The sequence below is a fragment of the Manis javanica genome, chromosome 4 (assembly GCF_040802235.1).
Source record: "Manis javanica isolate MJ-LG chromosome 4, MJ_LKY, whole genome shotgun sequence".
Classification (NCBI taxonomy): domain Eukaryota; kingdom Metazoa; phylum Chordata; class Mammalia; order Pholidota; family Manidae; genus Manis; species Manis javanica.
Window position 1 is genome coordinate 2,092,901 of NC_133159.1, and position 120,778 is coordinate 2,213,678.

Genomic DNA, 120,778 nt, shown 5'->3' on the forward strand with positions numbered 1-120,778 from the left:
ATAGTGTGTTCACATCACACATGAGGGGGTTGTTTGGTTGAACCCCTCTAATGCACACACAGAATGGCCCGGCTCACAAAGTGAATTACATGCAGGACACATACGTGGAACAGAGTGACCCAGAGGACATGCAGACGATTATTATATGTGAAGGTGTCATGAGCAACATCTCCTGGGACAGTGTTTTTCAACCAAGTGTTGGAAGGTGGACACGATATGGGTGGGGCAAGGTTTCAGGGTGGAAAGAGTGAGGGGTGGCATGAGCAGTGGCAGCAGAAGATGGAAGTGCCCCACTGGGTGAGGATCAGTCACAGGTGCTCACATTTGTGAGGGCTATAAACTGTCATGGATGTATAGCCTTTGGGATGGGGTCACAGCCCTGGGTTCCTGGGAGGACGGTGCAAAGAGGGTGGTGAGGAGATCAGCCTGGGGCCTGTGGGGCCAGGACGGAGAGCTGCGGCCCCGGGCAGGAATGGCAGACACCTGGGGCAGTGAGCGCTGGGTGCAGTAGGGTCACTCAGGGAAGAACAGGTGCAGTTCCAGTGCCCGGGACAGAGCAGGGGCAGGGAACCTGCCTACAGTGAGTCCTGGTTTGACCTTGATGGAATGACTTTGGCAAGTCACCGGGCCCTGTGCCTCAATGTCCCTTTCTGTGAAACGGGTCAAAGGAGTGCAGCTTCCTGGATGCAGTGAAGACTATGCACATCTGCGTTTAGCAAGTGCTGGGTCCCTGTCGGCGCCCCACTCCATGAGCTTGCGGTGGGGAAAGGTGCCGGGCGCAGAAAAGCACCGAGACCCGGGGCGCCCCTGCTTCCCTGGCCATGCGATGCGACACCCGTTGGGACCCTTCGGTCCTCAGGGCACCGGCCACGTCTGGGAGACCGTGAACTCGGACACGAGGCTAGGGGGCAGGGGCCGGGTCACGGAGGCGGGTGTCACGTCCAGGGGGCGGCCGCCACGGGCGGGGAGCGGTCATTCCGGGCGGACCGCGGCCGGGGACGGTCACTTTAGGCGGGGGCGAGTCCAGGGGGCGACTACCAAGGCGGGGGCGGGCCCAGGAGGGGTCACTCGGGAGGGGGACAGCCACCTCCGGACGTGGGCCGGGCAGGGCACGAGCATCCCGACCACCGGGAAGGGGTCTCTGCTCCTGTGGTCCCCCTTCCCGCGGGCCCCGCGTCCCCCTGATAACCGGCCCCAGCCCCGCCCCTCCCTGCTAGTAAACAGGAAGTGGCCTGCGGGCAGCGAGCGCTTCCGGCGCGGCGAGGGGCGGGAGCGACAGTGAACGGCGGTGGGCGGGGACAGTCGCGGAAGCGCCAATCGCGAGGGCCGGCGGGGACCGGGAACGGGGCGGGGCCGGCTGTCGGAGCCAATCGCTGCGGCCGGTGGGCGGGGGGCTCTGACGGCCGCGTCGGTAGTGGCGCCGCGTCGGTAGTGGGGCGGTCGGTGTCGCGGCGGCGGTGGCTGCGGTGTCTGCGATGCTGCAGCTGCGGGACTCCGTGGACTCGGCGGGCACGAGCCCCACGGCGCTGCTGGCGGCCAGCGAGGAGGGCGGCGGCAGCGGCGGCAGCGGCGGCGGCGGCGGCGGCGGCGGGCGGCCGGGGGCGGGCACGCCGCTGCGCCAGACGCTGTGGCCGCTCAGCGTCCACGACCCCACGCGTCGCGCCCGTGTCAAGGAGTACTTCGTGTTTCGGGTGAGGGGCCCGGGGGGCGGGGGTAGGGGAGCAGGGGCGAGCCCCGGGGACGGGGCGGGCCGTGACCTTTGCCCCGTCCCGCAGCCCGGCACCATCGAGCAGGCTGTGGAGGAGATCAGCGCCGTGGTGCGGCCGGTGGAGGAAGGCGACATCCAGGGCGTGTGGCTGCTGACCGAGTGAGCCGGACGGCCGGGGGCCGGGTGGGGCTGCGGGCGGGGGATGGCCGGTTCCTGCGCAGCGGTGACCCTGTCGCCTGCCCGCAGGGTGGATCACTGGAACAACGAGAAGGAGCGGCTGGTGCTCATCACCGACCAGGCGCTGCTCATCTGCAAGTACGACTTTATCGGCTTGCGGTGCCAGCAGGTGGTCAGGGCCGCCCTCAGCGCGGTGGACACCATCTCCTTCGGGGAGTTCCAGTTTCCCCCGAAGTCGCTCAACAAGTAAGGCTGTTGGCCAGAGAGGCCAGTGCTGGCCTTGTTTCCACCGTTCTAAAGCCACCCTAGGGGTTGTCCTTCGCCCCAAATGGAAACCTGAAAACTAAAGCTTGAAGTTAGTAGAGCTTCTTACACTAGAAGCAGGTGACTTCTGGGTGGCCTGGAGCAGTAAAAGGGATTCTGGCACAAGACAGCCGCAGCAGGCTTGTAGCGAAGCGGGCTGGAGGAGCGTGGAAGTAGCCCTGACGTGGACCCCCCTCTGCTGAGGGCCGAGCCCGGCAGCTTGCCTCCTGCCGGGAAAGGACTGCACGGGTCTTGTCAAGCCTGTTCTTGTTGTTTTTTTTTTTTAAGTGTATTTAATTTACAGAAATCACTAAAGGTTAGATTTGAAAACATTTAAGGGTCAACTTTCAGAAGCTGATATCCATGCTTTAAGGGAATTTTCTGAATGTGAAAATCTAGACATTGGTCAAACACATTTTAAGTTTGGATGTAGAGGTTGGATAGAACTTAGGAAGCTAAGATGAACTAAACATGAGCTTAACCAACAATGACACCTCAGGGAAAAATTACAAAAATGTCATTCAGTTCGCCCCCCCCTGTGACGTCGTCCCATGACTTACCAAGTTTCACTAAGTGTGTAAAGGGTAGACCTAGCAGCACCGTGGCAGTGTGTTGTTTGTTGTTGTATTTAGAAGTACTAAAGCTGTTTAGACTTGTCCTGGAGTATTTAGGCTGCTGTACTGGAAACCCCGGTTGCCATTGGAGTCCTCGAGGCCTCTTCTGCCGTGAGGCAGCTAAGTCTTGTCTTTAGCTGTAGAACAGCTTGGTAATGTCACACCCCGTAACTGACCAGGCTGCTGTGGGCACACCGGCCTGCCGTGTGACATCAGGTTCATTTCTCTTGACTCGGCAGGCGAGAAGGTTTTGGGATCCGCATCCAGTGGGACAAGCAGAGTCGCCCCTCCTTCATAAACAGATGGAACCCCTGGTCCACCAATGTGCCCTATGCCACATTCATAGAGCACCCGATGGCCGGTGCAGATGAGAAGACAGCCTCTTTGTGCCAGGTAAGGAGATGGATGTGATGGCAGTGCCACCCAGTGGTGACGGAAATGTTCTAGGCCTGCCCTGCCCAGGGCAGTGGTCATGTGTAGCTGCTGAGCACCTGATCTGTGGCTTGTAAAATTAAGGAAGTAAGCTTTCACACTTTGAAATGTTAGTGAATGTACATCTAAATAGCCCCGTGTGGGTGGTGGCTCCTGGCCAGCTGGCCCCGTGCTGTGGCCCTTTGCAAAAGCGACTGGCTTAGAGAAGGGCCCAGAGGGCCTGAGTGTGCCAGCTGACCCGAGCCTGCACTGGAGCCAAGCAGTCCACACACTCGCCAGGAGAGCAGTCCGAGAGGCCAGTGGTTAGCAGAGCTGTGGCCTGGCGGTGGGCCCCCACTTGCCAGCAGTGCTCTGTGGCCTGCTCTCTCACGTGGTGGCTGGCATGAGGATTAGGTAGGTCCCTAAGGCAAAACACTGAGGCCCACAGAGAGCCAGCCTTCATGGCACTGGGGTGTTGGTCACAGGGGAGCACAGGAGTAAGAGCTGATGTTCCTGGAGGGCCACACCGAGGAGGCAAGCTAGGGGCCCCAGGCCGTGGCTGGAGAGGCATCTCACCAGGACTGGTGGGTGGCACAGGACAGGTGGGGTTTCCTGGATGGGTCACTGATCAGCTCCATGATTTCTCTTTAAAGTTGGAAAGCTTCAAAACTCTGCTAATCCAAGCTGTGAAGAAAGCCCAAAAAGAAAGTCCCTTGCCGGGACAAGCCAACAGTGTGCTGGTCTTGGAGCGCCCCCTCCTCATTGAGACCTACGTGGGACTGATGTCCTTCATTAACAATGAGGCTAAACTAGGCTATTCCATGACCAGAGGCAAAATAGGCTTTTAGAGATGCACTCCAGGCTCTTCCCAGAAAAGCAGGCAGATGTGGGGACTCCTGGGGCGTCATACCTCGGCCAGCTCCGCTGCCACTGGATCTGAGTGCAACTAGAACAGTCACAAGAGGTACCGCTGTGGCTGGATGCTGGACATCGGTACTCCGAGCGACAGGCAAAGCAGAGTGAGCCTGGCTATCACTGTACTGCCTGGTATTCCGTACCCTACGGCTGCAGTTTCCGTGATCTTCCTGGAGTGTGTCCCTTTGCTTCTCGTGGTCCCTGCCTCCAGCCTTCTAGCATGTTTATATTGTGTGGTTCCAATATAAGTGTCCCTGTTATCACCTCAGCTGTGTAGATGTAACATCCAGGGAGGTGCCTAATGCCCCACTGCCTGTAGTTGCACATACATTTATACTTGGTGTCAAATTTTGTATTTTGAAATTTAATCCATTTTTTAAAGCTAAGTGCAAGGGAAGCCAGCAGACTGGTAAACTAAGCGGAGACAGTCTGCCTTGTCAGCGCCTAAACGAACAGTTGCTTTTGTGTAAATATATTTGCCTTAAAGTTACACTTTTTCTAAAATCAATCTGTATTGTGTTAATACTTAACAGCATCTTTCTCAGGCCCAAAAGGGCTTGCAGGAAATCATTTTAGGACATTGATTTGAGAAAGTCCCCTTGACAGTTCTTTGCACAGAATTTTGACAACTCTCTGTTTTCTGAGTTTGTATTTATGTGTCATATTTGTATTTAAAAGGGAATTGCTTAGTTTGCTTTTAAAGAACTTCCTTTAAAAGAAGGAACCATATTAGATTCTCATGAAGTTGCTAGTGCCCGCCTCGGATGCTGCAGCTTCCACAGATACAAGGCTGTGAGACTTGCCCTGAACAAGCCTGAGTCCTCCACCCTGAAGCATTTCCAGGCGGGGACCATAGCCTGCTGCTCTGTACCCGTCCTTGCCTTGTGGGTTTGACCTGAAGCGTTTATTGACCAACTTTTAACTGCTGCCTCATGGGTTTCTCGCTCGTCTATACAACCTTGGTGTAGCTTTCACTGGCATGGTTGTGATCCAAATGCAGCAGCCTGTCCAAATTGAAAGGCTGCCTCAAAATTTGCTTGGGTCTTAAGCCTCTGCTTTTGGTCATAGTAAAGACATTCAGAATTGAGTGGGCGTGGTTCCTTTCTGAAGTTGTACCGTGCAGGAGAGCTGCCTCTCAAGTACAGTTTAAGGCTTGAACTAGCTTTGCGAACCTGTCAGCTTGCTGTGCATGTAATGAGGGTTCTAAGCGACTGCTTACCTGGGACAGCTCTCTACCAAAAGGCAGGTGATGAGTGGTCCTCAAAACAGTGTGCTTGAACCAGGGTAACAGATCCTAATTCACCTGCCCTGGCTTCTCAACCCTGGCTCCTGTGAGAAGCACCTGAATTTAGAGCCAGATCCTGGTGCACTTCTGTGGAATCAACCTCAGCCCGGCTACCAGTTGGTGGCACTGCTCTCGTGGTGCTCAGGGCTCCCTTCCCAGCACTCCAGACAGACCCCACATGAAACCCACACCCACTGTCCCAGAGCACTCGGTGTCCAAGGAGGGCAGCTCCACAGTGGGACAGGACGCCTGCTGGGGGCCAGCTGCTGGGGGCCCAGTTCATCTCCCCAAGGAACCCAAAACTTGGCTCACCTGAAAAACCTGCCTGTAACCTAAGCCTTCCAAGGAAAGCAGCATCAGCCATTTTATGAATTAGCAAATATTTTAAATAACAAGAATGTTTTATACTGTACATATTTACAAAAAGGCCTTGCTGTAGGAATATAAAAACAGGCCTCTCCAGCTGCACCCATGGCTAGAAAGCGTCCCCAGAGTTCATCCTCCCACAGCTGGGCCCTGGCGCTCTGCTCTGCCCTCACATGGCCCCGCCTGCATGGCACTATGTGTGGTCGCCCCGCTGTCCCCCAGCCGTGCCGACTTCCACGCTGTCCAGGAAGCAGAGGCAGAAGTGGTCCTTGCTGAGCAGAGCCAGTGAGCCCCCGTGCAGGTGCCAGCACAGAGAAAGCACCTGGAAGTCACCTGCAGAAAGGTGGGAGGCCAGAGGGTCAGGGGCCTAGAGCAGGCTGAGCTGGGGCTACGGCGGGCTGGCTGGAACCCCAAGGCTCTGCTTGTGGGCCTCCTAGTCCTGTGAGCTCAGAGCAGTGGGCTGTGTTAGGGCCGCGTTAGCCACGCTAGAGACTGGCTGTGAGGTTTACAAGGACACAGGCGGGGACCTGCTTTCCACCCAAGGCGGTGCCCCAGGGCCCCGTTTCTGCACCTGCTGAGCAGGAGCATGGTGCTCACCTTCCCCAGGCACCTGCACTGAGACGCAGCCTGCTGGCGACCACAGGTACACCTTGCTGCCTCCAGTGCAGATGGCCAGCCTGGGCTGCTGTGGGTCCCAGTGGAAGGAGCGCACGGGGCGCAGCTGCTCCAGCACCGCAAAGAGCCTCAGCTTCCGCACATCCCAGATCCACACGGCATTCGGGACATTGTCTGGGCAAGGAAGACCCACAGGTACCAGGTCACTGCTCGCTGCCTGTTGGGCCCTGCCCTATGGCCATTTCCATGGCAGATGGCCACGCTCTGCCTGGGCTCTGTGTCCTCACCAGGGCCACGGCCACCCAGTCACTGTAGGCTACACGCCCACACTACCAAAGGGGAGCAGTGAGTGGACACCGCCCAACACGGGCCCTCGCCCACCAGGGGAATGGGTGGGTGGATGTACCGCACGGGCCCATGGCTGCTGACCGTTCCGCGTTGCCAGGAAGTAGCTGTCAGGGCTAAAGGCCAGCGCCCCAATGCCAATTTTGGGGTTCGCTCTGTCAGCGGCAGGCTTCAACATCTGCAAGGACACAGGCACCGAAGCGATCTCGTCTAGAACAGGGAGAGTTCTCATCTAGCCTGAGATGCTGCTGCAGCCTGGGACACTGCCCGGTCTGCTCAGTTCAGGTAGAAGGAAAAGGGGCCTTGACTTGGAGGCATGGGCAACAGGCTGTCCAGGTGAGGGCTTGATGGGAGCCTGGCATGGTGGTGGAGGCCTGTGTGATGGCCAGCACGGGCTCACTGACTGTACAAGCCCATGGCTCTGTGGGGACCGTCACACAGGAGAGGCAGAGGGCACAGGGAACTCCCTGCACCTTCCCCTCAATTTTGTTGTAAGCCTAAAAGTGCTCTAAAAACTAAGTTAAAAAAAAAAACCAAACGTGACACAGCCAGAAGCAGAAGGCTACAAAACAAAAGGCCTGGTAGGTGGTGTGCCCGCTGCGTGTGGACCCCTCCCTGGTGTGTTTGCCGAGCCCTGATGGTCAGGTGACATTCCAGGGTCTGGCACCTGCTTCAGTGCTCCTGCTACCTTCAAGCTTATATGCTGCTGTGATTACGCCCATTTTACAGAAGAGAAGACAAGCATGCACAGCCTCCCAGGCCGTGTGGCGGGACCCAGAGCTCGCTGCAGCCCCAGGCTTGGGCCCCATACCGCTGGCTGCCTCCTGACCCCTCTGGCTCATCCACGGAGATTTTATTCATGAAAAAACACTGCCCTCAAAGCACCAGCGTCAAATCTGGATTTCCAGAGCTTGTATGCAGTTGAAAAAACTGACCGGGGGGCAGGAGGGTTCTTCTGACTCACTGGCCGAGATATACTGGCTGTGACGTATCACAGGGAAGGAAAAATGGAGTAAAAAATAACTTCTGAAATCTACCTGGACAGAGGAGGTCTTTTTCATAAAAGAAGGAAAGCTAACAGAATGCGCGCGGCCTGCGGCTGCTCACATTTGCTCTCAGGGCTGGAGAGCCCGGCGGCAGCTCTGCAGGGAGGGAAGGCGGGGTGGTCCAGCGCCTGCTGCGGACTCTTCTCGGCTTCCTTATACACCACCTGGAGACGTGACAGGCCCGCCCCACCTCTCAGGATGGGCTGGGCAGGGGGATGACAGTAGGTGGCAGTGGGGATGCCCAAGCTAAGTGCAAGGTGCTGCCGCCCCTGGTAAGAGGACAGAGACGCTGGCTCCCCTCGCCCTCTCCCTTGTGGGGACCCTCCCTGTGGTTCCCCCTGTGAGCCTGCTCCCCACTCAGCAGCGAGCAAACACAAGCCTGCACTGGTGACAAGTGGCAGACGCGGGCCCAGGGAATGAGGGACCACTGTGACCTGAAGCCTGATGGCCAAGCGGGAGTGGCCTGCACTGGGTCAAAGGCAGGCAGGCCTGTGCCCGAGGATTAATGGGGCCACCAACCGCCCTGCAGCTTTGCAGCAGAAAATCTGCTCCCACTAGAGCTCCTACAACCCTGGCTCGGCTCACCTGTGCTTCCAGTGGGTCCTCCGGCCATGGCCCCACTTCAGGACCTTGGCCCCAGAGGCTGGCCCTGCCCCTTTACTTGGCCCCCAGGCCAGGCCAGCTGACCCCACACTGCACCCACTTACTCATGCCTGCTATCTCAGGCCAACTCCCCAAGGCCAGGGCCCTCCTGTCCCCTGCTGCCCCCCAAGGCTGGGGGTTCTGTGTCCCTGCTGCCCCCAGCACCCGCTGAAAGGATGCGCACACATCCTGCCTCGGGGCCCTCGCACTGCCTGTGCCTGCCGCCTGAACCGCTCCTCCAGATTCCACAGCACCCTTCCCTGGCGCCGCGGCTGCGACCGTCAGCCCGCAGCCATCCCCGCCTGCCCTGGGGACACCCAGCCCTGGTGCCCACTCCGCAGGGACAGGGGTCTGCCTGCTCTTTTCTCTCCGAGGCCCAGAGCCCATTCCATTGCCGGCAGGAGACCCTAGACACCGCAGAGCAGGAGCAGCCAGAGAAGGCCATCTAGGGACAGGGTGGGGAGAGGGCTTTGCGTCCTCTTGGGAACGTGACAGGAAGAATGAAGGCCACTGGCAGAGCCTGGCACCGAAATGTTAACAGTAACAAGAGTTTATGGTGGCCTGGGTGCCTGTGTCACAAAAAATAAAGGGAGAAAACAGGTTTTGTCCACCTCCCTTCCCCAAGTATGGCTCAAACAGAAACACACACGCCGGACTTACTATTTTGGGATTATTGATGTTTGTAGGGTGCTCGAACTCTGTGATCGCCTTCCAAGTCACGTGATTAAGAACGCGTACCTGAGGAAGACCGCGCGCATGAGGCCACGTGGTTTGCCAGCTGCTATGTCCCCACGTGTGCTGCTCTGCGCCCACCTTTCCGTCATAGCTCCCGACTGCCAGGAACTGACTGCTGGGGCTCCAGGCCACGGACTTGATTCCCAGGGACCACTCGTACGCGCAGAACACGGACAGCAGCCGGCCATCCAAGGAGTACAGCAGCATCTTGTACTGCAGGTGAGACACGTCACCGTTACTCACAGGCCCACTTCCCCAGGCAGGGAAAAAGACTCAGCCGCTTCAGAGCAAGACTGAGAGACGTGGACAGAGCGCACGAGTGAACAGGATGAGAGGTGCGGAATGCTGGAAAAGGGGCCCCGGGGTTGCAACTGGAAAGGTGATGCTGTGCAAAGGGGAGATCGGCTGCAGCTCAAAGCTTAATCAGCATCTATTCATTTATCTGCTGCCCCCAAAGTGCCAGATAAACACAGGCAGCAGCACGTCAGGGAGTGGGCTCCTCGGTCATTGATCATACCTCCAGACAGGTGTCCCACACAGCCAGCACACAGCCGTTCGGGGCCCACTCGATCCCTGCAAGATCCTGGGTGTCTGCGTCAAAGTGCTGCCGAGGGGGAGGAGAGGCAGGCAGGTGAGACGCTTTCTCAACAAAAAGGCACTGGCCTCACAATGGGCACTGTTACTACACAGTGTTAAGTTCCCACGTACAGGAACAGACGGGCACCTACAACTCCGTCCTCTGTCACCAAATGCCTGCTTGCTGCTGGAGGGCCGGGATGGCAGCACACAGTGGGGGTCCCCAGGCAGGCCTGCCCGATGCCCCCTCTCCCCTCCCTACTTCCTGCTTGGCCCAGTCTCTCCGTCAAGGCCCTGCTCAGACGTCTTCCTAGGACATGCCCTGCCTGGGCTTGATGAGGCCTCCTCTGCGCCCCAGCAGCATCCCAGAGGTCTCTCTGTCCCTGCCCCACCTTCAGATGTAAGTACGGCCAGGGCAGGGTTCGGTGCCCAGGCCCTGTGAGCACCTTGAAGTCCTACACGATGCAAGACTCCCTTGGCCTAAAACTCAGGTTCCCTCCTCCTCCTGATCTGGCAACACTTGCAAATATCCCAGGACTGATGAGAAGGGCTCTAGCTCCCACACCAAGCGCACAGCGTGCCCGCGAGGCTTCAGAGCACTCAGCCAACAAGCAGCCTCAAGACACACCCGGTGCCCTGCCCTCTGGAAGGTGAAGTCACATTGCCCATGCCAGGCGAGGGTCCCTGGGGTCTGGCACACCAGCACCTCGCCCGCTTCCCCCCAGCCAAGGCCAGAGAAGGCCCCCACCCGCAGGAGCTGCCAGTCGCTGCAGACAAAGACGCTCACGTGGTCCCTGCAGTCCCTCCTCTCCGCCAGCGCCATGTAGCGGCCATCGCGGGTGAAGCTTATTCCTACGGAAGAGGGAGAGGCCTGCCATCAGAAAGTGGCCAGGAGGCAGGGGTGCACGGCGACCTTCAGGAAAGACTGCGGACAAGGAAACCAAGGTCAGAAGAGGGCGTGCACACACAGAAGGCCACACACTTCCTCAGACAAAGGAGTGTGTGTTCCCCCACGAGGGATGGCGGGGGTCTGCAGCCCGCTTCCTGTTCACACAGACCCTGAAGGACCAAAATTCCACTGACAAAGGCGGTGCTCAAGGGCTGTCATGCTCTTAGAAAATAAGCTGCAGGTAAACTCAGCTAGTTAAAGGTCAGCTTTTTACTACATTCCTTATTTTTATTTTTGAATTTACTTGTTAAAGTAAATTTAAAGTAAGAATTTGAAAATAAATTTGGTTAAGAATGTTAAAGTATCTTCCAGTTCTATACTGGCTTAAAGAACCCTTGGCTGCATCTCATACCTTGTGAATCAAAGAGCACCTGAGTAACTGTTCCTGCACAAGAAATGCGTGTGTCCTGGACAGACACTGATACTCAAATTATAAAAATGAAAAAAAAATGTACAATTGTACTTATTCAAACTCAAGTTCCAAACTGCTGATGGCAACAGAAATAAATGGAAGAAACAGTCAAATTATCTAAAGCTTCTTTCTGTTTCTCAATTAAAGATACATCAGTGTGATTTCAAGATTCCAGAACAGAATGTCCGTCCAGTTCTCACCGGTCCAGTTAAGTAAACAGCTCACCACTTCCCCTCAACAGAGATTTGCAGTACAGAATGTGGTGTGGGAGGTGGGGTCCCGGGGCAGACACAGACCACAGGGCGTGACATCCAGTCACATAACAGGCAAAAGAATGACACGAGAATCCCCTCCCTGGGGTGCCTTTAACTGTACGCTCTTTGGTCGCCGTGACTGTATTTTAAGAGGGCATTCCTTGTCTTCTAGAGACACACATAGGAACATTTACAGATGAAGTGCTGGGAGGCCTGGGACATACATTACACAATCCAGGGGGGGAGGTACTGAAAAACAGGATTGGCTACATGTCAAGATACTGTTGAAGCTACCTGTGCCTAAATTTGAGATTTTCCTATAAAAAGGCACTTCCCACCCCAGCTTTGCCTGACTTACCTTGTTGACAAGCTTTAGGATATTTGATGTAAGATACAGATTTTGTGCACAAGGACCAGACAGTTATGCGCAGCTGTGGGGGAGGACAAAGGGAAGAGCATCTGTTAGCACTTGTAGGAAGACCTTGCAGCCACCCACCTCGGCCTCACTCTCTATCAGCCGCATCAGCAGACATCGGATTGAAACTATGGTTTAAAACTGAAGCAGGTACTACGTGGAAGCCACGCAGGTGCCGGAGCATGGAATTCAGCCACCCCCTCACAGTTGGATGGAAAATATATCCCAGATGATGCCAACTGGAAAAGAGCTGAATGAAACCCTGGTGGGTCACGCCGCACTTTCATGGCTGGGAATAAGCACTGGCCCGGCCTCACGCACATGCTGACCTTGGCAGAGCCTGGGGAATCAGGGCACTACAGGGCGCCCAGTAGCCCAGACACTGACAGCCTTCAGTGGGTGCGGGCCCACCACTGGGCTACCCGTCCCTCCTAAAGCATGTTAATAAAGGGACTCGTGCATTTTTCTGTGTTTATACACTGCCGACACCAAAGACCTTCTACCTGAACACCTTACATACACTGAATTCCCTAACTTGGTATCTTTATGAGAGGACGAGATCTATGGCCCAGCTCTCCTTGGTGACTGTCAGTTCTGGAACCCCTCACCAGGCGTGTCTGAGACACGCTCTCCTCCCCGAGCTGTCTCAGCCTCACTGTCGGGTCTCAAGTGCTCATCTGAGCCCGGAGCTCACGCACAGTGCTGGCGGTCCGGAGTAAGTGGCGCTTGAGGAACAAGCAGATGAGCGATCACCAGCACCGACCAGACATCTTAGAGCTGTAATCAGTCCACACTGAACTTCCCTTTCTGCTGCTGAACCCATGGAACTGTTTATATCTTAAAAATATGACTCAAGATTTTTTCATCTGTTTTTTCTTTAAAACTGCACACAAAGATTATGCAACAACACTGTGGGCTTATAATGCTCTGATGACTTAAGACAGACATCTCCACAAATCACCACTTAGCACTCCCCAGCAGTCTCAGGAGCAGGGCTTGGGAGTCACCCCCACCGACAGATGAGGTGCCCTCGGGGCACCGCACTTACATGGAATTCCGTCGTGTTGAGAATGTGGCGCCCATCTGGGCTCCAGCAAGAAGCCGCCAGGCCAGCGGACCCCTCGTCGATTCTGCAGTGCCATTCCGGCTGTTCCAAAGACCACACCTGTGTCCACCACAGAAAGGCAGGGCTGCAAGCCAGTCGGCACACCACTCTGCTGAAAGCAGCCCACACCGACTTTGCAGAGTCAAATCACAGGACCTCTCGAAATCCCCCACTGAGAAGGGCTGGTGCCGGGCCGCACCACAGAAGCATGCCACACCTGCAGGCAACTTCCTGTCGCTGTAGTTTCAAACCCTTCATTCATTCTGCTGCCCCTAAGACCTCAGTTAGGCTTCGGGTCTGTAACAGAATACTGCATCGGAGGGGCTCCCAAAGCACAGGATGTCTGTCCAAGGTGCTAGACTGCTGTCTAGTAACCCATCTTGAATTATATTTCAAATAACTATAATTATTGCTGAATTGTATTTAAAATAATATATATTAGCTGAATTATATTTAAGTTACATACAATTGGATTATATATTTCTATATTAATTAAATACATAAACTATATAACTGAATTATATATAAAATAACATGCAAAATAAGTATATACTATATACAGTATATTTGTGTGTTTTCTCCTCTTTAAGTACTAACTATTACAGAACTATTGTAATTTTAAAGAAATTCCTTTCCAAACTGGAACAAGATCACCCCGTGGAGTCCTGCTCCGGGGAGGTGTTGGGGCCGAGCCCCGCGGGCAGCCCACGCACCTGCACCAGCCCTCGCTTGTACATGGCGCACAAAATGAAGAGGGAGTCTGCTGACCACTCGATGTGCTGGATCTGGTCGAGGCACGTGTACAGCTGGAGGACCTGCAGGGTGCTCACATCCCGGACCACTACCCGGTACTGGACACAGGCAGCCTGGGAGAGGAAAAGAAAGCATGTTCCATGCTCCAGCAGCAGCTTTCAAAGCACCCCCGCCCCCCATCGTCGGGGTTTCAGGCATGCTTTCTGTCTCATGGTCCCACATAGCCCATTCTAAACACAAGATGAGTCCATAAAAAGATAAAGTGGAAATACACAAATCAGGTGTTCAAACTGGTATACTGCAGCACTATTTTGAAACCCCCTGCTTGAGTCACTTTCTACTCCTTTCTCGATCATGTGTGGACTGAAGAGGAAACAGCACGGGCAAAGCTCTTGTGAGCTCACCAGTGCTCCCCGCGCTCCGTCACCCAGCCGGCTCACAGGGGGTCAGGACCGAGGCAGTGCAGGTGCCGCGTGGCAACCGTACAACGAAGGGCACCAATGCACGGATGCTTCCTAAGTGCGTGCGGACCACCACTATGCAAGTCGACACACAGGTCTCTGCTCCTGGGGCTGACACAGGGCTCCTGAAACCTTGTAACTTCTTGGGTGGTAGGCACATCTGCTGCTCTAATGAGGTGACCCTTGGGGCCCCTGGATGGGGCTGGTCCCCAAATGAACCAAGCCATGATGAGAAGCTGCAAATTTTCAGCCACCCCACCACCCCATCCTCTCAAGAAGGGAGGCTGGAAATGGAGCTAATCAATCATGTCTACCCGATGAAGTCTCCATAAAATCCCACAAGTACAGGGTTTGGAAAGCTTCCAGGTGGGTGAGCAAATCCACACAGGGACAGTGACAATCCCTCTCCACAGGGACAAAAGCTCCTGGCGCTCAGGACCCTCCCAGGCCTTGCCCTAGGCACCTCTTCACCCAGCTTTCATCTGCATCCTTTATCATATCCTTTAATGAACAGGGATACGTGTTTCCCTGAGTGCTGAGAGCTGCTCCAATAAATAAACCAAACCGAGGAGGAGTTGTGGGAGCCCTCCAACGTGTGGCCAAGTTGGACTGAGACTGTGGGTGACCTGCTACTCAGGACTGGTGTCTGCTGTGGGCCAGTCCTGCAGACTGAGCCCTTCACCTGTGGGGTCTGATGCCACGGAGAGCTGCTCGGCATGACAAATGTCAGAGGTACTGGGTGTGAGCATGAGAGGGCAGAGACTGGGGGTGGGTGGGGGGAAGCACTGTACCCCTTGCCAGGAGGCAGCGCCACAACCCACCTGACAGGCTTACCTTAACAGATGCTGCTACTATAAAGAGTTTGAGTATTAACAGTTTCCTTAAAGGTAGTTTATATCCACATTTGTTAATAACATCCATATCTAAGCAAATAATTTTTATGTTTGAGTATACTTACCTGCTGATTACAGATTATATTACAGTTTAAATCAAGAACTGATTTTTAAATGTTAATTGCTTCATTTTTTTACTTATCAAGATCGAGCTAGATTATCGGTTTGTGTTTTGTTAACATCCATTACAAAAAGGCCATGAGTTTTCCATGGAAAAAGGAGAGTGAGACAAACGTTTCATGTGCTTATTTTTTTCATATTGTAGCTCTGAAAACTGGTCAGTTACAATGAATTACTTATGAAATGGAATATTTGTACTAGCAACTGGAAAAATTATACAAATCCATTGCAAGATATTAAAAATGGCAACACAGACCTAGGACCTATTTTCTTTAGTATTTGGGATAGAACTTTGAAGAACGTTAATACTAGTAAAATTAATATCAAGTGTCCCACAATATTTTCACCAGACTGTAAAAACCAAAAAAGGACCACAATTAAGCAAATAAAGTATAGTCTTTCTATTTACAATTCCCTGGAATTTTCATAGGTGATTTTTTAAAACAAATAAATATATGTGCAACAGTTTGAAAAATATACCAAAGTTTTTGAGGTGCCATTTAAGCTACTGGCATTTGTATATTCTAGTCAAATGCTGTTTATGTGACTTGGAATAATACCTCCATAGGGAGGGATTAAAGATGGCAACATGAGAGGTGAGACAGAGAACTCATCCCAAAACCACAAATAATACAAAAATACAGTTAATACAACTAATCCTAAAAGAACAACAGTAAAGAAGGCTGCACCAGAATCCATACACCTAGAGAAAAGAGCAAACCTCATGAAACAGGGTAATGTACCACAGCCTTGACCTGGCAGGACCCGAACCCTTCCCCCACCCCAGCTCACCGGAGGGCAGCAGGAAACAGCTCTTTCCTCCCCCCAGGTACCAGCACCGCTCCCCTGCAGCCCCTGACATCACTCCAGGGGCTGAGCACCTCCAAAGACTAGAGCTTCTGGGAACTAGAGGGTGCCACATACAAATATGAAACATCAAAGGAAACTGGTTCAAACAAAAATCCCACAAACACCAGAAACAGGGCCAAGTGAAACTGAACTCATCAATCTTCTTGAAAGAGAGTTCAAAATAAAAATTATAAACATGCTCATGGAGATACACAAAAATATTCAAGAACTCAGGGACGAATTTAGGACAGAGATTCAATCATTAAGAAATTCCATATTAGAAATGAAACATACAATACAAGGATTTAAAAACATTAGATGTAGTAGACGAGACAGTAACTGGAATAGAAATTAGAGAAGAGAAATACAAAGAAGCTGAGGCACAGGGAGAAAAAAGGATCTCTAGGAATTAAAGAATATTAAGAGAACTGTGTGACCAATCCAGATGGAACAGTATTTGCATTACAGGGGTACCAGAACAAGAAGAGAAAAAGGGATAGAAAGTGTCTTTGAGGAGGTGATTGCTGAAAACTTCCCCAATCTGGGGAAGGAGATAGTCTCTCAAGCCATGGAGGTGCACAGATCTCCCAACACAAGGGACCCAAAGAGGATAACACCAAGACATAAAATAATTAAAATGGCAAAGATCAAGGATAAGGACAGACTTTTAAGACCAGCTAGAGAGAGAAAAAAGAGCACTTACAAAGGAAAACCCATCAGGCTATCATCAGACTTCTCAACAGAAACCCTACAGGCCAGAAGAGAGTGGCATGATGTATTTAATGCAATGAAACAGAAGGGCCTTGAACCAAGGATACTGTATCCAGCACAATTATCATTTAAATTTGAAGGAGGGATTAAACAATTCCCAGATAAGCAAAAGTTGAGGGAATTTACCTCCCACAAACCACCTCTACAGTGTATTTTGAAGGGACTGCAATAGATGGAAGTGTTCCTAAAGCTAAATAGCTGTCAACAGGGGAAATAAAACCACAGTAAAGAAAGTAGACCAATTAATTACTAAGCAGATGGAAAATCAAATATCCCCAAAGTCAGTCAAGGGATAGACAAAGAGTACAGAATATGATACCTAATATATAAAGAATGGAGGAGGAAGAAAAAGGAGGAAAAAAAAAAAGAACCTTTAGGTTGTGTTTGTAATAGCATACTGAGTTAAATTAGACTGTTATACAGTAAGGGAATTACCCTTGTACCTTTGTTAACCACGAATGTAAAGCCTGCAATGGCAGTAAGTACATACCTATTCATAATAACCCTAAATGTAAATGAAGTGAATGCACCAATCAAAAGACACAGAGTCACTGAATGGATAAAAAAACAAGACCTGTCTAAATGCTGCCTACAAGAGACTCACTTCAAACTCAAAGACATACACAGACTAAAAGTGAAAGAATGGGAAAAGGTATTTCATGCAACTAATAGGGAGAAAAAACCAGGAGTTGCAGTACTTGTATCAGACAAAATAGACTTCAAAACAAAGAAAGTAACAAGAGACAAGGAAGGACATTACACAATGATAAAGGGGTCAGTCCAACAAGAGGATATAACTACTATAAATATCTATGCACCGAACATAGGATCACCTACATATGTGAAACAAATAGTAACAGAATAAAAGGGGGAAATAGACTGCAATGCATTCATTTTAGGAGACTTTAACACACCACTCACTCCAAAGGACAGATCCACCAGACAGAAAATAGGTAAGGATACAAAGGCACTGAACAACACACTAGAACAGATGGACCTTAGACATCTACAGAACACTCCATCCAAAAGCAACAGGATACACATTCTTCTCAAGTGCACATGGAACATTTTCAAGAATAGATCATGTACTAGGCCACAAAAAGAGCCTCAGTAAATTCAAAAACACTGAAATTGTACCAACCAGCTTCTCAGACCACAAAGGTTTGAAACTAGAAATAAATTATGCAAAGAAAATGAAAAAACCCATAAACACATGGAGGCTTAACAGCATGCTCCTAAGTAATCACTGGATCAATGACCAAATCAAAACAGAGATCAAGCAATATATGGAGATAAATGACAACAATAATTCAACACCGCAAAATCTGTGGGACACAGTAAAGGCCATGCTAAGAGGGAAGTATATTGCAAAACAGGCCTACCTCAGGAAAGAACAATCCTATATGAACAGTGTAAAGTCACAATTAACAAAACTAGAAAAACTAGAACAAATGAGGCCCAAAGCCAGTAGAAGGAGGGTCATAATAAAGATTAGAGCATAAATAAATAAAATTGAGAAGAATAAAACAATAGAAAGAATTAATGAAAGGAGGAATTGGTTCTTCAAGAAAATAAACATAATAGATAAACCTCTAGCCAGACTTATCAAGAAAAAAAGCGAGTACACATATAAACAGAATCAGAAATATAAAGAATTATGAGAGAATACTATGAAAAATTTTATATTAACAAACTGGGTGACCTAGAAGAAATGGACAACTTTCTGGAAAAATACAACCTTCCAAGGCTGACCCAGGAAGAATAAGAAAATCTGAATAGACCAATTATCAGCAATGAAATTGAACTGGTAATCAAAAAACTACCTAAGAACAAAATACCAACAGCATTTTTCAATGAACCAGAGCAAATCATTATAAAATTCATATGGAACCACAAAAGACCCCGAATAGCCAAAGCAATCCTGAGAAAGAAGAATAAAGCTGGGGGGATTATGCTCCCCAACTTCAAGCTCTACTACAAAGCCACAGTAATTGAGACAATTTGGTACTGGAACAAGAACAGAACCATAGACCAATGGAACAGACTAGAGAGCCCAGATATAAACCCAAGCATATATGGTCAATTAATGCACAATAAAGGAGCCATGGACATACAATGGGGAAATGACAGCCTCTTCAACAAACGGTGTTGGCAAAACTGGACAGCTACACGCAAGAGAATTGAAACTGGATTGTTATCTAACCCTCTATACAAAAGTAAACTCAAAATGGATCAAAGACCCGAATGTAAGTCATGAAATCACAGAACTCTTAGAAGAAAACATAGGCAAAAATCTCGTGAATATACACATGAGCAATTTTTTCCTGAACTCATCTCCCCAGGCAAGGGAAACAAAAGCAACAATGAACAAGTGGGACTATATCAAGCTTAAAAGCTTCTGTACAGCAAAGGACACCATCAGCAGAATAAAAAGGCATCCTACAGTGTGGGAGAATGTATTTGTAAACGACATATCCGACAAGGGGTTAACATCCAAAATATATGAAGAACTCACATGCCTCAAACACCAAAAAGGCAAATAACCCTATTAAAAAATTAACAGACACTTCTCCAAAGAAGAAATTCAGATGGCTGACAGGCACATGAAAAGATGTTCCACATTGCTAATTATCAGGGAAATGAAAATTAAAACCACAAAGAGGTATCACCTCACACCAATTAGATGGCGAACATTGAAGAGACAACAACAAATGCTGGCGAGGATGCAGAGAAAGGGGAGCCCTCCTGCACTGCTGGTGGGAATGTAAGCTAGTTCAAGGATTATGGAAAGCAATACGGAGCTTCCTCAAAAAACTGAAAAATAGAAATACCATTTGACCCGAGATTTCCACTCCAAGGAATTTTCCCAAAGAAAACAACTTCTCAGATTCAAAAAGACATATGCACCCCTATGCTTACTGCAGCATTGTTTACAACAGTCAAGATATGGAAGCAACCTAAGTGTCCATCAGTAGATGAATGGATAAAGATGTGGTACTTATACACAACGGAATATTATTCAGCCATAAGAAACAACTCCTATAATTTGCAACAACATGGATGGACCTGGAGGACATTATGCTCAGTGAAATAAGCCAGGCAGAGAAAGACAAGTACCAAATGATTTCCCTCATATGTGGAGTATGACAACAAAGCAAAACCGAAGGAACAAAACAGCAGCAGAACCACAGACTCCAAGAAGGGATTAGCGGTTACAAAAGGGGCGGGGCCGGGGAGGGCGGATGGGGAGGGAGGGCGAAGGGGATTGTGGGGTATCATGATTGGTGCATATGGTGTGCGGGGGGTCACGGGGAAGACAGTGTAGCTCAGAGAAGACAAATAGGGCCTCTGTGGCATCTTAACAACGCTGATGGACAGCGATTGCAATGGGGTATGGGGAGGACTCAATAATAAGGGTGAACAGTAACCACATTGTTTTTTCATGTGAAACCTTCATAAGAGTGTATATCTATGATACCTTAATAAAAAAATGCATTCCTCTAAAAAAAAAGAATAATACCTCCATAAAAAAGGCAACCATATGACTTGAGACTTAAATTCTCAAAGACCCAAAGTTAAAAGGAATGTCGATAAAGCTCATACTGAAAAAAAATCATGAACCATCAGTCAGTTCACAGAGGTAAATGAAACTAAGTACACGTTTAATAAGGCGTGTTTTTTCCTTAATATTGGGCTCTCCAGTGCCCAATATCTCCCCCTGCCCCCAAGGTTCTGAGGATGTAACTGGCCGTATGGGTATATTTTGAGTCTTACGTTTCCCGTACAGGATAGCTCAGCTCTGCCACCGTGGAAGGAACAGCTCAAATACCGGCTGTGTGGAGAGCCCTCTTCGTAGTGGGCACAGGATGCTGGTGATTTAAATCATTTATTTGGCGTGTAGGAGAGACGGTGAAAAGTTTACAGTCAACAGAATTACGTATTTGCCTGTATACGTCAAGGCAACAATGATGTTTTTGTGCGTCTGCCTCCGACGGACGGGTGCGGGGAGGCTGGCACCTGCCCGGACCCCCTGCCCAGGCCCGACGTCTGGGTCCGCAGCCGAGTCCCCTGCCCGAGGGCCGCATGTGTGGACCCCCGAGCTGCCCCACCCGACCCCGCGGCCGCTCACCAGGTACTTGCCGTCTGGAGAGAACTTGCAGAGCAGGCTGGAGAGCTTGAACGCCTCGGAGAAGTTCATGGCTACCGCTCCGGACAACCCCCGCCGTCCGCCCAGCCTGGCGCGCGGCAACAGTCGTCCCGCGGCAGGAAATGACGGCAGTAGAGCGCGCCGCAGCCTGTCAGGGCCCGGACCTCCCGCATAGCATTGTGGGGCTTGTAGTTTGCGCCGGCAACGCACCGCGCTTAAGGGAGCCGCGGCGCTTCGCCTAACCCGGGATGTGCCCCGAGCGCAGTCCGCGTGGCTTCGCAGTCCTTGCAGCCGCGGTTGCCAGAAACACGCCGGACCCGCGTTAACGCGGAATTCCAGATAAACGAAGAGTCGTTTCTTAGGATAAACTAATCGTTTTTAGGATGTCCTCAAATACTGCTTGGAATGTATTTACACTAAAATATCACCCGCTTATATGAAATGCAAACATAGCCGGGCGTTCTCTGTGTGCGTGTATATATATGTGTGTGTGTGTGTCTATCTATACTTAAACGTAATATTTCCATACGGACATGCATTTGTATGCAAATACAGAACAGCGTATGGACAGGCGTTGTATTCCGTCGTGGTGCACTCATAAACATTCGTTTTTCTTTATTTGCCTTTTGGCTGAATGGCCCACACTGCCTTCCTGGGCCCCCCCCCCCATCGCAGACCAGGGGAGGACCACCCTGACTCCGCAGGCAGAGCGCGGAGGTCGCTCACCGCCTGGCACCCGCACGGAGGAGACGGGCCGAGGGCCGGACCTGGGCGCAGCGGCAGCCCGCCCTCGCTCGGGTGGGATCGCGCGCCTCCGTGGGCGCCGGCCCTGCCAACCCTGCCCGCTCCCCGGCGCGTGCCTTGTCCTCCAGCTCACCCCGGACCCCTGATCCTTTCCCCCGGCCGCGGCTTCCTTCATGGTCCCCCCGACTCCGCAGCCCACCGGATCGCGCAGCCCGGACACCTGCGCCGGACCCTGACCCTCGGAGAACCCAGGCCTAGGAAGCGTCCTCCCCGCACCTCTGCGCGCCAGGCCCTGGGCTTGGTCCCCGCGGCCCCCCCTCGACTTCCACGACCCGGCAGGGATGCAAGCGCACGCCCAGCTCGGCGGTGCCGGCCTTTCTGTCGGGGCCAGATCGACCCCTGGGTGTGACTGGTCTTTGTGTCCCCACCTCCTGCGCCCCGAAAACAGCAGGTGAGCAGTAAGGCGCCAGGCGAGGTGCGGACCCTGATGCCGGGGAGCCCGGTCTGCCGCAGCCCGGCTCGCGCGCAGGCCCACCGGCGACACGGAGTCACCCTAGCCTGGGGACACCTGTTCGGAGGCACAGGACGGGTCCCATGGACACCAGGAGGCAGCGCGCAGTGGGTGCCCGCCGCCGAGAGCCGCTCGACACTGTCGTGCGTGTGGGGCTCTCGCGCTGAGGCCCCGCGTGTGCGGCGGGCGCCCTGGAAGACGCCGCCCGCCGTGCCGGGGTCCGGCCGTGGAGCCGTCGGTGCCGCGGGTCGGGGGTGGGGGGCTCGGCCCGAGGTGGGTCTCTGCGCCCTGGGGGCGATTCCGAGTGCGCGGCCCACGTGCCGCGGGGGGACACCCGCGCGTAGTTGCGCACACGGGGAACAGTATCCGGGGCCGGGAGGCGGCGGCCCGGGGAGGGAGCGGGGTGAGGGCCGCGACCTGGGAGTGTTCGCTTCCCGAGTCAGTCCCCAGGGGCCGCGGAGCACCACCTCCGCCGGGGAGGGGGCGGGCGGAGGCCGAGAGCGTCGCGCCCGGAGGGTCCCGGCGGGTCCGCGGTGCGGCCGCGCCCTCTCCGCGGAGGAGCCCCGCGGGCGCCGCCCGGGCGCAGGGGCTGCACCCGAGCCCCGGCCCCGGGGCCGTCACGCTCACCCGTGTCTCCCGCAGGCCGCTGCCGGGACTCCGCGGACAGGGGTGGCGGCGGCCCTGCCAAGTGCGGAGGGTCCCGGCGCTGGCGGGGCGGGCAGAGGCCCGGGGTCGGGAAGATGCGGCGTCCGCGGGCCCGGAAGGCGGCGGGACTTAGTGTCGGCATCCCCGCCCCCCTCCCGGCCCCCGCGCCCCAAGCCGGCCGCGGAGCGCGATCCCGGCGCCCGGCCCGCGTGCAGCCCGCGGTAGGCGGCCCAGGCGACGCGCGCCAAAAGGCGGCGGGAAGGAGGCGGAGCGGCGCGCGCCCCGGGACCCCGACTCGGACGCGGCCAGCTGGTGGGGCGGAGCGCCGGCGGCCTCCCTGCCCGGTCCGGCCCCGCCGCCCCGCGCTCCTCCCGCCACGGCTGCGCGGCCCGCGCTGCCTTCCCGCCCGGCCGGCGGCGGAAGGCGCTAACGCCGCGGCCGCCCCCTCCCGTGGCGCCTCCCCGCCCCGCGCCCATATAACCCGCCTCTCGGCCCGCGCCCGCTGTGCGCCCACGACGGGGCTCCGCGGCGAGGCCGGGGCCAGCTGCGGGCCGGCTGGGCATCGATGAGCGGGGCTCCGACGCACCAGGTAGGCAGCGCGGGGAGCAGGGGCGCGGGGCCGCTCGCCGGGGTCGAGGGGCCGGAGCGCAGCGGCGGGCGCACTGGCTCGCGGCTCCGAAGCGGGGACACCGTGCACAAGCGTGTCGAGACGGATACTTGGGGTCTCCCTGGAGTCCGACCGGCTTCTGGGCGGTAGCGCGGGAGCCAGGGAGCCGATGGGAGCCCGGCCGGCGAGGGGATGGGGGTCCTGCCCTCAGTACGGGAGCAGCGGCCTTTGGGGCCAGGAGCAGCCTTGCTGGGCTTCCCGGGGGACCTCGCTCCGGCGAACCCCTTTTCACCCCGCTTCCAGGGGCCGTTCGGGATGTGACAGGGAAGAGGCTCGGTCAGGGTACAGGGGGGAGGATGTGGGGGATGTGCCTGTCTCTGACAAGCTCCTCCCCGGGGCGCCCACTCCCTCTGCACCCACCAGGGCTGTACCAATCCGGAGGGGTTAGTCCCCTTACCCCCAAGGCTGAGTGAGACCCAGGTCCTTCCCTGGACCAGGACTGGGAAGACCCGCTAACCTGGACCCCAAGGAGTCCGTTACTAAGGAGCTGGTTCCGAGCATCTCAGGTGGCTCTGAGTTGGCCTGGGGTGCTGGCCTGTCTCCGGAGTTCCAGGTGGAGAGAGGGGGCAGCCAGGTTGCTGGCCCTCCTGGAAGGAAACAACTCCTTCCCGGACCCCTTCTCTCGGGGCCCTGCAGCCACTGCCCTCGGAGCCGTCGGAGGGGAGCTATTATTACCTCCTTACTCAGCTTGTGTTTTTGTCTGGTCCCTAAGAGATTATGCACAAAGTGTGCACACGTCAACATAAATAGGAGACAGGTAGACCACTATTACCCAGCAAGGGGCCAGGGAAGCAGGGCACAGTTAATTTACCACCAGAGGGCATTGGGTCCAAATGGACTGCCGTTTGTTTATGAAAAAAACCAGACATTTGGGAACCATCATCACAGTGGTTTGGTTTGGCTCGGTTTGCTGTTATTGTTGCTGTGTATTTGTTTAAGCTGCAGTAATTAGCTTTTGGAGAAAAGGAGTAAAGTGAAATAAAATGCCTGTCCCCTTGATGCTTACTATAAGACATCATTTCCTTGAGAACAGCAAGACTGAAATTTGCGGCATGAATTTATGGGTTGATGCACGTAATGTTTAAAATAAGATAAAAAGTCAGCCACCAGAAACTGCAAAGGTGTGACCACTCATTCATCCTTTGGGGCTACCAGAGGTGAGCCGGCCTGACTGCGGGCGCCTGCGGGATGGCCACTGGACACCTAGCCCCCGGCAGGTGGGTCTTCTAGTGAGGCCATGGGAACGGGGTAGGCAGTTCCAAATCCTGAAGACGGCCCCTGGAAAAGCCAGTCTGGGGCAGTGGTTCAGCTGGAAGTGTGGACACCACAGTGCTGGGGTTCTGATCCCCTCTTCTCCACTGACTAGGCAGGGACCTCAAGCAAGTTACTTAGCCCTCTGAGCCTCAGTTTACCCATCCATAAAGAAGGGCAATAATAGTACCTGCCTCGTAAGCTTGGAAGAACAGTAAACAAGATGCCGTATCTCGAGGGCTTAGCACAGGACCTGGCACCACTAAGAGGGCCCTGAAGTGATGGCTGCTGATGGTGCTGCTCCAGAGCTGGGAGACCCAGGAGCCCCGGGCACGTGGGGTGGGGAGGCACAGTTCTCCGTAGCCAGTGGGTCTCCCCAGGGGATGAAATGGCTGGCAGTGAGGCAGGAATCTGCCGTGGCTTGGGCGGAGGCCGATGGCCTGTCAGGGTCTCGTAGCAAGGATGCCTCAGTTCAGTATTTATTTATAGAATATGCCCCACCCACATCCAAGAATGATTTACAACAGTGAACACATGCAAACCACCCAGCTAAAATAGAGATGGAGAGATTGAGGACTTAGGGAGAGACGACAATCTGGAAGCAGGTAGAGGTCCTGCCTGCAGCCAAGGATGGCAGTCACCCCTGATTCTGATACCCAAAAGGGGGATCATTCAGCGGTTGGTAAAGGGGAGCTGTGTGTACATCTAGACCGGAGAACGGTTTCCGCTTGACCAAATTCAAGGGGAATTTATCATCTACTTATGTAAAAAACATTGCACACAGGGTAAACTTTCGGGTTTGCATAAAAAATGGAAACACTCTTCAAATGTGTTTCTTCTAACCAGTTTTATTTTCCAGTTTTCTGTGGGATTGCTGGGCCCTTATTTTAAAATATTTTCTGAGGAGTTAGCTTCACGCAGCATAAAAGAAAAAAGAAACAGAGATGAGTGGTCCAGTGACTCCTGGCTCCTTGCCACCCTCTGAATGAGAAAAGCCTGTCCTCTCCATTTCCCCCTGGCAAGTCCTTCAGCATCTTGCCCAGATTTCTTTAACAAACAAAGAAAGCACAGGATGCATTTGTAAGTAACCCAAATGTGCAATGTCTTCTCAAAATGTTTGCCTTCTTAGGTGGGTTATAGAAGACACCTGAAAAATCCTTTTGGTGTGTTATGCAGAGGAAAATTGTTTCTGGTTCACAGAAAACTCCCTTTGCTCACGGGGGTTGAGATTAAAGTCAGCTTCCTCGAGCATGGGAGCAGGCACAAGGGGTCATAAACATTTGTTTGGCGCCCTCTCTGTGCCCCATCTGGTCAGATTCCTGGGCAGAGCAGACACTCACTCGTCAAAAGTGCCTCCTTTCCCTGGGCATGCTCCCCCAGATCAAACCCAAAGAGGAGGAAAGATACTCAGCCCAGCGATTGTTTACTGAGCGCCTAGTAGGTCGTGGCTCTGCATGATACTTAGCTGAGCAGCTCTTGTGTGTGTGTGTGTGTGTCTGCATATGTATGCCCTGCTGTTGTCATCACAGCAGGTCCCCCTGGGTACCATCAGTACACCCATTGGCAGAGCAGGACACAGAGGCTTGGGCAGGTGGTACAGCGTGCCCACAGTTACCCAGCTGCGCCTGACAGGTGTGGAGACTCCAGGGCGGAGGGAGAGCCAGGACGCAGAGCTGCTGGGTGGTCCCCTCACCTGGGCCTGGTGAGAAAAGACCAGGTTTCCAGGCCCCCCAGTACCGGAGCCGTGGAGCACATGCTGGAAGGTCCTTTGAGGCCATCTGAGCCGGAAGTACAGGAGTCAGGAGCACTGTCAACTTGAATGGGGAAAATACGGTGTCTTTATTTGTATTTTATTTGTATCAATGTCCAAGTGAAGTCTGGGATCTCCTCCAAATACGAATGTGGGCAACAAACCACACCCGTTTTTGCCGTCCCGTTTTAGAGGCCGACTTCCCAGTGTGACTCGCTGCTCTTTCCGTCCGCTGTGACGGCCGCTGCAGAAATCACTGCATTTCAGCGGTGCTCGTCACCAAGTCGAAATTACGAGTTAGACGCGCTGCAAAGCCCTGTCAGCTCAGCGTGAATGAAGGAGCGTGTGAGTCGCTAGGTCACGGCCTGCTTGTTACGGATGATCACTGTGAGGTGCCCAGGGCCACTCTGACAAATGACCAGACGTGGAGGCTCCAAACAGCAGACCCTTATTACCTCACAAGCTGGAGACAAAGTCTGAAATCAAGGTGTGGGCAGGGCTGGCTCCTAAATAGGGCGCTCCGAGACCAGTTTAACACAGTTGGGGGGTTCTCACAGAACACTAAGCAATGCTCAGACACAAGCAAGGTGTGCAAGAATTCAACTCACTTCTGACACAGACTACCTGAGACAGCGCTCAATTCCACGGGTTAGGGCCCCGTCGTCCTACAAGACTACCCTCCTCAAATGCCTGTCCCAAGCTCAAAATGTCACCTGTGCTTCCCACTGACAGGCTACACTTGGGAGGTTCCAAAGACCTTCCCTTAGGTTCGATTAACTTGCTGGAGCGGCTCCCAGAACTCAGGAAAACACTTTCGTTTACTAGTTAATCAAAGGACCTGAGAAGGGATACGAATGACAGGCAGGTGAGGTGCCGGGCCAGATGCGAGCAAGGCTGCGGAGCTGCCAAGCTGTCCCCAGGCTCTCTGAACCGGCCTTTGGGTTTTTCTGGAGGCTTCTTTATAGGTACGACTGACTGAATCACTGGCCACCAGGGACTGACACAGCATCCAGCCCCTCTCCCTCCCCAGAGGTCGGGGTCCTGTCGGTCCTCTAGTTGCGCCAGGGCTCCACTGGCAATCAGCCCCCACCCTCAGGTGCTTCCCAAGGGTCGCCTCATTAACACAACAAAGACACCTTTTCGCTCTCAACGCTTAGGGAATTCCGAGGATTTTAAGAGCGCTGAGCCCAGAACACGATGAAGACCAAATATATATTTCTTATATTAAATCACAGTATCCCAACGCCCCTGGGCGGGTCTGGGGGAGAGTCCTTGCCAGGCCTTACCCCAGCCTCCGGTGTGGCCGGTGATCGTCAGCGATCCGGGCCCCGGGGACGACACCCCACCCCTGCGTCTGTGTTCACATGGCCCGTGTGTCTCAGTCTCCTCTTCTATCTCTTACACGGACACTTTAGAGGATTCTGGATTAGATATTTTAGTTACATCTGCAAAGGCCCTAATTCCAAATGTCACATTCTGAGCTTCTGGGGGGACATGTCCTTAGGAGGGTACCATTCAACACACTAGAGTGACTGGGCTTCTGTATAAATGATTTCCTTTCCTTATAAAATCTTGTGGATTTTAGTTGATCCATTTGAAATATTCTTCTGAAAAGGGGTCTACAGTCTTCCCTAGACCAGCAGAGCAGCCTTGGCACAAAAGATGGAGAAGCTGGGTCTAAGCCACAGTCCCCTTTCCTGGAAGAAGAACAGGAGACCCCCACCCTCAGCCCCCAACACCAAAGGTCACACGGTCCTCGAGGAGGTGTCCTGCCCAGCTTAGCGCCTCTTCCCAGCCCATGCATCCTGAAAACAGGCTGCCCGTCCGCAGCTCCGGCTTCTCCTGCCCCTGGGCACTGCTGGGGCCACCACAGCCCCCAGAGTTGGGGAGAAAGAGCAGATACAGCTTCCACAGGCCTGGCTGCTGTGTGCAGATGCTCAGAGGGCAGGACACATGGGATGGCGTTGGGGAGCCACAGGTGGAAGGAATGGAAGGAAGCTCTGCTGGGGACAGAGGACACGTGAGGACATGGGGGACAGTGTTGGAGCCCTGGACAGACACTGGGCAGGCACTGGAGGGTCGGTGGCTGGAACTGTGTGCCTGGCAGGTGGAGTCAGCCTCCCCAAAGAGCCCAGGAGGGAGTCAGCCTGTGCGCTGGGACAGGCCCGGGAGGCGGGATGGGGTGCACAGTGGGAACAGCGCCACGCCAGCTCCCTGCCCTGCCCTGCTCTGTTTGCCCTGCTGAATTTGGCACAAGGAGAGTGATGACCAGGACAGGCAAGGTTCACAGGTGCCCCCTCTGCCATGCACATCTGTGGGTTCAACCCACTTACCGATGCCCTGAAGCCAGAGCTCTCCGGATGCAGGGCTAAGAGGCTAAGATCCGAGGCAGGCGTCAGTCTGGCCACACATGCTGGGCACGCCTGGGGCGGAGCACACAGCAGGCTGGCAGCCCTGACAGGCTGTGCTGTGGCCTTGGGCGAGGCCCCACTTGCAGAAGGACGTGGCAGCCTCCCTCCCTCCTTCCTGGAGCCCGTTCCCTGTCTCTGGGGGAGCCCTAGGCTTTCCCTCCTGGGAGTCGCCCATGGGAACACACCTGAGAATCCCCAAGGGTGACACAGGTGCCCAGAAAAGGCTGGTACAACTCCCCCGCTCCCACCAGAGCACCTGGGTGTCGCCCACCCTACCCTTCCACCAGCCAGAGTACAGGGGCCCAAGTGGGCAGGACCACCCGGGTACCCTGCATAGACCAGAGCATCTCTCCTTTGTGGCCCTGCTTCAGGTGGCTGCCTGTGGGAAGGACCTGACCCCATGTCCCCACCCAGCGCCAGCTGGCCAGCCACTCCCTGGGGCCCTGGGTGCCAGTGGGGAGGGGGCAAGGGGCTCTAATTGCTCACCTGCTGCTCTGAGGTGCCAGGCCCTGGGGGGTGCGGGCATCTGGGAAGCCTCTGGCTAATTGGGCAGAAGGATTCTCTGGGGGAGGGATGCCGGGGTTGCACCAGGTCCTTCAAAGGGGGCAGGGAAGACGCCCCCCCCCACCTCCTGCCCCATTTCCTGGGATTTTAGAAGTGATGTCCAGGGCTACGTTTTCTCCATTGGGCTGAAACTCGTGAGCAGGATGGGGAGGTTTCTCTCCTGCGGCCTCCAGGCCTCAGGGCTCCCGGGGGTGGGGGTGGGGCCTGCCTGCTGTCCCTCTGCCCCTGCGTGCTCCAGCTGTGTGGGGACCCCCAGGGCAGGTGAGGAGCCCCCGTCCGCTGTGGGTCCTGTCCTCCCGGGAAGTCACGTGGGGGCAGAGTGGCTTGCAGAGTCCTGGCTGGCCTCGGAGAGGGGTCTCGCTTCTGCAGGGAATGGATGAAATGCAAGAGGGAGAGGTGTGTGCGGGATGGAAAGATGGGTGGCGAGTAAAGGAACCTCAGGTGGGGCTCCTGCAGGCCCCTGTGCGCGGCCCGGCACCCTTCCCCGCACAGATGCAGCCTGGCTCCCCAGGCCGCGCCCTTGTCCTCCTCATTAGCATGTAAACCGGAGGAGCTGTGCCCCGCAGCGGGGTGACTGGGCGCCCACCGCCCACCGTGCCCCCACGTTCTCTGCCTCCCACAGCCAGTGACGACCAACAAAAGCCCCGTAATTAGGGAAGTCTCCCGTCTTTCCTTCTTTTGGAGGAAGGCAAGCTCCAACTTGCTTCCGGCTTCTTGATTTTTGATCAGGGACGCCCCCTGACTAATTATTTGGCAGTAATGAGAGAGGAGAAATCAAGTGGTGAGGTTTCTCGAGCTCTGAGGATGAAGCTGCAAATTTAAAAACGAGGTATTGGTAAACAGGACACTAATTGGATTCTATGAAAATAATGAATTCTGATAAAAATAGCAAAACAGACGACTGGAAGGTTGAGGTCAGAGTAATTCCAGGAACGCTGCCTAAGCACCCTCTGCTCGGTGTGGTGCTTGAAGGTCTGAGAATGATGGAAAGCGGCTACCTGGACAGAAAAACATTCCGGTGAAGTAATTTCTAGAAAACACGTTTTGAAGTGAGAAAGTCTGAGTGGAACATTGTTAGTAATCCTGGCAGGCTGCTTTTTCAGAGTTTTGGGACTTTCTGTCCCCCGAATTATTTAGAGTGGCCGTAGACCCCACATGGCTGCTTCCTCCCTCCGTTGCAGTTGAGATCCCTTCTGTTTGGTTCCCGCCTTGCAGATGCGTCTCAGCAGACGGGGAGGCCCGGGGAGGGGAGCAGCCGGGTGAACGGGGTGGGAGTGGGGCGCAGCACCAGCTGTGTCCTGTCTGAAGGGTTCCCTTTTGAAGTTTTCATTGGCAAAATTCTCTGGTGGTAAAGGTGGCAGAAGTCGTGAGAGGGTGGCCAATTTAGGAATCAAATCCACCCCAGACCCGCCACCTATTGATGTGATCTTTCAAAACTTGGCTTTTGTAAGACAGCAGGCAAATATCTCTCCCCACAAGGAGGGTGTGGGGTGAGAGCTCAGCACGAGTGGCCCCAGGGGTGCCACCAGACCCTCACCTGGGTGTCCTGTTACCAGGCCTTGGGCTCTAGTAGGGCTTCTAAAGAGTCCGAGGGGCCTTTCAGAGTGGACGTGTCCTGCCCTACCTCATGGTCCAGACTGACCAGGGGCTCACTGTTCCTTATCCCAAACCCCTGGGCCCCTGGTGTTTCAGACTTCAGATTTTAAAAAACATCATTTTAGTAATTATTCAGTACCTCAATTCTTTATTTTATGATACCCCCAGGGCTGATAGAAACGCCCCCCAGTCAAGCCCACCCACGACTCTGCAACGAGGCACACCAGTGTTTACACTAATGCACATCTGGGGCCACGAAGAGCCGCACATCAACCAGGGGAACCGGCCCCAGACAGAAGGAAAAGCTTCTGATTTTCCAAGCTTGTAGTTTATCAAGATTCAGAAAAGGGCCGCATGGCTGAGCAAGGGGCTATTTCCCCAGAGCCTGAAGCCTTCATTCATCCAGTCCTTCAGTTATCATCCTTACTAAGCACCTGCGGTTCACCAGGGAGCAAATGGGCAGAGGTCAGGCCAGGGCTGGCCAGGGCACAGCCTCCGGCCGCCGAAGGTGCCCAGGGGCAAGCCTGCCGTCGCTGGAGCACCTTCTGTGGGCAGGCTGGGGTGTGCTTGGCTAACCCGCAGGGTGTCACCAACAGCTGGACAGCATGGAGACAATAGCTTTTCTCAGAGGGCTGATGGGCAGCGGAAGGGTCAGCGTGTAAAAAGCCCAGCGTGATGCCCGATGCCAGCAAGCAGTCGGGGTGGAGTGCAAAGTGAACTGTGTGTCCTCCGATGCCTCTGCTGTGATTTTCAAACATGTTTTGGGGAGCCCGGCATCAAAGGGGGGGCTGCCAGTACCTGATGAGCTGGGGGAACAAGGCGGAAAGGGCGCAGAACCACGCAGCTAGGGCTGGAGTGGGGGTCCTACATGCCCCTCTGGTGGCTTCCCCACCGCCTTCCGCCCCCCTCACGTGCCCACGGCTGCAAGCCAGGGCGGTTCCTGTCCTGGATCTCGTAGGTCAGGAACAGACTGTGGAGGCCCCTCGGTCTCAGGAGGGACACTGGGGGTCCCGGCCTCCATGCCAGCATGAAGGGGCTCCTCTCACCGGCGCCACTCAACAGCTACTCAATCATGCGAACGAGGAACATTCATTGACAGTGGACTAATGGCTCTGCAAAGGCATCATGTCCTAATGGTGGCATTACTTCACGTGGCAGAGGGACTAGTTAAGTTACGGTCCTGAGCTGGGGATGATCCCGGAGAGGGGAGGCGGGCCCAGGGTCCCCACAGGAGTCCTCATGAGAAGGAGGTGGAGGGGGGCGCGGGGATGCTGGGGAGGGCCCAAAACGAGGGGGCCAGCTGGCGGCCACCTTGATTTCAGTCCCGTGAGACTCTGTGCCGACCTCTGACCTCCAGAAGGTAAGAACCTGGATCTGCGTTTTTTAGTTGCTCACTTTGTGGCTGTCCATCCGGGCAGCCAACAGGGGCTCTAACAGCACTCAGACCTGGGGAGCCCCTGCACCCACTTGCCGGTCAGCTAGGTGCAGGCCCTGCCCTGAGGCCCCCACCTGGGCCTCCCAGCTCAAACTTGGGTCTGGCCCAGGTGAGTGTGCTACAGAAGCTCTTTCCCAAGGTGGAAAAGGTGTCGAAGGTGTGCAGAAACACCAATCCAGCTCTGCTGCATGCCCCACCCGAGCTGGTGGACGTCCCTTCTTTACATCGACTGCTCTTGGGCCAGAGGTCCACTGGTGTTATCACTCAAAGGCCACCCACCCATCTTTGTCTCCAGCAGGGAGGACCACGGCCGTGCTGAGGAAGAGCAGGTTAGGTCTGCCCTGAGTGTCTGGCTGTGTCTCCACCATCCCCAGACGGGCCCTTCCTGCTCCACGGGGAGGGGAGGGCCATGCCTGGAGGTGCCCGCACAGGAGCCCAGGTAGTGCCATGCATCCACCCTGGCTTGGAATGGGCAGCGGGAGTGCCTCCCGGAGTCGCCTGGCTTCACCGAGGGGCTACTTCCCAGGGGCGTGGGCCCCTTCCCTGCCTGCTGCCACCAGCGACTGAGAGGGACTGGACAGCCGGGGATGGGCAGGGAGGCTCTTGGTGCCCAGTGGCTGCTTTGCCTCTTTCCTAGGACCAGGGAACACTTCACTGCCGCCACCACCACCACCTGCCCCTGGTGTGGATGTAATGCCTCACACCTGCATGTGAGTGTAGTCACATTTCTGTGCGTACCATGCAGACACACGCATGTCCCTACCTTGTGCAGCCTCCTTCCACATGTGCACACGTGACTGCACAGAGGCACGGGGGCTCTGACCTGTGTTACCTGGAACTGTTAGCTTCCTGTGGCTGCTGTCAGAAATCACCACAAAGTGACTTGAAACAACATAGATTTGTTTTCTTAAAAAGTTTTTAAAAAGGTCAAATTTCTTAAATCCATGTCCCTGGGCTAAGGTCAAGGTGTTGGCCCGACTGAATTCCTTCTGGAGGCTAGGGGTGGGGGGTCCTGTTTCTTGCCTTTTCCAGCTTCTAGAGGCACCTGCATTTCTTGGCTTGGGCTGGTCCTCTCTCTGCAAAGTCAGCACCCTTGTCGTCCATGACCCCCGCCTGTCTTATGAGGCCCCTGCAGTCACGCTGGGCCCCCCGCTAGTCTGGGGTGCACCCATCTCCAGAGGGGCTTCATCCCACCTTCAGTGTCCCTTTTGCCATGGCCACTCAGCCGGGCTGTGCTTCCTGAGCAGCTGCCCATGGGAGAAGGAAGGGATGGTGAACAGTGACACAGATTAGTATCCCAGACCTGTCCCCCCCCACCGAAGTCCTTCTGACCTGTAGTTAAAGACATGTGCTTGTACTGTGGCTGCGTGTCACACTGAAATTACCTGTATGTGCTGCGTGTGTGTGTAGGGGTTGGGTATCGCCAGTTTCCTCGTTGGACCTAATATTGAAAATGATGGGTCCCCACCGATTAGAAGCACCTCCTGACCTAATTCAGGTGCAATGATCTGACCTATAGAATTCGCTTTTGCTGGAGGACCGACTGAGGGTGGGTGGGGTTAGATTCATGGGCACGTGGAGCCGTCCTCTCTCCTGCGTGTGTCTGGGACTTTCTTGGAGGACTAGAAGTGTGCCTGCTGGGCAGAGACAGCCGCTCAGATGCCTGCTCCCCGACCTCACTCTGCTCCCTGGGGGGCAGGGGCCAGTCGCTGGTCACAGCCCGGGGGCCTGGCACTAGAGCAGAGCCCAGGCCCTCCAGCCAGCCCCAGGGCTCCTGGCCATGCTCCGCCCATCTGCCCTGAGGCTCCAGGCCGACCACACTGCTTCTGAGGCTCCAATGTCATCACCTAGGCGACCGGACGCTGCCGCCACAGCCTGCAGAGCCCACAGCACCGGCCTCCCGGCGCCTGCCCTCAACCCTCAGCCCTCGGGGCCCAGGCTCAGCCAAGGTAGGCTTGGGGTTGGCCCTATCCGTTGTGAGCATGGGGTCTTGCCACCACCGCCCTGCACTGTGGCTCCTTGGAGCCACCTCAGGGTGCAGAAACCCCTCCCCACTGCCCCCCATCAGTGCCAGAAATGGGGTGCCTGGGACAAGAGTGGCAGGCAGGCAGGTGGTGACCAGGCCAGCACGGGGAGGTGGTGCCCGCAGTCCCCTGCTGCCCGGCACACTCCAGATAGTCATTTGCTCTCGGTGGGGTGGTGGGGGTGGGACGGGAGGGTATTTCTGGGCAACTGGTGTGGTGCAGGCAGTGGGACAACCAAGTAGGGCAGAAAGTGCTCTGGTGGCTGCTGCCACCCTGGGACTGCCTGGGAGCTACTGCTGCCTGCCCGGAGGTGCCTCGGGGGACTTGCCCCACAGAGCCACCACTCCCTGGCCTCCTGGGGCCCACCTGGAACCGGCTTCCCAGCTCCCAAACCCCATGGCCAAAGTGTGCCCTGTCCCCCCTGGCTTCACGTGCCACTGTCAAGGCGAGAGGAAGACATGGCCAGCAGAAGGCCTCCCTTGACTGGGGTCACCTGCCACTACTGTGGGCTTACTGGGTGGGGGCTCCTGAGGTCAGGCGTATCTTCCGGGTCCCAGTGCGCTGGTGGAGGTGATAGTGGGGCTTGGCTGTGGGGAGGGCGGAGTGCGTGCGTGTGTGTCCTACGTCTCCCTGCCTCAAGTGGTGCTAAGCCAGCCCTTAGATTCAAACAGAAACTGCCGGGCAACCTCGCAGCTCTGCAGTGTGAGCCCAGGTGCAGGAGGGGAGCCACCCAGCCCTGGCCTGGCTTCAGGGGAGGCCACTTGCCGTGACAGAGGCTGGCACTGGGTAAGAGGCTGGCTGGGGGAGCAGCAGCGGGGCGGGGGATTCTGGGGACCCAGAGCCTGCCTCCCCCACCCACTTGGCCCAGGAGAAGGAGAAGGCAGCTCAGTCGGGCACCTCTGACTGTGTCTCTGTTTCACAAGTGTGTCCTGTCCATTTGGGGAAGCTAAATTTGTCTCTCATGCCCAGCGTGCAGTGGGGCAGGGAGCCCTTCAGGGGGACACGAGGCCCTCAGCCGGCCTTCCTCACAGGACCCAGTCTTTCTGCGGGAGGTCCGGGGCGCACATCAGGCCTCCCCTGGCCGAGGGTCCTGTCCTGGTCCCACCCCACTCGGTGAGCTGGACAGAGGGCCACCCAGAGCTCCCGTGGCCATGTGGCCAGGCTGTAGGTGGGAGGGGCAAGGAGGTGGCCTCTGTCCCTGCTCCCTGAGGTGGGGGCACCCTGTTCTTCCAGGCGGGTCCCCTGCTGAGGCCCGGCCCACGCCATCTGGTGAGGACAGCCCCCGTCTGGGCCCCTAGGAGGCTGGGCTCTAAGCGTCCTGCTGGAACTCGGCCGGGCTACCGCCTGGGAAAGAACGCCATTTCACAGAAGGGTGGCCTGCTGCCCTTCGTCCTTGCATGTCAGCAGCCCAGCCCCTCTGCTCAGGTAGGGGGACCTCTGGGCAGGGGACTCTGCAGTCCCCTCCAGACAGGGTGGCAGGGCTCAGGAAGGCCTTGGGGCACCCCTGCGATGGTCTATTCATGGTGCGTCCAGGTTCACTGAAATGAAACCAGCAGTGGCGGGGAGCTGTTGGCACAGCCGTCACGCCACTGGAACAGTCGAGTGCATGGTTTGGGAGTGGGGGGCAAGGCGGAGGTCTTTGGGTCTTTTTCTCCGAACTGAATGGAAGCCCCCAAAGCCAGTGTCCCAGGGGCCAGGGTTTTGGATGACCCCCCCCCCATTGTCCCTCCCTGTGTTCATGCCAAGTGTGCAGGCCGTAGCCTGGTCGTGCGGAGTCGGGGTGAGCAGGTGGGAGGGGGCTGTCCCCATGGAGGGTCTGCTCTTTGGAGGGTCCCAGGAGCACCAGTTCATTAGAGGTTGTTTTCAGAGCCCTGGGTAGGGTGGGCAGAGGGCCCCTCAATCCTGCCTGGCCCAGGGGGCTGTCTGGGGGCCTCACCCACTGTCTGTATCTGCTCCGGCAGCTGCCAGGTGCTGGGGCAGGCAAGGAGGTGCCCTGACTCAGGGTCGGGGAGGACAGCAGCTTCCTAGAGGAGGCCGGGTCCAGGCCTGGCCTGGGAGGATGAGGCTGGGGTGGGCAGGTGCGGTGGACCAACGCTGGGGCTTTAGGGACAAGGCAGGGAGGCAGAGAGAGGACACATGGGGACAGAGGGGGCAGGGAGGGGACGTGTTGGGACAGGGTGTGACAGGTGCTGTGAGCACCCAGAGGCCCGGCCCAGAGCTCGGCCAGCACCGGCTAGAAGCAGCGGCCCGGAACTCTGGGCCAGAACATTCTCTGCCGTGGGGGCTCCTGTGCATCAGGATGCGTCCCCTCCCCTGTCAGAGATGACAAATCAAAGTGTCGGCAGATGTTGCCTAATGGGCCCAGCTGAGGACGGTTGGGCCAGGACCTCAGCGGCCCCTGAGTCACACCGAGAGGGCGGTTTGTGGGTTGGGCTTCTGCTCCAGCGAGCAGGGAGCTGAGGGCTCCAGGCTGCACCTCCACCACCCTGCCTGAGCTCTGGGGTGCTGCGGGTGGACCCCTGGGCTACCCGCCCTGGCCCTGGCCCGGATGCTGGCCCCGGGACTCTCCCTAAGTCATAAATAGCTTTCTGGAAATTCTTTGAGGTGAAGCAGGCTCGGCGGCCCCAGCCCACGGGGCCCTGGGGCAGGGTCGGAGTGCCCGCAGCTGGGGCCCAGCTACCGCGAGCGGAGGCCACACATGTGCACGTGGGTGTCTCTGCGCTGACAGCTCAGGCCGGTGCTCGCCAGTGATTCCGCGAAAGCCCAGCCCCAGGAGCGCGGCCCCGCCCACCCCCCACGGCAGCGCGGCACCGCAGAGCGCGCCCCTCTCATTTCCAGACAGGATGCATTTTATTTCTGGAGCAATTCGATCTTTATCGAAAGGCTGATGCTGCTGACATCGGTACGCCCTTTTTGACTTCTCTATAAGATGGAAGTGTTTTATCCCAAGTCGGTTTCTTCTCCCTCCACACATGCGTTTTTTAAAACGATTTACAAGGTTTACAGAAGCAATTTCATTTTGTCCGAGAGCCCCATTTCCATTGGAACACATTTCCAAATTTAAATCAAGGGCGTTGGGGAGTTGGACTTCCTGTGTGGGAAGTGGTTTGAGTCGATTTATTTTTCTCACCCCTGTGATCCTTGGACAAAAGGCTGCAGGGGTAAAGGGGTGTCTCCCAGTACGGAGGCGCCGGGCCTTGGGGTCCTGGGGCTTTCCGGGTGAGGGGCTGAGGCTCCGCCTCGTCTGGGCTGAGTGTGGATGGCAGGTGCTCCGGGGGCCTGAGGGGGGTGTCTGCGCCCCGGCTCCATTCTCGGGTTCAGTGCATCAGCTCTTCAGACTCCCCCGCAGGGCCTGGCGATCACAGCTGTGTGGCCTCCCTGCGCAAGAGCTGCAGCCCCTCTAACGTGCAGGGCAACGTGCTGGGCTCTGGCTCCGCTGATGAGGAACCCGCGGGAGCAGGCGGCTGCCCCCTGGGCGTTCAGCCAAAGGGCACTAGTAGCGGGCACGCTGGGCCTGTGTGATGCTGTGCCCTCCGGGGTCAGTCCCAGCCACCGGAAATCCCCAAGGTGCGGGTTCCGGAGACCATGGGGGCCTGAAATATGCATTCTGACCAGTGCCTCTGAAGCCAGACACCTGCAGCTGAGATCTCAGGGGGGTGGGTTTGGAGCCCCAAGTCCTGGCCCAGAGGAAGCCCCCTCCTGCCCGCACATAGGCCTGGCCCCTCTCCCGGGTGGCGCTGGAGCTGCAGGCAGTGCTGGGAGGCTGCGCGGGCTGAGAGGGGGAGCTGGCCCGCGGTGGGTGGGGAAGGAAGCCTTTCTGAATTTGAGGTTCAGTGGGAAGGGAGGGAGTGATGCGGGAACGCAGACGGGAGTTGGGGTGAGGAGAGGCTAAACATACAAGGACCCAGCTCAGCCTTGGGTCAAAGGGAGCATTTCACTCACCAGTTCCCAGGGGTGTTCCCCCACATCCCTACCCCAGGTACAGAGGACGGAGCCCCCCTCCACAGGGACGCCCAGGGCTCAGTCCCCAAACCCTGCATGCTGAGCCTCTTCCCTGAGCCGCCCCCTCCGGGGGTGCCCAGCAGGATATGGACAGGGGCTCGCCTGCTCTCTGCCCGTCTCTCGATCTCTCACCTTAGAGTCTACAGGGTGTGCGGGATGCAGTTCTCAGGCAGCCAGGTAGTGTGGGGCAGTGTTAGCAGTTAGCAAGAAGTCAGGGCTGGCAGCCAGGCGGGACGCCATGATGGTCTCTCTGAGGCAGTGGCCTCCGAGCTGAGATCCAGATGCTGGGAAGGGGCCTCTGGGGCCTGGGGCAGGGGGACAGTGTCCCCAGCTGAAGGGCCTCAGCGCAAAGGCCTATGGGGGTGGGGACAAGGCCTGTGGGTTGGGGCTGGAGGAGCACGGGTGGGTAGGGTGGGCTCAGGCTAGGGGCCTGGGGTCCACAGTGGGGCACCTGGGGCCCCATCCTAAGCATGAGGGGCAGCCCTGGAGAGGTTTCAGACACGACGGTGGTAGGTTTGGGGTACTCTGGGGCTGGAGGGATGCAGGGGGCAACACCGCTCGCTGTAGGTGCAGGGTGACAGGCAGGGGGCAGGGACATGAGTCCTGGGCTGTGTGTGTTCGGGGCAGAAGCAGTGGGGCCTAACCAACTCTGTGACCCTGGTGCAGTGTGCAGACCTGGGATGGCCCCTTACCCTGTGCCCCTTGCACCCAGGGATCTGGATGGCACTTATTTTCTGTGCACGGGGCACCTGCTACCTTCTGGGGTGGCTAAGCTGTCTCCTTCTGCCTGGAGGGCTCAGGGGTGGGTGCTCCCGGGCTTCCCCAGGCAGCCCCATGCCTGCCGGCCTCTCCCAGAGCCTGTGGCTATGTGAGGCCTGGTGGGTGCAGTGGGGGGCAGACTGCAGGCGTGTCGCCCAAGTGGGGCTCTTGCAGTCCCGGTGGTGGGGAGGTATGGGGGTGGAGTGTGGGAGCCCCCAGGCCCGAGAACTTGGCCTGGCTTCGGCTGATGGGGGTTTATTCTTGCAGCTGGTGGAGGACCTGCTCTCCAAACAGGCTTTTAGTGGCTCCCTATGTGCGGCCACTCCTCTTTTAAAATTAGAATTGCTTTTTATTGAGCTGGAATTCACATAATGTAAAATTAACCCATTTAAGGTGAGCGACTCAGTGGCATTTAGCACATTCAGGGCACTGTTCTACCACCAGCTCTCCCTACATCCAGAATGTTCCGTGATCCCCGCAGGAAACCCAGCCCCATTAGCAGCCATCCACCATCGCCCCTCCCCTGACCCGGCACCCCCCCATCTGCCTCCTGCCTTCAGGATCTGCCTGTTCTCCAGGTCGTGCCGCCGGGCAGCGTGGGGCTGTGCGGCATCCCTTTCTGTGGCTGCGTGATGCTCCACGGTTTTGTCCGCTGATGTGTTCTTGGGCTGCTTGCATCTTCCGGCTGCTGCCATTAGCACCGGACACTTGCTGTGTGACCTCAGTCGAGTGTTTTCCATTTCTGGGCTTGGTCCACTGGCAAAATGAAGGGGTGGGACCAAACGTCCCAGGCTTATTGAGCCTCAGGTCAGCACTGAGCTCTGTGGCTGCCCCACAGACAGGCAGCTGTGCTGGCCTGCTTACTTCCAAGCCCACCCCATCACTGGTCACCCAGCTCCGTGCCTGACGTCGGCTCCACTGAGCTCGGCCCTGCTTGCCGTGGCCTCCCGGCACAGGAGGGCTGCGGGTGGGCACTGCCCTGCCCCTTGTGGGCCGTGTGCTGAGGGTGGGCATTGGGGACACTGATCCCCAAGTGTAAGGAAACCACGGGGTCCCTCCTGCGTGGACCTCAGTAGATCACAGCCTCTCTTAGCCCCTCTCCTGAGGAGTGGGTGGGCGGCTGAGGCTGCAGAGGCTGTGTTTGGGCAGCTGGGCTTTCCGACCACCTCGCTTGGCCCTGTAAGCCTTGCCCTCCCGTTTCTGGGGCCCTGCCCTGGCTCGTGCTGCTGCCCCGGGACCTGAGGCCTGGCACGTGGCAGCCCTGGGAGAGTGCCGCAGGCCTCCATCAGTGCCCGCCCGCCTGGGGACAAAAGGACAGACAGCAGCATGCCCTCCCCCCATCCCCAATGGTGCGGGCGTGCCCAGGCCTGCCTGACCGGGCACTACCAGGTGGCGGCCAAGCTGATTCCCACAGCCCCTTGCCAGGGACCCAGAGGCTGGCCTGGGGGAGATGTCGCCTTAGCCGGGGTGGGGGCTGTGGTCAGGGTGGGCTCTTGTTTCCTGGTCCCTCCACCACTGTAGGACTCAGGCCCTCAGCCGTGCTTGACCCTCGCCTCCTTGGGGATGGGGGCTGCTGGGGGGCGGGTGGGGAGGAGGCTCTCAGGGAAAGCGAGCTGGGGACAAAGGCCAGCGGGTCTGGGATAGGGCCAGGGTGCCCCAAACCCTGGGCATGTCCTGTGAAGGGGAGAACTGCCACTTTGGCCTTCGTGGGCCGCTTGTGGGGTCCAGAGGGTTCCATGTCCAGGCAGCAAGGGAGACCCCTGCCCGGAGGACAAAGGTGGCCCGTATCCCTCAACGCCTGGGCACTGTGAGCTCCTCCCGCCAGGGTGGGCCCTGCATGTGCCCCTCCCAAGAGGAGGTGACCTGGGATCTGGGCTGTCCCCATGTCCTGGGGTAGTGAGAACCCCGAAACCTGTCTCAAGACCCCCAGGCCAAACCCAGACACAGTTCATAACCACCACCACCACTCATATTCGAGGTCATGATGGCGCAGACACAGCGAAGATGTGCTCCCAAGGGCCCCACAGCAGCCCCAAGGTGGGGGCCTACTGCCACCCACCTCATCAGTGGTGACTCTGAGAGGTCCCTGCTGCCAGGGCACCCATCTGGGCTTGAGGCCAGGCCTGCCCTCTTGGTCCCCCGGGCCTCAGTCTCCGCAGAGGAAGTACAGGGGGCGCAAGGGCCGGTGCCTGGATGGGGCTCGGGGCACTCCCGCTCACCTGCTGCCGTCTAGGCCCCGCCTGCCCCAAGGGTGCGGGACGGCGGCCAAGGGGGATGCTTCCCAGGGTGTCAGAGTGTTCACTGTCCTTCCCTCCTGGCAGAGCGAGCTGCCCTTGGGGCCCCGCGTGGGGAAGATGTCCCAGGCCCCGGGCACCGACGAGGGAGCCACGTTCGAGCACCTCTGGAGCTCCCTGTGAGTACCGCCTCTGGCCACCCGGGGCTGGGCTGGGCCACCCGCAGGCCAGCTCAAGGCAGGGCCAGGCACGAGGGTGGGCAGGGAGCTGCTGCCCTGGGCTCTCTCCTGGGGATGCAGGGTCCCAGGCCTGGGCTCTCTCTCTGATCAGCCCTCCAGCAGGGTCAGGGCCAGGAGAGGTCCAGGGCACAGCATCTGCGTGCTCACACCAGCCCTGGGGAGGCTGGCAGAGAGGGGAGGAGGTGGGGGCTGGGGTGAGCAGAAAGGAGCCGAGGAGATGGTGGGCTGACTGCTTAGGGCAGCGGAGGCGACCCCACAGGAGCGGCGGGTGGGCCCCAGCTCTGGGCCTGGCAGTCTGGGTTGACGCTCAGGTCCCCTCTTCACAGGGAGCCAGACAGCACCTACTTTGACCTTCCCCCGTCAAGCAGGGGTAATAGTGAGGTGGCAGGCAGCACAGAGGCCAGCATGGATGTCTTCCACCTGCAGGGCATGACCACATCTGTCATGGTGAGTGGGGCTGCTGTCTGTGGACAGCTTGGAGTGGGGACAATAAATGCAGATGGTTCTGTCTTGGGAGCCTGCAGACCCGGGAAGCAGGCTCTCAGCTGTACCTCTGCAGGTTAGTCAGGACATTTCAAATTGCAAAGCAGAAAATGTAACTGTCAGTGTAGCAGTATGATGGATTCAGGCACAGCTGTATCCAGGTGTTCAAACAATTGCCTCCCTGTCTGTTGCCCTGTTTTCTCCATAGTGGCTTTATTTCTAGGCAGCCTCTCCCTGTGGTGGAGGGTACCAGGCCCCAGCAGCGCCTCCATGCTGTGGGGGAGGACCCCTCTGCCCATGGTCCAGCAGGCCTGCCCCTCGTGGTATGGACATGCCATGTCCCTATATCTGAGCCTGAGCCATCCCTGTGCTTCTGACCAACTGGGTCCCACAGGACAGGGCCAGGATGGAGTGCAGTAGGGTGGGCACCCCTGACACAGGGACTGAGTTATGGGGAAGAGTGCCCCAAAGGAGGTTGGAACACTGTTCCCAGGGGAAGGGGCCTACAAGGAGATGCAGGCACAGTTGAGGCCCTGACACCCCATGGCCTGCAGTGGCCCAGGTCCTGCCACGCTGGGCGTTCCTCTTGGCAGGAAGGCAGAGCTACAGTAACTGGGTGGTGACTGCATCCCTATCCCTCTCCAGCTACCCTTTACCAGGCCCTAGTATGCCAGGATGAGGGTGGCGGGCAGGTGGGACGCAAGTACGGGTAAGGACCCCGTCCCAGAGAGGCTCTGCACTGCCAGCTGTCCCCAGCACGCCCTGCAGTCACCTCCTTGAGACAGCCCCGGCTGGCCCCCCGGACTGCTCCATGCTGCGCACAGGCTTGCTGCCCAGGGCTCCCTCAGCGGCCACTCACAGACCGGACTTTGTCAAGCACGCGGCGGGAACCCGCGGCCCTGCCAGCTTGCCCTCCCAACGAGCTCTGCAGGCACCTGGCCTCCCCACCCTGAGCGCGCTTGTCTCCTGTCCCAGGGCACCAGCCCCAGGCTGAGGCCCAGGACACAGAGGGGAGCTGGGCTTTGTGCCTTCCTGGCCTCCCTCTCCCCAAAACTCCCTTTCTAAGCTGGAGCCCCTCACCCAACACCCTGTGTGAGGCACCCTGAGCACCCAGCAGAGAGTGGAGGTCGTGTGGGCTCTGGGGCGGGAGCCCTGGGACGCCCATCCTCCGAAGACCCCCTGGATCTGAGGCATCTCCCCGCCTGGGCCTAGCCTCCTGCCTCTGCTCAGGAGGCTGTCATAGTGGAAAAGCCCCCCTGTGGGCGGCACCTGCTGTATTCCCACGTTATAAGGGCCTGGGGTGGGGGGTGGGGGTGCGGCAGCCGCCCTCCCTCCTGAACATCTTCCATTCTGCCACCCGCTCCCAGGGCCAAAGGTCCTGACTCTCACCTTCCAGGTCCCACCTCTGGACACCCACTGTTTGGGGTGGCCCAGCCTCCCGATGCCTGGGCCCACAGACGGTCCCAGATGGGCGGGCCAGTGTGGTTGGACTGGCCCTTGTGTGTTTTGTGGCGGGTGCACCTCAGCAACTTGAAAATAAGACTTATTCCTCATGGGTCCTTGAGGGCACAGGGCTCGCCTGGGGCCACACAGAAGTGAGGTCGCGGGCAGGGAGAGGGCAGACCTGGTCTGCCTTTACTGGGGGTGAGGGTGGGGACACGGAGCTTTGAGAGCTCTCTCTTCATTAGTGAATTTAAACCATAGGTCGGAATTACAGCACAGGAGGTCCCCTGGCAGGCTGTTGTCTAGGTCACCCACAGCTGACTAGGGGAACTCCGCAGGCGGGCGCAACGTGTTTGCTAGGGAAGGTGTCTTTGAGGGGGGGTCCAGATGGCAAAAGCTTAATGTCAGGCACTTCCTGTCTCCTGAGTTCTGGAAGCCCCCTAGCTCGCCCCCTTGAGGTCCGGGGAGACCCCCACAGACCCAGCATCAGGAGGCAGAGGTCAGCTCTGGGGTCCTGTAGGATACGATACACTCCCCCACACCTGGCCTGGGAGGAGGCCGAGGGCATCTGGGCTGGGGAGCAGGGCTTGCCTCTCACCAGGAACGACCGTGGGGCTTCCCACCCTGCAACATGAGGGCTGAATCTGTCAGGTCCTCTTTGTAAGTCATGCGTGAAACACCTGCGTGCAAATTCAGTTCACAGAGGTGGGGATCCCCTGAACCATGCTGGCCCCAGCACACCTCCTCCTGACCCCTGACCAGCTGCACTGCGAGAGCAGCAGCTGGGCTGGGGGCACCGTGCTGGGAGCGTCCCTTCGCCCACTGCTAATCCTCAGGAGGCCCCAGCACAGCACAGACGCAGGGGCCTGGGCGGGCAGCTGGCTGCAGAGCCCCAGTGCCTACTGCCTTGCTGAAGGCCTCTGCCCGATGTGTCCAGGGGTCTGGAGCAGGGGCTGGAACCTCCCTTCCTCCCAGCCTGCCCTGCAGTCTGAGGGCTCCCCCCACCCTGTCTGTCCCTCAGGAGTCCCCACCCTTCCTGTGCCCCTTCCCGCCTGTCTGGTGATAGCTGTTGTGCACAGGTGGGTCACTGGGATGGGGCTGCAGCCGGCAGGGCCCTGATCTGAGTGCCCACAGGGTGTTGCAGAGCTGCCCAGGTGAGACCTGCAGACGCTCCGAGGCTCAGCCGAGGGTCACCCTTCCTGGTCTTGGGAAGGGCATTTCTTTTGAGAAGAGCACAGTGTGTAGACTTCTGGAAGCAGGCATTCTCAGGACGCGGGGCCAGGTGGGTGAGGGAGGGAGAGGGCACCCTCCTCAGGAGGGCCTGCAGCCCTGAGGAAGGGCCGTCTGCCCGCCTACCCCGCTGAGCCCTAAGTAGCCTGTTCTTCTCCAGGCTTTGGGGGACAGGGCCTCTGGGGAGCACAGGCCTGAGCCCTGGGCAGCCATCAGGCCACAGAGCCACCTGCCTGTGGGTGGTGGGGCCAGGCTGTGCCCTTCTGGTGAATCACCCCTTCCTAAGCACGGGCCGTGGGAGAAATGTGCCACCCAGGCCCCGCTGCCACGAGGCTGTGGAGGTGGTCCGTGGGTTAGAATCGGCGCAGGTGCTGGGACCCACCTGGAGGCCGCATGGAGACAGCAGCTGAGGGCCATGCTAGGCGGGGGCCCAGCCCTCCTGACAGCCCCAGCACCCCCATCCCCATATCCCCGCCGGCCAGGACTTTGGATGAATGCCCAGGAAGTGGGCCCTAAGCTCAGTCACACTGGGAGTCCGGCTGGGCCGAGGCTCCCGTGCGGGGACATTCCTGGTTCTCCAGCCTGACAGGTGTCCCCGTTTGGGTGGAGCATGGCCCCTCTGTCATGAATCCCTGCCTTTGCTGCCTCCACTGGGGCTCAAGAGCAGAGGCCTCTGCCCTGACACTGCCTCCTGCTGGGCACGTGTGCGGCCAGCTCCTCCTGGGCCAGCCAGTGCCCTGCAGGCCTGAGCTCCAGGGCACAGTGAGGCCCAGGCTGCCCAGGGCCATGCCAGTGGCCTGGTTCCCTTGGAGCGTAGACGGTCCTCTGCTCAGGGCCTTCACCCGCCTCCCCCACCCCCAGTGTATCGGCTAGCTGTCGCTGTATAACAAGTCACCACATATAATGGCTTCAAGCAATGCCACGACTGTCTCTCAGTCTCTGTGGGTCTGGGACCTGCATGTCTCCACTGGGTGCCCTGCTGGGGGTCTCGCCAGGCTGCAAAGCGTCAGCCAAGCCTGCAGTTCGTCGGAGGCCCAGCTTCTCTCCCAGACTCTCTTGGTGGCAGAATCCAGCCTGGCTCTGTGCAGCTCTAGGACTGAGGTCACTTTTTTGCTGGCCGTTACTGAGGGCTGCTTAGAGGCCCCCCGCCATCCCCGGCGGCTTAGCCCCTCCGCAGGCTGGCAGTTTGTTCGCTGGGACCATTGGGAGGCGTCTCCCTGACCTCGCTGAAGGGCTCACGGGATCAGGCTCGGCCCACCCGGAGAGTCTCCCTTCTGATGAACTGGAGTTGACGGGGTCATAGCCTGACCATGGGGTGATGTCATCACTTTCACAGACCACCCCCATCAAGGGGGCGGGTGTGCAGGCCCCTCCTAGGTGGGCATCCCACCCGGGAATCCAGCCCCCCAACCTGGGGCTCCTTTCCCTTCAAATTCTTCCCTCTGTTCCCCTTTCAGCTAAAAACAAAGCCTATGTGACCGAGGAGATGGCCACCTCCCCCAGGCAGCCCCTGAGCAAGTGCCCCGTGGGCTTCTTTTCCAGTCCACACTCCCCTGACAGGCCAGGACACCCTGCTTCTGGGTGGAGAACTGCCCAGCCTCACCCACACCCTGCGGGGGTGGCGGCTCACCCCGCCCTCCTCTTCAGCCCGTCTCCAGATCTGTCCCTCCATCCAGCCCGCCTGCTTGGTCCAGGAGGGACCCCTCTTCCAGACAAAGCCCAGCAACAACCTGCAGGAACCTCAGGGATGGAGAGGCCTCCGGGGGAGGTAGGGGTGGGGTGGAGGTGGGCGGGGGTCACCCCTAACCTCCCGTCTGTGAGCTCCCAGGAAAGCAGGTTCTCTGCTGCCTCCAACCAGAGCTTCCAACCTGGGCCCTGCCCTGCTGGAGGCCCCTCCCCCAGCACCCATCTACCCAGCAAACCTCTGCTTTCCCCGACTGTCCCGTTATGCGTGAGGAACACGGACACCTTGGGAGCTAACAGCCGTGGCGACAGGGAGTCACAGTGGTCCGTGGTCCGGCTCACGAGCAGAGCTGTGCCTCTGGCTGCTGCTCCAAGGCCCCGGGGCCTGAGACTGGAGCTCCCCGCCCAGCCCTGGGGGGCAGCGCCTGGGGCAAGCCTCCTCCTGGGCTCTCAGGAGTGAGCTGGTCAGGTGACTCCTTGTGAGGCCCTCTGTCAGGCCAGCCTCCCTCTGCCTGCTGCCCCCAGCTCCCCAGGGAGGTGGGAAGTGGTTGGGAACGTGGCAAAGAGACGCAAGTGTCTGCTGGCTGCCCTTCCAGCACCTGGTGGTGTTTTAAGCTCCCGGTGGGGGCAGAAGGAACGGTGCTTTGGGGGGTGGGAGCTGGAGGTCGGCGTGTCCAATTTCACGTGATTTATTTGTGTAAAACCTATGTCACGCCTGCTTCCAGGGAGTCTAGACCCCTACCCCATGCTAAAGGCAACTTTGCGTCAAGGATATTTAAATTAGGAGGCAACTCCAGTCCCCAGGTGGCCCAGGAGCGGCGCTGTGACGCCCCCGCAGAGCTGGGGGCCGGGGGTTCAGTGCACTGCCGTGGGGGCCCTCCCGGGCCACATCCCTGCCTTGGGGACCCGGTGCAGCAGGAACAGGGCCGCCGGCCTGGGCGCTCCGGCTCCCTTGTCTTCTCTGGGCCCCGCCGGGCTGCTCACTCGCACGGCCAGGCCCCCGTGGGGCCGGGGGAAGCAGCCTCCGGGAGCCTCTGCTCTCCAGCAGCCCTCTGGGGCGGCTCCGGCGGACCACCTGGTGCCCTGGCAGGCGGCGGGCTGACTTCCTCCTTCCCGCCGGGCCGCCCAGCCTCGCCCGCGGGATCCCCAGGGTCTGACCGCCTCTCGTGCTGTGCTCAGGGGTGGGGCATCTCTGAGGAGCCGGTGTGCCTCACGGTGGAGGTGCCGCTGGCCCCCGCGCGCCCCTCCAGCAGCCTTCTTGGTGCGGCCCTGCGCAGCCGTGGGCAAGCTGAGGCCTGCCCGACCCGGATGAATAGTCATGAGGAGCAGGGCTGGGCTGCCCGTTTTGTTGTTAGATGCAGCCGGTTGACAGAACCTGAGGCCGATAGAGAGAGCAACAATGCCCACAAACAGCCCACATGTTTCGGAGCATCCTCGGCCGCTGCCGCCCTAGCCGCGGAGCCTGCCCGCCTGGGTCGGCCCCACCCGGTGGCTACCGCTCTGCCCCTTGCCTCCTGGCCACTCAGCCCCATGCCTCGTCCCGTGGCACGCCAGCTCCCCAGCGTGTGCAGACTCCCGCGCACCCACCATGCTGTACGCCAGTGACCCCATGCAGCACTTCGCCACGGTAGGTGAGCCGTGCGCCCCTTTGGGTCCGTCCGGGGAGTCTGTCTCTGTCCTTCGTGGAGGGGCTTGTGGGGCTTTCGCCATGGTGAAGAGCTCAGAGGGGCATTTTCTTGTCTGCCCCCTGGCTGGGCACCTGCTGCCGGTTAGGGTAAGGCCATCTAGGGGGCAGAGGCAGGCAGGAGGCACTGATGGGTCAGGGTGGGTCCTGGGCGTGGAGGCAGATGCCCACCCATCCTGGGACCAGCACCCACTGGCTGGGTAGGACCGACAGCCAGGGAGAGGAGGGCTGGTGGGTGGCTGGTCAGGCTGGGTGGCGGCCTCACGGCTTGGGGGTTTTGGGTCCCAAGCTTTGGGCTGGTGGCTCTGTCCCAGGATCAGGGCCCAACAGCTGTCCCCTAGCTGTCCTGCCTTGTCCTGGCCGCCAGGAGCTGAGTGCAGCCTGGAGGCTGCCTTTCTGTCTGGATTAGACTGTGCGGCTGGCCCCCCACTCCAGGCCGAGCACAGCCTCACCTGGAAAACTGCTCATCTGCTCATCTGGCTTTCGTGGGTCTGGGCTCCGAATCAAGGGCCTCGAGGCATCCTGTTACCTCTGAGAGGGCAGCCTGGCTGGCTGAGGGTAAAGGAGGGACTTGGGCTTGGGCTTGGCCCCTGTGGCCGGAGCCCTGGGGACCTGGGCTCATTTCCAGACTTGCCAGGTCCCCACGGCCAGGCAGGCACCCGGCTGCTAACTGAGCAAGTCAGGGGTGGGGCCTGGCTGCTGCACTCGGTGCCGTCTCTGCACCAGAGAGGCAGGCAGAGTGTGCGCCATGGGCACCAGTGCCCCGTGGGAGGCCCACAAGGGGCAGAGGGGCAGGATGGACAGTTGGACAGAGTCCAGTGTCCCCAGGCTCTGTGGGCAGAGGACAGGAGCTGTGGGTGGAGGGCCACAAAGACCTGGGGGTGTGGCAGCCTTCGGAGACCAGAGGGCTCTCGGCAGTACGTGTGCGAGCACGGGTGTGTGTGTGCAAGTGTGTATGGGTGTGTCTGGGTGTGGATGTGTGTGTGAGTGGCAATGTGTGTGTGCATGTGATGTGTGTTGTTCTGGGATAAGTACATGTGTGCCTGTGGGTAGGTGTCCCAGGCAAGGCCACAGGAAGAGTGACTGCGTGTGGCCCAGAAGTGAGGGGTGTGGGTGACGTGCCCACACAGCCTGACCCTGGCGCTGGCTCCGTGCACTCGCTTCTGGAGATTGCACAGCCTCTCCGCATCCCTGGCATGACCTTCTTATCTGAAACCAGCCCTGGACCAGGGTGCCGCCCAGTGCGGGCAGCTGCCCGAGTGGAGAAGGGGTGTCGTCCTCCTTCTGTCCCTTACTCCCTCACTGATTCATTTACCCACCAGCACATGCCACTGGGCACACCTCGTACAGCCAGGCTCTCCATGCGGCTGGCATGGGAGCTGGGGGGGCTGTCTCCCTGCCACTGGGGCGTCCCGTTGTCTTGTGTGGACCAAGAGCCAGAAGGCCCTGGGCCCTAGAGGCCAAGGTCCCTGCTCAGCCAGGTGAGAAGCCCTGGGGACACAGGGGACTCTGATAGTAAGTAACTCGCAGTAAGTTGGCAGAGGCTGAGCACGGCGCCTTTCCTGGGAGCTGGGTGGGGGTACAGAGCCCTGCTCTGGGCCACAGAGGGGGCGCAGCCTCCCCGCAGGAGCTGTGGGCACGGCAGCTGCAGGTGACCATCCGGAGGCTGCTGCCCGTGCCCCAGGGACCAGCAGCATCCGAGCGCGCCGTTGCTGCACTTTCATGTGGACCAGGGGTCGAACAGCGGCCAGTTTGCGTGTTCATCCAGCCAGCAAGTGTCCCCAGCAGCCCTGAGGCCCCACCCAGGCAGCAGGAGGCACCCTAGCCTCTTCCCGCACAGGTGGTGCTGGCTCGGGAAATCTCTGCTTCCTTCCTGTGGGCCCGGGGGAGGGTCTGTGACCCTTCCCGCTTTGTGCACTCGTCTTGACAGAAGAAGTGGTATTTGGCCTGTGGCACCCGAAATCCCATGAATCACAGGGTGTTTCGGCCTGTGTGGTTGCCGTTGCCTTCGGTGAGAGCCCCCTGGGCCAGCCGGCCCCAGGGAAGGGGGCTCCAGCAGCAGGAAGACCCTCCTTTCTGAGTCCTGTCCTTACCTGTGAGCGGGGCAGTGCCACCGCAAGAGGCTGCTCAGCGGCCAGGCGGATCCAGAGGGCTGGGCGCCTGGCTGGCATTTGGAGGCCTCCTCTCCGCCTCCACGCTGTACTCTGGGCACCCGGCTGGGGGTGTCGGTGGTTCTGAGCTGGGCTCGGGCTGTGTGCGGGCAGCTTCTCCTTCCATGCAAGTAGCTGAGGCGCTTGGGCGCCTTTCTCAGATGAGCCGTCCCTGGGCATGCAGCTTCTCCTGGCTCAGAACCTGCGTGACCTCTGCCCTCTGCCCTTCCAGTGGGCGTCTCACGGCCCTCACTGCCTTCCTGCTCTGCTGTGTATCAAAGCTTTAGGGTCTCAGGAGATAAACAAGAGTGACAGCAGGAGCCCTGGCCCTTCTCTGCAGGCAGGCCCAGGTCAGCCCGGGCTGTGGGGTCAGGGACAGCTGGGCATGCAGCTTGGAGCGAGCCCCAACACATGGCTCCCGAGGCCCAGCCTGCGGTGGGCATCCCAGGTGGGCACCATGTGGATGCGGGCATCCCTGGCCTGGAGCAGCATGAGTGGCACAGCATGTGCGTGGCCCCACCGTGCAGCCTGAGTCAGGGACAGCTCTGTTCCTAAAGACAGTTCCCAGGACGGGGCAGCTTCTGGGCAGGAAGGGCCCTAGTGGGAAAATCCATTCAATTGCTCAGGAAGGCGCCTACTGCAATCAGGTTTTAGGAGCGTCTGCTGCAGTGCTGGGAGCTGACCACATGGGGGCAGGCCAAGGCTGGGCGCAGGCGAGGGGGTGGTCCCACGGGCGCGGCACCTCGGGCCAGGTGGGCGCCGGCGAGGGGCTGGACCCACGGGCGCGACACGAGGGTGTGGTCCCACGGGCGCGGCACCTTGGGCCGGTGGGCGCGGGCGAGGGGTTGGTCCCACGGGCGCGGCACCTCGGGCCGGGTGGGAGTGGAGAGCTGGGGAGAGCTGTCCGGCTTGGGACGGGCTTTGCCACTGGGCTCTGAGCAGATTCTGAACCAAGCGACTGGGTGCGGGGTGGCCATTTATTCAAAGGGAAACTGAAGAAGGGGGTTTGGAGGAAAAAGTAAGCCCTGTGCTTCTACTGCGTAGGCATGAGAGACTCAGCCATTGAGGGAGCCCGGCGAGGGGATAGGGGAGGACAGCAAGGGGGTTCCAGACGCCACAGGGGGTGCAGGTGGGGAGGGAGGGTCAGGGCAGCTGAGCGCATGTGGAGCAGGGCAGGCTTGGAAGGTGCCCGTGAGGGGCCTACACAGCCCCCCCGATTGGAGCCGAGCAGAGGGGAGACAGCACAGTGACCGAGGGGGCCCTGAAGGGGCAGCTGGGAAACTCCTGAGATTCAGGAGGCCCCTAGGACTGGACAGAAGGGGTGGGGCCTCTGGAGACCCAGCAGGAGGCAGCCTGTGGCTGGGGGCAGAGTGGAGCTGGAGTGGCCACGGGCTGGGCTGGGAACGCTGTGGCAGCCACAAGGTGCCTTTCCCTGGGTCAGGGAGAGACTGGCTGTCCCAGAGTGGGATACAGACCTGACTCAGAGGACGGAGGGGTCACCCCCATGGCCGGGCCCCGCCTGCCCAGGCTGCAGCCTTTCTCGTGTTTATCTCTACAGCTGGATGTCTTGTGGGCCCCCCACCCCACTCGGTCAAGCTGAGCTCCCACCTGCGGTTAGGTGACAGTCCTGGCCCAGGGGAGGGAGGGAAATCCTCTCTTCCGTCACTCGGCGCGAACCCCAGAGCTGTTCTTGACCGCCTTCTTGTGACACCCATCACCCTGCTTATCAGGAGCCGTCAGCTCCACCTCTGAGCAGGTAGCTGGAGCTGCTCCCACACACAGACAGGCTCCACTTCATGGCCTTTGACTCCAGAGCCCCGGGGCCGCCCCGGGCTGGGTGGCTCCTCCTCCTCCAGCCCCAGGGGGCTCGAGCCCCACTGCAGCCCCCAGCCGGGGGCATAGGTCCGGTGACTGCATCTCTCACTTGCTGCCTTTGTCTTCTTGGGGGTCCCCTGGCCTGGGTGCCCCCTCCCCTGTCCCACTGCTTTTGTCTCCAGGGAGCATAATCTGCAGGGGTGGGGGCGGGGCCTGTCTGCCCCTGGAAGGTGCCAGGAAGTGTGGTGCACGAATGAGCTTCCACCTAACGGGAAGCTGTCTGGTGGCAGAGCCGGTGGGAAAGGCTGGGCTTAGCCTGCCCATCTGGCCCCTGTGCCTGGAACTCAGGGGGCGTCGAGCCAGCCAGGGGTCAGGAGTAAGTGCTCCAGTGGCTATCGGCTCCTCTGCCTGGTTGCCCTCACCCAGCGCACTGGATGACGTCTCCCCATCTCTGGGTCCTGGCTCCAGTGTCACCTTTGCAGAGGGCCATGGACGGGGCACACCCACACTCGTGACCCTGCCCCAGGCCGTCATGCACTTATCACTCCCTCCAGATGGCTGTCCCACCCCGAGTGGGGGGGTGACACTCCTGACTGGCCCCCTCAGTGTCCTCAGTGCCTGCAAGGCCAGATTGGCAGGATGGACAGACAGATGGACAGAGGAATGGATGGATGAAGGATGCCAGACTCCAGGGCTGCAGGCAGGGGGATGGCCGCCATACCCGGTGACCTGTGCCCTCCCCCCACCCATCACAGACCACCCACCTGCACTCCAGGTCCTCAGCAGCCTGGGCATAGGGCCTGCATGGCCCCTTCCTGGGGCTAAAGTCTGTGCATCCCGGAAATGCCGGGGTTCTTGTTCACGAAGCCGAAGAATGAGCTTCACAAACAGTCAAGGTAGGAGAGCAAGGGTCAGGCTTTTACTTAGAGATAAAGTGAGAGGACAGAGGTCCCAGCTCAGGCCAGGAGGGGACAAGAGAGTCCGTGGGGGGTTTTATAGGCAGTTGAGGATATTTGGGAACATGAAAGAGTTTAGGTGTGTGGACTTGTTCAGTGGTCCCTGAATATTAAAAATGAACTTAACATAAGGGATTTCCTGCCTTGATTTCTCTCTGGGACACCGGCATCTTGGTCCGGGAGCACATCAAAAGGCTGCCTGCCCAGCCCCCAAGGTGGGCTGAGGTATTGTCTACTTGCTAAAGAATCCTGTCTCTGGAACTTCCTGGGTGTTAAAATGCAGTCTTATCCTTAAGATGGAATTCTTCCTCCTTTTACCCTGCCGCCTGCAGCTGGGCCTGCAGCTAAGCTAGTTGCCCAGTTTGCAGAATCACCTGTCAGAGCTGAAGGAGGAACGACAGCACACAGGCCTGGGGGGCCTTTACGATGCTAAAGCGAATCTTACACATGGTCACAAATGGTCAGCATAATAAGACATGTGCTGCTCTTCTTTATCTGGGGAACATTAACTGATCTCACTGAAGAATGATTCTAGAGCTTAATGTCTAACACAGTTTTAGTAGGGGGTTTCCTTGCGCGTAGTTACCTTGCTCTGACTGCAAACATCCCGCCCTGCCCTCCGCAGAGGCCCTCACCCTACCCCGACTACATCCACGGTCCCTGTCTCACCGGGGGCCACCTGCCTGCTCCCAGGCCTGGCAGGGCACAGCCTAGAGGCGCCCCAGCACCCTGTGGACGCTCTCAGGTCCAGGCCCCCAGGTGGTCCTCTCTGTCGCCCCACACTGTCTGCAGGTGGAGGCGGTTAGGAGCAGGGCTCCTGGCTTCAGTCCTGCAGACACACGCCTCGGCAGTCCAGCGGGGCTTCTGGGGGCACGTTTCTCCTGAGCGAGGTGTGGAAAGTTCCATGTGGCTGGGACTGGGTGAGGCCTTGCCTCAGTGGTGAGTGAGAGGGGAGAGCAACCGCATATTTTCAGGAGGGTGGGGAGCCTTGCCCAGAGCACAAGTCGCGTCTTGCTGGCATTTCCATCTGTTTAATCACAGACTCCTGGAGATGCTGTGGGAAATACCAGCAGGATGGAGGTCTTGCTCCGTCCGAGTAGGACGGGTTATCTCCAAGCCCAGGCACAGAGGCCTGTCAGTCACTCACCTCCGGGTGAGGTGGCCCCAAGTCCGGGCATGCCTGAGGGAGAAGATGGGGAGGTTTGAGGTCTTGTGCTCTGTAAAAATCTGGTCCCGGTATCCTGGAGCACAGGGATGCGGGGACTCGGGCCTGGACGCAGCAGCCAGCCAGCCTGGGGTGGAGGGAGGGAGCCCGCCTGCGCCTCCACGGGATGCTCCAGGGCCTCCAACCACGGCTGCTGCCCCTGCACCATGCAGTGGGGTAAAGCAGACCCAGGAGCGCTCAGCGCCCCTCTCCCTGTGCGGAGCCGTGGGAAGGGAAAGGCAGGGCAGGCCAGGTGCTAGGATAGGTGGTGTGTGTGCAGAGTGCGGAGTGCTCCAGCCCCGGGGACCTGGGAGGGGCATCCGGGCAGGGATTGGGGGTGGGGGGAGCCCAGCAGCATGGTGGGCCTTCCCCTGCAATTGCCACCGTGGGGTCCCTTGCACCCAGCCCCCCTCTGATTTGTATCTGAGCTTTGGTTCTCTGTGGAAGCCACGGCTGACACCATTCACTCACCCTCCAGAGAGAGGGGGGCCACACAGCCAGGGCGAGAAGCTGTGCCTTGGGCCCCAGGCCCCGGTTCCTACCACTCGGGAGGGACAGGTCTGTGTGCCTAGCCGTTCGGGCTGCTGAAGCAGGCTTCCCACGGAGGTGGGCTCTGAGCAGGGTCTGCAGGCCGAGGGGCAAAATCTAGCCTGGCGAGCGAGGAGAGGCGGAGGAAACGAGGCGGCCCCTCTGTGAGCTGAAAGGCAAGGGCGCTGTCCGGCCCTGGCGGCGGGGTGCGCTGGGGACAGAGCCTGCAGAGGCCCGCGGAGGGCTCGGATGCGAGCGCGCAGAAGCTGGCCCTGGAGGCGCGGAAGACGTTCGCTCAGGCTGTGCAGGGAGGCGAGACCCTAGTACCACGGGACCCAGCAGGGGGCACGGCGGGCGGGGCCGGGGGTGCCGGCGCTGGGACCAGGCTGGTTTGCAGGGAGGACGGCAGGCACCAGGAGAGCGTGAGAGCCCTGGGAAGCCTCAGGCGGGCGGGCCACCAGCTTCCCCCTCGGGAGGGTCTCAGGTGGGCTCTGCTTGCCGCCGCATTTGGCCTTTGATGTTCCCTGGAAATGCTGTCGCCCGACCCCACCTCAGGAACGGGGGAGAACTCTGACAGGCCTGGCTTTCTGGGCGCTGGAGGTCCTGTGCGCCATCCTCATGAGCTCACCCGGCTCCCAAAGCGAGGAGCGCCCGGCCAGGAGCCCAGGCCAGCTGACTCGGCCTGTTCTTCTCACAGAGCAGCCAGATGTCCCAGCTGGAGCCTCCCCGAGCAGCTTCCTGGGTCTCGTGTGCGAGATTCTGGTTGAGCTGGGCCAGGGCGGCTGGGGAGGCCCTTTGCTGCGGGTTTGTGAAGAGTGAACCGTTATACTGGAGGTTCACAGCCAGGGGAACACGGATGCCCCATGGGATAGGAACACACAACAAGAGTGCCTTACAATTCTGTTACTCTACCGAAGTGAGTGGGCGAGGTAGCCCGGGAACGCAGGGACAAATGGAGAGCCTGGGAGGCTTCTGGGAGGAGGTGAGCTCTGAGAGGTTGTGCAGGCAGACAGGAGACAGAGGGGGTGGGGACCAGAGCCCCCTATGGGAGCACAAGCCACAGCCCCTATTCTTTGTCTCTTGTATGTGGACCAGCAGTGCTTGGAGGAGGCTGGAATGAGGCTCCCCAGGGGAGCTTCTGCTTCACCCAAGGGCACAGTGTCCCCTTTTGAATCTTTGTGTCCTTCTGGCAGGGACAAGCAGAGCTTCCCAAGTGGGTGTCTGAGCCCCGTGTCCCTGGCTGTCCCTGCCTGTACCTGCTCAGCCGGCGGTACAAGGATGAGGCTCCCTCCCGGTCAGCTCCCCTCCACTAGGCTGGCGAGCTTGGAACGAGCCTCTGGGCACACACCCAGGGCCAGCGGGAGTGTTACTGGCAGTTTTTCCTCCTGACGTTACCACCTTCACTGGAAGCGAGGCCCCAGACTGGATAGTACACCACGGGACACCTGACTGCACATCATCCCTGTTGCCCAGCTGCGAGAGATTAGGAGAGAATCAAGACACAGACTAAAAACAAATCTACTTCCCATCTATGTCCCCCAAATCACTTGAGATGGTTCCCTAATTTGACATAGATAAATACATTCTATGGGAATCATAAACTGCAAACCCAGCTCGCAGTGGGGGACCCACCCCTCGGAGCAGGAAGAGCCCTCCTCCCGGAGAGCTCCCTGGCTGGTTAGGATGGGCGATGGGGGCCGAGAGACAGCCCCAAGGTGGCCTAGCCTCCGCTGTCCCCTACTGTCAGGGCAGCAGTCAGCATGCATTGTGGCCACTCCCACCAGGGGGTCCTGGAAGGACCCAAAATGCACCCACAGCAGGAGTGGCTGCAGTGGGCCGGCGTCACTGTTGAGGTCTGTCTGAGTTCTGGGGTTTCCATCCGCCTGTGTTTCTAAGCATCCAGTCCCGTGCCAGGTGCAACTTGGCTGGTAGGAACCGGCCTCCCAGGACACGGGGGTCACCCACTCGTCCCTCCCTGTGCCTGGTGCACTGCACTGTCCTCTGCGAGGGTGGGTGAGGGCCTGGGTCCCCTCCCTGCTCCTCAGCACGGCAGGCCCGACCTGTGTCCTCATCTACAACCTTCAACCTGGGCCGTTGTCTGGCTGAGGCAAGGCGGGCTCCCCGGTCAGGAGTCTCCTCGGTGAGGGCCACTCCTGATGGAAGTCACAGCTTACGGCATTTCTGGGCCCTCTCAATACCCACGACCAACCTACTGACTTCATCCCCCCCCACTTCACAGATGAGAAAACAGGCCGGGGCAGGGGGAGGCAGATTGAAGGCTGTTCTCCTAACCTGCCCAGCCCTGCCCTGCCCAGCCCAGGAGGCCTCTTTCTGTCCCTCACTTCCTGCCCCTGGGCTGTGGTCCTTGTGGGTGGCACCCAGCCTGGACCTACTTCCGAAGGTGGTGGGTGGGCAGTGTTGTGCCCATGGGAGGCCAGCCTGGCCCACCATTTCCTGCCTACCTGTGGAAACCCCCCAACCCGCTTGGGCAGCAAAGGGCACAGGGGTCTTCAGCTGGGTGTCCAGCCTGCAAGGCAGGGGCTGCAGGGCTGGGCTGAGCTCAGGCCCCAGGCAGGTGGACCAGTGGCAAGTGGGGCCCTCAGCTGTCTGGGGTGGGGGGCCAGGGTCTGGCCAGGAAGCAGAGACCTGGTTCCCAGTAGGTGTCTGTGCCCCTGTTCTTTGCCTCCTGGGGGGCACAGGAGGATCAAAGACCGCAAGGTCTGGGGCTGGCAGGGCAGGTGCATCCCTTATTTATGAGTGCACTGCCTGCCCCCACCAGCTTGCCCTCCCCAGCCTGGTGCCAATCTCAGCCACACAGATCTGCAAGGACTGGAGGAGGGACCCCTGAGGCTGGGGACACAGCAGACTGCAGGGTAGGGGTGGGGCGGGCACTGGGATGGCCCCTCCCCATGCCTCCTGGGGCACATCCCCCTTTCCCCAGGACTCTGGGGTCCTCGGCAGAGGGGGCTGCCTTCCTAGACAAGGTTTAGGGCATCCATCCAGGGGGTGGGCCTTCACCCACCCATCCCCAGCAGGCAGCTCCTCCCTGTGCAGACCAGGGGGCCACAGCCTAAGGTCCAGGCCCCTTGCCCCATCTGTGCCTGTGGCCCAGGCCCTGCACGTGGGCACATGTGCACTGTGGCCTCCAGGCCTGACACACGGCGGGAATAGGCCACCCTGGGATTCCAGCGGAGAAGCCCAGCCCTGGGAGCAAGCCGGGCTGCCCCGCAGGAGCTGCGGTGGGCACCTGCAAAGACTGCCAGTGCCCTGAGGGCAAGTCTGCCCCCTCCACCCTACCCCGGCCCGATCCGAGTTGGCAGGAAGCTCCGGAAGGCAGGTTGTGGAGCAAGTGGACAGAACTGGCCGGGGGCGCCTGCCTGGTCCTGGTGGAGGAGGCCCCCGGTCTCATCTGCTCTGCTGGACACGCGGGATCTGGGGGGGCGGTGCGCTCTTCTGCGGACCCTCCCAGAGCTTCCCCCTCCCACCCAGCCCGCAAGGCCTGGGGCCTCAGGGGCAGGCCTGTCGTTCTGACCTGGTCAGAGGGAGGCCCCCCACCGGCTCCCTCGCTTCCGCTTGCTGGCAGTGCTCAGCTCTGGGTCGGCCAGGAGCCCTGCACGCACATGTAGGCACATGCGGGCTGCCGCGGGCTGGGCATGTCCTAATTAGCCCACTCTCTTGGGAGTTCTTACTGAAAGCAAAACAAACCAAAAAAGTCCTGGTTTTGCCTGGGTTCCTCCCTGATGCCAAGTGGGTACTGCCCTGGCTTCTAGGGGCCTCTGGTTCTGGAGGAATAGCCCCCCTGGGCTTCTTTGTGGCCTGGGCTCTGCTGCAAGGCTGGCCTCTGCCGGGGGTCCAGGCTCCCTGTCAGCATCCTGGACCCCAGCCTGGCTGGGAAGGAGCACAGAGACGTTTCCTGTGGGCAGGGGAGGAAGGGCCTTTTGGGGAGCCCATGGGGTCCCCTGCTGTGCCCAAAGCGCAGCTGCACGAAGCAAAGAGGACAAAAATCTCTATCTCATGGTGGCACAGGCACGCAGATGTCCCTGGAAAAGCAGGGCCCAGAGAAGGAGCAGCTCAGACAGTGTCCACTGAGCGACCAGGGAGCCGGGCGGGCGCAGCACAGCACCACTGTCCCCGCCATCTCCCCCGGGGGGGGTGGGATTCCCAGGTACCACGAAATGCCCCTGAGACTGACTTCCCAGAGAGCGTGGAGGGAGCCTGATGGAGGCGCCGCTGTTGGGGTGCTGCAGAGCGCTCTCCGCGCCTCTGGTCCGGGGACCTGCTGCCGGGAGCCTCCGGCCCTCTTCTCTTCTGCTTTGGCTGCTGGGCCCAGAGATCCTACCTGCCCTGCTCCTTTGGTTCAGTGACTAATACCCTGGCACCGGCCTGGATCGGTAAAGAATGTGGACAAGTTAAAATCTGAACAATGTCGTGGCGCGGCCGCCCCTCTCTCCTGAATTGGGAGGCAGGGGCATTTGCCCTGCCCGCTGGCCTGGGCCGGCCTCCCATGGGGGATGGAGCTGGACGACAGACCTGTCCTCTGTGCACAGCAGAGCCAGGATGGAGGAAGGCTCCCTGCAGCCCTCTGGCAGCCCAAGCAGCCACTGGCAACAGGAAAGACCCTCCAGAAGTCACCCCTGGCCTCCTGGAAGAGGGAGGTGATCAAGTTGCTGATGGGTGGGCAGGCTGGGACCCCTGCCCTCCCAGCCCAGGACCCACCAGGCTCACAGCCTCGAGTGGGAGGGGGACTTCTCGACTGACCCTAATTCCTGGGCACACAGGGCAGGAGTCCCCTGCCTGTCACTCATCTGTTCCTCTGCTGGGTCACTTCCTCAGCAGATCCCTTGGGTAAACGCTCCCCAAAGGAGTGAGAATGAATTACACTCCCCAAAGTGGGTGCTTGCAGCCACGATAAAGCTGGTAACGACAATATAATAACTACCGTATCAGGTATGTAATATCGCACGGTTATAATGTAAATACAATAATAGCTGCACGTCCCTTTGGCCCAGCAGACACCACTTGGGAGCCCAGTCCAGCGCCATCCGGTAGAAAAGGGATTCTAGTCCCCTGTGCAATTTTGTATTTTTTAGCCACATTTCAAATAGTTGAAAAAGAATTGGTGGAAATAATTTGATAACTTATTTTACTTATCCCAAACTATGCTCATTTCAGCACGTTGCCAGTGTGAAATTGTGAATAATTTTATTTTATGTTCTTTTCATGGCATTCTTTGGAATCGGGGGTTATGCCCACAGTGCAGCTCAGTCCGTATGTGCCTATGTGGCTGGCGGCTGCCGTACCGGACAGTTCTGTGCATGAGGATATGTCGGTGGCCATATGGTCCCTGTCCTTGCAGGGACTACTGTCCGGTTGGGGAGACAGAGCCAGGGGGACACGGAAGCAAGTCCCAGAGAAAGGTGCTGCCACTTCGGGGGTGGGAGGGACCCCTGGGGCCCTCAGCCCAGGCCCCAGGGGGAGTGAGGGGCTTGTCCTCCTCAGAGGGGATGGTCGTACTTTCCCTGGCCCCTCACAACAGCCCGTGGTCTGGTCTGGAGGGGTGAGGACTGGGTCCCTCTGTAGTTTTGCTTAAAATAGCTTTACTGAGTTGTAATTTACATAACACAATTCACCTGCTGGAAGCATCCGTCCGGCCTGGCTGCCCAGGTGAGGCCCACGCTGGCTGGCAGCTGGCCATCCCAGAGGCTGTAGCATCTGAGGAAAGGGCCTGCCTGGCCTCCCGGAGGCCGGGGCTAAGAACCAGCCACCTGTCTCCTGTCACCTGTCACCTCCCTTGCCCTGGTCACCACCTGTGCTGAGCTGGCTCCCAGCTGGGCAGCCTTCCCCTAGGACTCTCCCTGGCACTTCCCTCTGAAGGCTGGAAGGGGAGGGGCCTGGGGCTCAGAGGACCCTTGTCAGGGACATGCAGGGATGTGTGCCCTCCAGGAGGTGCTGAGCGGGAGGGACCCCTAAGTTATGAACTCCTATCCTCCTGATGGAGAAAAAGATGGGGCTTCAGAGGGACTGAGTACCAGGTGACCCAACAATGTGGTCTCTGCCCACTCACCATGTGCCATTTTTCAGTTTGAAGGAAGTGGGCCAGGGAGGGAAAGAGTACCCATCTTTCTGAACAGGGCTGTGGGACAGAGGGGCCTTCTGCCTCCCACCATGGGGACCCCAGACTCCCGGGCCGCCAGACAGGAGCTCCCAGCTCACCATGCCCATCCGGACAGGTTCTCAGGCCCGCTGCCTGAGGACAGCTGGTCTCCTGTGGCACCTGGGAGGGGCACACCATGTCACCCTAGGCAGTGCCCTCACCGGTGCCACGGGGGTAAGAGCCTGAGAGCTGCTGAAACTGCGCCTGGGATGCGTGGCCAGCGCCAACTACTCCCGAGACCCTCCCAGACGCCTCCTGCTGGAAGCCTCCGACTGGGGAGGGTGTCTTTTTGCCAGGTCCCAGGTGGACTCTAATCAGCTCTCGATTTTAGGTGCGCAGAGCTTCAGACAGCATCCTCTCCCTCACGCAGCGGAGTGTCTGCTCCTTCTGTGTGGCCTGGCGGAGGGCTGGCTGCGGGACTGAGGGTGGGGACCACACAGGCCAGGGAGCTGGCCGTTCTGACGCAGATGGAGGCAGCCTTGGAAAGTGGCTGCTTGGCTCAGCCGCTCAACTTCAACCCCCCACTCCTGCTTCACCACTTAGACGTTGGGACCCAGGGGCCAGATCCGGCTCCCTGGGGCACCCACACGGTGGGCCCACCCTCTGCCCCAGCCCATCTCTCCTGCCTGGTTCCCTGGGCCCAGATCTCCCCACTCCCACTCGGGGCTGTAACAGGGAGGAGGAGAGGATATCCTGGCCCCGCACTATCCCGGAGCCAGCGCATCCAGGTGCCGGGGCCTCCCCCATTGCAGCTCCCCTCCAGGTGTGCTCCGTGAGCCCCAGAAACCCTGGCACAGGAGGTGGATGGAGGGGGGAGGCGAGGTGAATATGTCAGTTTATCCCCACACAAGCAGTGACCTGTCAGGATGGGGGGGGGACTGAGGAAATATTTGGGATGACGGAGCCGCTGGCCCTTTAAGGCTCCTGTAACAGGACACCTCGCAGCCGGCTTCCACTCTGCAGCCTGACTGTGCCCCCTCCCCTTCCCACGCTAGGCCCAGTTCAATCTGCTGAGCAGCACCATGGACCAGATGAGCAGCCGCGCGGCCTCAGCCAGCCCCTACACCCCAGAGCACACGGCCAGCGTGCCCACCCACTCGCCCTACGCCCAGCCCAGCTCCACCTTCGACACCATGTCGCCCGCACCGGCCATCCCCTCCAACGCTGACTACCCGGGTCCTCACCACTTCGACGTCACCTTCCAGCAGTCCAGCACAGCCAAGTCAGCCACCTGGACGGTGAGTGGTGCCCGCTCACAGCAGCGTGTGGGGGGCAGGGCAGGGAGGTGTGGCCACGTCCCGGCAGCCAGGGAGGGCGAAGCACCCTAGCTGTCCGTCGTGCTGTGTCCTGCTGTCCGCACAGGGCTTCTGCCTGGCGGGGGCCAGCAGCTTTCGGGAGGAGCATCGGGGAGGAGGCGGGTCTGGGGCTGGGCAGTCTGGGCGTGCCCACCCTTTGGACTCGTGGCCAGAGCCGACCAGCCTCCTGCAGGGCCCAGGGGGGGACTGACAGGCTCCCTAGCGAGCGCCAAGGAGCGAAGGCAGCCTGTCCGCACCAGGACAGTCCTGGCCATCATCTTGAGCTCAGGTGGAATCCTACCCTGGCAGGGCAGGAGGTGCGTGGCTTGCTGCCTGCAGCTATCTGGGATCCACAGAGGCTGCCTCCTGCAGGCAGCGCAGTCAGCAAGAAGTGTCTGGTGGTGGATTTGGGCTTTGGCTGCATGGCCTCTGGGTTGTCATCTCCAAGTGTGGGCATGAGACAGAGTTGGGGGTGAAACCACAGTGCTGGGGACTCGAGGTCTTGCCACCGTGCTCTTGGGAGCATTCTTGTCCATACCACAGCCGGGAGAAGGGGCTGCCAGATGCGCCTGCCAGGCAGGGTAAAGGCTGTGGGGATGCAGAGATCCCTGCCCAGACCGCAGGCTCACCTCCCAGTGTAGGGCGTGCAGGGCACTGGGCACGAAGCTCAGCCCCAAGGGCCCTCCGGGTCCCATGCCACCTGCGAGGAGGGGTGAGCTCTGTTCTGGTGCCCACCTGGCACCTGGCAGTTCCTGGACACAGTGCAGCGTCACCTTCAGGGAACAACAGCTCTGTGCTCACCCCTGACCCCTAGAAATGGGACCCCGACAGGGAGGCTGTGCTCCTGTCCCTGCCCCTGTGAGAGCAGCGAGCAGATGATCCGAGGCTCTGCCACTTTGAGAACCAGGTGCCCTGGTCCCCACTGCCCGCTGGCCCGGGGGGTAGCCGTCCCACGCTCCAGGGGGCTGGTGTGGGGCCTGTAGCAGTCGACTCAGGGGTGCTCCCCCAGGCTGTACCTAGTTCTTGTTGGGCAGTGGCCCCCAGCTGCTGACCGTTGCTGAATTAAGGCTCAGCCTGACTCCAGGGCTTCCAGTGGCCCAGAGGGACACCTGGGCCAGAGCCCTGCACCCCGTGCCCCATCAGCGCCGTTTTCCCCATTGGTGAATGTTTTCTCCAAAGCTCCTTATTGGTGGTGGTGTCAAGGCTAGAATAGGACAGTGTGCAGCATGGGCTCTGCACAGCGGGGGGGCCGCCTGTGGCCTTTACGGTAGGATGGGGGTGGCAAGCACAGAGCGGTGCCTCTGGCCGGGCTGTTCAGCTCCAGCTAAACCTGCCGGAGGGTCTCTACTGCCTGCAGGTCCTGCTCCCGGCACCCCAGCTTGAGGTTCAGCTAAGTGACTGAGGCCAGGTCAGGGCGCCCCCACACTTGCACACCTCTGGTAACAGGAGGCTCACTACTGCTTCTATCCCATGTTCAGACTTGTTCCCTAAGCCTTTTCTCTCCCCTCTCAGGGGGGGTCAGGGGTCCCACCCCACCCCTTCTGCACTGACACCTAATCATCAGGGCCTGAGCTGCTGGACCGCTGTAAGTCCTGGCAGGCACTGTGGAGTCCTGGCCTTCCTCTCTGCTCTTTGAGGATGCTGATGGGGTTGCTGCCATGTCTGGGGGCTTGGAGTGCCTTGGAAGGTCTGAGCTGTCCTCAGGGAGGGATGGGAGCTGCCCGTCTGTTGACAGCCTCCCCTGCTTGGGGGCCTCTGCCACCCTCCCAGTTGTCTCCACCACCCCTTGCCAGGTGTGTGGTGTCAGGGCTGGTTCATGGCTCAGTCACAGTTGTCCTGTCCCTAAGTGCCCCAGAGTGGTCTGCCCTGGCCAGGCACAGGATGGGTAGGCTCACCTGTGCCCAGCAGCTCTGCCTCCAGGCCTCAGGCAACCCGGCCCAAGCATGAATGCCACTCCCCGCCCGGCCCCCCGAGGCTCTCTGCTCTCGGAAGCTGAGCCCGTGGCCCCCCAGCCCTCATCGTGCAGAGGTGGCCGTGGGACAAACGCTGATAATGAGGTTTCTGGCGGCTGGGCTCTCTGGGAGCAGAACCCCCCACAACCAGCTCTGTTCCCTGCCCAGGGAGGGGGCAGGTGGGCAGCCTGCTGACGGTGCAGGACTGGGACAGCCAGACGGCCCACCTGCCCGCAGCCCTGGAAGTCCTGCTGTGCAGGCGCTGCCTGAACTCGCGCCGGGCTTGCTGTCCCGCCTCCACACCATGCCGTGCGCGGCCCCTGCTACGCCAACTGGCTGGTAACTGATAGATAATTCATATTTTTCTCAAGTACAATTCTAAATTGACTGTTGCCTTCACTTCTGTCCCCGCTCAGGAAAAACACCCTCACCAGCCCCGGTGGGACTACAGCTGTTAATGGGGTCTTTGGCCTCTGTCTGGCTAAGGACTCCTCCTGTCTCCCCAGTCTTGGGAGGTCCATCGGTCCTAACGGGCCTCCCTGGGACCTCAGGGCTCAAGCCTGTAGGGGCCTGGGGCCCTCAGTTCACAAAGACACACATGCAGACACTGTGAACATGTGCATACACGCACACACCACACACACAGATGCCTGCATACACACATACTCACGCAAATGAATGCATGCAAACCTCTCCTGGTCGCTGCCCAGGGTTCTCACGACTCCTCTTACACCACAGAAGGAGGTGGGTGGAGGGCAGTGGGCAGCCAGAGAAGGGGCTGTATTCAAGCAAGACCATAAACCAGGGGCCAGGGCTTGGTGGAGGTTGGCTGGCCGGCCCGGGCCCCAGATCTGTGCCTCCTGGGTCTGGAAGTGGGGCATAGCCTGGCAGGTCACTGGGGGGCACACAGATCAGCCCCTGGGGCCTTTCAGCAGATGCCTGGCCCCACAAAACACTGGCTGAGCTTGGCCCCTTGCAGGGCCCATCCGGCTTTGGGGAGGCACACCGAGTGACTAGTGCGCTTTTCAGATGCGTGGGTGGTGGAGCCCAACCAAGGATGGCAGCCAGGTCCCTGTCCCTTTCCCATGCCCTTCCCTGGTGGGGGACACTGTGGGGGGTGAGCATGGGGAGGGCCGCTCCCATCCTGGGGCCCCCAGGGATTGGCAGTGACATAGAGAGCTGGTCCCAGAAGTCCTAAGGGGCAGAGAGGAGGGCTGGATGGATGACAGGGGCATCTGGACTCCAAAGCCCACCTCAGCCTCTTCCTGCTCCCAGGCTGGACCTCGCCAGGGAAAGGGGCTGTCCTACAAGAAGGCCTGCTATGGCTGGAGCCCTAGCCCAGGCTGGCATCTGTGGGCATGTCGGATAGGCCCCTGTGAGGTGTGAGGATGGTTGTCTGCACAGGTGTTGTCCCTAGGGGCCTCCAGACAGCCCCGAGTGACCCCCAGCTTCCCCCATACACAGGTGTGTGTCCATCTGGGGTGTGCGGACCACCCCTCCTCCCAGGAGGGACGTGTGGAGGGTGGGTCGGGAAGCACAGAGGCTCCGCACGGGGTTCCTGGGTAGAATGTGGCTGAGTCAACACTAATGGATTTGGGAGAAAACTTTCCAGCCCCTCGGAGGTTTGCAGGCAGGAAAATAATAGCGGAGGTGCCCCAACATGATCGCGGTATCAATTGCGTTATCCTAAAAGTTTATGGAATGCATAAGTGGAATTAATACCTTTTACTGGCACCAGAAGCAATTATGTGCATTTAAGCCAAGAAAAGAGTTCTAATGATGTTTATCGTGGAGATGAAATGTGGATTATTGGGTGGAAACAAGAACACTTGGAGAAATCGAGGCAATTGCGTGCATTGTGCTTGGCTCCTCGTGGAGCCACCAGCTTCCTGCATGCTGGCCCTGGCTGGAGTCAGAGCCCCACTCTTGTTCTAAGATGGAGCTCACCCCTTTCTCTATCCTCTCAAGAAGCTGGGGGAGCCCCAGGCCTGAAGGTCATAGAACTTGGCCTTGGAGGACTTGAGTGGGGCCGGGAAGGGTCTGAGTCCCGAGAGCTGCATGGTGTTCCAGGGTTCTTACAGGGGACATGCATGGCGGCCCTGGAGGGGAGGAGCCCCTTCTAGGGGCTCAGGGCTATGCACTGGGCACAAGGCAATGGATGTTTTACAAAGAATCATCTGTTGTTCTCTGGGTCTTGCTACGAAACAGACATAGTTCCACGGATCTGAGAATAGCTGCTGAGTGGGGCTGAGCCCGTGCCTGGCCGCCCACGCACCCTGGAAGTGGCCAAGTCACAAACCCAGCAGCCCAGCTGTAAGCTTGTGCATCCCCCCCACTTTGCAGACGAGGAAACCGGGCTCTGGAGGGCATGCATCTGCTCAAGGTCACTGTCAGCAAAGGGTGGCACAGGGGTCAGGCGCCGGCCGCTGGCTCTGGCCCTGCAGCTTGCGGGGGATGCAGCACATCCTGCGAGCAGCCTTCCCCGGCTCTCAGGGGATGGCTCAGCGGCCAGGGGGCTGCCCCTGGGGAGGAGCACCCCAGTGGGCCTCCACCACTGTTGGCCGAGTGAGTGGCAGCCTCCAGAGGAGAATCTGGCTGGCTGCCTTGGCTGTCTGCTTTTTATTGACAAATGAAAATTCCCCAAGAACACTTTATCATCTGGACATTCCCAGCTGTCTAGCGTCCAGAGGTCAAACGAAGCAGGAGTCAGTGCGCTAAGCCTGGGTCCCGCCCCCCCCATGCTGCTGCCCCGCCCCTACCCCAGTCCCTTGCACGGCTTCCTAGGTGGGAATGTGAGGATGGCCCCTCCCGGAGCCCGTGCTGAAGCTGCCTGGGGTCCTGCGTGTCCCAGACCGTGGGCCACGTGGGTCTCTGGCTGTGCGTCGTGGCTGAGCAGGGAGCTGCAGCTGTCTCCAGGCCCCGGAATTCCACTGGCCACGGCCCCAGAGACTCTAGCTGGTCTGGACCCTGCCTCTGGGTGGAGAAGCCCCCTGGCCACACCCAGTGTCCTGTCCATTTGTCCAGGCAGCCTCAGGAAGGGAGAGGGGCAGAAGTTCTAGGGTGTCAGAGCTAGAGAGAAACGTGTCCCCCTGGAGGGGGAACAGGGCTTGTTTTAGGGCAGGAATGCCCCTTAAAAAAGTAACTGGCCCCCCATGCTCCAATGATATGGAGTGTAGAGGTCACTGGGGGGGCCACACAGCAGCCTAAAGCCCAGAGTCCTGTTAGGATTGCAGTCCTGTCTCCCCACCATGGCCCTGTGCTCCAGGGTGGGCCCCCGCCCCTTCCTCCTTGGGGTCCTGCAGGTAGGCGCCCAGACAGTGCCTCCGGGGCCTTGGGGAAGATGGAATGAGTTGGAGCTGGAAGCTGAAGGTGCTGAGGCCACAGAGTGCCCATCACGACCTGGCACCAGGAGCCTCTGCTCTGTAGGGTATCAGATGTTCAGAAGCCAAACCCTCCTTGCCCCGGGTGCTTGCCCTACAGGGTTCAGTGAAAACTTTCATCCAGCCAACCATTGCCTTAAAAGCTGAAAAACAACCACCCCCATGAGTCTAGGGCATGCAGGTCCCCAAACTCACTAAAGAAACTGTGGGCTCATCCCTGTTGGCCAGAAGTGGAGTTTATTCAGTGAAGAGATGGTAGTTACTGCCCCCCAGCTGAGGCAACTGTGTGAGGACAGCCATCTCCAGCTGTGGTCCTGAACTGGGGACTTGCTGCAGCTTCCATGTGGGAAGGTCAGCGGTGCAAGGGCCCCATGCAAAGGATTCCTGGCTGGGGCCATCGTGACAGTGCTCCAGAGAGGCCCCCCAGCATCTGCCAGGGCTGTGGCCACAGCCGGGCCTCCTTGTCCGCATTTCCCCAGCCACCTGCAGCCGGTCCAGCTCCAGCCCGCAAGGACACTGGTAGGCTCTGGAATGGTGCTCCCATGGCCCGAGGCTCCTGCACCTGTCCTGAACTCAGCACCCTGCCCAGGCCATCACCACAGTCAAGGACAGGCTGCTCAAAAGGCCATAGTCAAGAGCCCCCATAGTGAGAAGCCCCTGCCAGGTGAGCGGCAGGGGCTGGCCTCTCCTCTCCACCCCAGGCTGGGCAGTGCTATGGCGTGGCCCACAGACAAGTGCTTGCTAGAGTGGTTTTCCCCACGAAGCCGGCCTTCTGCAGGAGGCTGGGCAGACACGCACGAGCCCTCCAGCTGCAAAGCCAGAAACCAAGTTCACAGGCAGAGGAGCCTGTGTTCGGATTCAGCTGAGGCCAATACTGGTGCTTGGGCCACAGCTGCCACATGCCTTTGGAGTGTGAGATTCTGCTGGTGAGACTTCCAGGCTTGCAAGCCCAGCCCTGTCCCCCAAAACACAACCTGCTCACCTCCTCAGGGTCCAGGGCAGGCCAGAGGGCGTGCTGGGCTACACAGTCAGGACCAGATGGAGCCCAGAGATCCCCACCCTGCCCAGCACGTGTTGCTGAGGCCAAGGGCGGTCTCCGCCTGCTGGTACCTCGCCCCCAGAGATCCTGAGCCCAGCCCAAAGGAGGAGGCGTGCCATGTGGGGCCCGTGCCCTTGCTTTGTTGTCTGCATGCCCCCTTGAGCTACACAGTTTTCACAGACCCAGGTCAGCCCAGAGATGGGGCTCAGGGTCCCCGTGCCGCACCACCCCTGCTTCACTGGCAGCTTTGGAAGTGAAGCTCTGGGTCACGAGAATGGTGTGATGGCGTGGGACCTCTTAGGTGGGGATCACGAGTGGACCCAGCAGAGAGGCCGCGTCAGGGGTAGCAGCGGCTAAGAGGGCGGCCTGCTGAGAAAGGGTGACCATGTGTGCTCACGGGCCACTGTCCCCACCTGCACCCCAGCAGAGGCGGCTTCCCTGGACCTCTGGGCTCTGTCTCTGCCCATCTCCCATTGTCAAGGCTTCTGGTGAGGGCCCAGCTACTGGCCCACTGGCCACCCTGGGCCTGCCTTCATTCTGCACAGCAGGTCTGGTATCCACTGACCTCTCTCCTGGGTCAGCTTGGCACACACCTACTGCCCACCTTGACCTGATCTTAGGCCGGGACATAAGCCACTGGAGGCATCCTCTTCTGGCCTACAGCTGTGTGGGATGACGGCTGAGGAGGCCCAAGCCATGTAGTCTGGGGGGGGCACCTGAGGGGGCATGCTAGCCACTTGCCAGGCACAGTACTTCCAGGCCAAGGGTGCCAGTGGCTCTGCTCCCCCACTTGGGCCAAGGCTTGAAGGTATGGTGGGGCAGGCTGCTCTGCCCCTGAGGGGTGTCCCTGCTAGCCCCAGCCCCACCTCTCCCAGGTAAGCGGCTTCCTGCCCACAGCCTCTGGGGCCTTTCCTGGACAGAGCACCTGTTTTCGTCACCAGTTTAGCCTCCTTGGGGCTCAGGGTGAGGGGAGCCCTGGCTCTCCAGCCTGCACAGGGGTGCCAGCAAATGCAGCTTCCCCCTCCCCCAGCCAGCTCTTGAGGGATGGCACGGCCTCATTAATCAGGCACTGCAGACCTGTTGGCATCCCAGAGCTCCCTGGTCTCCCGCCATCAGGCCCGCAGACAAGGTGGGGTGCCGGCCACTGCTTCCCTTGTGCACGGACCCTCGCTGCCTTCTGACCATGGGTGCTCTGAAGCAGGCTGGGTGACTGTCACAAGCACCCACCCCCTCTCCAGGCTGGTGGCCTCCCTGACACCTGTCAGAGCCCACCCCCTGCTTCCAGTAGCCCTCTGCTGAGTAACGACACAGAGTGTGGCCGCAAGACTGTCAGGTGGGAAGCGAAGAGCAGTGTCCCTGTGGCTTACGTCACCACAGGAGGACCCTCACATGGAAGGGCAAATCTGGGCTCCCCGTGAGTCTCAGGCATCGCCCCATGAGCCCACAGACCTCCCTGCCAAGTGTTGAGTGGAAGGGGGTGTCTGTGGCCTTGGGGAGGTCCTCAAAGGGGTCCACAGCCCAAGAGAAGAGAGAGCTGTGGCTGTGAACACACGCGCACACGTGCGTGCGGAAAGCAGATAAAAGTGGGCTATAAAAAAAAACCATTTAAAAAACAAAAGCCCCCCCGCCCCCTACAGGCCCCGCCATCCAGAATCTGTTGTAACAGATCCACCCAGGCTGGTTAACGGTATTTGCGGTTTGCAAGATGCTGCACGTCCCTGGAAAATGACAGACAAGTTATTATCACCTCTCCACTCGCCTCCTGCCCGAACCTGCCCATGCCAGGCACCCAGCTGCTGGGGAGCGGGTGCGAAAAAATTAACAGCCACTGTGCCGCCACCCTCTCACCCGCCGCCCCCGCACCAGCCCGGGGCTCCCTGCCAGGCCGGGCCCATCGCGGACTGGGGAGGTGGGGGGCAGGGGGCGTCCGAGGAGAGAAGCCAGGTGGGGGCGGGCAGGGATGGGTACACACCAGTGTCTGGGCAAACCCTTTCCTGCAAGCACGAAGGAACATACGCATCCCAGAGCGGGCAAGTCTGGACGGCTCCGTGTCAACAGCCGAAGATAAATAAGATTTTATCAGCTCAGAATCTGTTGAAACACATCCATCTAGCGGTTCTAGGGATGGAGAGGCAGGAGGGAGGGGGGAGGCATCTCCACGTGACCTTTTCTATAGACTAGACTGGACCTGGGAATCCACCTGGCAGCCTCCCTGCCCCCTGCCAGCCACGGCCCTGGCTCTGGGAGGAGGGGGGGGACTGCTGGAGGTGAGGGCTCAGGCCCTCCTGGACTGGGCCTGGCTCTCCCAGGAAGGCCTTTGGTTTTCTGGACTCCTTTGCCTACAGGTCTCACCCATCTCCAACCTGGCTTTGGCCATTCCAGGCCCCCCTCCATCCCTGGGGCACCATGTCTGCCTGTGTCCTGCCAGGTGCTGCCAGTGTGGGGTGCATCAGGCATCTCTCCTTAACACTGTCTGACTCAGGCCAGGCTGGGCATCTGTGAGCCCAACCCCTTGGAGGCTGATGGGTATGAGTGCCCAGGAACCACATGGGCATCCAGCCAGGGGCAGCACCGGGGTGGGGACACCCTTGGAGGGAGCTGGGCCAGGCCCAAAGCCTGTGGTGACCTTGCCGAGGATGCTGAGAGAGTCAGGGAGGGGGCGGTGCTCTCGCCTCTCCTCCCTGGGCCCGGCGCCCCCTCACCATTTTCCCGGGTGAGGACCAGCCCAACTCCTGGAGGGGTATGCAAGCTGCATCTGCACCGGTACCAGGGACAGCTCCTGGCAGCTCCTCCTCTGGGCAGGTGCCCTGGCCAACACATCCCCATCCTCTAAGTCCTGTGTCTTGACTTTTCCACAGGACCTGGGCCAGGAGTCCAGACACAGTGAGCACCCTCTGGAGTGTCTCTACCCTGCTGGGGCCACAGGGCTTCTAGGTGGGGCTCACACACCATCCCTGCCCAGGCTCAGCCAGGTGCTGCCCCAAGTACTATACCTCAGTCTGCCCAATCTGAGAAATGGGGGTGTGGAGCTGTGGTGGCCCAGGGAAGCGGCTCCCCAGGAGGCAGCTGGGGGGCTGTGGTGGGCAGGCCCAAGGGAAAGGTTGTCAGTTGGGTGGGGGCTTTGAAGCCCAGCCCCACTGTTCAGACCTGGAGGGAGGGGCTATCAGGGCCAGCACACCCCTGGAGGTACATTCAGCCCCTCTCCCCACCCTGCCTCGGTCTTTGGACAGCCGCCCTGCTCAGGTGGGGCCCAGAACCATCTCACCTGGAGATGGCAATGGCACAGTGGCGCATCCTGGCGCCCAGGTTCAACGGTGTTAAATGCAGTAAATCACCAGCCCCCAGCTGAGCGAGGCCTGTCTCAGGGTTTCAGGCATCCCAGCTACCGAATGCCAGGGCCAGAACTGGGACCCGGTGGCCAGACAAAGGCCGTTCTCCTCTGTCCGCCCCCACCCACGTGGGCCCCTCTCTGAGGGTCCTCTGCGTGCCCCCTCCCCAGTTCACCTCCCTCCCTGGACACCTTTGCAGCCATGCCTGGGGTCCACGCTGACCCTGCAGAGCAAAGGGACACCCTCAGGAACCGACCAGCTGCTGCAGAAGGGCCTGGTCCTTCAGGTCACTGGCTGAGAAGGGTCAGCACTGGGTTGTGTGGCTCTCAGGCTGAGCTCCCATGAGTCTAGGTTTTTGGGGGGTTGAAGGGACACTCTCAGCTCATTTTCTAGTGACCTGGGGACTTGGAAAATAATCGGTCCTCAACAAAAGCTCGTTGAGCGAATGGCCCTCTGAGTCTTGCTCTGCCCCGGGTCTCTAGTTGTGCTCATGTCCCTGCAGCCCAACCAAGGCTCACCATTCCCTGCGGGCCCTCCTCCACCAGGAAGTCCCGCACCCCAGCGGCTGCCGTCACACTGAGCCCCCTGGAGGAGCCTCCCCAGGATGCTGGCAGACAGCGCCCTGCCTGAGACTAACTCATGTCTCCGAGTCCAGGCACCGGGTCTGAAGGCTTGCTTGTGGGTGGACGGGCAGCTGGGCACTAAACTGGCACCTAGTGTTTGCATTGGGCCAGGCTGCTGCCTAGGGCACAGCGCTTGGGGCAGGGCACCCAGCTTATCCTCCAAATCAGTGCTTTGGGAGTAAAGAGGTGGCATTTACACTGATGGGGACATTGGAGGTCAGCGGTCGCCCTGAGAAGCAGGACCTACTGCCCCCCTCGCGACCCGAGCCTGCTCTCAGGCCAAGACACGCGTCTGCGCAGTTGGGGGTGCTCCCTCTGAGGGGGTTGCTGCTTTTCTGAGCAGTGCCTCAGTCCTACCCAAATCCCCTCCATGAGGGCACTGAAGGGAAATTGAGCAGGGTCCCAATCCCCGGAGGACACCCTAGAGAGTAAGCCCACTTGTCTCCCGAGCTCCCTTGGGCCCCACTCCAGGGATGGGCTGGCATTCCTGGCTGGGTTTCAGGAGAGGATCCCCACCACTCCTCAGAAGAGATTCACACTGCATGGGGCCCAGGGGCTGAGAGTGCTGGGGGTCCCCGCCCCGTGGGCTGGGACTCAGCCCCATTTCCCAGGGTCTCCCCCTTGTTTCCCATACTTGGAGTTGCCAAGGGTACGAGGCCCTGAAGGTCCTTATGCTCCTGGATGGACAGAGAGGAGGCCTTATATTCATGGCTGGGGGTGGGGGGCTCTGTCCAGGCCCCCAGCTTCCTTAGTAGGTGGGCTGAGACCTACTCCTTCTCTGGTCCTGCCAACTTCCCCGTCTCTGGCCTAGCATCCCTGGCTGTACCATGGCAAGGTGTGATGGGCACTTTCTTGGGCTTTGTAGCTAGGGTAACTCCAAGTCCCTGGAGGTTTGTAGTGGGGCTCAGGGTGCAGGCTGGGGACAGGAGGTGTCCCGTCAGTCTGAGACTGGGAACATTTCCCAGTGTCCCTGGGGGAAAGGGTCATGAGAGGCACCTGGGTGCTGGCCCCGGAGGGCCCTGCAGAGCCAGAAAGGGTATCACCTGCTTGTTCCCAGGGCGGGGTCCTGGAGCTTCATGGTCCACCCCACCCCCGGGCCCAGACCGCACCTCTCTCAGACTCCTAGGGAGCTCCTTCCTCGCTCAAGTGCTCAGGGGCACCCGGTCTGCTCGCAGGTGTGTAAGTCCTATGCACAAATACTAGTACAACGTAACTCTGGGCTCTAAAAAACTGAGGTGTGATGCACACTCCCCCCTTCAACCACTGCAGTCTGGGGTACAAGGGTCCCAGCAGGAAAGCCGGGCTCCAAGCCCCACCCAATCCTGCTCTCCGGGCTTCCACTGCCCTCATCTGTAAAATGGACGGAAGGTACTGCCTCCCCAGCCAGTGAGATCCAGTAGTAAAGCCCCTGGGCCTGGCCACAGGGGGCACTGGAGCAGCTGCTCTCGCTGCACCCTAACCAGCCAGCTGGCGGGGTGCACACGGTGAGGCGCTGTGAAGGATGGCCCCTGGGAGGCACTCCCGTGAGGGGCATGTGCATGGGCCCGACATCTGAGCTAGGGACCATGCAGCCGGGCTCCCCTGGGGGCACCACGGGCGGGGAGTTCGGACAGCACCCTCATGCCGCCTCCCCATCCCCTCCAGTACTCCCCGCTGCTGAAGAAGCTCTACTGCCAAATCGCCAAGACATGCCCCATCCAGATCAAGGTGTCCGCCCCGCCGCCCCCAGGCACTGCTGTGCGCGCCATGCCCGTCTACAAGAAGGCAGAACACGTGACCGAGGTTGTGAAGCGCTGCCCCAACCACGAGCTCGGGCGGGACTTCAACGAAGGTGAGGACCCCCAGCCTCCCGTGCCCAGCAGTCAGGGCGCCCCGGCTGGGAAAGGCAGGCTGACCCAGACCTCCTAACAAAGACCTTCTCTGGGCTCTGCCTGGGCCTTGGGTGTGGGTGCCCACGGGACAGTGGCACAGGGCTGCCAGCCACCCAGGCCCCACCCGGGAGACCGCGGGCCAGCCCCTGGGGTCCTGCTGGTTGCAGTGCGACTGGACCCTGCCTGGGCACCCCCTGAAGCAGAGTCCCCTCCTGGCAGGACAGTCTGCCCCGGCCAGCCACCTCATCCGTGTGGAGGGCAACAACCTCTCGCAGTACGTGGACGACCCCGTCACTGGCAGGCAGAGCGTCATGGTGCCCTACGAGCCCCCACAGGTAGGCCCGGGAGCCCCTCAGTCAGTGGTGAGGGTGAAGCCCCCATCAGAGATTGCCCCCGCCCCTTCAGGGTCCACCCATCTGTCCTGAGCATCTGCGATTCGGGCCGTTTAACTCCTTCCCACCGTCATGACCGCCCTCACGCCTACCCATCTGGTCCTCTAGGCACCTGCACTGCCGGTCTGGCATGGTGTGTGCAGGGCCTGGAGGTGGGGGGTGGAGGGGCCACGGGCGGGCGAAGGAGGCACCGGGATGGGAGGTGGAGAGGGTCCGGGTTCAGGGTGGGTGGGCAACAGCAGGTCCCCACCTTCCTCTTCCTGGGTCTCAGACCATCCTCCCGAGACCCCCCAGAACCGTACCCGGTCCTCCAGGCCCCCTCCTGCAGTACCCTAAGAGCAGCCCTCTGTCAGCAGGACCGGGGGGCCCTGGCTGGGGCGATCACCTCATCCTCCCTCCCATTGTGCCCCACCCTCACCTGCCGGAGCCATCCGGGAAAGCAGGGCTCTCCTGCCCCCTGGTGGCTGCCATGGGCCAGCAGTTTCGTGAAAGGTTAGGTTTTCCCAAGCCAAGGCCTGGGTTTTATTTATATCCGGACCCAGGGAGAACATGACAACTGTTCATTCTGTGATCCCGGGACTCCCAGGGGGCAGGAGTCCTGGGTTCATGTGTCAGCGCTCCACAAGCTCCTGAAACGTGCACATGTGCTAGGTTGGGTTCCTCCCTCCCCCAGGGCAGTGCCCCTCTGCCTAAGGGAGCCCATGGCATGCAAAACCCAGCTGTGCCCACAGAGACCTGAGCATGTGCCCACACCCAGTCCCAGGACTTGACCCCCAGCCTGGTCGGGGAGGTGGTTGGGGCAAGCAGACCACACAGCCTGTGGGCCTCCCCAGGCCAGCGTGGTGCGTGGCACTCAGGGTCCCCCATGAATGGATAGATGGAGGGTGGAGGGTGGACGGAAGGGGACCACAGAGCAGGAACCTCCTGCCCCACACCACTGTGCCACGCCTACCCAGAGCAGGACATGTGCTTCCTGGGTGCCTCCTGGCCCAGGAGTGCCCCTCCATGGGTTGGAGCCTGCATGCTGACCCTGCAGCCCTCCCCGCCTCCCCTGCCTGTAGGTGGGGACGGAATTCACCACCATCTTGTACAACTTCATGTGCAACAGCAGCTGTGTGGGGGGCATGAACCGGCGGCCCATCCTCATTATCATCACCCTGGAGGCCCGGGAGTGAGTCTGTGGGCACGTGGGGGCAAAGGAGTGCGGACGGGAGGCTGGGCATGGAGACAGGGAGGCCCAGGGCGAGGAGAAGGCAAACCTGAGGAGGGGGGGACCTGCCCCCACTGCAGGTGCTGCTGAGGCTGGAGCTCACCTTGGGAGGGCAGCTGGCACCCAGCCCCAATCCCGCAGCCATCAAGACCAGTCCTGTGGGGCCCAAGGTGGGCAGGGCTGGAGGGGCCCCCAACGCTCATGGTTCTGGCTGTGCCTCCCCACCCCACCCCAGTGGGCAGGTGCTGGGCCGCAGGTCCTTTGAGGGCCGCATCTGTGCCTGTCCCGGCCGAGACCGCAAAGCGGATGAGGACCACTACCGGGAGCAGCAGGCCCTGAATGAGAGCGCCGCAAAGAATGGGGCGGCCAGCAAGCGCGGTGCGTGGGGCCTGGGCTGGGGCCTCGGGGGCTCAGGTGAAACGCCTCAGGGCACAGCACAAGCCTGGGTCCAGGGGACAGGCCGGCCACACCCATGTGGCCACACCCATCCAACTCCTCCAAAGTGGGCAGCCGCCCCGGGTTTGCCCAGCCCTGTGGGTCACTGCACCTGGCCTGATGTGCAACCACACTGGGTGGCGAGTGTCCCGCTGGCTTATGTGTGTGTGGCCCCTCTTCCCCAACCCACTCATGAAGCCTTCCCCACCTCACTGTCCAGCCTTCAAGCAGAGCCCCCCAGCCATCCCTGCCCTGGGTGCCAGCGTAAAGAAGAGGCGGCACGGTGACGAGGACATGTACTACATGCATGTGAGTGTCTTGCGTCTGCAGGGCCCCGGTGGGGACAGCCAGGCAGGAGACTCAGCAGCTGCCAGAGGCTGGCGGGAGCAGCCCGGCACACCCTGAGCTCAGACCCCAGGCTTCACAATCAGAACCAGGCTACAGGGAGGTGGGTGCGCTGAGGCGGCGACCCTGAGTGCTGCAGCCCCAAGTGCAGGAAGTCTGGCTGTAGACACAAATGTGGGACCGGGGTCAAAGGAGTGAGGAACCTGCGATCCTGAGGTCTGGCGACCACACCCTGGAACCCGAGTTCATATGGCTGTCACATGACATGACCGCACCTGCCGAGGGATAAAATCACCCCAGGCTTTGCCAGCACTGGCCTCCATGATGTGAGCTTGGCATTTTTTGATGTCTTCAAGAATGAGTCCCTCCCGAACACCCTGTATCTGGAGGTTCCCAGGATGCTGAGCGCTGGGGAGGGAGGGGCGGGCAGGCAGAGCCCACCCACCAGGATGCATTCAGTCCTGCTCCTGGGAAGAGGAAAGAAGGGGGGCCTGCAGGGTGCTGGGGAGCTGCCTCCCTGCAAGCCCAGGTCCCCTGAGGCTCCCACAGAGGGCTGGGGGCAGAGGCAACCTCGTGCCCTGGGCAAAGGGCTCGCCTCTCTGTGCTCAGGTGCGGGGCCGGGAGAACTTTGAGATCCTGATGAAGGTGAAGGAGAGCCTGGAGCTGATGGACCTGGTGCCACAGCAGGTGGTGGAGTCCTACCGACAGCAGCAGCTCCTGCAGAGGTCGTGAGTGCAGTCCCTCTGGCCCCGCCCCGCCGTTGGGGACAGGCAGCAGGGCCACCTGGCATCCCCCCCTCTGGACCGGGGTTGTGTTGGCCGTCACTCCACCTCGCCCACCAAGGGGGGCTCCCAAAGTCTGCTGAGCAGAAGGCAAAGAGGGGTGGTCAGAGCAATGCCGCCGACCCACCAAGCCCGAGACCAGGGCGTGAGCTGCCCCCACTGCCCTCCCAGGCATTGTGAGGGTCCTGCTGGACAGCGGGCAGGCTGGTCTAGCCAGCTTCCCGGCAGAGAGACCAGGTGGGGGGCAGGAGAGGGAGGGTCAGGTCTCTGTCCCTGCAGCACGGGGCACGTGGAGGTGCCCAGAGAGGAGAGCTGCCTACCCCACTCACCAACTCCAACTGTCACTTTCTGGGCAGGAGCCACCTGCAGCCTCCGACCTACGGGCCCGTCCTCAACCCCATGAACAAAGTGCACGGGGGCGTCAACAAGCTGCCCTCGGTCAACCAGCTGGTGGGCCAGCCTCCACCACACAGCTCAGCAGCCGGGCCCAGCCTGGGGCCCATGGGTGAGTGGCTGGGGCGGAAGGCTCAAAGGGCAGGCCTGGCTTCAGACACTTCTGGGAACCTAAGGGCTGGCAAGCAGACTGGCGATGACTGCCTCCCTTCAGCAGCTCTGTCCACGGGCAGGAGGCACAGACCTGGATGATCCCATCCATTCCCAATGCCAGGGTGACTGTGCCTGTGAGCTTCCCATGTCGTGGGAGCCCCGGACGCCGGCACCAGCTCGCTCTGAGGGCCTGCCCTGCCTCCTGCCCAGGCCCCGGGATACTCAACAGTCACAGCCACACCCTGCCAGCCAACGGTGAGATGAATGGTGGCCACAGCTCCCAGTCCATGATCTCAGGGTCGCACTGCACCCCACCACCCCCCTACCATGCTGACCCCAGCCTCGTCAGGTACGTGAGTCACTGCCAGGCCCTGCCACTAACCCAAGCTCAGCCCCTTTCATGGCTTCTGGTCAGCTGCCCCACCTGCCCTTGTGCTGTGTCCACTCTGCACCTGGAGAACTGACAGAGGAAGAGAAAACGTCAGGAGGAGCCACTGGCAGGGGTGGAGGGGCACAGAAAGCCAGGGGCTCCCTGGAGGCTGCGCCCCAGGGTGAGCATGTCCCAACACCGAGATCACTGGTGGGCAGGGGCAGCCAGGAGTCACCTTCAGGAGGCCGATCACCCCCCAGTCAGGGACTTTTAAGTTAATGCCACTTTATCACTCAAATTCTCTCTGCAGTTTTTTAACAGGATTGGGGTGTCCCAACTGCATCGAGTATTTCACCTCCCAAGGGTTACAGAATATCTACCACCTGCAGAACCTAACGATAGAGGTAACTGCCCCCGCAGGCGCCAAGGACCCCTTTCCGAGGCAGAGCCTTCTCTTCCGGGGCATCCCGCTCTTGCCGTGTGAGGGAAGCTGGGGGGTCTGGGAGACCCTGCTGTATTGTCACATCGAGCCCTGTGACATTGACTCTTGCACATCCGGGGCAAAGTCAGGGGTGCAGGCAGTGGGCAGCCAGTGGTCGCTGGGTTTTTCTCTCACACATTGTGGCCAGGCTGCCTTTGGCTCTGGAGTACAGGCAGTTTCCAAGGCAGAAAGAATAGGAAGGCAAATGCCAGATGGGTCTTAGAGTTGGTCTAGTTCAGTGCCATTTACATGGGGAGAAACTGAGGCTCAAAAAAGGTGAGATACACTGCATGCTATACACATGCAGCCACTGAGCACCCTGGGTTCTGGGTTTGTGGGACTGGAAGTGTCCTGGGCATCAGGACCACACAGCCATGCTCACCTCTGGGTTCAGCAATACCAGTGTGAGTCCCTCTGTGGCTGTGAGACTTAATCTGCTTGTAGCCTGGGGTTTGCTTTGAGCCATTTTGCACTATTAGCCAAGGGCAGCACAAGCCTCAAGAGCCCAGAAGACACAGCCATCAGTCCCAGATCTGGCGGGGGCGGGGTGAGGCACTGCAGCTCAAGGGCCCGGAACCCCCTGCAGCCCCTGCTCCCCCAGCAACCGGCTCAGCCCCAACCCGGGGCCCCAGGCCAGAGATGAGGGTTTGTCAGAGAGCTGGGGACACTCAGAGGGTGGCTGTGTCTCTGTGTCAGCTACTGCCCCCTACCCACCTGTCCCTAGGGACCCCGCTGGGCTAGCTTGGTGCATGTTAACCAGCCTCACCAGCATGCTAGGTGTGGCAGGGCAGCAACCCCGCCCTGACATGGCCATCCTCCAGGACCTGCTGTGGAAGGGCTCTGGCTGTCCCTGATTGTGGCCAGGAGTGACCTCACCCCTTCCCCCCCACACACATACACACTCCACTTCTGAGCTCTCCTGCCACCTCTGGCTGCCCCCCAAGAATCCGTGTGGCCACTCCGTGGAGCAGTGCCCAGCACTGCCCCTCCTCCCGGGCCCCTCCCAGCTGCTCTATTGCCCCCACACTGTCAAGTTTCAGGGGGTGGTGGGAGTCCCTGGTGGGCGGAAAAGAGGGCAGGACCCGCGACGCAGACTGAACCCCTCACGGGCGGCGGGGCTGCTGCGCTTGCAGGACCTCGGGGCCCTGAAGATCCCAGACCAGTACCGCATGACCATCTGGAGGGGCCTGCAGGACCTGAAGCAGGGCCAGGACTTCATCCGCTCCAGCAGCAACGCCTCCACCATCTCCATCGGCAGCTCGGGGGAGCTGCAGCGCCAGCGGGTCATGGAGGCCGTGCACTTCCGCGTGCGCCACACCATCACCATCCCCAACAGGGGAGGCCCTGGCGGGGGCTCAGGACCTGAGGAGTGGGCCGACTTTGGCTTTGACCTCCCAGACTGCAAGTCCCGAAAACAGCCCATCAAAGAGGAGTTCACGGAGAGCGAGATCCACTGAGGCGGGCACAGGGGGCTCCCACCAGGCCAAGCGTGGACAGCCTGTGGCTGCAGCCCCCAGAGCCTTGCTTTCTGTCAGAAGCTGCCCGGGAGGCAGGACCTTTGGGCAGTGCCCAGGGAAAGGCAAGGTCCAGCCCCAGGAGGTGCTGCCAGCCCGCAGCCCCCATGGTCAGGGGAAAGGGCGCAGGGACTCCTAGCCACACAGGTGAGCCCTGGGGCGGCCAGCACCTCCCTGCCTCATCCTCCTTGAGGACTCTGCCGCACCCAAGTGAGATCTTTCTCAGTACAGGGCCGCCTCTGCCACTGGACTGCCAAAAAGTAGTTCTACGCTGTCTTTCGGTTCTGGGTAGCAGTGAGCGGCTCGGTGACTGTATCGGAAACACACTTATTTTTGGGTCAGTGCTCCAGACTACACTTCTGCCCAAGGCTGGGTCCCTCTGCTGGACTTGAGGGTCAGTCTGTCCCTTGCACACTTGACCACTAGTTTCAACCCGGCTGTAGCTACCATCCACTTCCTGCCCACATGAAAATCAGCACCTCACTGGAACTGGGGAATGTGGGCAGGAAATGCCACAGCCACGGTCCCCCCCAGGAGGCAAGGAGTCTTCCGGCCAATTGCCACAAGCCAACACCCACGTGGACACCGCTGGCAGCAGTCACCTGTCCTGGGCAAGCCTCTCAGAACAGCCAGGGACAGCATGCTCCTTAGACTACTGGAAATTGTCAATATTCATAAAATGTTGCCCTTTTTTACACGGTGGGTCAGCTTTTTTTTTTTTTTAACTTTCATTTATAATATTCTCTTCAGGGTTCAACCTGGCCACATTCGGCTTCCCAGGTCTAGATAACCAAGCTGGGCAAAGACACGGAGGGGCAAACCAGGGGGCGCAGGTCACGTGTTTCCAGGTGCCAGATGGGGCCGTGGAAGGGCAGGGCAAGTCCCCCCACAGCCGTGGCTGTCTGGCGGCCCTTTGCTGGAAGCTCCTGGGTTGGGGCAGCTCTGCCCTGCCTGAATGTTGGGAGTGGGGTGGGGGCACCTTTCTCAGGCCTCTGGGAGAGCCCTTCCCAGGTGGCCACCCCTGGGGGCAAGGAGGCAGGCTTTGTGCTGAGGCAGGGGGAGGGGTCCTGGCCTTTATGAGGCCTGCTGGAGTTGGCAGGCTGGGAACAGCCCCTGTGCCCATACCGGATGGGGCCATTTCCACCTGCCGGGAAGCTTCAGAGCCTTTGCTGCAGAGGCCAAGGGGCCTAGAGCTCTGCCCAAGACGAAGCAGGAGCTCAGTGAACCAAGGCCATGAGGCAGACCCCAGGGCCCAGGCAGGCAGGACTCGGGGAATCCTGAGACCCAAGCTGAGACCCGGCTGGGGAGCTGGCACTCTGCAATCATAGCCAGGACGGTGGCCTCTGCCTCCAGCAGGGCCCTGCTCACTCAGGTCACCACAGGAGCAGCGGCCCAGGCCAGGGGAAGGTGCAGACAGCCCTGATGTCCTTGTGGGTCTGCTCTCGCTGCCACAAACCACGCAGGACGCCTGTGCCTGGGAAGCAGAAAGCTAGGGATCTTTTCAGGCAATGGGGCCAGAGCAGTGCAGGCATCACACCAGGTCCACTCAGCTGAGTCAAGCCCAGGCCTCTCCACGCGGGAGAATATCAGGTGTCAGGGGCCAATTTTTCTCTTAGATTTCCATGTTTCTTAGCAGGCTGGGCACTGGAAGAGGAAGGGCTGTTCCCAAGTTAGGTGGTCCAGAGACCAGTCAGCAGGGGAGCCCCTGGCAGCCCAGCGCCCAGCCAGAGCCTGAGGCCAGTGCAGACCAGGACCATCTGGCAAAGCTGCGAGTGTCCGTCCCCAGGCTGCTTGATGAAGCAGTGTGTGCTCAGCAGACACGTGTACCCACCATCCCACCCCACCTCTCCTGTGCTCCCTAGGGACCAACCTATGGCTCGTTCCAGTGGGCAGAAGGCTTTGCCAATCAGCCTAGAAGTGCTCAGCTCCTGGCGGGGGCGGGGGGGTCTGCAGGCTCCCCACAATGCACACCACACCCGGACCACCGCAGTCCTGGGTGCAGTCTCAGGGCCGATGTGGGCTGAGTGTGGCCGTCACCCATGTGTCCTCACATCACACTCCTGAGGCTCGAGGGAAGTACCCTATCCTTGCTGGTTCACAGACCAGGAAACTGGCACAGAAGATCTAAGTCCCATGGCTCAGGTGTCACAGCCTGCTGGGCTCAGTCTGGCACTTGCTCCTGCGGCCACGTGCCAGAGGCCCCAGTTGTGCCCTGATACCTCAGGGGCTGCAGAGCCCATCCCCAAACTCCCTGGGGCCTATGAGCACAGCTGAGACGCAGGTGAGGTCCTGGGTCGCACGTGGCTTTGTTTCTTAGGCACGTTCCCTGTCTGGGTGAGTCTGGTAGGGACTGCCACAAGGGTCCCACCCTGTGTTCCTGGGAAGGCCTAGTGAGATGATGTGAGCAGAGGGCAGGGAGAGCCCCTGGACATGCAGGGAGGAAAGAGGGCCAGAGCCCGCACAGTGGGCACTCCCAGGCCCAGGCCGCACAAAGCCACCCAGACCCGCGGGAACCTGAGGGACGGGCCTGTTCTCCATCCCCACGACACAGGACACGCTGCGAGCAAGCTGGACAGACACCATCCGGGTTGGGAGGAACTCCACCACGCAGCAGGAGTGACAATCCCCACTGGTTTGAAACTTGCTCTCAAATGCAAAAATCAAGAAAAATTAACAGCCTTTAAGGTGCAAGGTTTTTCCAGCAGCAGGGGTGGGAGGGAAGCTGTATGCTGGGCAGCGGGCATCCCCACCACCAGGAACCCCACAGCGGACCACCCGCCCACCCCACACTGCCCCGGATCGGGTTTTGGCTGCTTCCACACATTCGCCAACAGGGATGGGTTGCTGGGAAGCAGTCATTTTGTCCCAGGTCCCCAACATGCACAGATCGGGGACACGGTGTAACTTGTCCCTTAGAACAGGTCAGCACTTTACACACATCAACTCTGCTTCTGTTTTGATTGGTTAAAGCACTTTAATGCTTAAAAAAAATCACATACCACCCGTGTTTTTAATGTAATGTAATGCTTCTTCAAGCAGTATTAATGGGTATATTCGAACGATATTATTAGCTTTCGGTAATGTAACCTTGGGAAAATGTGTTATTTTTTTAGTTGTGTCTTGGTGGGAACTTGTGTTTTTGTATCATAATAAAACCCACGTCCCAGTGACTGTCTCTTACGGAGCCAACAGCTCACCTGAACAGGCGCCCTTCGGCCTCTGCGCGTTTCAGGGAGTGCGGCGAGGTGCCGGCTGCGCCCTTCTCCCCTGCGCCGTCCGCGCGGACCAGCGGACCGTGCGCGGACACGCGGCTCTGTCCCAGCACAGCCGGTACCCGCAGGGGACAGAGTGGCCTCGGCCAGGCCATCTCCGGCCTCTTGAAATGCAGGCCAGGACCCCACATTCATGCCCCGTTGTCAGGGGTCACGAACACACAACCCGCCGCCTGCACTCCAGGGTATACATGTTTCTCCGCAGAACTCAGGAAAAGGAAAGAGGGCCGGGGCGGGGCCAGGCCAGGGGGCGTGGCCAGGCTAGGGGGCGTGGTGAGCCAGGCCAGGGGCGGGGCCAGACCAGGTGGGCCAGGCCGGGGGCGTGGCCAGGCTAGGGGGCGTGGTGAGCCAGGCCAGGGGGCGTGGTGGCGCCAGGCCGGGGGCGGGGCCAGGCCAGGGGCGGGGTGGCGCCAGGCCAGGGGGCGGGGCGGCGCAACAGAGTTTCTGGTTGCCTCAAGCCCACTCTTGGCACGGACCTGCTCCTTTTCCCCGCGTTGTCATCGGTCCCCAGCGCCAAGGGCAGGGCTGACTGAGATGTGTCTCCACGCCACCCATACGAATCCGAATCACAGACATGACGCCTCTGAACTGGATGAGCAAGGAGGCCCCGCCATACATCCGGGGAAATCAGGCCCTTCAAATGGCCTCGGGCGGTGAACACAGGAATGCTCGGGCTTTCGGCACAAGGCCGATCTTAGTATCTAGGCTTAAAAACGTCTTTTTAAAGTAGGGTTTGAAAAATACACGCGATCATTCTCATATACATAAAAACATGTCCAATAGGTTTGCCGTATAATTTTGAAAAGATAACCTGGTTCACAGCAGACCTGCCAGTTTGCAAGGGCCTATCGCGGGGAACCTTCCCACCAGGACCAGGAGGCTACAGGGAAAAGACGCCTGTTTCTGCGATGCTGTCCTGCCCCTTCCGGGAAACAGCTATCTGTTCATTTCCTCATTGAGACCCATAGAGAACATTATATCCAGGCAAGAATGACAAATGTTTTTTATTACTTATGGATATTTCACCCTATTTCTTAGGAATGTTGATGTACAATATTATTGCGCACAAACTCAGATTCTTCAAGAAAATTGTTTTTTTTTAAATACTGCTGTTAAGTGCCCCCCAAAGGCCTGAGGAACCTGCAGCCTGTGTCCCGCACACACTGAGTCTAACACCCCAGCCTTGCCTGCAGCTCTGTGCACCCAGGACCCGACGCTCAGAGCTGAGGCAGCAGCAGTGGGCAGCTTACCGGGTCCACCTCCTGCCCTGCGTTCCTCCAAGGGCCCCTGCCAAGGAAACCTGACCACGAGGGTGCCCAGCCTGAGCTGGAAACAGAGAAGCAACCCCAGCCTGTCTCCTGGCTCTGATGCCCCCCTGAACCAGGCCATTATACGAGCGCCGCAACCCACTCGGTCTCGAGAGGCCCCCTTAGTCTCAGTGAGGACAGTGTCCACTCGTTCAGGCTGCCAGCTCTCAGCAGGGCCTGGGCTTGGGCCACAGTATGGTCCGGTCTTTACCACAGAGGCCGCAACCACTCGGGGCTGCAGGTCCCCGGCTGGCCAGCTCCAGCAGGGCTGCTCCGCGATGGCAGCCACCCGGAGGCCCGGAGGAGCTGCTCTTCCCTTTGCAGGATGTGCCTGCAAAGATTTACGGAGAAAACCATGACCTCACCTGGAGCCCATATTCTTCTTCTGCTGGGTGGTGTGGAGAGGCCACGTACCTCCGGGGTTGGCACCGAGAGGGCCGCTGACAGAGGGCCACCAGCTTGCCTGACGTGCTGAGCCCCCACCGAGCACTACTGCCCCTCCCGTGTCCTCCTGCCCCCCAAACAGTCCACCTCCCATCCCCTCCTTTCTTCAAGGACACGTGATACTCACCAGACCCTGGGAATTTGGGCATATCTGTCATGTGACATACTTGAGAGCTGAAAGACATTTCTCAAGACTCTCGTCTGACCCTAACGGGGCATCTTTTGGGCTGCATCTAAAATGCATACAATGCAAACGGCCACTCATACAAACAATGCAGACGCTGAAGCCAACACGCATGCAGTGAAAAGGACATACCCCTGCTCTGACTGTAAATTGAGAGGAAACATTACCGTTGAAAGTCAGGATATCCAAGGTGCTTCCTGAGAATTTCATCAGCCTTTAAGGGTTCTGAGAAAGTGTCTTAAGAGCTTTTGATAAGACCTCCCGGTGGCACCCAGCTGAGGTCTGGGAGGCCAGGGAGAGCACAGTCCCCGGCCAGAGATGGCCCAGGGGTTCTGAGTACCCTAGGAAAGACACCTTGAGAACCATGCACCAGGGACGTCGTTGTCAGACAAGACCTGAAAATGCGAATGATTAGAAGTGAACTACCTGTGGAGTAACCTGTGATCAGGGGAACCCATGACACCCCATTCTCCAGGACAGTCTCAGTCCTGCACCATGGCACACTGGGATGCAATACAAGGTTCTACGTCATGACTAAAGGAGCACAGGAATCTCTGAAATAATGACCAAGGTAAAGGAAAATCATCTCCAGGACAGCTCCGTACATATTATTGAACTGAAAGAATCTCAATCATTAAAGTATAGAAGACTTGGTTCTTGCCAGAAAAATTTGAAATTATCTTCTAAAAAATTAAGACCAGCATTTATTGAGCACCTACTGTTCTAGAACTGCCCTTCCTGCCTGCGCTCTGAATAGAGCACGGCCAGATCACACGAGAACCTGCAGGACGATGTTTTACTTTGACAGTTAACACTGGCCAGGGTGGGGGCAGCGGCCCACAGCGTCTGATCACAGTTTTTGTGCAGTGCCAGCCGAGGTCCAAGCTGACAAAGCCCCTCTTGGAAATGTCATGCTGACTGCAACAGTATCTGTGTCTTCTCAGAAGGCCACATCCAGGTAGGACACGATTTCCATGCTACAGAAGTCAGTTCAATTGCAAAACTACAAATACCCAAGAAAACCAAGTACACGTAAAACTAAGCATGGCAAATGGAAAAGAGAGAGAGCACAGAGGGGTTACGGCTGGCGGATCCACCGTCGGTGCTTCTCAAGCAGAGTTGTGTGACCTCTGGGCGCAGCAGGGACAGAGCTAGACGACAGCTGAGTCACAGCTCTAGCCCCCAGAGTGGCCATGCAGCAGGAGCTCCTGGGGATGGACATCACAAGTCTCCCACCACATGGGACAAACCCAGAGTGCAGAAAATATGTAAAAGCTTCTGAAACGGGATTCCAGAAGCAATTTAAGAGCCATCTGATGACAAATGTGGGCCAATGTCAGACGTAAGAATGCCGAAGTCATGTGGGCACTATGAAGTGAGGGCTGGCAGTTCCCTTACGGAAAGGCCATCATTTGGATAAAAGGTTAATAGGAAACTTCTCCTAGACAGTGATTTTTAAGCCCATCCAGAGCAGAAGTGGAAGCCTAATAAATATAAACAGAAAAGCTGCTGCCTGACCCCGGGGGGCCTCCAACCAGCTCCCACTACACATGGCCTGAAAACCCCTTGACCCTGGCAATCTGACGATGCCCTGCTGTGCTATCCTTTAGGGAAAAAACGATGCTGTTCTTTCTCAGTCCTATGGTTTGCTAAAGAGCTTTCCAATGTAACTCAGACCTTCCCTTCCTACAAGTACAGGACTCCTATTACCTGGCTTCTGCTCACTGTACTCAAATAACTGGCTGGGTTCCTGGTGTGACAGAACCACTGAAAACACAGACAGCATGAAGGCAAAGCTCTATCATTTACAGTCCTGCCGTGCAGAGAAAACCCTGCCAATACATGTGTGCATGTAACCCTTCACATTGTGTGTACACGCATGTATATTTAACATTCCATACTGCGTGTACATACACATCCGTGTATACACATTTCACATGTAAATTTACATGTGTACAGATATATAACATGTTTGACACTGCATGTGTACACACACATTTTACACTGTGTGCATGCACATACTTTTTTCACATTGAGTGTGCACATACACACACATGATGCACAGCTCACACTGTGAGGCTCACATTATCTACTCCATGTTTCCTGCTCTGTCCCTGCTCAGTGCCCCCTTGCAGGCTCTCCGCCTCAGAAACCCTTCCCCAGCACCCACGGGAATGCCTTCAGTAAGGCTGCATCACAGGACCCCCATGCCCCGCCCTGGGGACACACCCTCCCTTCCTGGGTGCTGGCTGCCCGCTGCTTCGGGTCCAGCCTTAGGAGAAATGCTGACCAGCGCACCCACTCCACCTCTGATTACACCTTCCCAGCGTCACCACCCAAAGGTGCAGTTGGCTGGGCCAGAATGCAGGTGTGACTTCAGGCTCAGGTGTGAATGGTCAAGGACTTTCTGGGGTGGCAGTCACGCCCAGGAGAAGTGGAGAGACTCACCCGGCTACACTCTCACTGGTGCTGACACTGCCATTTCTTCAAAGTTAGTTCTCCCAAGACCACACACTGGAGTGGACCCTAAAAGGAGAATTCGCTGTCCTAACTGAAGTGGCCACCACAAGGCATGGGTAACCAATCACACAGAAATTGGTCATTAATATAGAAAAAATTCCAAATCATTCCCAAATGGATGGCTAAGAGGCAGAGGCCTCTCAGGCAGCAGAGAGGCGAGCTAACTGTTTGCTGAGCTCTCCAGCACGGGCTCCATCCAGACGCTGGAGGGACGGCGTACGTGGGGCAAGGTTGGTCCCTGCCAGTCCGCCTGCATAGAGCTGGCGGAGTGAGGGGATGGCCACAGGGCAGCATGGCAAGCAGGCCCCAGGACAGAGGCACTGAAGAAGCTCTGTCAGTGAGCAGCAGGGTGGCCACCCCACCTGCATTCCAGACAGAGCTCGTGCCAAGAGTCGCAGAGCTGGTGACTGGCAGAGCCGCAGTCCAGAACCCAGCCGGACTTAACCCCAAAGTCTGCGTTCTTTCTGCATAAACCCTGCTGGTCTCTTCAGAACAAATCACACTCAAACCAAAACCCAACGACTTCTTGCTTCTGGAAATGAGAATCTCACTTAGAGATCACAGGTTAGCTTTTTAAAGAAAATATTGAGTATTTCATATAATTTCATTTAAAAGTCTTTTTTAATTGCTAGGAGGCTGCTCTTCCTTGCAAAAGCCACAGGCCAAAGGCCTGCTGCACCCGTCAGCTTCACTGGAGCAGGGGCCAGGGGGGCCCCGAGCAGAGCACCCCTTGTCTGAAAACGCAAGGGCATCAAGGGGCCTCCACATGAGAACAGGATGCCATGGACGGGCATGGCCACCTTGTCTTCCTCGCAGCCACAGACCCTGGAGGCCTGGCAGCGCCACCCACTGCATCATCGTTCCTGGTGACAAAGGAGTTGGGCACCCTGCTTCAACAGTGGACATGGGCAGGGAAAACATGCCCCACCTCAAAACTCATAAATGCACATGTAACTTCTGCCAGTTTCCTCAAACTTGAAAAGATTTGGACACCTTTTAAGGAAAAAATTCTCATGAATTCCTAGTGGTGACTTTAATTACTCTGCATATAACCTACATAACATAAATCCAGGTATTAATTCCTCTTACATAACTCTTAACCACAACTAATTTATAGGCTAAATACCAAATCACAAAACCAACTAATCCAAGTAAACGTGTATGTGACACGCAGGTGATGTCACCTGCCAGCCTCTGTGCGGTCTTCCGGTCATGTGTTCCTGAGGACCCGATTCCTCCTCGCTGCTCCCCAGTCAGCTGCTGCAGGTGTTTCCAGGTCTGCGGGCACCGCTTACAGCGTAAGCCCGTGACGATCAAAGTCTACGGCTCGACGCCAGCGTGTTCATGGACAGTGTGGTCACTGGAATGATGTGGCATTATCGACACAAAACGGTCACCCAGCCAACAGGAGCAGCGACAAGGACTGAAATTTGTGACTGAGCACTATGAACAGGGTGCTGTTAACAGGCACGAACCTCCTTCTCTGTAGAGAAAGGCAGAGGGGGACAAAGGTACCCAGGGTCACACCCCCGGCAGGTGAGGCCCAGCCAGGCTGGGACCCCAGCAGAGTGGCTTAAGTCTATATGGCGCCTATATGACCAAATAGGGTCTTTCTTAGATCACCGAAATGTAAATGCCAAAGTACGAAATGTTTGTGGAGAAACCCCAGAGCTCAGAGAACACCCCAGCTTGAGAAACATGGTGGCCCGTTTGTTAGGCCTTCCTGTCCCTGGATGGCCAAGGGATCATCCCCAGGCGACGTGCACTTCTGTGAAAAGCATTATCTGTGCCTTAAGAAAGGATCCACGAAGCGCTTCCTAAACGGCTTTCCCACAAGTGACTGGCAGCCTGAAGTTGCAGAGTCAGAAGGTCATGACATGAGCCCCCAAACTGCGCCCCTTTCATGGGGACTGACACACTCTGCTTAACTAAAGGTCGGTCGCGATGAGCCAGCTTCTGCCTTGAGACAAGGGACGGACAACCTAGAGTGAGGTCTGTGTTTGCATATCCTGGGCAGCTAAGGAAGGTTTTTACATTTTTAAAAATTGGTGCCCATTCTACACAATCACCTCCAGAAAACTGACAGCGACACGCCCAACTCATTCTGTGAGGCGAGCATCACCCAGAAACCAAAACCAGATAAAGACATCCCGGAAACACTACACCGATCCACCTCATGAGCACAGACGTGAAAGTTCTTAATGAACGTTTAGCAAATGGAATTCAACAAGGTGAAGAAAAGGATCGCACAGCAGATCGACGGGCTTATGCCAGAGTGTGCGGCTGGCCCGGCCTAAGGAGGCCCATCACTCATCACTCAGTTGACGCAGAAAAGAAAATCATTTTTTTTTTGGTCAAATGTTTTCTCGAGTGTAGACATCCGGAGAACTGTAAAACACACATTATCTGCAGGCTCAATAAGGAGCCAGCCGTGCTGTCCTGTCAAACGTGTCCGGCTTGGCATCCATGATGGACATTCCTGAGGCATCAGGAGAGTACTACGGCTCCCGAAGAGCTTGGGACGCTTTGGAGAAGGGTCTTCATCACGTGAAAAGCAAAGCTGTTCACATTTAGGGAACTTGCTTCTCACTGGAGGTGCACTATTTTTTTAATTTTAAAACACGTAAAAAGAATTCTGTTTATAGAAGATTCCCATGAGCCCAACTTGACGTGTCCCTTCAGTTTTCAGAAATTTCACTTAAAAAAAAAAGTCATCTGCCTTTTGGAAGTTGTATGTTTACCTCAGAAATAAAATTTATTTCTTCTTCAGTTGCCGAGGTGTATTCAAGGTGCCGACGTCACCATCTCCAACAATATAATCTCTGCCTTGTTGTCTGTGCTTCCCAGCGCCTTGACCGCATTTTCAGAACCTTCCTCTTTAAAATCTGCGTATTTCATCACTTTGGCCGTAACAAACCCTTCATCAAAATCCATGACCCTCCCTTGCAGGCGAGGAGCATCTGTCTCTCTCCTGGTCCGTGCGTGCAGTTCATCTGGGCCTGCGGTAAAGGCGTGCTGGTTGGAGGGCTGCAAACCCAACCTTACTGACCTTTGGCAAAGCGCTGTGTCACGTTCGCCTCCAGACACTTACGTCTCTCTGCAGCGCTCAATTCTTGCAACCCGAGTTCCAAGGCCCTTCACTAAGCAGAATGACAAGGTGCCAGGTCATGCTTGGCCACCGCTCTTTCACTTTCTGACATGGTCTTTTTCAGGGAGGTTAAACAAGTAGACCATTGGTTTTGAAGTCAGCAAGATGCGTTCACTCCAAACACTTCAATCTCCTTGTCACTCTAGTTAAGACAGAAGCAGCAGGTCTCTTGTGCTCCGCAGCCCGGGATTAGACTTTGCACGTCTGTCCTGCTCAGGTTCTAGTTTTTCACCTCCTCCCCTCACAGTCACTTTTGCTAGTGTATCTGTAACGAGCCCCATCATTTCCTTGTCTTTAAGCTGAAGCTCTTTATGTATTATTTCTGCATCTTGAAAAGGATCTACACTTCCCTCAGCATGCATGATACCGTCACCTTCAAAAGCATGTGTTAAATGAGATTCCACCACAGGCACTAAGAGGAGATGAAATGGCATCTCCCAGCCCTTGCCCACTGCGAGCCCCTCACCAGGGCAGCAGTATACACTGCAGTTAAGGCAGGAATTTTGCAGTGCCAGCACAGAAAATTGAACTTTTACCTGGCATGGTACTCTGCCCTCATTAGGATCCACAGTGCAGAACGGGAGGTTTTCTGCTGAAGCCCATTGGCTAATACACTCAAGAAGGTAGATTTTCCAACATTTGGCAATCCAAGAATACCAATTTTCAAGGAGGCTCCCAATTGTTCCAGCAATTGGGGGTGCTTTAATCCCATTACCTCCCTTTTTGGAGGGCACTGTGCTCATAGTGGGTGATGACAGGAGGTCCCAGTGGCAGCGGGAGACAAGTCTGGCTGGCAGCTAGAGGTTGGGGCAGGAGGGAGCACAGGCCCAGCCCCTCCTCTGAGCTGCACGCACCACGGCAGTGGTGGCAGAACGCGATGCAGAAAGCTGAACCAGGAGCAGATGAGCTGATCCAAGGAGTGGAAGAGGGGTGGACTTTAGACCAACACGCAAAGGAACTCCAAGGAGAAAGGAGCCCCTTCAACAGCATCTCAATATCCTGGCACCAGGCTGCTGCCAAGGTGGTTGTGGTATCCTGACCCCCAGACCCAGCATTAGGGGCGGCCTCCCGGATGCACAGGTGAGGTCTGCAGTCACCCACCTGGAGACCCCGTAGCCAGCCCTTCCAATGACTGCTCATTACCACAAGTCTCCTGACGCCTAAAACAGTCAAGAGGCTTCTGCTTTCCACACTAGCCCCCGAATGACACAAAGATCAGAAATGATGGGGAGGAGTTTGGAAGAGGTACCTGCATTCGCAGTAGTATTATTCACAAGAGCCAAAGAGTGGAGCAACCTGAGGGGCACTTAGGACAAGCAAAATGCGGTATGCACAAGGGTGGATATTTTTCAGCCTTAACATGGATGAACCTGGAGCACATCATGCTATGGGGAATCGGGCAGCCACAGAAGGACATATCCTGTAGGATTCCACTTAGGTGAGGTCCTAGTGTAGTTAGACCCACACAGACACAGAGAGGTAGGCAGGTGGGTGCAGGGGCTTGGGGAGAGGGGAATGGGGGTTGTTTCCCCGAGTACAGGTGAAAAGTTCTGGGGACAGATGCACAATAGTGTGAATGTATTTAATGCTCCTTAACTGTACACTAAAATGGCTAGGATGGTAAATTTTATATTATGTGTATTTAACCACAATTATAACAAAACTGTAACACCAAAATGATTGGGAAATGCTAGGTTTTAAGTAACACTACCGTATATAAAGATGGAAAAGCTATGCAAATAATCTTGTCTCCTTAATTGTCTTTTTTCCCCAAATACACTGAATTAAAAAACCTCTCCCATCCCCAGTATGTCAATTAATATCCCAGGGAACCACTGTTTTAGAGCACACAGACTTTGGGAAATGCTAACTAGATATCTGATGCTCTCCCAGATTTTTCAGTAAACGCCACTGACACCACCCCATCCACCTCAGCCACCAGGTACTGCCCACTGGAAACTACGTATATGAACGTGAAAGTGCACAGAATGACGTCCAGCCCTTACCTGCTTGGAGAGTGTCCGCCACTACTTCAGAAGTGCCTCTGGTGGGGAACCCAGACAAGTCCAGAGACCCTGCGGGAATTAAATGGAATATTAGAAGAGTATTCCAATTTGAGAGCTAGAAAGCTCCAGAACTGATGCTGTCAACGTCAGTCTACACGCCACTCTGTCTCTTTCTCAGGCACAGTCACTGAAGAAGAAAAGCCCTGACCAAGCAACCTGCAAAACCACGTCCAGGGTGCATGATCCGTTTCTGAATTTGCCTTTTACTTATGAACACCCTGAACACCGGGGGACCCACTCCAGGCCAGAGCATCACAGGATTCCACCAATCAAGCACTATTAAGGTTTTCAGAATAAGCCATCATTTGCGCTCCTTCCTCAGCTGAGAGTGGCTACCCTTGGGCCTGGACTGCAGGGGGTCCTGGGGGTGGGGGTGGGGGTGCGGGGCTTCTGGGGACCAAGAACATTCTGGGGGCCGGCCACACAGGTCTGCTCAGTTCGCAGAATGCACTGAGCTCGGGCAGTTTCCTGTGTGTGCTGTGTATGCGTGTGTGTCCTCTGCATGTCATGCTTCAAGTAAAAGAGTGAAAACTTTCTTAAGAATGGAGACACAAGCAAGATGATGATGTAACTTACAACTAAAATCTGCCAGCTTTCCAAAAACATACAAATTTCAAATATTCATGACCATGCTTCAGTGAGAAACATGAGACCTCGTCAGCCGGACACTTGCACACACTGCGTGTGCATTAACAAGGCAGGCTTACGCTGTCCTCCTAATGTTATCAAAAATGTACTTGAAGGTAATTAGAATTTGGGAGAGAGACTTGTGGTGGGGTGGCAACTGTAGGCACAGGAGCAAACCCTGTCAGCCAGGCCTGCTCCTGGGGGCACTGGCACACAGGGCGCTCCGAGCCCTCCCCTGCGATCATGCGAGCAGCAGGGCAGTGAGTCTAGAATGCTCAGCTGCTGGAGACACTGCGGGCCCAACCCCGGTGTACGTGTCCCACCTGGCCATGCACGCTGGAAGACAGCACCAAGGAACTCAGCAGGCCTCGAAGGCGCTATGTTCAGAACCCCCCACATCCAACCGTGCTGCCAGTCTGGTCCGGGCCTGAACCAGCGTGACGCTCCCACCCTTGGCCCCCTGAGGTGTGGTCTCTTAGCAATGAAAGGACCAGCAGGGACAATGTCCTCAGAACGTGAGTCAGATGTGCCAGCCTTCGGCTCACGCCCCAGGCCCGCCGGGCTCCATGCCCAGGATGCTGGCCACCGCTCTAACCCTGCTGTCCACCCTCACCCCAGGCTCACAGCACTCCTGCCAGCCCTGCCCCGTGCTATTCCGTGAACAAGCCAGGAGGATTCAGTGTCCTCTCCATCCAGAACGCTTCCCTGCCAGACAACCTGCGCAGCTAGCACGCACACAGGCCCCTGCCCAGACATCCCCCAACCCAGGGGCTTCCCCACCATCTCATCCAAACAACACCTGTCCACCCAGCCAGACTTCTCTGGAACTTAGCACCACTGACTGCACTGGGGTGTGTGTACTGCCCTCCGCCAAACCCGGCACCGAGAGGGGCACTTTGCTGCACTTGAGCTGTGTCTCCGGTCAGGGGGGCAGCGCCCACCCACGGCAGGTGGTAAGTGAACACCTGCAGACAGAAACCGTGTGCTGCTAGCAGAGGACATTACCTGCCCTGTTCTCCCACCGTCTGCGTGTTGGCCACACACTCGGCTGAGGGCTCACTCCAGTCACACGCTGATCCTCAGCAACATAAAGCTCGAAGCAGCTCTTCTCCCTTAAATGCTGAGACGGCGCTTCGCCAGCATGCACCTCCAAAGCCAGCCAGGCTGCAGATGCTCCGCCCCGGCAGCATGGTCCCACCTCTGCACGCCTTGGCACCGCGGGCTTCTGAGAGAAGTGGGGCCAGTCTGCTTAGAGAGGATGGCCTCATTTGGAGAGCAGGAAACGCTGAGAGGTGGCTGGCGGCGGTAAACGGCTCGGTCCTCTCGGGCAGACGCAGCACTGGGGTAGAGGAGCTGGCAGCAGCGTGGGCCCAGGAGCAGAGAGGGGTGGCCAGCGAGGGCACAGGACACCACTGTGCGGGCGCCGCGGGGCTGCCCCATGGAATGAGTGGAGATCGAGGGCATGGCGGGGGAGACAGCAGACAAATCGGCCACACAAAATTGGCGAGACGCAGTGTCCCGGTCCCCGACGCGTCTCATAGACGCTCACGGGGGAACTGCTCCCTCCGGGGCTCTCCCACGTGACACGGGGCCGCCCAAGGAGCCGGTGGCCATGTCACAGAACGGACAGGGGCAGGCGAAGGGCACAACTGCGACGTCACAGGATTTACTCCTCGAGTTAACCGGCTGGTGTGCGAAACTAACGGATGCTCGGGCGGCCTGTCCAGGCAGAAGGCGTCCTGGGCCGGCGGAGCCTGGGAGGCCTGCGGAGTTCCCGGGCGCGGCTTCCAACGAGCACCCGGTCGGGCAGCGGTGTGTCCGTCGGGAGGGCCGCACTTCCTGAGAACCGGGCGGCGCCGAGGGGCCCGAGCGCGGGCAGGTGCGCCAGGACGGCCTCCGCGCCCGCAGGGAGCGCCCCCGCCCGGCCAGCACGTTCGGCCGCAGGCCCGCAGGCTTCCTTCCCCGGCCCAGCGGTCGGGGCGGCGGGTCCCCTGCGGAAGTTCGCCGGCCAGCGGCGTGCGCGTCGAGCTGACGGGCCAGGTCTCCGGGCTACGGGGGACGAAAGCGACGCCGCCCCGCCCGCTGCCGGAGGAGCCGGCTTCGAGCTCCGCCGCCCTCCCAGCCGCGGTTTAAAAGCCCCGCGACCCCGCAAGGACCCGGAACCGGAAGCGCGGGCGCAGGGGGTAACCAGGTCCTGGGGCGAGGCGGGGCCTGCGACGGGGCGGGGCCTTGGTGGGCGGGGCCCCAAAACGGGGCGGGGCGCGGAGTCGATCCGGCAGCGCTCTGCGCGCACCTGTCTCCAGCGCCCGGCCGTCCCCACCTGTGCGCGCTTTCTCTGCGCCTTTATTCCGCGTGGTCTCTACCAACACATGATTTCTCTGGTCGACGAGAGGGCTTTTTACACTCACCTTCTGTTTTTTCAAAAATCGATTTTGCAATTAAAAAAGTAATAACCCCAAATCATAGACTTTTTGGCCACCGGAATTTCCATTCTCGTTTTATTAATGAGATCCGTGAAACCCCCAGGTCACTCTTACGCCCGTACAAGGACACGGGACACCTGTGCGAGGTGTGGAGCCCCGAGGCAAGACGGCCCTGGACCTGGGTGCGGGCCAACAGACGCGGGTGTCCTCTGGCGCACCTGCAGCAGGTGTGGGCACCCTTGCCTCGCCCTAGCCTTTCAGCGCGTTGCGGGGAAATGCGGGGCGCGGATCCCCACAGCCAACCCGACCTGACTTCCAGGTTCTTCCCGCTTCCCAGACACATTTTCTGGTGCCACCCAGCCTGTGTTTAAGCCAACTCCAAAAATATCCTCCAAATTTGGGGACATCTAGTGTTTTTCTAACGACATGACAAGACCAGAACATTTGACTGACTTACATGGTTAAGCGGCTGCCTCAAGATAAGGTTTGTGTTTGATACCGGCTCCTCTGCTGATTGAACTGTCATTTTGGGTTTCTGTTAACCAAATCATAAACCTACTTGTGTTTTAATACACGAGTATCTGGTTAAACTGAAATTAGGTTACCAGGATGTCAGCCCCAGGTCTACCCCTCTCTAGCTGGGTGACGTCGGGCAAGTCACTAACCTCTCTGCTATGGTGTCTTCACTGTAACTTGGGGTCATGATAGTACCTATGTCACCTGGTTGCATTGAGAAATAAATGAGTTCGTGTATATAAAGCACAATAAAAAATTCACCTAGGAGTCACCGGTGTGAAGAAAAAGTAAATTCTTCATTAGTTTTAGTATCAATCTTAGTAACTGAAATGCTAGAAGAGTCCTTGCGTGGGGGCTCAGACATGCTTGGTATGTCTGTCCCACACTGACTCTTCTTCAGAGGTGAGCTTGACCTGTTTTGACAACGATGTCACATGATGGTGAGGTGAGTCCAGCCACTGCCATGCCTCTCCAAGCCTGACAGACACCTGTGTTCAGCTGAAGAGCAGACACAAGTCACCTTCTGCAGATGGCTCCCTCTCTCAGGATTATGCTCCAAGGTATTTCTTAGCTTTCAGCTTTTAGAAAATTCTTCCCATGGGATTTTATTTCCCAGGAAAAGAAATTTCTTGCAGATGATCTGATGTTTCCAAATTTATGAAGGCAGCAGGCTCTATATCCTTAGACTCTACATTAAAAATCTGTCTCCATTCAGACTTGGTCACCAAACACAGAGGAGGTTTTGATGCAGCTCATTCCCTTGAGAGGCACTTTCTTCTGCAGGGTTTTGGGGAGAGGCATTTGGACAAAGCCCAGCTTGTTCCCCCAAACTGTGCCCAGTGGACCATTTCTGCTGAGAGGACAGGAGGGCAGCGGATTCTCTTAGGGCTGATTCTCAGCCTAATGCAGTGTTTGCTCAGGAACCATTTGATCAGCAGCGAATGTTGAACAAGTGAACAAAAACTCCTTCCTTCAAAGCCGAATAGCCCTTCCTGTTTTTGCTTGTTCAATATGCTTATCTGTGTTTTGCTTAGGCTCAAGTGGGGGTGCCCCCTGTCACACCAAGGGGATCTCCCACCTGCTGGGAGCCCTTGGCTAACCAATCTCAGCAGCTGCAGCCGCTCTGGTGACTTTCCTGTGCTCTGGGATCTTTGTCTTAGTCACCTGGGGCTGTCATAACAAAATACCACAGACGGGCGGCTTAGACCACAGACGTTTATTCTCACAGCTGTGTGCAGCCTGGAGGTCCCAGGTCAGGCTGCTGGTGTGGTTGGCTTCTGGGAGGATCCTGCCTCCTGGCTCATAGATTGCCACCTTCTCACTGTGTGCCCCTGCGGCCTTTCTTCAGTGTGTAACACAGGAGAGAGAGAAAGCTGTCTTCCTGCCCTTGTAAGGGCATTAATCCAGACACAGTGCCCCACCCTCATGACCTCAGCTAAACCTAATCACCTACCAAAGGCCCCACCTCCAAATACCATCACACTGAGGTCAGGGCTTCAACGCAGGAATTTTAGGAGGACACAGACATTCAGTTCTAACACCTGCCTCTGCAGGGCCCATCTGTGCTGGCCCCTAGGAGGGCACCTTCCCACCAGCCCCTCCTGCCACTGGGCACCGTTCCCAGTCTTCAGTGGATTTGTAGAAGATCCATCTATGAGACTGCCCTGGAAAGGTTTCCCACATGGACCCAAGTTGCTCTGTTTCCGAAAAGAGGAGGGAGCTCCTACGTGAGGGACCCTCCTGCCACCTCCCCCAGACATGAGCCCTCCGCCCTGAGATGTGAGCTGCTGCCCGCTGCAGGCAGGACAGAAGTGCAGTTTTGGTTTAGCCACATGCACTGTCTGCTCACGTGAAACCATCAGCACTCTTGAGGGGAATATAGCAGAACTGAGAGTCTCCACAATGTAACATTCCTAATGTACCAATCTAAAATGTAGACACAATCTAAAACAAGAATAAACAGAGAGAGAGAAAACAAAAAATAGAAAAATTAAAAAAAAAATTTAGACACAATCTAAAATTACTGTCAGGAAAATGTGACTGGTTCTGAAGGGAAAAGACAATCCACGGAGGCCAACCTTGAGATGACCTTGGTATTAGAACTGTCAGACAGTGGCAGAAAGCAGCTATTGTAACTATGCTTAGTTAACAAATACTCTCATAATGAGTGAGACAATTGGTAGTCTCAGCTGATAAATAGCAAATATAAAAAAGAGTCAAAAGGAAACTTTAAAACCGAAAAATATATCTAAAAACATTTAAATCACTGGGATGAATTTAAAAGCAGAATAAAAAGGACAGAGGAAAGAAGCCATGAACTTGGAGAAAGATCAATAGGAATTCTCTAATCTGAAGAAGAGAAGATTTTTAAAAAGGAAACAGAACCTCAGGGATTGTGGGGCAATATTGGAAAGGGTAACGTATGGGGAACTGGAGGGTCCAAGCAGAAGAGAGAATGGGGCTGAAAAATTATTTGAAGGAATAATGGCTGAAAACTTCTCCATTTGGTGGGGGACATACATTTGTAGATTTAAGAAATTCACAAAACCCAAATAGGATCAATACAAAGAAAGTCATGCCAAGGTATATCAGAGTCAAACTGCTGAAAACCAAAAATAAAGATTAAAAAAATCTTGAAACCCACACAAGAAAAACTAAGTATTATATCCCAGGGAACCACCACCTGAATGAGTGCAGAGTTCTCATCAGGAGTTGTAGAGGCCAGAGGCAGGGCGACATCTTTATGGTGCTAAAAGGAAAACAAAGTTGTCAACCAATACTTCTGAACTCACAAAAATACCCTTCAAGAAGGAAGGCAAAATAAACACCTGTCTAGGTGAAGAAAAACTAAGAGAATTTGCTGCTGACAGATGTGCACTGCAAAAAATGCTCAATAAAGTTTTCCGGGCTGAAGGGGGAAATACATGTGGAAATCCAAATGGCTATTTCTCCTCCTGATTTCTGTGAAATACTGTTAAAAGAAAAATTTATAACATTGTCTTTTGAGACATAAACTGGGTAGATGCAATACTTTTGACAAGCTAAAGCACAAAATATGGTGAGTGGGTGTTAGCAAGCCAGTGAGTTGCAAGATTTCTAAATTTTACCTAAAGTGGTGCAATATTAACTCTACTAGACTGAGAAGTTAAGGATGTATATTGTGAAACCTGAAACAACCTCTAAGATATAATATACTAAATAATAATGGAATGAACAGTCCAATTAAAACAACCATGCTGTTTCTAAGAGACACACTCTAAATATAAAGACACAAATAGGTTGAAAACGAATGGATGGGAATGATATACCTTAAAATGGTAAGCATAAGAATATAAGAGTGGCTATGTCAATATCAGATCAAATAGACTTCAAGGCCAAAAATATTATAAAAGACAGAGACCTTTCCTAAAGAGAAAAGAGTTGGCTCATGAGGAAGACATGACAAATAAATATGTATACGTCTACTAATAGACATATTAGTAGTCAGTTTTTAAGTAGACGCAGTGTCAGTTTTTAAATAAGAGAAGGTGAAATACTGGGGATAGGAAAATAAAACAGGAGAATGGGCTGCTAATGCCTCGGGCCTCTGCTCCCGGCTTGTGAGATCCTGAGATGGGGCAGAGCAGCATCTGGATCCCCTCCCCAGCAGAAAGTCAAGATGAGTCGCAGAAAATTGAGACTACTGGCACACCCCGTTTCTATGGAGACATCTGTGATGCGCACACTGCTCCCAGGATCCCACGGAGCGTGGACCTTGGAGGCTGGACTTCTCCTGGCCTGTGCCAGGCGGCAGGTCCACGCTTGAGGCCGTGTTTCCCCTGCTCATAACCAAGAGGCTGTTGAGAACAGCACCATTCAGGCAGTGGACCTTGCCCTCTGCCCCCCACCCCGTCCCGGTCCTGATGTTGCCTAGGGGAGCCTGTGTGCCTGAGAAGCACAGTCTGGCGCCCACCCAGATGGGCAGGGGCCTGATGGCCCTCCAGAGCATGGCCGGCCGGCACGAGCGGCCCCCTGAGCGGAAAGTGCACAGCAAACAGCGCTCCCTGAGCAAGTCGGCCCAGGCCGTCAGCCGCCACTACAAGAGGGTGGTACGCGGGGGCCGGGGAGGCTCTCACCACGTGCGCGCTGGCCGGCAGAGGGGCCGACCGCCGCCAGGAGGTGGCCCACCCACGGGACAGCGGGGCCCAGCGCCGCTTCTTCAGCCGCTGCCGTGTCTTTCCCACCCGACCAGAACCACTTCAAGCAATGCAGCCGCCCCAGGGACACCAGCTTTGTGTCCGAAGCGGAGGGGCTGCGCAGAGCGTTCCTCCTGCGTCCTGGCTGCCCCCAGTTCAGCACCAGGGCCACGTCCATGTCTCACTGCGGTGAGGGCCCCCGGGGGGAAACCGCCCCTCACACGTCCGCCGGGGTGGCCGACGGCTGCCGAAGCGCACTGAGCACGCGGGATGGGGCTGGGATGCGCGCAGCTGAGGTGGGAGGGCAGAGGAAAGGGGTGAGGCTAGGCACCCTCCATCGTCCACTGCCACGCGCCCCAAAGACACAGTAGCGTTGGGGCGGGGGAGAGGAAGAAGAGTGGGAATTCTGGAAGCTTCGGAAAAGAGGTCCAGAGGCCGAAGGTACGCACTAGGAGCCCGCCCCTGGAAGGAGCCCTAACGATGCCCTTGACTGACCCCATGTTGTTCGTATACAGAATATGAGGCCCAGAGAGGGCAGCTAAGGGGCTCAGCGGTGACTGGGGGAGAATCAGTCAAGTCAGGCATCCTGTCCACCTGGACCTCCCAGCCCCAGCCCTGGGCCGGTCGCATCTGCCCTCACGTGATTCCTTCTGGACAGTGAAATGGAGGCTCAGTGCCCCTGGCTAATGATGCATGCCAGCTCCTGGATGTCAGCCGGCAGCCAGGCAAAAGCAGAGACCCCATCCACCTGTCTCGGCTCCAAGCTCCCCTTCACAGGCCCGGGGCCTGGGGCAGCGGCTGACGCTGCAGGACCATGAAGGTCGCCGGCAGGTCTCTGGGCAGGGCGGGGGGCGCCGCACAGCATCCTGGGTGCAGGGATCCTGCCTACACGCCCCCCATGGGTGTGTGCCTCCGCCTCGTGATGGTTTAGTGGGAACGGGTCTGCCCTCGTGGAGAGGCTTCTGTGAGACTTTGGCCATGTGCTCAGGAGGGAGTGCAGGCACCCTCCAGGGGGACGTACGGATTCATAGAGATGACGCTGCCCGGGTCTGTTTCAGGCGGGTTCACCATTGGTGGGACCATGGCTCAGTCCCATGCACCCACTGAGAAAAATCACCTTTAATTCTACTAACAACATTTGAAGAGAACTGAAGGCGCGGCCCCGCCCAGAGGTCCAGGGAGGATGTGGCTGCTGTCATCAGCTGGCACCTTTAACATCCTGCAGGGGCAGCCGGGACCGTCCCTTTGCAGGAGGAGTTGTGCGTGGGTGTGGAGAGCTGGAAGGTGACCCGGGACCTGCTTTCCAACCCGCAGGGCTTGGACACCCAGGACAACGGTGAGCGAGGGGCCTGCAGGGCACTGGGGGAGCGCCCCTTGGGCCATCTCCTGGGCACCCCAGCCCTGAGGGCCTCGGCCCGTACCTGCAGGGCTCCTGCTGCCCCAGGGCTACCCAAATGTGCCCCACAGAGCTGCCTTCCTGGGACTGCCAGCCTGGCCCTATGTCCCTTGCACAGGGCCCCAGGGATGTATCCCTCCTTGAGTAGAGAGACCTGTTCACTCTGTGCCTGCAGGCAAGTATACTTGCTTTCATTTGGCCAAAGGTGAATTCCACACCTGATTGTCTCCTTTGCCTGAATCTGAGGAAATCCCCAAGTGTCCAGGGCCACCTGGTGCACAGGGCAGCATAGGGTGACTCTGTTGTCCTGACTCCCAGGCTCTGGGAGTCTCCAAGGTGCTTCGATGCTTCCCTCTATTCCTTCAGCACCCACACTGGGCAGGGGCGTGAGGCTGGATGCTGGTAGCAAGGGCCAGGGGACGAAGGAGGCCACAGGTCAGTGAGTGGTTCCTGAGGGGAGTCTGGGAAGGGGGATGCTGTCATAGCAGACATCAGGGTCATACAGCACAGGACGTCCGATGCCCCCGCTCTTACAGGGCGTCTCCTTCCCTTCAGTAAGAGTGCCTGTGAGTTCAACTACTTGCAGAAGAGGAGTGAATCCCAGACGCTGAGCCCGGTCCTGAGGGGGCGGGTGCCCTGGTACATATCCGTCATCCATGAGAAGGTACCATGCCCGGAGCCCTGGGCACAGATCCTGGCCCCAGTGCCCCAGCTCCAGCCCCGCCGCCCCGCAGCCCTCGTTCTGGTACCCAGCTAGCTGCCAAGCAGGTTCCCAGATGTGGGAAGGGACCTCCAGGCCTCTTTCTTTGGCTTCTCTGGCCCCACTCATCTTCACCCCCGCGGGGGGCAGTTTCAGCGGGTATGGACCTCGGCACATGTATCACAAACTTCATCCATACCCCTTTTGAGCCAGTAATTGCACCTGGGAGAAAGTGTTCTAAAAAAATAGCAATAATCAACGTGATATGCAAAGATCTACCTACAAGTTGATTCCTCTTGGTGTTATTTCCTTTCATGGATGTTCGTGAGGGAAACTGGCCCGTCATTTTACCTATCTTATAATTCCTTTGTTTGCATTTGGCGTCAGAGTTATTCTGGCCTCATAACAACAGCAAAAAAAGTTAGAAAGCATTTCCTTTTCTTATTTTTCTAGTCTCTGGAAAATTTGCATCAGATAGATGTTATCTCGTTAACTTCTGAAGAATTCATCATCTGAGCAGGGCATGGGTGCCTGGGGATTTCTTAACAGGGGGTGGTTTTCAAAGAACAAATTCAATTCCTTTTGTTGCCGGGCAGCTGCCCCTGGGGAGGCCTCTCCCTGTGCCCAGGTGAAACGTCAACCTGGATGGGGGAGGGTTCTTGACTCTCCACGAGAGAGAATTCTGGAGCAGGCGGGGTGAGTATAGGAGAGGAAGGAGTTCCTTAAAACGAGAGTAGCGGCAAATGGCAGCTGCCTTGCAGGGAAGGGCACAGGGAGGCTTTAGGGAAGCCCACCGAACTGCTCAGCTTAGGGCAGAGCCTTTGCCAGCTCCTGAAGCCAGGGCCACCTGGTGTCCAGTGTCCACTTGAATCTGCACAGTGTGGGCACTGAGCCCCCACCACCCCAGGACTTGGGGGAGCCGCAGAGCACTGGGTGGGGGGAAGTTATGTTTTAAGAACTTCCTCAAGGCAAAAAAGGAGATTTTCAGGCAGACTAGTCGAGAGCGTGATCGTACAGCTGCCATCTCATCGGGGTCGCCAGGAGGCGGGAGCTTTGAGCCCAAAGCAGAGCTCTCGGCAGCCCTTCGCTACTGGTCTGAAGTAGGACAGAGAGAGTGGAGACTTGTGCCTAAGTCTGGAAAAGTGAATGAAATAGCGAAGTGACAAAGACGCTCACTGCTGGAAGAGCGCAGAGACAAAGTGCAATCCAGTTGAGAAAAGTGTTTACTTAAAGCTAAAAGTATACACTTGAAGAAAGGGGGCGCTCTCAGAGAGGAGGTGCACTCAGAGGCCAAAGGGCTGTGGGTGGCAGTGGGGGAGCATAGGCTTGATATGTGGTCTCCTGATGCCTCTTGGTGAGAGACATCACGTGACCACCCACAGTCAGTCCTCTAGACATTCTGTAAGATAAACCTGATTTTACACAAGGAATTTACGGATCCTGTTCTTCTCCAAGATAGCGGTTACCCTCACGCACCGGGAGCTTATCAGCCCTTTGTTGATATGCCCTAATCTGCTTGATCCGCCTTAAAATGGGTTGTTGGCGGATTACCAAAGAGTATGTTAGGAATCTCAACCTCCTAACTCCCTGCTTTTTAAAATAGAAACTTAGCCTCAGGATGGAGTCCCTCCTGTTCTTACTATACTGTTTATATCTTGGCACTTTTCATAAGCAAGAAAAGTCACTCATGATGCTTGTCCCGGCCCCCGCCCCGCCCCACCCCGCTTTAAGGCATTCAGATTTTCTTCTCCCTCCTGTTTCCGCTTTGGTAAGCTATGTTTTCTTAGGCTTGTGTCCATTTCATGTAAATTCTCAAATTTATCAGCCTGACCCAGTGCATAAAGTCCCTTCTCAGCGCCCTGATATCCCAGGAGACCCTGCAGGAGAGAGCCTCTTTCCCCTCCTGACCTGGCTGGCCTGTGCCTTCTTTCTCTTTCCATCCGTTTTGCTACAAGTTCATCAATATTAAGACTTAGAATCAGCTTCTGGTTGTTTTGATTTTTAAGCTGGTGAAGCTTTAATGACAATCATGAAAATGAGGGACACAAAATGTTGGGTGGTTGGTGGGTCCACTACGGAGACTTGAGGAGTCCTGAGAGTGGGTCTGTGAGTGCTCACTTTACCTTTATTCCTGAAACTCCTGCCTCTCCATTTTATGACAGATTTCACAACTTTAGAAGTGTTGATGCCCTTTGACGGATTTTGGGAAACAACCTGAGGGTATAATTAAATAGAGTCATGTAGATACACGTAAAAGGATGTTCTCTGCAGGGCTCTTGTTAATCCAAATAGCAGGGAGGGGAATTATCAGCTCTGTATGTGAACAGGCCGGGGGAAGGACTGCAGGCTTGGCTGCCTCCAGGAGCTCAAACTGTATCTGTAGGGATCTCTCTCTCCCACCTCTGCCTTCATCTGGGCTCTGGAGGTCACCCCTCTCCTCTGGAGGCAAGAGAGCCACCCGAGGCAGCAAGCTGGTGTTGTGCCAGCTCAGCGGCCCATGGAAAGGAGCCCCTTTCCCAGTAACCACTGCCTGGCTTGGGATACGTGCACATGTAGATCCAGGGTGAAGAGATGTGATTTCTGCATGATTATCTTAACTCACTGTGAATAATTTCCACCTGTCCTTCAGTCTCCCGGATGTTAGAATGTCGCCATATCTGCTCTGCACTCCATGCTCTTTTTCTGAGTTCTTGACATTGATGCTTAGAGTCATCAATGCATTTTGAGGCTATGAATTTGTTCTTAATCACAGCTTTAGCTTCACTCCACAAGATTTGAGATGTCCAAATGTTTATTATTGTTCAGTTTCAAGTATTTTCTAACTTCCTTTTGGAGTCCTTCAACCCCCAGGCTCTGCGGAAGTCCAGCCCTCTATTTCCAGACACTTCCTCTCTAGTTATTGTTTCTCCCTGGAATTGTCTGGAACACCACCCTCCTGCCTGAAGAATGCCCTTTAGTCTTTCTCTAAGTTCGGATCTGCTGGTGGCACTTATTATGGTTTCTGAAAACGTCTTAACTGTGTCTCTCACTGTGAAGAGCTGAGGGTGGTGAGATTCTGAGAAGGGAAGGTTGAGGGGCAGAGGGTTCCCTGACAGGCCCCTCGGGGTGGCTCTGGGTGCTGCTGGTTAGGTGTGGGGCCACACAGAAGACTTGTGTCCCCAGCCACCAGGGACCAACCTGGGGCCAACCAAGCCTGACGAGGAGGCTGCCAGGAAGCTCCCTGGCACCATTTCGGACTTGCCCTGAGGCAGGGTGTGGTCGTAGCAAGGAAGCCTGCGTCTGGGGTTTGGAATTCCATGGAGCTGCTGTTTTGCAGAAATGGGGGTAGCTGGAGTGGGGAGGGTCTGTGTGGCCCTATGGCACATGGGGCCTGCCCCCGTCTTCTGCCCAGGATCACTGTCTGCTCATGCTGGGGGAGGAAGTCCAGCGCCTCTCTGAGCTGCAGCTGCAGGTGCAGAAGAAGGATGAGGAGATCTTGGCACTCCAGGGGGAGAGGGGGGTCTTGAAGAAGCAGCTGAAACACCTCCTGAAAAGCGAAGACCAAGAGTCATCAGTGTGCCGGGGCACGAGGGTGAGCACAGAGTGTGGGCCACGGACCGGGCTTCCAGGGCCCCTGGTGACCCTCAGGCCCCTGTCAAATCCCCTGCCAGCCTGGTCATGGACGAAGGTTGCCAGGTCCTCTCGGGAGCTTGGACTGGGTCTCAGGGTTCTGACAACAGGCAGAGTCCAGAGGAGAGTGGACAGGCGCAGGGTACAGGAAAGGAGCCATGAGCTGGACCTCCAGGTCCCTGCACTTTGCTGCCAACTTGCTCACCCCCTTGGGGCAGGACTGTTTTCCGTTTCCTTACCTGCAGGATGAGGGCCAGGACCTCTTCAATCCTGGAGGAGGGCAGGCCCCTGCAGGTGGGGTCCCCGACCCCGTCTAGCGGCAGTGCTGGCTTGGATCAGCCCGGCCTGTTCAGGCTGCAGGTGTGCAGCGTCCCTGCCTGGAAAGTGGGGAGGGGACTGCTGCCCCTCCCCGAGACATGCAGGTCCAGGTAGGGCCTGGGGCAGCTCTACCTGGCCCTAGGAAGTGGTGATCGGGTATTTCCCCTGACACCTCCAGAGACAGCTGCCCAGACATGGCCAGTGGGGGCCGGTGGGCGGCGGCACAGGGAGTCTGGAGAGGCCTGGAAGCCTGGGTTCCCGTCCCCTGGCCTCTCAAAGGCTGGCAGGCGTGAATGGCAGGGCGGCAGTGACGGGCTCTGGGCATGTGTGAGGCTGGCCTTCCACTCTTCCAAGTGAGCAGGCTCCCCACTGCAAGGCCACTTGCCAGGCTGCTCTGGGGGTGCCAGAAACCACACTGTCCCCTGGGCTGCTATCTTTGGGTCACTGTACCCCTGGCAGGAGGGCAGGTCTGGCAGCACGTCTGAAACCCTGAGGCTCATGCAGGCCCCTTACAGGAACGGCCCTCTGAGCCCATGTCTAAGCTGCTGCCGGGGAGGCTGAGCATCCTGAAAACCTTAGACCGTGATGAGCTGCAGCGCTGGGAGCGGGTGTGGGGCACCCTCTGCCTCTCAAAGGGTGCTGCCCAACCTCTTCTGTGCCCCACCTGCAGCCCTAATCCGGTGGCCCTGCCCTTGCAGAGGCTCAGCTGCACTGATGGGGTCTGGGTGGGCGTGGTGGTGCTGTGCCCAGCATGCTTCCTGCCTCCTCCCAGCCCCACCACGAGTGTCAGAGCCCCCACCCTGCCAGCATGCCGTCCCAGGTGCAGGAGGAGTACGCCATGACCGACAGAGGCAAGGATGTGGCTGGAGGCGGCGGCGAGGCAGAGGAGGGCCTGCAAGGAGAGGCCCAGAGGGCAGAGGACGAGGGCACTCAGGGCGCAGCGGGCCAGGAGGAGGCCGAGCTCGAGGAGCAGCGGCAGGAGGTGGTGGAGCTGGAGGAGGAGAAGGAGGTGGTGGAACTCGAGGACTCGGGCAGGAGAAGGACGTGCTCCCTGGACGAGGCGTTTGAGGAGGAGCTGATGGCCCAGCTGGAGGAGTGCGAGCAGGTGATCCGGGAGTTCCAGTTCGAGCTGGATAGCACCCAGACCAGATACTCGCTGGCGACAGGTGGGTGCCAAGGCCAGGGTGCCCCAGCTGGCAGCTCCATGAGGGAGGGCGCCGGGGTCTCAGCCGCAGCCTCAGGGGTCGCGCCCTGGCCTCGTCACCCGTTGCTCTCGTGAGGTCCTTGCCCGCTGCCCCCGCAGGAGCCATCACGTCCTTACAGCGGCAAGTGGACTTCCAGGAATCCCAACTGCAGAAGGTCAACATGGAGAATGAGATGCTGCAGAAGGAGCTTCGAGAGCGGAAGCAGCAGCTACAGGCCATGTCGGAAAAGGTGGCCGCGCCCTTGCACCCTCCCAGCAGCCAGGGCTGGTTGCCATCCCCCATCCCACCGAGGGAGCCGCTGCCCTCAGGGAGCCCAAGCTGCCCCCGGCCTGCTTTCCCACTGCCGGGAAATCTGTCCCCCAGGACCATTCTGCTGCCGGTGGGAAGTGCAGAGCCACCCTGAACACCGTCTTGGTGGCTGCTGGGTCCTCTCTGGAAAGCTGTTAAGACCCTATTTTTGTTCCAGGTGTTCTGAAACTTCAGTGTTGTGTCTTATTGAGGGTCTGTCTTAATCGCCCTGGCTCTTGGCGGCTAATGGGAAATGGGTCCTCTGACCCAGGCATCTCTCTTCCCGCCTCTGTCGTCTGAACACTCTCCTTCCAGAGCCCCAGTCCCGCAGCCGCCGGGCCTGCCGCCGGGTCCTCTTCTCGTCCTCTGTGAAGCCTCCCACTTTCCATCGCCTTGTGTTCCTGTCCCCCTCCCGCATCCCCTTAACCTCACCAGCGGCCACCCTCGTCAGCTTTAATTCTGTTGCGATTCCAAGGTCTCTTTTGCTCTCAGAATGTTCTTTTTCTTTCTTTGATTCACGACTGCACCTTTTCCTACCTCCACAAGAGCATGAATGAGAGTGGTTGTTTTTAACTTTCTGTGCCATTTCTGTTTCCCACAAGTTCCTTCTGGAGGCTCGTTGGGGTCTGCCATTCATGCTGGGACCCTGCTTCCAGGACACCGGCTCCCACGGAAGAGCCAGTCCACTTCTTATCCGAGCAGTGGGTGATAGTGTCGCTTCATGGCAGAGGACGCACCCAGGCCCCACCACCGCGAGGTCAAAGGTGGACTCGCTGGGCCTTTCCTCTTGGTGCGGCCGGGTGCCCTTGGAGTCTCAGAGAGCAGGTGCAGGCCTGGCTGCCGGGGTTCCAGGAGACAAGTGGGAAGGAGGCTGGGGTCTCCACACTTGGTGGTGCCTGGCACCTCCCACGCCAGAGCCCGACGTCCAGCCTCCTGCCAGGCGGAAAGCTGGTCAGCCACTGGCAGCTCAGGGCTGGGAAGGGTCTGGCGGCTCTTGGTCTCCAGAAGCACATTCAGGTGACCCTCTTCTTGTCGCTCCCACGTCCAGAAGAACCGCAACACCAGTTTCTGAGGCGTTAGGGACGCTGACATGTGAACTCGGCGTGTTCTCAACCTTCCCCACCGGCCCCCTGGCTCCGCCTCTTGCTTCCCCAGGGGTCCTGGCGATCGCCCGCCACTCCCCCTCTCCCCAGCACAAACCCGGCTACCGAGGTTCGGGGGCGGGTGCAGTCAGGCGCGAGGGTGCCATCTGCTCTCCTGCCTGGAGCCCCCTGACCGACCCCGCCTGTCTTGCAGTTCTCCAACATCCGGGAGGACAAGAAGCACGAGGAGCTGCTGGGGACCATCGAGAAGGACAACCTTCTGCTCCGGCAGGTGACCGCCGGGTGGCTGAATGGCCGGCCTCTTCTCAGCCAGTTGGGGCTGCTTATTTAGACAGCACCCCTTTCCAGCCATCTCAGGAGGGCACATGTGCGCACAGAGGCCCCTAGCCACTGCTGGGTCCAGATGTGACGGGAAGAGCCGGTGGGGGGAATGCCTGCTGTTGGGGAAGGAGGGTGGAGGCGCGGGCGGTCAGGGCGGAGGGTCCAGCGCTCTGTTCTCCCCCACTGCTCCCAGCGAGTGTTGGAGCTGGAGAGAGAGCTCGCCAGGCAGGAGTGCACCACCTTGGAGTTCAAGGCTAAGGTCAGCCAGCTGCAGGCCCAGCTGAACCAGAGCCAGAACCACCTGCAGAGACACAAGCAGCTGCAGGAGGAGATGCAGAACAGGATCGAGATGATTCAGCAGGGGGAGCAGCAGGCCCGCGTGGCCCTGGCGAGCGCCCAGTCCCGGGTACACCAGCGCCCGCTCCCACTGCGGCAGACCAAGCCCCGAGGGGCCCATTTCCCCTCTGACCCGGCTCCACTGGCATGGGGTTGGTGCCCCAGAAACGCTGGAGGAGGCAGCAAGGGTGCAGGGGGACAGGACACTTCTGTCAGCCACAGCCGGTGGGCAGGGCGGCCTCGCCAGCACTGTTCACAGGGAGTGTGCCCTGGGCTGGGTCGTGAAGGGGCCCAAGATCTGGAAGGCCAGCCAGGGAGGAGGCTGAGAGGTGGGAGAGAAGTGATAATGCCACCTATTTATAACTGCTGTGGGTCAGGCACCATCCTACGCAGTTTGTTGAAGCCTCTGGGCCTGCTGACAGGCTTCCAGGGCCCTCACCTCCTAGAGAAGGAGCCTGCAGCAGGAGGGCGTGTCACCGCCGAGCCCTGACTGCACGGATGCGGTGCTGGGGTTTGGAGAGCAGGACCCCAGTGTGAGGCTCATAGAGATTTGAGCAAAGGCCCAGAGGGAGGCCGGGTGTGCCTGCTGTGAGGGGCCGCACCAGGGAGAGAGGAGGGTCAGGCAAGAGTCAGACTGACTTAGGACCCCAAACACCAGCAAAGGTAAAGGCCCCAGAGCACGCAGCCCTCGGAAGTAACATTTCTCCACGTGCCCACTGCCCACCAGCAGGGCCTGTTGCAGCCACGTTGCTCCCCTTCCACTTGGGGTGGCCTCCTGCTGGCCGGCTGGCCTCACGGAGGCCTCCTCACCTGCCGTGTTCTGTAGCGCTGTTCCTGACCCAGCAGGACTCCCAGCTAGATGTTAGACGGCTGTGGTGTATGGGTGTCACTTCACGCGCCCGCTCCTCCCGTTTGGTAGAGCCTGGAGTGCTGCGCTGAGAAAGAGCCTCAGCTGGGCGTGGGGTGGGCAGGAGGTAGTGCCATGGCTGATGGGACATCAGAGACAGACCGGGTGTGGGGCACTGAGGCTGGACACCCCAGGCGACCGCCACCCCATCGCTGTCTGGAGGGCGGGTCCCCACTCCCTCAGGGACCCCTGCACATAGACAGCCTGGCACAGAGCTGGCACCAGTGCGTGCTGGACAGAAGCAAAGGAAGCCCCCTTCCCGCTCGAGATCCAGGGGCTCAGAGCAACCCCAGTGTCACTTTGCCCTGTCCCAAGCCAGGCAGACACACCTGCCACCCTCTGGGCAATGCCAAGGCGCTTCAGTCTGCGTGTCACTTGGCTCGTCTGCACCCTTGGGACTTCGGGGCACTGTGCACATGGAGCTGGCTCTGAACTCATCATCATACCTTCGGAGCCCTGAGGGCTTCTGGGGACAGACGGGAGGGGTGCATTCCAGAGTTCCAGGGAGGCACGATCAGCTCCTCTGGGGTGACGCCCTGAACGTGGGCAAGGACGCCGATGGCAGCACAAGGCTAGACAACTGGCCCACCTGGTCGCCTCCTGTCAGTGGCAGGTTTATGCAGATGTGCACAGCGTGGGGGCCTCGACTCTCCTGAGAAAAGGAGGGAGGGCCCGCACACAGCAGGCGGAACTTCCCGGTGTCTCAGTGACCCCCGAGGGTGAGCGTGCGGGCGTCAGGCTGCAGGGCGCCTCCCAGAGGCCTGGAGACCCTGTTCTCCTGGAAGGACGGAGGACGGCACGGGGTGTCCGAGCTCCTGTGCTGTTTGTGAGTTTGTTTACCAGGTGCAGGTCTTACTTTGTCAGTCAGAAAGCAAGTCAGTGTGGCGGAGAGCCTTCGGGCTTCAGCAGCAGGTCATTGGGCCTGGCTTTTGACTCCCTGCCTTCTAGCTTGCAGGCAGGCCACCATGTCCACTTCTCTTACTGTTTCCAGTTCCACGTAAAGTGAGGACAGATCTGCCTTCTGTGAGACTTTATCGGGAGGCGGGCATCGTGTGGGCCTCCTCACTCTGGCAAAGGCCAGACGGAAATTTCCCCTTTGCTCCCAGCTGGAAAGACTAAGAAACAAGACCATGCAGGCCACCTTCAGCACCACAGGGATCAAGTCCTTGGCCACCGAGGTCTCCGACAATGACATCCTGGAAGCCTTGCAGGTAAATCCACGCTCGGCCGCCTCTTCAACCCAGGCCACAGTTGGAGCTCTGCAGTGCAGGCAAAGGAGAAAGTCGGATGGGATGCTGGGGCCCCATTCGGGGCCTGGGGTCACCCTTTCTCTCTGCTCGGGCAGAGGGCAACGGCTCTCCTGAAGGGGTAGCAGTGTGAAGGGGCCGCTCACAGTCAGGGGGCAGAAGAGGCAGTGCCCGTGCCTGGGTGCAGCAGGCTGGAGGCAGGACCACTGCGGGGGACACTCGGCAGCAGGAACCCTCCCCAGGCTCCGCGAGCTCAGCCTCCTGGGGATGCCTGTTAGCACCTCAGTGAGACCTCCCCACGCAGGTCCTTGCCAACCCCAAGCGGAGGCTTCAGAGGGAGGGTGGTAGACAAATCCTGCAGGCTTTGGGCCAGCAGGAGCGAGTCAACACCCCGGGCCGGGAGCTGTGGCCGAGCCGCTTGACTTTCACTGAGCCACGGAGCTTCCCTCTGCACATAGGAGAGGGTGTGTCTGCCTCCCAGGCCTTGTGGGGAGCAGAGGCCCTGACTGCCCAGTGCCTGTGCTCCGTGTGGGGGGCGCTTCTCACCAGGGACTGCTCTTTGCCCAATCCCAGGCCTCCATGACAGCACAGCCTTTCTGCACCAGAAGGTGCCTGTGACCTTCTGGCACCATGTGTCATTTCCTCTGTGAAGTGGGGGATCTGGCCGGTGGTGCTCCTGTTGGGTGGCAACAGTCCTTAAGGGATAGGGGGACCCTGCAAAGGACCTGGGAACAGGTCTCTGCAGGCTGGCTGCTGTCGTTTTTGGGGGAGAGGGGGCGTGAGAGGACAGGAGAGAGGGGTCTGGAGGGGGCTGGGGAGAAGAGTTATGGGTACCCCCAGTACCAGCAAGAAGCTCTCTCCTTGCCAGTAAGAGACAGAAGTTATGGAGGGCATGGGACAACATCCCCGGGTGCAGGACAGAGGGACATAAGGACAGACCTGATGGCCCCTGAGGGGTCTGAGTCTGGGCCCTTCCCAGAGACCTGATGCAGTAGATTTAGCACCTGCTCCAGGGCCAGCTGACCCAGAAGTGGTGGTGGGCCCCCGTTCCCAGCCCCGAGTCCTGTGGCTTGCTCAGCCATGGGGGGAATGCTGCCCGCCAGTGCCCCTGCTCAGAGCCCACTGTGGGTGTCCCCAGCACACCACTGCTGCAGCGAGCCCTGGGGGCAGGCGGGCAGGGATGGGTCCAGGCAGCCAGCAGGCACTGGGCAGACCCGGTGTTCTTTCCTAGAGGATCATCTCAGAGAGGGCGGACTACTACAGTCAGCTGAAACAGAAAGGTGTCCCGCTGCCGCCCCTGCACCAGTCAGAGGTCTCACCCTCGCCCAGCAAATCCAAGAAGGCGGTCTCCAAGTAGGTGGGGCCGGGACCCCAGGCGGCCACCGTCCCAGCAGAGGAGCTGCCCCTGGGAGCCCCACCTTCTCCCTCTCAGAATTAAAACCTCGTTGCCCACCTTGGCCTCAGCTTTCTTTCCCCCAGGACCAGAGACATCCCCCATTCCACAACTCACTCACTGGGGGTTAGCACCGCAGCCTGTACCCCTGGCTCCCTGGGAGACCCCACAGTAGCAAGGGTCCTCTCCAGCGGTCCCAGGCTTAGGAGCCCTGAGACTGGGCGCGCGGTCCCTGCATCGGGTCAGACCCCACACGGGTCTTGCTGTAGATGTGACTCCTCCTGTAGGGCCTCCCTTAGCCCAGGGCCCTTGACGGGGCGACCCTTCTGCAAGGAAGGGGAGGGCGGCGGACTCCTGCTCCATCGCCGCTCCCGGAGAGAAAGCTACGGGACAGGCGCGCTGCGCCCGTGGCTCCCGTCCGTGTCCGGTGCGTCGGAGGCCTTGGGCGCGCACACATGCTGCACGAGGGAACCTGGACGGCGCCTTCTCTTTGCTCTCCAGCCACACCTGTCCCCGCATTCGTTCTTAGTGCAGCGGTCCTCGCTGGGTGGGGGCCCCGGGCTCGCTCAGGGCCCTGGGGCGGGTGGAAGGACAGCGCGAGGGGACTGCGTGCAGGCCGCAGGGAATCCGGGATGAGCACCTCCCCTCTCCCTCCAGACCCAGGCGAGCCCGGGCTCCCGAAGCCCCGCTTCAGCACTGGAGCTGGGTCCCGGCGGGCCTCTGGGGAGCACGGGGCGCCAGCGCGGGGTGAGCAGTGGGTAGGGCCTAGATCCTGCCTCGTCTGGGCCCTGGGGGGCGGCGCGCTCTGCAGCCCCTCGCCCCCTCCTCCCTGCAGCAAGAGCCTCCTCCGTGGCGCGGTCCTGAAAGCCGGGGGAAGCCCGCCCCTCCACTCGCCCCGCCCCTGCCCCCCGCCCCGCCCCGCCCCGCCGGGCCCGGGACTCTTCCGCGTGGCGCGGCCCGGGGCGCAGGCGCCAGGTGAGCCGGGTAGGGGTGTCCCTAAACGTTGTAAGCCGGAGCGAGGAGGTGGGCCTCCTGCGAGCGGCCGGCCCGGGAGGGTGGAATTGCCGCGGTGAAGGGTTGGGGGCACGGAAAGGGCCCGCGGAGGTCTGCCCGGGAACTGCCCCCTCGCTCCTGGTGGCCACCTGCGTCCAGACACTCCAAGCCCCTTTTCCCTTCCCGGCCGATGTGCGCCACACCTCTTTACCTTTATTTTCTCTCCGTATATTTGACTTTGGAGGCATCGGCGGCCCCTCTTCGGCCTTTGGGCTCGGAGGCGTGAGATCTGCTGGCAGGTTCTGAGCGGCTTCCTGGGTCCCAGAGGCTTCGGCTCCCACGCCAGGGCTCTTCTTTCGTAAGTTGTGGCCTCCTGGGAGGTGCTTTGTGGGCCAAGGGGCCTAAGATATGCAGAGCCCGCGTGCGCCAAAGACTTTACATCCACACACACACCCAGCTGTCCCGAGGCCGCCAGGGCTCCACGCGTGCCCCTGCCAGACCCGCAGCCCCAGGCTGGAACAGATCAGGGGCGACTCTTCTCAACCTGTAAGCAGTTGCTGTGGATTCAGAGGCTCACTGCAAAGAGGGCTGGAGTTGCATGGATACTCAGTTGCAGGATGGCTGCTGCAGCTCCAGCTATCACATCAAGGCAGGAGGGAGAGAAGGAAGTGGCTATTTCCTTCATGAGAGCAACACCCTCCCTCCCTTGCTCCTGCTGCACTACAGCACTGTGCCCACACCTGAGTGACACGGGAAAGCAGGGACCAGGGTATTAAGCTTGTTTTAACCCATGGCTGTCACCTGGGGCTGGCACATTGCTGCCTGGAACAAGATGGGGATTTGGGCTTCGGGAGGCAGCTGACATAGCTGGCCCATAGCCCCTCTCCCAGACATACCCTGAGAAAGCAGAAGCCACACTCAACAGGCCTCCCCCAGGTCTGAGAACACCCTGAAAGGCTGCCGTAGAACAAGGGCTCGCACCAAAGAGACAAGGTTTGTGGCCTTGAGACAGGCCCCCTTCCTTCCTACCCCCCATTCTGGCTTTTCAGGGAAAGGCAAGCACCGAGGCACATCAAGGCTTTGGGATCTGCCTGGTTTCGTGAGTTTCTGGGTTGGCATGGTGCCGTTAAGAGCCCCTTGTGCCTTTAAGCCTCTGGCCACAATAACCTGGAAGATGGGAGCTGAGCAAAGTCTTCTAGAAGTGGGGGGGCTGGCACTGCCTGCCTCCCCCAGCTCTTGGATCCCGAGCAGGCCCAGGCGACCCCCCAATCCCCTGCTTCTCCCACGGACAGCGGCCCTGCTGCCAGGAGAGACTGTATCAGCTGCTGCCCTCAGGCCCACCGCCCCGCCCCGGCCCTTTCCTTCTCAGCCTCCGGACGAGCCTGACCTCCGGACGAGCCTGACCTCTCAGGAGTCGGGAGGGAGGGAAGGCAGGCGACCGTCAGGCTCCGGGGCCTGGTGTCCTGTCTCTGCAGCAGCTCCCCAGGCTGCAGGTCGGGCGGGAATGTGGCCTCACATTCCTGAGGGCAGGGTTTGGCCAGCTTGCAGCCTGCCTGGGTTAGAACTCCCGCTTTGTCTGTGCCTTCCTCGTGACCCTAGGCTAGTGGCTTAGCTGCTCTGCATCTAGGTCGCCTAGTAAGGCAGATAAGAGTATGCAGGTAAAGGAGCCAGCCCACCTTAGTGCCCCCACCCTGCCTGCAACTGTGCCCCCAGGCTGACCCTGGCCCTAAAAGCAGCCCCACACAGAACTTGCAGCCACGCCCACATGGCTCTGCTTTCCTGTGAAGTCAGAGCCCTGAGCACCCATGTCGCCTCCCCACCCCTGAAGCCCGCAGCCTTCCAGCATGCAGCCCCAGGAGAGCAGCGTCCCGTACAGCAAGTGGGACCCCAGCAGCCAGGACGAGGTCAGCGTGGTGGCCGTGTCCAGCACAGAGGAGGCTTCGAGGTGGAAGAGGTGAGGGCTGCAGAGGAGGAGCCCTGTGCGGGCTCCATGGGTGCACAGCCCACACGGTTTCAGCGGCTGGGTGCCCACCCCCGGCATCTTGGCAAACCAGGGCCCCGCACACCTGCCTGCATCTACCCTGCTTGGCTGTCTCCCAAGGCAAGCAGAGCACCAGGCTGCCCGCCTCTGGGGCCCACTCACCCTCCTCCCCAGCCCAGCCCAGCCCCTCCTCCCGCCCAGTCCCCTGGGGGCCCACCTGGAGCTCAGGTGCCTGTAACTCTTGTCCTAGGGTCTCCCAGAAGCTGTGCTCGGGCACATGCGGCATCGCCATGAAGGTGCTGGGTGGAGTGGCCCTCTTCTGGGTCATCTTCATCCTGGGCTATGTCACCGGCTACTACGTGCACAAGTGCAAGTGACCACTGCCCTGCACCCCCCCGGGACTGGCTCTGCACCTGGGGTAGGGGGCTCCGAGGGGCCCCCCTAGTACGAGCACCCCCTCCCACACCTGGACCCCCCCTACACAAGTCCTCCCCAATACACCCCCCACCCCCCGACAGCTGTTGCAGGCCCACATGTGGGCGCAGGTGGAGGACCCGCGCACACATACCCAGCACAAGCAGCCAGCCACCAAGGGCGTATGTGGGGTGGGGCCGAGCCGCCCATGCCACCCCCGGCTCCGACCTCAAGGCGTGAGCCTGGCGGGCCCGGCTGTGCTGGGCCCGGGTGTCCAGGCAGCAAGCTGAACCAGCAGGGGCCTGCTGTGGGGTTCCCGGCAAAGGGTCTGCCCCGGCTGGCCCAGGTCTCTCGGCCTCAGCGCCTCTCTCCTAAGGGACCTGCCTCCCTCCAATGGCCGTACTTGCGGGGAGGGAGTCCGTCCCGGCCATCAGGACTAATGGGCGGGAGCTGTGGGGAGGTGGGCAGAGGCACTGGTCCAGGAGATGGGCCTGAGCAGGGCTGACGGACACACAGGCCAGGCCCACAACCCGGAGCCCCCCAGGGCCGCCACTGCCCCAGACAACACTCCCCCCACAAGGGCCTTCCCTGGGTGAATACTGTGCCCCTCTGCTGTCTCTGACCCTTTCTGACTGCTGCTGGGCAAGGATGGCCCTGAAGAGCTGTCACGCTGCCCACCCTCCCCGGGGCTGAGACCCCAACTTGGAGGTCATTTCCCAGCTGTGGCAGGGAGCAGGGCCTTGACCCTAGTCCCAGGCCCACCACCATGCCCTCCCCCAAGTAACTGCCGTGGCTCTCCCTGGACTGCCCACCTCACTGGGAGGCCCCAGCGGCTGCTCCACCTGTGCATGAAGGCGGTCATTAAATGTCTGTTGAAGGAAGGATGGCAGTCTCTTCCCAGGATCCTCCCGGCACCTGCCCAATGTGAGCCCCAAAGGAGGGCATCTGCATAGGGTGGGAGGGAGTCTGTGCCCCTCCCACGTGGCCCTGGGCCTTGGCGTGTGCCTCCTCCCTGCTGGGCCCCGAGGGCAGGTGTGTGCTCATCCTCACCAACGGCAAACCTGTGTCTCAGGCCTGCAGACGTGCCAGAAACGTCTTAGGAAAGCGGTCCTGCCCTCAGGATGGGAGAGACAGTTCTAACCTTCTGGTCCTGAGATCAGAGGCCACATGGCAAGTCCCCGGTGTCCGAGACCAAGCTGGCAGGGAGGGACAGAGACCCCACAGGGCCAGCCTTCCCCAGGCCAGGTGGATGTGAGGTGGGGCCGAGCCGCCCATGCCACCCCCAGCTCCGACCTCAAAGAGTGAGCCCAGCGGGCCCGACTGTGCTGGGCTAGGGTGTCCATGCAGCAAGCTGAACCAGCAGGGGCCTGCTGTGGGGTCTGGGCAAAGGGTCTGCTCCGGCTGGCCAGGTCTCTCGGCCTCAGCCCCTGTCTCCTAAGGGACCTGCCTCCCTCCCTTGAATGGCCATACTTGCGGGGAGTCCGTCCCTGCCATGACAGGACTGACAGGAGGGAGCTGTGGGGAGGTGGGCAGAGGCACTGGTCCAGCAGCTGGGCTGCAGGGCACCGGGGACTCCAAGAGGTCAACAGTCTGCAAAGGTGCGGGACCTGGACTCCCCAGGGCCTGGTGCAGCCTCAGCTGGGAGCTGGGCAAGGACATGGGGCAAAGAGAGGGGTGCCCTCCCGAGGGTCTGGCTTCCGAGACGCCCTGCAGCCTCCAAGGCCACACTCCCTGAGCAGCTCCTGGGCAGCAGGTCTGCTGCTGGCCTGGGCAGATGGGACGGGCCAGGGGCAAGGCTGGAGCATAGCTGGAGAGGCAGTACAGAGGCAGATGGTGGGGCCACTACAGGCAATGTCCACAGGTGCTCACACACACCTCCCCAGGTGTGGGGCAGACCCCGAGGGTACCAGTGGAGGGCAGAGGCTGACACAGGTCCAGCCTGGACCTGGCCAGTCACATCCTGCGTGCCCCAAGGCCCAGCACGTCTCAAGATGGAGAGCCAGGTGCACCAACCTGGCCGGCTGCAGTGTCCCCTTTCTGTGGAAAAGAGGCCTTCGCCACCTCCATGTGAACGTCTCCCCCACGCACTGCCCCAGCTGGACCTGAGTGTGCCTGGGGTCACATCCCCCAGAACTCGTGCCCTGGAGAGCAGGAAGAGCACGGGACAGGACCCTGTCAAGTAGCCTGGCAGCCTCCCCTCCCACATTCAGGAAGGGCATGATCTGTGGGGGTGGGTCCCAGTGACTTGACTCCTTTGGGCACCCCCAAGTGGGGGATCCCCCACATTCCCAGGATCCTGGGTTAAGGGGAGCTAGTAGCTTCTCTGGACTACATCTGTGTGATGACACTTACATGCCTCTTGCCCTTTGCTGACCAAGATCTGGCTGGGGAGGGTGTGGGGCTGGGTCCCAGGTCCTCAGCCTCCTCAGACATTTCCAACACCCGCCTCCAGAAATACCAGCAGGAAAGTGTTCACCAGGAAGAAGCAGAGATGTTCTTAGTAGATCTTAGCGGGTTGGACTGGCAAGGAGAATGTAAAGGAGGTCATCTGCCCTCAGTTAAACACAGTTCCAAACCTCATTTGGAATCAGGCTGCAGCAGGAGACAGCAGGCTGGCAGCTTTGCCATCAGCCAAGTCAGATCTGACGATGTGACCAGTGCAGAGCCTGGGGCTGCTGGCAGGGCTTCCCCGAGACCAGCCGTAGCACCCACAGCCCGACTGCCCGAGGGTCATGAGGCGGCAAGTCGGACCCACCAACACACAGGCTGGTAAGTGTTGGGGCAAAACAAGAGAGAAGGAAAAGCTGTCTTGTGGCCCGACTACTGCAGCCCAGCTAAGCAGCCGCCAGGTCCAGGGACCGGCAGGAAGGCTCGGGGTGATGAGAGAGCCACGGTGGAATCTCAAGGAAGCCCTCTGTGTCCTACAGAGGATTGGCTGAGCTCTGGGAAAACTGGCTTTACAAGTGTGCCCACACGTGCCTGGTTCTGGTGGCCGAAAGCATGGACTCAGTGGTGCTCCCACACAGGCTCGCAAAACATTAGCACAGCACACAGACTGTCCTTGGCAGGCAGGAGACCATGCAGCAAATGGTCGAAGTGCAGAAAGCTGACCACGCTGCTTCTCATGCTCAGCCAGACCAGGGGGCAGTGAGTTCAGTGAAACTACCTACTCTGTAGCTGGCCGGATCCTGGACCCAAGAACATTCTGGTTCCAGAGAGGAGTGTGCATGTGTGTGCTTGCACAGAACACACGCAGACCAGGATGGCCTACGGCCGGAGACATCAGCCTTGG

General features: G+C 58.5%; 5 protein-coding genes, 2 long non-coding RNA genes and 1 pseudogene across 24 annotated transcripts; 4 read left to right on the forward strand and 4 right to left on the reverse strand.

Annotated features, from left to right (window-relative positions):
• Window positions 1–1,394: 1,394 nt before the first annotated feature.
• Window positions 1,395–7,775, forward strand: TPRG1L (tumor protein p63 regulated 1 like). Of its 2 annotated transcripts, none has more exons than XM_073233069.1 (5): window positions 1,395–1,691; window positions 1,776–1,867; window positions 1,955–2,131; window positions 3,042–3,195; window positions 7,469–7,775. In XM_073233069.1, exons 1-5 carry the CDS (start codon window positions 1,476–1,478, stop codon window positions 7,565–7,567), a joined length of 738 nt encoding a protein of 245 aa, XP_073089170.1. In that variant the 5' UTR covers window positions 1,395–1,475; the 3' UTR covers window positions 7,568–7,775. The 2 variants fall into 2 exon arrangements, with proteins under 2 accessions (XP_073089170.1, XP_036855654.2); XM_036999759.2 differs by lacking the exon at window positions 7,469–7,775 and adding an exon at window positions 3,867–5,215 and having other exon boundaries at window positions 1,401–1,691.
• Window positions 5,783–21,744, reverse strand: WRAP73 (WD repeat containing, antisense to TP73). Of its 10 annotated transcripts, none has more exons than XM_036999752.2 (12): window positions 20,850–21,309; window positions 13,587–13,739; window positions 12,817–12,933; window positions 11,712–11,784; window positions 10,487–10,590; window positions 9,680–9,766; window positions 9,241–9,375; window positions 9,088–9,165; window positions 7,847–7,988; window positions 6,824–6,949; window positions 6,377–6,568; window positions 5,783–6,112 (listed from the first exon to the last, which is right to left on the reverse strand). In XM_036999752.2, the coding sequence occupies exons 1-12, from the start codon at window positions 20,916–20,918 to the stop codon at window positions 5,973–5,975; spliced, it is 1,416 nt and encodes a 471-aa protein (XP_036855647.2). In that variant the 5' UTR covers window positions 20,919–21,309; the 3' UTR covers window positions 5,783–5,972. The 10 variants fall into 10 exon arrangements, 9 of the variants coding, with proteins under 9 accessions (XP_036855647.2, XP_017504027.3, XP_073089166.1 ...); XM_017648538.3 differs by having other exon boundaries at window positions 7,847–7,949; window positions 20,850–21,298; XR_012129933.1 differs by having other exon boundaries at window positions 6,801–6,949; window positions 9,088–9,375; window positions 20,850–21,744.
• Window positions 21,745–23,230: 1,486 nt separating this feature from the next.
• On the forward strand, window positions 23,231–81,288 carry TP73 (tumor protein p73). 5 transcript variants are annotated; one of them, XM_036999797.2, is made up of 16 exons: window positions 32,757–32,880; window positions 33,079–33,151; window positions 34,293–34,390; window positions 41,548–41,639; window positions 42,026–42,146; window positions 62,025–62,267; window positions 74,292–74,478; window positions 74,738–74,853; window positions 75,972–76,081; window positions 76,356–76,498; window positions 76,776–76,864; window positions 77,510–77,628; window positions 78,039–78,187; window positions 78,439–78,577; window positions 78,909–79,002; window positions 80,213–81,288. In XM_036999797.2, exons 4-16 carry the CDS (start codon window positions 41,581–41,583, stop codon window positions 80,534–80,536), a joined length of 1,893 nt encoding a protein of 630 aa, XP_036855692.1. In that variant the 5' UTR covers window positions 32,757–32,880; window positions 33,079–33,151; window positions 34,293–34,390; window positions 41,548–41,580; the 3' UTR covers window positions 80,537–81,288. The 5 variants fall into 5 exon arrangements, with proteins under 5 accessions (XP_036855689.1, XP_036855690.1, XP_036855692.1 ...); XM_036999794.2 differs by lacking the exons at window positions 32,757–32,880; window positions 33,079–33,151; window positions 34,293–34,390 and adding an exon at window positions 23,231–23,356; XM_036999795.2 differs by lacking the exons at window positions 32,757–32,880; window positions 33,079–33,151; window positions 34,293–34,390 and adding an exon at window positions 23,231–23,356 and having other exon boundaries at window positions 77,510–77,625.
• Window positions 53,066–62,789, reverse strand: LOC118968621 (uncharacterized). Of its 2 annotated transcripts, none has more exons than XR_012129934.1 (4): window positions 62,214–62,789; window positions 56,132–56,348; window positions 54,819–55,673; window positions 53,066–54,323 (listed from the first exon to the last, which is right to left on the reverse strand). It is a non-coding gene; the product is annotated as an uncharacterized lncRNA (long non-coding RNA). The 2 variants fall into 2 exon arrangements; XR_005056364.2 differs by lacking the exon at window positions 62,214–62,789 and adding an exon at window positions 58,408–62,030.
• A 6,509-nt stretch (window positions 81,289–87,797) lies between the features above and the next one.
• On the reverse strand, window positions 87,798–97,080 carry LOC140848795 (obg-like ATPase 1 pseudogene; annotated as a pseudogene).
• Window positions 97,081–100,898: 3,818 nt separating this feature from the next.
• CCDC27 (coiled-coil domain containing 27) lies at window positions 100,899–114,190 on the forward strand. Of its 2 annotated transcripts, XM_073233074.1 has the most exons (12): window positions 100,899–101,188; window positions 101,332–101,464; window positions 102,501–102,611; window positions 103,038–103,106; window positions 103,208–103,335; window positions 106,763–106,942; window positions 108,071–108,464; window positions 108,602–108,732; window positions 110,088–110,165; window positions 110,409–110,621; window positions 112,565–112,669; window positions 113,937–114,190. In XM_073233074.1, the coding sequence occupies exons 1-12, from the start codon at window positions 101,003–101,005 to the stop codon at window positions 114,060–114,062; spliced, it is 1,854 nt and encodes a 617-aa protein (XP_073089175.1). In that variant the 5' UTR covers window positions 100,899–101,002; the 3' UTR covers window positions 114,063–114,190. The 2 variants fall into 2 exon arrangements, with proteins under 2 accessions (XP_073089175.1, XP_073089174.1); XM_073233073.1 differs by lacking the exons at window positions 112,565–112,669; window positions 113,937–114,190 and having other exon boundaries at window positions 110,409–111,354.
• LOC140848796 (uncharacterized) lies at window positions 106,764–115,441 on the reverse strand. 2 transcript variants are annotated; one of them, XR_012129937.1, is made up of 5 exons: window positions 115,303–115,441; window positions 113,252–113,381; window positions 111,788–112,717; window positions 111,362–111,537; window positions 106,764–106,897 (listed from the first exon to the last, which is right to left on the reverse strand). It is a non-coding gene; the product is annotated as an uncharacterized lncRNA (long non-coding RNA). The 2 variants fall into 2 exon arrangements; XR_012129938.1 differs by lacking the exon at window positions 113,252–113,381 and having other exon boundaries at window positions 115,303–115,440.
• On the forward strand, window positions 115,314–118,368 carry SMIM1 (small integral membrane protein 1 (Vel blood group)). Its single transcript, XM_036999790.2, has 3 exons — window positions 115,314–115,449; window positions 116,920–117,045; window positions 117,323–118,368. The coding sequence occupies exons 2-3, from the start codon at window positions 116,936–116,938 to the stop codon at window positions 117,447–117,449; spliced, it is 237 nt and encodes a 78-aa protein (XP_036855685.1). The 5' UTR covers window positions 115,314–115,449; window positions 116,920–116,935; the 3' UTR covers window positions 117,450–118,368.
• Window positions 118,369–120,778: the final 2,410 nt, after the last annotated feature.

Coding starts and splice junctions, on each gene's coding strand:
- CCDC27 (XM_073233073.1), top strand. CDS start 101,003: ATGTTGCCTAGGGGAGCCTGTGTGCCTGAGAAGCACAGTCTGGCGCCC. Junction 101,189..101,331: donor GCCGCCACTACAAGAGGGTG/GTACGCGGGGGC, acceptor CCACCCGACCAG/AACCACTTCAAGCAATGCAG. Junction 108,733..110,087: donor TACAGGCCATGTCGGAAAAG/GTGGCCGCGCCC, acceptor CCTGTCTTGCAG/TTCTCCAACATCCGGGAGGA.
- WRAP73 (XM_073233063.1), bottom strand. CDS start 20,918: ATGAACTTCTCCGAGGCGTTCAAGCTCTCCAGCCTGCTCTGCAAGTTC. Junction 11,785..12,816: donor TCAACACGACGGAATTCCAT/GTAAGTGCGGTG, acceptor CCTCCCCCACAG/CTGCGCATAACTGTCTGGTC. Junction 6,113..6,376: donor AGTGCAGGTGCCTGGGGAAG/GTGAGCACCATG, acceptor ACCTTTCTGCAG/GTGACTTCCAGGTGCTTTCT.
- SMIM1 (XM_036999790.2), top strand. CDS start 116,936: ATGCAGCCCCAGGAGAGCAGCGTCCCGTACAGCAAGTGGGACCCCAGC. Junction 117,046..117,322: donor GAGGCTTCGAGGTGGAAGAG/GTGAGGGCTGCA, acceptor CTCTTGTCCTAG/GGTCTCCCAGAAGCTGTGCT.
- TPRG1L (XM_036999759.2), top strand. CDS start 1,476: ATGCTGCAGCTGCGGGACTCCGTGGACTCGGCGGGCACGAGCCCCACG. Junction 1,868..1,954: donor GGCGTGTGGCTGCTGACCGA/GTGAGCCGGACG, acceptor GCCTGCCCGCAG/GGTGGATCACTGGAACAACG. Junction 2,132..3,041: donor CCCCCGAAGTCGCTCAACAA/GTAAGGCTGTTG, acceptor TTGACTCGGCAG/GCGAGAAGGTTTTGGGATCC.
- TP73 (XM_036999794.2), top strand. CDS start 23,333: ATGAGCGGGGCTCCGACGCACCAG. Junction 78,188..78,438: donor GCCCAGCCTGGGGCCCATGG/GTGAGTGGCTGG, acceptor CCTCCTGCCCAG/GCCCCGGGATACTCAACAGT. Junction 78,578..78,908: donor GCTGACCCCAGCCTCGTCAG/GTACGTGAGTCA, acceptor TTCTCTCTGCAG/TTTTTTAACAGGATTGGGGT.